At 57.7% G+C, this 108459-nt stretch overlaps 2 protein-coding genes across 9 annotated transcripts; one reads left to right on the top strand and one right to left on the bottom strand.

Annotated features, from left to right (window-relative positions):
* The first annotated feature begins 2236 nt into the window (after positions 1-2236).
* Positions 2237-20459, top strand: Rab44 (RAB44, member RAS oncogene family). Its single transcript, XM_055607226.1, has 13 exons — positions 2237-2443; positions 6188-6296; positions 7527-7701; positions 8962-9108; positions 9479-9569; positions 9954-10049; positions 10604-10791; positions 11293-12683; positions 15766-15847; positions 16310-16424; positions 17323-17424; positions 19212-19288; positions 20118-20459. Exons 1-13 carry the CDS (start codon positions 2237-2239, stop codon positions 20206-20208), a joined length of 2871 nt encoding a protein of 956 aa, XP_055463201.1. The 3' UTR covers positions 20209-20459.
* An 8522-nt stretch (positions 20460-28981) lies between these two features.
* Positions 28982-102624, bottom strand: Cpne5 (copine 5). 8 transcript variants are annotated; one of them, XM_055607166.1, is made up of 23 exons: positions 102486-102624; positions 90228-90268; positions 89556-89602; positions 73802-73905; positions 72849-72888; positions 72435-72511; positions 68536-68595; positions 66667-66717; positions 66299-66362; positions 56053-56156; positions 51583-51687; positions 44800-44841; positions 42061-42136; positions 39258-39311; positions 37832-37893; positions 34106-34152; positions 32877-33058; positions 32416-32543; positions 32115-32217; positions 31491-31548; positions 31045-31118; positions 30120-30363; positions 28982-29805 (listed from the first exon to the last, which is right to left on the bottom strand). In XM_055607166.1, the coding sequence occupies exons 1-22, from the start codon at positions 102581-102583 to the stop codon at positions 30145-30147; spliced, it is 1836 nt and encodes a 611-aa protein (XP_055463141.1). In that variant the 5' UTR covers positions 102584-102624; the 3' UTR covers positions 28982-29805; positions 30120-30144. The 8 variants fall into 8 exon arrangements, with proteins under 8 accessions (XP_055463141.1, XP_055463142.1, XP_055463143.1 ...); XM_055607167.1 differs by having other exon boundaries at positions 28982-29658; XM_055607168.1 differs by having other exon boundaries at positions 28982-29483.
* Between the last annotated feature and the right edge of the window lie 5835 nt (positions 102625-108459).

Genomic DNA, 108459 nt, shown 5'->3' with positions numbered 1-108459 from the left:
TCTGTGTCTATGTGAGTGTGTGTTAGTGCGTGTCTGTGTGTTAGTGTCTGTGTGAGTGTATATCTGTGTGTCTGGGTCTATGTGAGTGTGTGTTTGTGTGTGTCTGTGTGAGTGTGTGTGTGGGGAAGTGAACGACCCACAGGGTCGGGTCTCTATTTTCCCGCGTGGATTCTGGGCTCTGACTCAGGCCCTGGAGCTCGTGGTAAGAATCTGTCCGCTGGACCGCGTGACCAGCTTTGCCATCTCTGCCTGTGAGGCAGGGCGGTTCTTTGTGTGTGGGCTTAGTCTAGGCTGGCCTCAGACGTAGGGACCCTCCTGCTTCAGTCGTGTGTGGTGAGTGTGTGGGTGTGTATGTCCATGTGGCTCCTCCCACCCCCTGCATCCTTCCCCACCCCCATCCTCCCCTTTCATCCTCCACTCCCCCCTCCACCGCATCCTCCTGTCTTTGGGCTGCAGGCTCCAAGTCTGCCAGGGGTTCGAACCCTGGTCCTCATGCTAGGCCTCTGCTCCTGCCTTCCCCGCTCCTCGCTGGGGACAGGCTGAAGGTCGTCACTGTCCTTCACTCACATCCTCCTCCTAGTCAGGGCCTGCTTCCTCTGCTTTCACCAGTGTTTGTGCCCAGTGGCTGTCCTTTGGGCAGGGAGAGGCCTAGAGGGACAGGCTGGGCTGCCATGGGGTTGGGGAGGACAGAGACACAGAGAGAGACAGAGATACAGAGAGACAGAGAGAGAGAGAGACAGAGAGACAGAGACTGAGAGAGACAGAGACACAGAGAGACAGAGAGATAGAGACACAGAGAGAGAGCGACAGAGAGAGATAGAGAGATAGAGACAGAGACACTGACAGAGAGAGAGACAGAAAGACAGAGACAGACACACAGAGAGAGACAGAGCGAGAGCGAGAACCCACTTTCGTTAAGGTTCAGTCCTAGACAGTGTGCGGTTGTGTCCTTGAGCCCGGGCCTCGGGGTGGGTGTGTGGGGAGGGCCGCTGGCTCCTGTCCCCTGGACTGCCCCCCCAGGGCCCTCTGCCCCCTCCTGTCCTCCCTCTCCTCAGGAGGCTGCTCCCCCTTCCCCCGGACGATGTGCAGGGACCCCCACTGCACTAGAGCCAGGGGCGGAGCCTGGGAAGCAGAGGACAGGAGGGACGAGCCAGGCACCTCCATCTGTGTCAAAGGAAGCGAGAGCCGGCGCTCAGCTCGTCAGGCGCCTGCCACACAGGAGTAAGGACCGCGGTCAGTCCCCAGCTCCCGTGAAAGCCAGGCGGGGCAGCGTGTGCCTGTGACCTGACGCCATGAACGGCAAGCCGTGTGGCCAAGCACATTGGCCAGCGAGGCTGAAAAAACAGCCAGTTCAAGGTTCAGCCAGAAACCCCCGGTCAGTGGCTGAGGCAGACGGTGAGGGCATCTGTGGCCTCCTTTGGCTGCTGAAACACACACACACACACACACACACACACACGAACACACACACGATCACATGCACACGCATAGACATACACACATGCATGAACACACTCTTACACATACATATGTAAACACACATGCACACGTACACACATGTACACCAGACATATACACACGTGCACACACACATACACACATGTACACACACAAGCACACACAGCTATTGTGAAGAGGGGAAGATGGAGGAGGGAGGCTGGAGGAGCTGACTGGCGGTGAAGGTCAGGAACTCCTGCTGATGGAGGCAACGGAGCTGAGGGACAGCAGGGACCCCGAAGTCTTCTCCCGGGCTGGGACCCCGTCGGCGCTCCCCACTCAGCCACTAGTGGGGGGGGGGCGCAGAGACCTGCAGGAGGGTAGACGGACAGCCCAAAGCGATGCTCCCGCTGCGGGCATCTTCCACAGGTCCCGAGCACACGGGCGTGCTGGGGTCATGGTGGATGGAGCAGGCCAAGCAGGGCCCGTCAGCCATGCCAAGATAGAACACCCAGCCATGCCGGGACACAGGGCCCAGCCATGCCCGGACGGGACAGGGGACATGGGGCCCAGCCATGGACACAGGGCTCAGCCGTGGACACGGGGCCCAGCCATGCCGGGATGGGGCCTGGGCTGTGCTCGGCAGCCGGGACACAGGGCCCAGCCGTGGACATGGGGCCCAGTCATGCCAGGATGAGGCCTGGGCTGTGCTCAGCAGCCGGGACACAGGGTTGGGGCTCTCTGCGTCCAGCGGCCCATCCCTGTCTTCCCTCTCCTCCGCCCCCAGGTCTGAGGCACCATGGAGAAAGGAAAGGGAGGTTCCAGAAGAGGCCGGAAGCTGGCGTCCAGCCGCCGGAGGCAGGCACGGGAGCCGGCTGATGGCCACGATGCCCCCAAGGCCCTGGGGCCCGAGTCCTGGCCCCCTGGCTTTGATGCGGAGCTGCAGGCCTTCTTCCGGGACTGTGGCGCCTCGGAGAGGGGCTTTGTCACCCGAGAGGACCTGGCGGTGAGTATGAGGCCCGGGAGCCAGGCCTCGAATCCCTTCTGTGTACAATCTTGCATCGTCCTTGTTCGACCGAGGCTCAGCCTGCCTATTTCCCGGGGCTAACATGGTACCCTTCCTGGAGACATTTGCATTTTACCTCAGGAGAGGACTTCAGGCCTCCAGCTAGCTCGCAGACGTGCCTTGCGAGTGTGCTTAGGGTGTTACTGTTATTTTTGTTGTTACTATTATTGTTGAGGCAGGGTCTCGCCACACAGCCCTGGGTGTCTTCGAATTCACTGTACAGACCAGGCTGGCCTTGAACTCCAGGATCTGCCAGCCTCTTCCTCCCAAGTGCTGGGGCTAAAGGCGTGCGCTACGATGCTTGGATAGTTCTGTTATTTTTAATAGTGTCACACAATTGCACACGCCTTTAATCCCAGCACTCGGCCTGGGGGGGGGGGGCGCAGGGGCAGGTGTTAAAGTTACTTTTACACAATTGTGTTTGTTTCTCCCTTTCTCTCTCTTAACCCGGCTGTCACACAAATACTCGAGACTCCGCTATCATTTTAACAAGCTTCACAGCACAAGAACTGAGCAGTTTACGACTCTTCTTCCCCCTCTATGCTGTCTCGGCTTCCTCCCGGCGTGTGTCCCAGAGACGCTTCGCACTTTGCAGCTCCAGTTCCTCTTCCTGATCTCACCTCTCCCGAGTCCCCTACTTCCTCCTCCACCTCCGCCTCCCCGGCCGGCAGGAAGTTCCTCCCTCTTCTCTCCCCTGCTCAGCGATTGGCTGTGAGCTGCTTTATTGGTACATCAGGGGGCAAATGGGGAGCGTCATTTACACGCCACTGAGACAGGAGAGTCTCAGAGCAAGGATTGCCACCAGACAAGGGGGAGATGCAGGGAATCGAACTCAGGTCTTTGGCCAGAAGAGTGTGGGCTCAACTGCTGGGCCGTCTTCCCAGCCCCTGCGGGAGAGATGTTTGTGACAGGTCTCTCTGTGTAGCTCAGGCTGGCCCCTAACTCAGTCCTCCCAGGCCTAGGGTGACAGGCGGGCTTCACCCCCCCCCCCAATCAGGGGTGCTTGGAACAGAGGCGCGCACCTGGGGGAGCGGCCGGAGCTGTGGGTCCCAGGGAGAGGCCTGCGGCCTGTGGCCGGGGTGCTCTCTCACGGGGTCGCTGTCACCTCTGCCGCGGCTCACAACATCTCGTCCTTCCCCTACCAAAAGCCTCGCTCTGGGGCCTGGGCCGGGGCTCAGCCGCAGAGGGCCCGCCCCTGGCGCAAAGCCCCAGGCTCAGTCTTCAGCCACCGGCAGCCTCGGTAGCATCACCCAGCCTCGAGCCCATCTCAGTGGGTGTGTCCCGCCCGTAATGTCCGCACCTGGGAGAGGGAGCGGCAGGCTCGGGAGTCCAGGGTCACCCCTGGCTGTGCTGAGTTTGAGGCCAGCTCTGGCTGCCCCGGCGGCACCTGCGCCCTCTGAGAATGACGGGTGGGTAATTCCTGGAAAAGGTAAACTCATGACCTACAGGCAGATAGATACAAGACAGACTCGCGCCGAAGTGGGCGCTCGTTTTTCCCTCCTTGATGGATGAACGCTCTATCAAGGCACATCCCAAACCCTCAGAGATTTTATTTAGCGTGTGAATTAGCGTCACGAATGGCTCAAAGGGAGTTTTAAAAAGCTGGGCAGCTTAACAAAGATAGAGTAGAACCAGATTGCCGAGTTAGATTATTATTATTTCCTTTTTTTGCAACTAGTGAAAGTCCAACGGGCCGTAAATCTTGGAGTTATCTGTCTCCTCAGACAGCATGACCTCTGACGTTTCCTGAACAGAACCTGATAGTCCCCACCTGACCCTGCCTCAGCCAGCTCTGTGTGATGAATTAGGCGCCCTCTGTGGTCTAGCCCAGGCTTCTCAAGCCCTCTCCGCATGGCTCCCTTCACCAGAGAAACAGTTTCCAGGCTCTGGGGACACAGGCCTATAAACACGGGTGTGCACATCAAACATTGGCCGCAGGCGGAGGAAGGCAGGGACGAGCAGGCCCCAAGGCTCCCCAGCTGGCCTAGGCTACTTGGAGAGCCCCGGAACAGTGAGACTCTCAACAAAGATGGACAGTGCCTGGGCACTGACGCGCAAGGTCGTCCTCTGCGCCCACAAACACACTCTCGGCTGTGCCAGTGAGTGCTGGTGCGTGCAGGAGAGAGTTGGAGGGAGTTGGCTCTCCCCGGAGCTGGAGTTCCAGGCAACTGCGCGCCTGCTGGAAGCAAGCTCTGAAAAAGCAGTTCAGGCTCTTAGCCACCTCTCCCGCCCACCACAGCAACTTTGTTATTAGTTTGTGTGTATGTTTTGAGACAGTGTTTCTTTGTGCGCCCTGGCTGGCCCGGATCTCTGAGATCTGCCTGCTTCTGCCTCCCAGGTGCTGGGACTGAAGGTGTGCGCCACACCTGGCTTCACACCGGCACTTAAAATGAAACATTCTAGCAGAATACAACCCAGACACACTGATTGGATACTTACGTGGTGAAGAGTGTTGCTAGGAAAATGCTGAATGTCTTTTTCTTTTCTTTTCTTTTCCTTTCTTTTCTTTTCTTTTCTTTTCTTTTCTTTTCTTTTCTTTTCTTTTCTTTTCTTTTCTTTCCTTTCCTTTCCTTTCCTTTCCTTTCCTTTCCTTTTCTTTTCTTTCCTTTCCTTTCCTTTCCTTTCCTTTCCTTTTCTCTTTTCTTTCTTTTCTCCTTCCTTCCTTCGTTCCTTCGTTCCTTCTTTTCTTTCTTTCCTTTCTCTTTCTTTCTTCCTCTCTCTCTCTCTCTCTCTCTCTCTCTCTCTCTGCTAGAGGTGGTGTTGAGACAGCCTCTCCGTGTAGCACAAGCTGTCCCGGAACTCATTATGTGGGTCAGGCTGGCCTCAAAGGCACAGAGATCCACCAGTCTCTGCCAACAGTGCTGGGATCAGGGGTACACCAACACACCCTGCTCCTCATGGCTTTCCCAACGGCAGAAAACTTTGTATATGAAGTAAAAGTTTGTATAAGCAGTTCAAGACACTCTGTGGCCTCAACTCTCAGCCCGGGTGTTTCCGGAAGTGTTCACTGCTGCCGAGGGACAGGATGGCACGCACGCGGTGTGCGTTCGGAACTGTGGCTGCAGCGATACCACACAGCACATAGCGGCAAGCTCTGCCAGAACCATCTCAGATTCTGAACGTGTGATTTCCAATGAACCCGGGTTCTTCTGTGACACCCCTCATTCAGTTATGCACCCTGAGAGCCTCGGTTGTAGAAGCTCCATGGTCCTTGTCCCTGGAAGGACATCATGCCCACTGTGTCAGCTGGCTCGCTGGCGTGAAGATCCATTTCCTTGATCCCAGCACTCTGGAAGCAGAGGCAGGGGGATCTCTGCGAGTTCGAGGCCAGCCTGGTCTACTTAGTGAGTTCCAGCACAGCCAGGGCTACATAACAGAGAGACCTCATTTCAACCCCAAGTGTCAGATGGCATCTGAAGCCATCCCGCCAAAGGCTGGGGGGAGGGCAGCATAACAGTGCAAATTTGGGGGGTGGCAACACGAAGGTGACTTGGAGCCTGCTGGGGGGGCACTGAAGGATGCTGGGGAACTGCCCGTCGGGCTCTGGGTCAGGCCTGAGCCACCCTGCGCCAGGGAGGAGGGAAAGCAGGGTGACTGAAGACAGACGCCTCCCCTCCTGTGCATGGCTCGTTTCTCTCCCGTGGGAACAGTGGCCGACTGGACTGGCTCACCCTTCTCTTTCAGGAGGCCAAGTTCAGCTTCCTGGGTAGCGAGGAGCCGCAGATGATTTTCGACTGGGTGGACACTGCCAGCAGAGGCCGCCTGTCGCTGGAAGAATTCAGTTCTGGACTCAGTACGTCCGTCCTGGGAGGGTCCCGGGGACTGCCAGCACAGTAAGGCCATGTGGCAGGCCTGGGGCACCCCACAACATCTGAGAGCCAGCAGCTGCTCCCCTAGAACCCTCCCTTGTAGGTAGGAAGAGGAGGATAAAAGCTGGCTGGCTTTGATGTGAGGCCATGGGCTATGATGCTCCCAGGGGGCCACCGGGGGGGGGGCCCAGGTCCCAGAGCGTGGCATCTGAGGGATGGAGAGGAGGTTGGGGTGATATTCCACGGCCTGCCCCTCAGGGGGACCCAGGCAACAGGGTGACTCTCCCGAAGGAGCCTTTCAGTGGGGCAGGAGATGGTTTTAGCCTAAGGTAAGGCGGGGACCGCCTCTCGGGCCTCAGCAGGACAGCTCAGCCTGGAGCACCTGGGCTGGAAAGTTTAGGGTGTAGGAAGGAGACAGCAGAGGTGGCTGGCCAGGATCAGCATGCAGGGGCTGCGGTCACCATGTTTCAGTGATAGAGAGGTTGGGTCGGAGTGAGGGACCAGCCCGGAAGTGGGGATGGGTGGCGCCATATTGCTTTTTTCTAACATGGCCTCGTTGCTAGCTTTGGCTGGCCTGGAACTCCTCGTGTAGACTAGGTTAGCCTGGAACACACAGAGATCCTCCAACCTAATTCTTGAGGTCACTTGAAAAAAAATTTTTTTTTTTTTTTTTTTTTTTTGCTTTATGGAAAAGAGGAAGAAAAGAGCCCTGTAAGATGGCTTAGCAGGTAAGGGTGATGGCCACCAAGCCTGATGGCCTGAGTTCAATTCCCCAGAACCCACTCGATAGAAGGAGGAAGCTGCATACTGTGGACACGTGCTGCGCGCGCGCGCGCACACACACACACACACACACACACACACACACTCGGGAGAGACATTTCCTCCTCGCCCCTTGAGCTAGACCGTCAGCTCCCTCAGGCTTGGCACTTGGGTGACCTCTGCCAGCAGGGCACAGTGAATGCTCAGAGAGTAAATCCCCAGTGAGTAAAAACCCGTTAGCTACCCTGGAGCCGCTGTGTGACTTCCAGACAGTCTCCAAGCCTTTCTGGGCCTCCGGCGATGTGTGACGTGGGCTCCCGTCCTGTGAGACTTCCCAAGGCTGACCTGAGGCATTCATGAATGTCTAAATGTTTAAATGTGGGCGACGAGGAGCAGAGGAGCAAGGGAAGTCACAGCCTCGTCTTCCCTCTCTGCCCCTCTCTCCCCCCCAGAAAATGTGTTTGGCTCCGGCCCCGGCACCCAGAGGCTCCGCACAAAGGGGCCTCTGCCCTCTCATCCGGGATCTGTGACCTTCAGCTTCCCTGCCCTTGAGGAGGCCGGTGCCGAGGAGAAGGAGGCCTTCCTGGCCCTTGCGGGGCAGTTGGGGACCGGCCGATCCCTTTCTGAGTAAGGCCCTGCCAGTTGGTGGGGGTGAGGGCTCAGGGCAGGGCTGAGCAGCAGCTTGGTAGTGTGTCACCCCTGACCTTGGAAGCTTTGGAGAGACTGAAGCCCTGTTCAAAGGGTGCAGGGAGGGTCCCCTCACTCCACACTCTGTAGAAAGATCAGCCAGTTGGAGCATCACCCCCGAGGGGGACCCAACGACTCCCCAAGGGTCCCTCAGTAGGATGGCTTCAGACATGGTGGTTCTCTGGCCTGGGTGGGTTTGGAGAGAGAAGGTCAGTTTCTGTTGCGTGTCTTGGGTTTGGGCTCTAGGCGTACGGGGGTTCTCTTAGGTGCTGGGAAGCTGGTGGGGTGCTTCCTGAGGCCGGCTGGGGCCAGCCAGGGACTCGCCCTTACCCATGCTTGCTCTCCCCCACTCGCCCCTCCACCTGCAGGCCTCTGAAGGGTGAGGTTGCTCCCAGCTGGTTCGGAGGGTGGGGCTGCCGCCTCGGGCCAGGCCTGGGCGTGACCTGGGGCGTAGGCTGGCAGAGCAGGTGGAGCAGGGAGCCGCTTACCCATTTGGCACCGTAGTCCGGCGCCCTCGCCCTCTGGGCCTCTGTCTTCACGGCTTCATTAAGCCCCTGTGAAAGGAGAACGTCCTGAGTGCCAACCACGGGCGGGGCCCCCGGGCTGGCACTCACCCTCAGCGTGTCTCTCGTTCCCCAGACAATCTTGCTTGGCAAGTGTCGGCCTTCGTATTTTCCCAGTGAGCTTGGGGAGGGTGAGGCCTTGCTAGAAACCACACAGCTCCAGACCGGGAGAGGAGAGGAGGTGGATGGAAGCCTCGAGCTGTCAGATGCTCGTTTCCCCCTACCCGAACGCTCCCATTCGTCCCTGAATCACAAGGGAGCAAGCAGTATGGGGGTTCAAGAAGGGCCAGCTCACGTATGGAAATGTCCCAGGAAGGGGGGACACTCAAGCTTTGGAGTCTTGCTATTAGAATTTGTGTGGGTTTCAGGTCCCCAAGTCTCTGGGAGAGCTGCCATTAAGACTGAGGACTTGGGGTAGAGATAGGGCTAGCCCAGTATACATGCACCTATGTGTGGGTTTCCTCCCCCGAACCCCACAAACTAGAACCCAGTAACCGCTGCCTTCGGGAGGTGGGGGTAGGAGAGTCGGGAGTTCAGTCCTTTGCTACATAGCAAGTGTGAAGCTAGCCTGGGCTACAGGAGCCCTGCCACTTCCCAGCCCCTGTGTCTAATCCTCTGGAGGTGTCTGGTGCTCCAGGCAGACAGAGATCTGGAGGCTGTGGCGGGAGTTGCGTCGGGAGGAGCCTCAGCTGGCCGGCAACTTGGAGGGCTTCCTGGCCAAGATGAGCAGCCGCCTGCAGGAGGCCTGGGAGGACCGAGAGGCCCTGGAGTGGACGCTGAGGAAGTGAGTGGGGTGCTCCAGGTGCTCCCTGCACGCCATGGAACCCTGGGTGAAGTCTGCCCCCGTCTGGGAACACACAGCCAGCGTTTGAGGAGGAGGAAGCTCCAGGGGCCCTGTTTCCTGTGACTGTCAAACGGTCAGGATCACAGCCCTGTCACAGGGGCCTGAGTCATGGAGGCCAGGATGGTGACTGAGGCTTGGGGCAGTGGGGACAGCTGATCGGGCAGGGGGGAGGGGGCACAACACCGATAGATGTGTGACTGGTGCCATAGACCCAGGGTGACGTGACAGGGGTCTGCGATCCCTGAGGACAAGGCAGGAGGACCCCAGGCGTCCTCAGGGGCTTTCTGGTGCCCTCCTCCTGCCCCTCCAGGCGACGCTCCGACCATCTCCAAGAGGTGAGGCAGCTGTATGAGGAGACAGAGGAGCAGATCCGCAGAGAGAAGCAGCAGCTGCAGGCTGAGGTGCGTGAGGGCCTCGGGCCACCGGCCATGCCATCCGTGAAAGATGGCCGCCTCCCCAGGCTGGGCAGTGGCTAAGCAGGGCAGCAGGGGGGGGGGATGGGAGTCTCCTGCCCCGAAGCTCACGATCCCCAGAGAGATGGGGTGGGCCTGCTGGGCGTGTGTTCCGTCTCTGCAAGGTAGCGATGTCCCCGGGGACTGACCTCAGCATCCTGGCTTCAGTGTCCTTGTGAGAGTCTAGGCACAAGTGGGGGAAGCCCCAAAGTCCTCTTTTCGGGTAGCTTCCAGCCCCTGAACCCCACCAGGCCAGAGCGGAGGTAAGATGGGTAGGACCAGCCCGGCCGAGCTGTTTCTGGAGTTTGCAGGGCTGACCTGTCCCCTCTGCAGAGCGACTCCCGGGGCATGGCCCTCAGTGCCTGCATGCAGGAGGCTCTGGAGGCCAAGGAGCAAGAGGCGCAGCGGCTGGCACAGGGCCAGAGAGAGGTGAGTGCAGGCCTTCTGGGGAGCCCGGACCCCGGACGACCTTTTCCCCCGTTCCCAGCTGGACAGGTCTCAGGGGCAGCCAAGAACTCCCTGGGCTGCGGGCTGCCCGGGCAGGGCTCCCCGCCGGTGCCCTGGGAACACCTCCACGGCTCAGCTCAGGTCCCAGAAAGAGGCAGGCAGACACAGGGAAACGGGTTGGGAGCGCACCCTCGCCTCGGGTTTTTGGGCCTTCCGGGCACCCCAGGCCTCACGTGTCAAATGACACTGCCTGTGGGAACAACTGGAAAAGGAAAAGCTTTGGCCAGTTTAGATATGGTGGCTCACGCCTGTAACCCCGGCTCTCGGAGGTAGGGGGGGCAGGTAGGAGGATCAGGAGTTCAAGGCTAGCCTGGGCCTTGTGAGACCCAGAAGGGGGAGAGAGAAAGGAAAGTTCTGGACCACAGGTGCTCACAGGCTCCGTTGTCATCTGGTCAGCCTTGGGCAGGTCATGTCAGGGCCTGAGGGGTGGGGGGGGTTTGTCACCGTGGAGGACAGTGCCACCCTCCCCCCCACAGCTGGAGGCGCGGCTGCTCCACCTCAGCAGCACGCAGCAGGAGGCCAGCTGGGAGAACCTGCAGCTGCGGGAGGCTGAGCGCCACCTGGCCGGGCGGCTGCAGGAGGTGCAGGGGCAGCTACAGGCAACTCGGGGACGCCTGGGTTCTGCCAGGGGCCGGGTGCCCTGGCAGACAGAGGAAGAGCCAAGGCAAGTAGCCGAGCGGGTACTTGGGGAGAGAGCGGTGGCTGCTAGGAGCCAGGTTGTGTGCCACAGCGCTGGCTGGATGGCCAGTCACACCCACTCCCCCACAGCACTCCTACCCGCACAGACACACACACACAACCACACAACCCACACCTACAACCACACAGTCACACACACACCACACACAATCACACACAGACGTGCACACACAATCACACACACAATCCTACACACATGCATAATCACACATACACAATCACACACACATAGTCATACACACACACACATAGCTCCCAATCAGGGACTTGCTCTGTTTGTAACAGCTTAGAAGGAGGCTTGCCTAGTCAGGGCAGGCTTCCTGGAGGAGGTGAGGCTTCACGTGGGTTTTTCGGTACAGAGGATCCAGCCCTGGAGGAGAGCAAGCCTCGGGGAAAGTTAGGCTGTCAAGATTTGGGGGGGACACTAACTCCCCTGACTGTCACCTCCCCCTTCCTGCCTGTCCAGAGACCCCAGGGAAAATAAGGCCCCGGACCCTCAAGCTGGGCCCGCTGAGGAGCCCCCCCTGCCGGAGCTGTTTGGGGACAGTGACGACTGGGCCCAGCTGCTGCAAAGCTTTGGGGAGCGTTCCCACAGGACCCTGCGTCTTTGCTGGAGCCCACCCCCGAGCCCCGGCGCCTCCTCCGCCCCACCCACGCCCCGAATTGTAAGACAGATCTCCATCTCTGAGGCGCCCGCTCTCCAGCCTGCCCAGGGACCAGCCTCGGACCCAGAGCCAGGGACAAGAACCGCCCCTGGGGTTCCTCCCGGTGCCGGAGACAGAGCGGGGCTGGAGGATCCCGAAGGGCAGGATGGGCAGGATGGGGGCTCGAAGCGGCCTGCGGATGTCCCTGACCTGGAAGCTGGACTCGAGGCCCCCTTCCTCTGGGGTCTGCCGGAAGCCCCGGCTGGGGAGTCTGGGAACATGGGAGTGCTGCTCCCTTCTGAGGTTGGGCCTTCTCCTCCTGTGCCCTCTCCTCCTCAGTCCCCGGCTGCATCCAGAAGACAGACCCAGGCCCCAGATCTAGGTGACAGGAGCCCTTGGCCTGGACCCGACCCCGCCAAGCTGCTCATGGAAGATGTCCTGGCAGAGACCCCGGAGCAGGGCTTATGGTCCCGGGGAGCCTCGGCCCTCCCTGAGGGGACCACAGAGCCCTCTCAGAGCCTGGAGGCTGCAGGCCAGGTGCCCACAGAGAGGCCGGTGCAGGGCCCTGCGCCCCGGGCTAGGCAGGAGAGTCCCCCTGGGGGGCTCCTAGAAGCCCATGGCCAGGCCCTTAGGCTGGATGGCTCGTCCACCCACCCCCAGAGTCTGGGAGAGCCGTCCAGGCCTGGGGAAGGAAACTCAGGGGCCAGGGGCCAGCAGGACCCTGAATGGGAGCGAGCCCACAAGGCTGGGGGCCTGGAAGCCAGGGACACAGACTCGCTGCAGCAAGATGATCTCCAGCCTGAGGTGTCACAGGCCCCCGCTGGGACCGAGGTCCCTGCTCCTGGCAAAATGTCCCCTCCTCCGAGGGGCACTGCCCTCTTAGGGGCCGGGCCAGCCGTGGGAGCCTCAGAGAGCCCCGAAGCCGGCCTCGCCCCGGCTGAGACACAAGCCCAGCCCGTGTCCATGTCCATGCCTGCTGGAGCAGAGGGCAGGCCGGGCGACCCTCAGTCCCCGCAGCTGGGGCCAGCAGGCAGGCCCGAGGACCCGAGAACAGCAGCCTCCTCCCCCGGGGACCTCGCGGCCGGCCAGCCTCAGGCTGACCCCGACTATCTCTTTCACGTCATCTTCTTGGGGGACTCCAACGTAGGCAAGACGTCATTCCTGCACCTGTTACACCACGACACCTTCGCCACCGGGCTCACGGCCACCGTAGGTAAGGCCTGTTGGGGAGGTGGCCCTGGACAGGGGGAAGATGGGAGGCCTGGGCCAGGGCCGGCCGTCTCTGAGCAGGCCCTCCCAGGAGAAGCGGCAGCTCCTGCCTTGGCCACAGGCCTCCATGAGGCCTTATTTCATGTGGGCATAACCTTGGCGATTCACTAATCGTCTCTAATTACGGGTAATTTGCTTTCTCTGCATTGATCTGGGTAGCTCCTAAGGTGCCACAGTGACAAAGCGCTGTGTGATTTAGGTCCTGGTGTCAGTGGGGGGCGGAAAACAGGCCAGTTTCCACCCACGTCGAAGGTAGTTCCCTGCAGCGCCTAGCTGGACACGCTCGTGACGCGCCTCGGGTCTGCCAGCATGCCCTGGCAGGGGACCATAGGTGGGGGTGTCTTACACGGGATATATTCAGAGCATGGCAAGTTAGGGCGTGAGGGGCCTGGGATCAAATTCTAGCGTCACCGCTCACTGGGGGCTATGAACACAACCCACCCCCATCAACTCCTCAGAGGCAATTGGCTTATACCGAGAAAGGTTTACTCTGGCTGGCTCAGAGTTGGGAGGTTTCAGTTCCCAGATGGCCCTGTTGGCAAGGCAGCATGTTCTGGCGGGAGACGTGCTGAGCCAAACTGCTCAGGGCGCTGCGGGGAAGAGGGAAAGAAGGGCCGAGAGGTGAACCGCTGGCCCAGCTAGCACGCCTACGGTCCTGGGTTTGGTCTCGGCGCGGCGTAAGCACAGCTAGGTGGTGCACGCCTGCCATCCCTGGGTGGCGCTCAGGAGGAGGGAGGGTCAGAAGTTCAAGGCTGTCGTTGGCTACTTCGCCAACTTGAGGTCAGCCTGGGCTACAAGAGACCCCGGGAAGATGGGTGGGAGTCGGGAGTAGAGAAGGAAGAAGATGAAGCCAGAAGCGTGCCTTCCTGGCAGTCCAGGGTGCAGGCTGATTAAGGGTCAGTGCCGAGCCACGGCTTACGGTGTCCTGGTTTGCCCTCCATTGGTGCCACAGCACCGTCAAAAGCCACTCAGAGGAGGGAAAGGTTTCATTCAGCCTGTACCACAGGCCAGAGTCCATCCCTAAAGGGAGACAGGGCAGGGGTTCAAGGCAGAAACCGTGGCGCTCACTCACTGGCTTGGGCCTGGCGGACTTCCGTATACTGCCAGGCCCACTGGCCCAGCATGGCGACGCCTCTGGTGGGCCGGGCCCTCCCACCCTGATCTTCAAGGCACTGTCATGCCGTAGACTTCAGACACGGCCGGTCTGATGGAAGGTCTTCAGCCGGGGCTCCCTCTTCCCAGGTGACTCCAGCTTGTCCAGGTTGACAAAACTAACCAGGACAGCACGGATCTAGTTAAACACTCGAGTCCTTGAGAAAGAGGGAGCCGAGGCAGGCCCGGCCTACAGCGGACCACAGGGGTGCAAGGCCATCGCCATTAATCACCCATTCGGCTGGGCTTGCTGTGTGCGTCCACCCGGGTGAAGCTGGGGTTCTTGACTTTGCCATGGGGAAGAGTTTCAGGAGGAGGTGGAAAGAGGCAGAGGCAGAATTTGTTTGAGAGTTTAATACAGATTGAAGGTCTGGTGCAGACAGGGAAGGGGCCAAGGCACACAACGAGCCCCAGAGAGCCGCCTGCCTGTCCCCACCACCCCAAACACTTATAGCGTGTTTTTGCGTGTATGTGGAGGCACAAGTCCGGTGTTGGGAAGTGTCCTCTGTGGCTCTCCGGCTTCTTCACTGAGGCAGACTCTCCCAATCAAACCCCGAGCTAGCCAATATGGCTGCTCTCTAGTCAGCTTGCTCTGGGGTTCCCCCCTCCCCCCACCTTCTGAGGCTGCCACGCCCACCGAGCATTCACGTGGGCTTCTGGGTGTCTCGAACCCCTGCCTTCAGGATGGTGTGACTAGCGCTGAAGCCCCGAGCCATCTCCCTAGCCCGGTGCTGCCCTATCCTTGCCAGTTCCACATGATTGGATGGCACAGACTCAGACAGAGCAGGCCTGCCTCTGTGGCCAGCCAGGTGTTGTCCTTGTCATCATCATCATCATCATCATCGTTGTCATCCCGTCCGCCCCGCCCCCACTCCACCCCAGCCCCTCTCAAAAAGCCAGAACTCTTGCATTTGAGGCCGGTGGGTGGAGACACAGATCCCAGGCGGTCTGACTTCTCAGCGTGGTCCTTTCTGGTGGCAGAGGACCCCTAATGAGGTGTCTAGCCCTAGCTCAGCCCCAAGGTTCACGCTCACTCCCTTCCAACCTCCCCTGCCCCACTTTGACCTATCTGGGAAGACCTGACCCCTGCGTGCCTGGCCCTGCCCCTGGGTGTTTGGAGGGGGGTGTGTGGGCTGCCCCCTTGAACCAGTGCTGCCCGGCAAAGACCAAACCTTGTGGACCTGATGGCCTGTGTGGCTTAGCTGAACGGGGTCTGGAGGCACACTGGAGTGCCGTGAGGGTAGATGAGGGGGTAGCCGTCGGGGGAGGTGGTAGAGGTTGCAGGATGGCTGAGAGTTGTTTGCAGCTCAATGTGAGAGTCTCAAGATCCTGCGGCCCTGGGCTCCCGAGACCCTCAGGACGGGGCTGTAAAGAAAATGCCTAATGTGGGTCCAGGGCCCTGACCTCAGGCCGTCTGCAGAGCAGGGAGGGCTGCTGAGCCATCTCTCCAGCCCCCTTTTCCTGGACTCCCTCCACATCCAGAAGGCTTCCTTGACGAGTGGGGGTTGGCTGGAAGGGGCACGGAACCCCACCCCCATCTTTTCATTCCAGGACGCAGCTCTGACCGCGGCCAAGGGTGGGGCCGCGGAGGGACGGCGAACGCAGTCGTGAGCTGGCTGCGTTAGGCGCAGGCCGTTTCACTGGGGGCTTTTAAATATCACCTCGCAGTGGAGAAGGGGGTGGGGCTCAAGGAGGGCCCCGGGGCCCCAGAACACACAGCGTGACCCCCTGGGTCCTCTCTCCACCTGAGGAAGGCGCCCCGGAGAGGACCCGCTCAGTTGTGGGATGCTCTGGAGACCCCGCCCTGCTCCGGCGGGCGCACCCACGGGGCATCTGGAGCTCGCTGTCCCGGTGGTGTCTTCTGTGTACCCTAGGGGTGGACTTCCGGGTCAAAAGCCTGCTGGTGGACAACAGGACCTTCGCGCTGCAGCTGTGGGACACAGCCGGGCAGGAGCGGTAATCCACACGGTCCCAGGGGTCAGGGTCCTCGGCTGTGCTGGGGGCGGGGGAGGAGAGGGTGGCCCGCGCCCTGGGGCACAGGGCGCAACTACCCATGACAACCTGGGGGACGACGAGACCCTGAGATCCAAGACCCAAGGAGTCAGGAAGGAGGGGCCGTGAGCCCGGGTGCCCCCCACTCTGCGCTGCCCTGGGGGGGGGGCTGGCTGGTCCTCCCCGACCCGCCTTCCAGACACAGGCCTCCCACGGAACCCCAGAGCACTGGACACCTAAAGGTCGTAGGTTCAGCGCCGCCATTCGGCTTCTGGAAGCTTCTTCTGGGGGTGACGTCATCCCCAGAGCGGACACCCAGCTGCGTCCCCGGGGTCCGCGAGGGAGATGGCCGAGTCCCCCCCATAGGACGGTGTGGGGGTCCCCGGGCTCTGGAGGGGGGCGCCCTCACGCAGACCCTCCCGGCAGGTACCACAGCCTCACGCGGCAGTTGCTGCGCAAGGCGGAGGGGGTGGTGCTCATGTATGACGTCACCTCCCGGGAGAGCTTCGAGCGCGTGCGGTACTGGCTCGGCTGTCTGCAGGTGAGCGCGCCTGGGGGCCGCTGGCGGGCGCCCCGTGGGCAGCGCTGTCCCGCAGGTACCGCGTGGGCGGTCTCCTGGGGGGGTCCCCATTATCAGCTCCATCTCCCACGCCCCTCATCTGGACGCTGGGGTTCTGCAGGGCCTGGGCCCAGCCTGAGGCTGAACCGGACCGGGAAGCGGGCGCCCTCTCTCTAGACGATTGTAGTGTAGGGGGAGATTGCAAAAAGAAGGAAGGGAAAGCCAGCCAAGGTGGCAGGTGGGGAAGGACTCTGTCGGGGCCTGGCTCGACCTCTCTCAACTTGTGTTTCTCTATGGGCCACGGGGGAAGACGTTCAGGCAACCGCTTCTGTCTGCTCCTGGGTGAGAACATCCAGCAAAAGCAATAGGGAGAGAGAGAGAGAGAGAGAGAGAGAGAGAGAGAGAGAGAGAGTTCAGTAGTTGGAGCCCTCGCTGCTCTTCCAGAAGAGCTTTCCACACTCATGTTGTTTTTCTCACAACTGTCAGTAACCAGCTCCAAGGGATCGGACACCCTCTCTGGCCTCTGTGGCCTCTGTACACACATGGTGCACACATACACACATGAAGACACACACACACACACACACACACACACTCATAAAGAAAGAAAAAGGAAAGCAATTAGAGACAAGTGTTAGGGCGGCCTTGGCAGCCACAGGCACACAGTCATGAATTGCGGGCAGGAGCTACCCAGGAAGGCTTCCAGGGGGAGGTGCCCACGAGGTTCGCCATGAAAGTAGGCAGAGCGTTTCGTAAGCGGAAAAGAGAAGAGAGGGTCCCCGTGAGAGGCTGCCTGACAGCCCCTAGAGATTTGCAAACGTCCCTGCCTTGGGCCTGGCATCCACTGGTGGCAGCTGAGGGCATATATCCCGTCTGGAAGGACGCAGGCGTGGAAGGAGTGGCCATGGTCCTGCTGGGAAACAAGATGGACTGCGAGGAGGAGAGGCAGGTGCCTACGGAAGCCGGCAGGAGGCTGGCCCAGGTGAGCACTGGACTTCGCAGCTCGGTAGGTGGGAACGGGGCTTCCTGCCCCTCCGGTGCCTGCCTGGGGCAGAGGTGTGGCCCACTCCTTGGTGACTGAGGCCCTGGGCTCAACCCCAGGCCGTGCCGGCCGGCGCCACCTTGAACATGGCGTGGAATTAGCAGATTCCCACGTATTCCCAGCCCACGTGAAAAACATCTTCAGAGTGAAAACAGTTTTAAAGGCTTCGCTGAAATCCCCAATCAAATCTTCATTTTATCTCTGGTCTCTAATTAACATGCTCCCTTCTCATTTAGTCTATTTTAAGACTCAAATGCTTTCCTTGGGGAGAGGACATCAAAAGCTTTGCTGTCAGGCGGGGGATACCATTATTTATAAATGAGATTTAACCACATTCTAGAGAAGCCAGTGAGTAATAATATATGTGTATATATATATATACACACACACACACACACACACACACACACACACAGGCACATAAATACACACACACATAAATACATATATATACACACACACATATATATTAAATGTATGGAGAAAGTCGCTCCCTGCCCCGCCCCTGACACAGTCCTTAGGTCCCTTGCCAAAGCCTCCTTGTTGATCCTTATTTCTCGTGAGTGTGACTCGCCACCGCCACCGTGGCTCCAGATTGACAGATAAGCCCCTCCCTGGAAGAGTAGTCCTGTCCCTTTAAGAGTTCCTTCTCCGAGAATTTACCCTGCTAGAAGACTGAGAATTAATGGTCCCTGCAAATTCCCTAGGTGACTCCCTCCCAAGACATCCACTCGGGTGCCAGCAGGAGGCCGTTGTCGGTGAGGGACAGGCAGAGTTTGGTGGTTAGGTCGGCCATATTGGAGGTTCCCAGGAGAGGCCAGTGTTTACCAGGGAGGGTCCTGTGCTAGGGGACGGGCGTCTGGTGGGGCCAGGGAGAGACTTCTGAATGCCTCTGTGGCTCCCCTGAAGCAGATGGATAAGAGGTTTTCACTGGAAAGGATGTGGTAAGACAGTGGTCAGGACCTGGAACCTGCATGCCTCCCCCGACCCCCAGACTCAGTGGCCCCTTAACTCAGCAAATTCCCAGGACAGCAGGAAGGGAGCTGAGGCTGCAGTGCAAGGACTAAAGGCCTCAAGAGAAATTGGTGACATTTGGGGATAAAAGAAGAGGAGGAAGAAGAGGGGAGTGGGAGAGAAGGAGAAAAAGGAGAGAGAGAGAAAAAGAATCCTGTCCTGTAGCCCACAAGATGGCTCAGGGGTCCAAGGGCTTGACAGCAAGCCTGAGGTCGTGAGTTCGATCCCTGGGACGCACATGGTGGAAGCAGCACTCTGGCTCTGACCTCCACATACAGGCCTCGGCATGGAGAGCCCTTACCGGCTGGGCCATCTCCCCAGCCCCCTTCTTTGGCTTTTTGAGACAAGGTTTCATGCAGTCTGGGCTAACCTCACTTTTGCTAAGTAGCTGAGGCTGACCTTGAGTCCCTGACCCTCCTGTCTCCGCCTCCTGAGTGCCGGGTTACAGGTGCTTGCCACAACGCCCGGCTCCTGCTGTTTTGCTTGATTTTTGTGCTGCTGACCACTGAACTCAGGGCCTTGGAAGGGGGGATAGCCCAGAAGTATTTTAGAAAAACATAGGAACAAAACCCTGGGCTTTAAAGGAAGTTCCTGTGTGATGGCACCCGTGTCCTGCAGCCAGCCGAGGGTGGGTGGCGGACAGAGGTCTAGCTGGGGGGTACTGGGGACTGGTGGGTTCTGGCCCCGCTCTCAGCTGCTCTGTGTGGCTGCAGGAGCTGGGGGTCTCCTTTGGTGAGTGCAGCGCCGCCCTGGGTCACAACATTCTGGAGCCCATGATGAACCTGGCTAGGTGAATGCTTCCGCCTACCCAGAGTCCTCCAGGGCAGCCCCACCCCGGCTCTGCCCTCTCCAGGAGACCCGTGCTTCCAGACCCATTGCTCTGTAAGACTCCTGCCGTGGCCTTCTAGTGACTTCCATGACTTAGAATAATAGCCTGCGCTGCCATCCTGCCCTATGGAGCCCTTCTTTCCAACTCTCTGTGTCTCTAGCTCCCATCTCTCTGGCTCTCACATTCTGTGCCCCCGTCTCAGGTCTGAGCCTTCCTGGGCTGTTTTTCCATGTGTTTTCTTCTTGCTGTCTGGGAGGGGCCCATCTGTCTGTTAAACCCCTCCTTCCGTGGGGCCTTGCACCCACTGGGGCTCAGGGCATGGCTGAGGTGCGTGCCAAGAAGGGCATCAGAGGCCACCAGTACCCCTGGCATGTGGTACCTACACGAGATAATCTGTTGTGCTTTCCCAGCTCAGGTTTGCTCTTGACCTTGAGTCTGGGCTTCCAAGGGAACACACCCTCCTGCTGTGGCACAGAATGTCCCTCTCCTCAGCTCAGGCTCAAGCCCCAGAATTCGATTTCTTTATTTCTGCGGAAGCTGCTCATTCGTGTGTGTGTGTGTGTGTGTGTGTGTGTGTGTGTGTGTTTTGCTTAGCACCCAGTGGCCCAGAAAAAGAGACAGAAGGTCACAGGTTCCCGAGTCCCATTTCCCCACTGCCATGAGCACATGAGCAGAGAGAGAGCACAAGGGATGGGGGTGTGGAAGCCTCCCAGCCCCTATCCCCACCCCACTCCTCCATGCTGCTCCTGGAGTCCAGAGGGAGGAGTGACTCGGGGACACCGTCACACAGGTCGCTTAAGATGCAGGAAGACCGCCTGAAGGCCTCACTGGTGGAAGTGCCCCGCCAGCCCCAACCCAAGAGAGCCGGCTGCTGCCGCTGAAGGCCCGTCTGGGCCCTGCTTGGCTCCCATGGCTCACACACTGCCTCACGCTTAGTCAGCTCTTATATGAGGCCCAGGCACACCTGCCTGGGGATGGCGCCGCCCGCAGTGGACCGAGCCCTCCCGACGACACAGTGCCCCACAGACACGCCCGCCCCAGGCCAGCCCGGCGGAGGCAATTCTTCATTTAAGCTCCCCCTTTTCTGCTGACTCCACACTGTGTTAAGTTGATAATAAAAACTAACCAGGACACAGGACACGTAACGGGGTGCTGTTTTCCCTTTGAGTATTTTTTCCCCTCATCGGTGCCTAGGAGCGCCTTCTACAAAGGGGCTCAGATGTGGAGAAGGAAATAAACCCCGAGGGAGTCTGATGCCACCTCTGAGTTCACACATCCTGTCGGCTCCCACCACGCCTGTGCCTGCCTTGGTTTCGACTCTCAGGTATGGATTTTCTCCTTGCAGAACTCAATCCTGAGAGTAGTGTCTTTCTGACAGCCCCCATAAACCCCAAGCCTTCCGGCCTTCCTGCGGAGGGTTACACCAAGGTTGCTTCTTGCTCCAAAGCTACTGGATACCTGATTGGTGGGGCCTGGACTGCAGCATGGAGACCAGGAGGAAAGCTGGGTCTGGGCGGGGGGAGGGGGGCAGGATGGCCTCTGGGTCAGCATATCTCCCACCGGCTCAGCAGTCATTTTAGCACTGAATACAGACCCACAGGAATGGGGGCGTGTGTAGGGGATGGAAGCTTTGCAGCCTTTTGAAGACAGGGTGCTGAATCAGGAAGAGCCTCAGTGTCTTGGAGAACCGGGGGAGATGGCTAAGAGGAGAGTAGGGGCGGAGGAGTCCTGGCAAGAGGCGGGGACACTGCTTCAGTCTCACCCGTTAGCCACAGTCCCCACGCTTCAAGCCAGCACCTTCCTCTGACTGTTGAGGAAGCCGGGAGCTGGCACAGGGGAAGGTTCCCGCATTCGCTGCCCCCAAGGATGGGGTTAAATGCCCTTAAATACCGTACTACGGTCAGGTGCGGTGGCTCACCGCCTGTGATCCCAGCACTCTGGAAGGCAGAGACAGGCGGATCTCTGTGAGTTCGAGGCCAACCTGGTCCAGCCTGAATGCAATAACCCCAATCTCCGGGCTTGCTTTCTCCCTAGATCCTTCATTGGCTCTCCCTCACCTCACTCTTTTCTCCTTCCAGACCCTCCCCCTTTCTGGGCAGTTCTAGGCAATGGCACTCACTAGGGGAAGGGCCGGTCCCTGCCACGCTCCTGCCATCTCGGAGGTCCAGCTTGGCAGGCTCTGGACACTTCCATTCTGTGGTCCGTGAGGCCGGTAACAGAGCCTTGCGCCTGGGAACCAGCCACTCTGGGAGTCAAGGGGCAGCAGGCTCCAGGCAGCCAGCTCAGCGTCCCTGGAGGGGGCGTGGGGAAGAGGCGGCTCTCTGAAACTTAACTTGGCCTGCTGTGGCTGGGTCCACCATGTGTGCCGAGCCCAGCCGTGTCGGGGAGTCAGCCCTTCTGAGAGGCTAAGGGCTCACAAGTCAGCAAGCAGATACCCAGAACCCCGGGTTGGCAGAGGACAGCGGCAGGACTCAAGGTAGACAGCAGAGGGAACCAGGCAGCTGTTCATTCCTCAGGGTGTGTCAGCCAAGGGGGATCCGAGAAAAGCCTGGGGGGACCAGGCTGCTGGGGCTCAGAGTGTGGATCAGGAAGGAGGAGGAAGGGATGGAGTGGAGGCTGGACGGGGGCATCAGAAACAAGGTCTTGCAAATTGAAGACGAGTAGGGATAAACCTAAGCCCTTTCTTTGTTTTGTTTCTCTGTGTATGAAGCCTTGGCTGTCCTGGACTCGCTTTGTAGACCAGCCTGGCCTCGAACTCACAGAGACATGCCTGCCTCTGCCTCCCCGAGTACTGGGATCACAGGTGTGCGCCACCACGCCCAGCCTTAGCCATTATTTACTCAGGATCTATGTGACAGGTGCTGCTCTGAGAATCGGCCTCAGGTGACCACACAGGCCTTAGGCCACAGCGACCCTATGAGAAAGGGCTGGGTGGGTTTTATTGTTGCTTCCTTTGTGGACCGGGTCTCACACAGTCCAGGCTAGCCACGGACTCTCTACGTAGCCAAGGATGACCCTTCCTTCTCATCCTCCCTCCCCCTCCCTCGTATTGTACACCAGGGTTATGTGGCACCGGCGATGGAACCAAGGCTGTGCAGGCCAGGCTAGCGCTCGGCATTCCCGGCTCTTGGGTTTTGATGTTGTTGGCAAAGGTCTTGCTGTGTAGCCCAGGGTGGCACAAACCCCACGATCCTTCCCAAATGCTGCCAGGAAAGGTCAGAGCTGTGTGATTTTCTCTGTGGCTCTGGGGATGAAACCAAGGGCTTCAGGCATGTGAGGCAAGAGCTCCACCACTGAGCCATCTTTTTACGTAAGAAACTTACACTTGCCATTTGTGTGGACATGTATGGGTGTGTGTGCACGAGGACAAGTGTAGAAGTCTGAGGACAGCTTTCTGGAGCCCAGTCCTTCCTCCCGCCTCGTGGGCCTCGGGGATCAAATTCGGACCTGGCAGCAAATGCCTTTGCACACGAAGCCATGTAACCAGCCCCCATCCTTTACCTTCTGTTTCAGGACAGGGTCTCCCTAAGTTGCTCATACTGGCTTACTCCGCAGCCCAGGCCTGAACTTGGCATCCCCCTGTCTCAGCCTCCCGAGTACCTGGAAGCCTGTGCCACGGTGCCTGAGATTGATGCTTCCCCCTCCGTTCTCTCTCCCTTTCCCTTTCTTTTGGGTATGTGTGTGGCACATGCATGCGAGTGTGCAGGCACACAGTGGCCAGGGCCAGACTTGGGTGTCTTCCCCTGCTGCTCTCTGGACTTCAGCCCTGAACCAGGGTCTGTCACTGAAACGGAAGCTCGCCATCTCGGCCACTGGCTCTTGGGGTCCGCCTGTGTCCGCCCTCCACAGCTGGGGTTGTAGGTACAGACAGTCTGCCTTTCACCTGGGCGCTGGGATTCCAGCTCGGGCCCTTGTGCTGTGGAGCAAGGACCCTTACTCCAAAGGCTGGTTCTTCAGCTTGATCCTCTCCTCTCTGCTCTGCTCTTCTCTCCTCTTCCCTTCCCTCCCCTCCCCTCCTTTCCCCTCCTCTCCTCTTCTCCCATCCCCCTCCACTTTGCTCTCCTCTCCTTTTTCTTCTCCTCTCCCCTCCCCTCCTCTCCTCTCACCTCTCCTAGCTTCTCATCTTCTCCCACCCCCCTTCTCCTCTCCTCTCCGCTCCTCCCTCCCCTCAAGACACTGTCTCACAAGTCCTAGGCTAACCCTTCAACTGACGATATAGCCAAGGATGGCCTTGAACTTCAGATCCTCCTGCCTCCAAAGCTCCAGTGCTGGGAAAACAGGTGAGAAGGGCCTCCTCGCCCCACACCCGGTTTATGCGGGCACCGGGACGGGTCACGCCCAGGGCTTTGTTGGTACAGACCAAGCAAGTGCTACCGACAGAGCCACACCCAGGGCCCCGAGGCAGGGTCTGGAAGCTTGGGCTCCAGCACCACAGGCTGAAGGCTGGTGATTCAGAATTTCTCACGGGAAGATGAGGATGCTCAGAGCAGGCACGCAGGTGCAGGGGCACTCGGGCACGCACTCACGCATGCATGCATGCATGCATGCACGCACCTGGTCAGGAAAGTGACATGACAGCATTCACCTTGTCTCTTGGTGTCTTGGTGTTCATTACTCCCTGGCCCCCTGCGGCCTCTGGAAGCTGTGTAGGAGTAGGAGACCACTCTGCCCCTCAGCTCCCTCACACCAAATGTGGCTGTGAGGCTCAGGCACTGTCTTAAATACTGTGTCCGAAAGCAACCCGGGAAGGAAAGGTTTTATTTTATGTTTCCAGGTCACAGTCCATCACGGAGGAAAATCCGTTCAGAAACTCAAACAGGGCAGGAACCCGGAGGCCGGAACTGAAGCAGAGGCCATGGGGGGTGGGGTGGGTGCTGCTTACTGGCTTGCTCCCGTGTCATGTGCAGTTTGCCTTCCCATAGCACTAGGACCACCAGCTGAGGGATGGCACCACCCACCGTCAGCTGGGCCTGTACATATCAACCATCAATCAAGAAAACGCCCCAACGCCTTGCCACAAGCCGATCTGGTGAGGCATTTTCCCAGTTGAGATTTCCTCTTGCAAAATGACTCTAGCTTGGGTCAAGCTGACATAAAATTAGTCAGCACAGACAGCAAACAGGCTCCCAGATCAGGGTCCCTGCAGGAGAGGCTTGGAGAGCCCACAGGCCTGGCAGCAAGCTGGCAGGGGGAACCTGGCTCCTCAGGCCTCAGTGTAGGAGGCCGGACTCTGGCTAGGGCTGGCAGGAGACGGAGAGGAGAACAGCCTGGCTGGGTTTGCTGCCGCCGAACCCCCAGTCCCTGGAGCAGAGGGACGTGGCAGCAGTGGGGGGTTGGGAGGGCAGGGGCTGTGTGACCTCCCCCAGATGCTTCCAGCATCACAGCCCAGCCGTGTCTCCGGCCTGTGCGCTCAGTGGGCGTGAGGAACAGGAAACGCTGCATCACTCCCTGTTAGAGAGGGGCCCTGGTCCAGCGTGGGACAGTTACTGTTGCCCCTGATCTGCTTCCTCTGTCCTTACAGTTGAGGACACCGAGGCTAAGGGGTCCCCCCACGTCCTGAGTGGCAGAGGCAAGATCAGAACCCAGACTGTGAACGCAGACCGTCCTGTCGGGCTGCCACAGACAGACAGTAGCGTGGTGGGGACCTGTTGTAGGGAGACAGACAGCAAGGCGGGTGTTCTGAGACCATTCAGTAGGCCCACCAGGCAGAGCGGGCATCCGTTCTTGTACAACTCAGAGGAAAGCGGGGGTGGGGTGGAGGCTGGGGGTTCCTGTAGTCAGGCTGCCTCTGATTCCCATTCCCGAGTGGCTGGAGGGGAGGGAATTCTGGGGTAGGGATGCGTGACTGAGGGTGTGGGAAGTGAAGGCAGACTCGTAGGCTCTTCAGTGTCTCTCCCTGAAGTAGTGGGGGCCCGAGGGAGGATGGGTGGTGGAGCACCCCTTTAATCTCAGCCCTCAGGAGGCAGAGGCAGGCGGATCTCTGAGTTCGAGGCCAGCCTGGTCCACAGAGTGAGTTCCAGGACTAGCCAGGGCTACACAGAGAGACCCTGTCTCAAACAACAAAACAAAACAAGAGAGGATGAAAACAGATGCCGAGACCCCCAGCTAGACATTAGGTGGAGCTGGGGAAATCCTACCGGACAGGAAATGATTGTAGGAGCTGGAGAGGTCTAGGACACCACAAGAAAACCTGCAGAATCAACAAATGCCTCCCAGAGGCTCACAGAGACTGAACCGACAGGGAGCCGGTGTCCGATAACCCAGGTCTCCGGCATATATGTCATAGTTGCGTAGCTTGGTGTTTTTATGGGAGTCCTAACAGAGGGAGCAGGGGCCGGGTCTGATGCTTTGCCTGCTTTGGGGACCCTTGTCTTCCTGGGTTACCTCATCCAGCCTTACTAATCTTACTGCAACCCGATATGCCAAGTTCGGTTGGTATCCTGGGAGGCCTGCCCTTTCCTGAAGAGAAACAGGAGCGGATGGGGAGGACGTGGAGGGGAGGCGGAGGATGGGGACTGGGGTTTAGAGTCCCAGTTTTGGAGCCTCCTGGGTCACAGGCCAGCCCTAGCTAGGATGCCTGTTAGCAGCTGGGAGCCTGCAGATAGTGTGTGGCCTGATTAGCCCCTAGCAAAGCTAGCCATTACCCTGAAGTTCCTGGTAGCCCCCTTTGTGATTCCCATGAGGACTGTCACAGACGAATGTTTGAGTTTCCCTTCCTTAATTAGAGATGCCATTGTTGATGGAATTCGCCGGTATGGAGTTGAATGGCACCCTCTACAAAGGGCTGGCCGCCACCCGGGAGAGGCTGGGTGGTTCTGCGGCCTCATCCTGCTCGTGGGGCTGCTGGCCAATGGGCTCCTACTGCTGCTGGTGGCTGGTGGCCCTCGAGCTACTCGCCTGCTCCTGGCGTTGACCTCCAGGCTCTGAACCTGCCGAAACCTGCTCTTATCCTACCCCGCTGCCGGGGGCTGGGCCACCATCTGTACCACCAGCCAGGCCGCCAACAGGACCACCACCTTCTGCACCTCCTACGGCCTGGTAGCCAGTGCACTTGTGTGCCCCACAGCCGCCGTCCGGCCCAGGTCCCGGCCTGCTGCTCTGTGGGGCTAAGTGTGTACTAGGCCTGGCCACGTCTCTGCCCATCCCAGCAGGTGACGGTATTAGAGCAGGCAGCAGGCGTCCCTGAGTCTCTGGCCTGCCACCTGTTGTTCAGCCTGCTGGTTTACGCTGCTGGAAGCCAGGCCTGCTGGGTGGGCCTGGGCTGCTCTTCCGGCCTGTGCACACAGAATGGTGGGTGCCCCCCTTCCCAGGGGAGAGTGTACAGGAGTACAAGGTAGGCACACAGCTTGCCCTAGTGCTGGTGATCTCCATTTGGATGCGGGGACCCTGCCCTGCACGGGCCTATGTGGCTGCCGAGAGCCGCCTGCCGCTGGCTTTTGTGGCCTCTGGCCTGTGCACCTTGCTGGCCTCCTCCAGCTGTGCCGTCAGCCTTGGTCATCTAGAACCCGCTTCCCCACTTTCTCATGGGGTCACAGAATGACACGGAGCCTGCCTTCTGGCACAAGCAAGCTGGCGTCTTGGAATGGTGAGGAGGGGTAGGGTCTCCGGGAGCATGGCGTGGCTGGTGTTAACGTGATGCCACCACCATCTTAGGCTTGCAAATTCTGGGCATCTAAGAGGAGTTGACAAAGGGGGCAGACAGAGGCCACTCTGGACCTCCCACCCTGCGGTCCTTAGTCCTAACGGGCAGCCTGTCACAGCCAGACAGATCCAGGAGAACCCTTCATCTGCCTTGCCCTTCCCTGCCTACCCCCTTCTGCTCTGTCCCCCACACCCTCCGTTCCAGACGGAATGAAAATAAAGTCCACGTTGGAGTCACAAGTCCAGGCTTGCGAATTGCTGAGCCCCGCCCTTTCTTCTCTCTCTCTCTCTCTGTATGTGTGTGTTTTCCTTGTCATTGGGGCCCGCCTCTCCCTCCCCCGCCCATCTGGGAGAGGTCCCTTCCCTCTCACTCTTTGGATGAGGCCTTGGCTTCTGGGTGGGCCTCAGGAACCTGGAAAGGCTGTGGCCACTGTCATCCTCAAGACAGGTCGCTTAGCTTAACGTTACCAGTTAGGGGCAGGACAGAGAGGGGAGAGAGGGAGGGAGGAGAGGGGGAGGTCTCTGACTGACTCTGTGGTCTGAAACCTCAGGGATTATTATATCTTATGAGGTCAAGCCAGTGTCTGCTCTAGAACTTGGTAGCCCCAAGGGCCGCTGAGACTACCCCAGAGGGACTCCGAGGAAGCAGCCGCCTCAGACTCCATGCCAGGTAGTAGTTCCGGAGACACAGCTTGCGGGGAACCCGGCAGAGAAGCCAGCGTCACAGTGAAGATGCTTCGGGCGCTGTGCCTGTTCTCTCCCGCACGCCTCAGGGGCAGCCACTCTCTGTCTGGATGGGTGTCCATCCCCTCCCTACGCTTTCTCACGGTGCCCAGGGAGATGGAAATTAGACTGCCGGTTATGGGAACTTCCCTTTCTCCCCCGAGCCACGACCCCACCCCGCCCGTCCCCACTCATGGCGTCATGAGAGTCTCGGGGCATCTGATTACAGAGACGGCCCTGAGTCAGCTCTAATTTACCACGAAGCCGTCAGAAGTAAACAAGCCGGGAGCGGGCAGACAATTAGCACTGAATTCCTCTCAGGTACAGGCCTCCTCGGAATGGCTGCCTAGAGGGCTGACGGTGGTCTGTGTGTACACAGGCCTTGTCCCCATGATCCAGGCTGGCGATGGCCCTGACCTGTGAGGAGGGACCCAGGGAGGTGCTTTCCATGTGCCTACAGCACAGAGGGCCCCGGGTATGTCTGCCCATCAGTGCACACACGTACCCTCTCTGTCGATCCGCTGGCCACACCCCCGGGGTCATCCAGCATGGGCGAGGGTGCCCTTTAGTGACACACCTGAGTGCCATGGCTCCCAGCCCTTCCTGCTGGCTTGCCCTGCTGCCCTGTGGCGGCTGATTTAGCCCAGAGGGTGACAATGGAGAGTGGGCCAAGGGCCTTGGGTCACCGTGCAGGCCTGGGACAGATTCTGGGGAGATATTTGTGGAGAGATGAGGTGATAAGTGATCGTCCGCGACAGCGAGCCACACGTTGGCAAGGTTCGGGTTGCGTGCTGTCCCTCTCACTTCTCCAATGGCTGCATCTCTCCAGAGGCCTCGCCTCGGACTCGCCTCGGACAGCAAGGCCCTGTGCATTCTGGCCCCGCCCCGCACACTCTATCTTTAGAGACTTAGCTCCCATCACGGAAGCCTCCTGCTCTCCCTTTAAACACACCAGGCTCCCACCTCAGGGACACTCACCCCACTCCCGGAACCCCCTCACCCAGGCACGGCCCCCTGCTCGTTTCCCCGGGGCTCTCTCCTCAGTCCCGTCTCATCTAACCCATCACTCCGCTGGTGTCTCGCCCATTGCTCCTGACTATAGGCCTAACTCGGCCTATAGTCTGAAGCCAGGCCATAGGCTGAGCGAGCAGCTGTCTCTCTCCGGCATCCATGCTGTCCTCGGGAGGCAGCTACCGCTCCCTGCCCCCTCCCCCGTGCCTCACGCAGGCTCTGACAGGGCCATGGCTGAACCAAGGAAGCAAGGCAGCGGAGAAGGGACAGGGAGTCTACTAAAAGAACTGGTTTATTTCAGTTTAAGGCAAGTTCCACAGAGACGGTCTCGGACAGGCACAGGACCAGACAGTAGAAACATCATCACCATCACCATGCATGACAGAGGCGGGTGGGCGGGGAGACGGCAGGCGGGGACCCCATGCGGCACATGCAAGCCTGCCCCAGTGGACAAAGGATGATGGTGGCCGGTGGGGTGAGCGGCCTTAGGTGAAAACCCCCTGTCGACCTTCCCGCAGCAGGGGCAGGAGCTCCGGGGGGCTAGGGTGTGGGGTGACAGGCTGCGACAGGGTGACCCCAGACGGCCTGGGTGTGGATGGTGGCCGTGAGGAGGGGGCGGGGAGGCTGTGTGTGGAATGGACGGCTAGGGAAACGCTGGACCCCCTGACCGATGCTGTCCTCACAGAGGTGTGGACACCGAGGCCCAGAGAGCAGAGGCTGTGCTGGGTGGGGACAGGTTGGTGCCCAGGGCCACCGTCCACCTTCTCTGGTCCCAGAGCCACTGAACAACAGAGAGCAGGAGCCTGTGGGCTTGAGCGCAGGGGCTGGGCCTGTTCCTGGCAGGCGAGCGGCCTCCGAGTTGAGCAGGAGCCGTTTCGGGGCCCCAGGCCACCCGTGCCATCCAGGTGACACACTGTGGCATCCGGGTGAGGCCGCAGATCTGTACCTAGAACATTCTAGCACACCACCAGGCCCCTGAGGATGGTGAGGGAGCTCTGCCAACAGGCCTCTACCGCGGCCCCTGACGGCCCACGGCTCCGCTTACGTATGCTGTCCCCAGGAGGATCACACACAGCCCTGGGCTCCCACCAGCCTGGGGTTCCCTGGAAACAGGACGAGGGATCTCGTGGACTGGGGACACCGCACACTAGGTCAGGAGGGGAGGGGAGCTGGAGGAGGCCCAGCTGGGCTGCAAGAACAGGGGCGTCTTGGGGTCGTACGGTATGGGCTAGGGGAGTCCACGCAACCCCAGAACTTTGTGTCCCCCCTGACTTCTGTCCCACCTCCAGTTCCCTGGATCTGGGTGGGAGGTTGAGTCTAGAGGGTGGGAGATGGGGCCCTGCATGCCCCGTCTCCTGCCGGCCCTGAGTGGAGACTGGGAAGGCGACCACAAAAACAGAGTGGGGCCTCAGCTTACCCTCCAGCCCCGGGGTCCTGCGGCTTCAGATCTCTGTGTGCAGGGGGGACTCGGGCGCTGAGCGGGATGGGGACTGTGGAGCGGACTGAGCCGGCGCCGGGGGCGGCGGGCGCGGGCGGATACCCTGCGCCTTCATGTAGGACACCAGCTGGTCGGGGATCTCGGCCAGCACGTCCCGGGCCAGGCGGGCCATGCTCAGCACGTGGTTGCCTGTGCGGTCCACGTAGTCCCGGAAGGGCACGAACTGATAGGCAAGAAGACGGGGTCAGGGTGGGACACCTGGGTCCCCCCCACCTTCCAGAGGACCCACTGCTTCCAACCCTCACTTGGTGAATCTCCCCAGAGGCTGGCAGGTCTCTGTGGCGAGTAATTCAACTCTACTCCATGGTAGGGCCTAACACCGACCCAGCCCCTTCCCTGAGACTAGCAACGAGAACAGAGGCTCAAGAGATGCTGGGAAAGGTGAATTGAATTCTGCTCTTAGCTTCTTTTCTCCTTGCCACCCCTCCCCAGGGGTCTCCTCTGGCCCTTTGTCCTCTGAACCCACAGCTAAGCCACCTTCCTCACACTGTCAACCTCTGGCTCCTTCCTGCCCTCCTCCTCGGGGGGGGGGGGGGGGGCTAAGGACACCACCTCCCTCTGCAGAGGGTCTCCGTGCCACTGGAAGGCCACGCGGCACAGGCCACGAAAAGTCAAATGCTCGTGGAGCTCTTGGGTGGGCCCTGGGTTCTGTGTGGGGGCATCATTCAGGTTAGAAGGGAGCTTCAGACGGGCGGGGACGGAGGGGGGCGGCTTCCCTAGGAGACTGGCCCAAGGAGGGGATTCCAGGGCATGTCCTCGGGAGGCCCTCAAAGGGGCCCCAAGCTTGGCCTGGCTGGAGGACCACCATATTTGGGACTCTGTAGCAGAGCAAGGCCCGTGTCACCTGAACGATGTCCCGTTCGGCCAGTTTCCCCCTGGAGGAGATCCGTACATCATCCCCATCAAGCTCCACCATGGCTGTAGGGACAAGGGGTGAGAGAGAGAGAGAGAGAGAGAGAGAGAGAGAGAGTGAGTCAGGGACCGGCATGCACATTTGGCAGGACTTGCCCTCCAATCCCAGGCCCAGTGCAGGGCCCCTGGCTTGGACACCAGAAGCGAGGAAAACAGGAGGCCGAGACTAGCATGCAGCTAGGGCCCTGCTGCTACTGTGGAGACTCCTGGTCTGGGGTGAGGAGGCCAGCCGGGATGAGGCCTGCATGGGCGCTGACGCACCCTCTCAGGACCACACAAGCCCACCCAGACTGCGGGCACGGCCAGGCTCTCTGGTGGGAATGGGATGCCATGGAATTCTTCGGGGAAGAAGAGCTGAAAGGGGGATGTGGGACTCACCATCGAATTCAGCCTGGCCCACGCCAACAATGATGATGGACATGGGCAGCTTGGCAGCCTGGGGGAAGACAGGGGAGGGGAAAGACCTGCATGAGGGGCAGGCAGGGACGGGAGGGTGGGTCAGAGGAAGAGAGGGCAAGGCATGGAGAAGACCATGAAGGCCAGGGAACCCGAGGAACCCCAAGGAAAGGAAGAGGACAGGGAGGGGACACAGAGCAGGGGCAAGGGGAGAGGAGCTATAGCTGGAGCCAGGTCTGCCAGCTAACCCCTCTCTCTGGTGCCAGGGCTCCGCCATGTGGGACCAAGGCAGCCATGGCTGGGGGCCCTTTTGTATGGAAACCATGCGTCAGCGTTAGGGAAGAGAGCTTTCCGGGTGGTGGGACCCCTCCCCCGGCCTCTACATGACAGACAGGCCCAGGCCGGGCCTAGGGTGGGTGACTGAGGGAGCCATGGGCTGTCTGTCTGGCTCAGAGATCTGATGTTTCACAGGCCCAATGCTTCTTGTGCCTCCCAAATCCCTCTCTCTCTCTCTCTCTCTCTCTCTCTCTCTCTCTCTCACACACACACACACACACACACACACACACACACACACACACACAGAGAAGCCCATCATCCACTCACATTGACGATGGCCTCCTTGGTCTGTGCCATGTCCGAGATGACACCGTCAGTGATGATGAGAAGCACAGAATACTGGGAGCCATCCTGCACAGCTGCGGCGTTCCTGTGGGGGTGGGGTGGGGGTGGGGGTGGGCACACAGAGGTGTGTCCCCGAGCCTCCAGCCCAGGCCCCCTGAACGGGGCTCCTGAGCACTGTGGTAAGGGCTTAAAGGGAATGTCCTGGCCTCCTGCTGTGGGGTGAGCAGCTGCCCCCTCACCTCAAACCCTCCCAGGGTGTCCCTGGGGTCCCTGCCCAGCTCACCTGGCTACGTGGGTGACGACGGGGGCGAAGTTGGTGGGGCCGTAAAGCTGCACGGTGCGAAGGCTGCTGTGGTAGGCCTCCAGGATCCCGTCAATGCCACAGCAGGAGGGGTTCTCCTGGTTGCCATTCTGGGACACAGAGGGGGCAGCTGAGGCTGGGCTCAGGGAGGTGGGGAGGGGGAGGGAAGGCGCAGTTGCCTTTAGCCCAGACCCCAAGCCAAGCCTATGGAGTTTACTCTGCAAGTCTTTAGACCAAGGTCAAGGGTTAGAACCACCCGCTCACCCGGCCAGTGGTGGCGCAAGCCTATAATCCCAGAGCTCAGGGAGGCAGAGGCAGGTGGATCTCTGAGTTCGAGGCCAACCTGGTCTACGGAGCGAGTTCTAGGACAGCCAGGGCTACACAGAAAAACAAAGACCCCCCCCCACACACACACTGCTTGTTCCCAGCCCGGGAGCGCCTACCAGCGGGAACTCGTGGGACACCCTGCCGTCGGGGGGCAGCTTGGCCCCGAAGCCCAGGGCGGGGAACATCTTGTCGCTGTCGTAGTGCTGGATGATCTCGCCCACGGCGGTCAGCGCCAGCGCGTAGGCGTTCAGCTGGTAGGGGCTCAGGTAGTGTAGCGATGTGGACTGCGAGGGGTTCCCTGAAACGCAGGACGCGGGGGCGTGCCAAACCGGGCGGGGGCGGCCCACAGGGGCTCTGTTTATCCCTGAAGCCTCTCTCCCTCTCTCCGTCATGCCCTCCGTTCCCTTCTCCCGCCATGGTGGTCCCACGCCCCTGTCATCCCCAAGCGCTCAGATTTCACCGACAGCTCCCCCGGGGCACCACCCACGGCTCGGCCTTCCGCTAGCTGTGTGGTCTCACCCCTTCGGCCCTACTTTCCCTCACCTGGAAAACAGGGGTGCCTGCCCGCCCCAGGATCCCCGGTTGGGACTAACTGGGTGATGTCAGTGGAAGTGTCTTCCCGCCGTTTTCCTGTCTGTGTGTGTGGGTGTGCATGCCTTGTGTGGCCAAGGCTCATCTGACAAGGTGGGGTCTCCTGGTCAGAGCTGCCAGCACGGCTCGTATTACAGCTGGGCCACCGCAGGAACCTGCTACGTAAGCGTGTCCTGGGACCAGACCTCCAGTCCTCACTTGCACGGCAAGCGCCTTAACCACTGAGCCATGCCCTCAGCTCTAACAGCCCGGCACGTGTGCCCCGTAGCCATAGAGACATTTGGCACACCAGAGGAGGGTGACACCTAGGTGTCCCCTGACACAGAAGAACATGCTCAGAGCACGCTGGCGGGGGTCGTGACCCCACAAGCAGCTCTGTGTTTCTCAGGACATACTCAGGCGCCGTGATGGTTCCTGGCTGCCCAGCCACAGTCAGATGTAAAACACTGCGTTCTCTTGTTTCCCATAGGATGGCTGCTCCCGGCCAGGGCAGGGGCTTGGGGTGTGCCCTCTCACCAGCACAGGTCACCGGGATAGGCTCATCTGACCCGGGGAGCCCTCGGCCTTCTCGGCCACGCTGGGCCTGGGTGGTGTCCTTACTTTGGTGTGCTGCTGGTCCCGTCTGGGGTGAGCATGTGTTTGTCCCTCGGAACAGTGTCACACCACAGGAAGAGCAGGAAGTAGGAGGGACCCGGCTCACGGCCATGCTGTCTCCGCAGCTTAGAGACAGCCGGCACGCTCCTGCCCCACTCACCGTTAGAGGCGGTAAAGTCGATGGCCACGGTGAAATTGATCTGCGTCCTAGAGAGGGGAAGATCTGGAGTCACCAGGGAGCACGGTCACGGGCAGCGTCAGGCAAGGCGGGAGAACCACTGGGCGTCCGTGTTTGTCAGGCATGTGGCCTCAGTGGAGCCACTTGTGTGCAGGCTCTGGGAAGCTGGGACAGTGGCAACAGCCATGCCACTCTGCAGGGCCGCTCCCCGCATTGGAGGTGAGCATTGCAGAACACCCGGGCTGATTATGCTGTGTGGACACCCACAGTTCCCTTCCTCCCTGAGCCTGGCCTCTGTGCCCAGGTGAGCAGGTGAGGTCAGGGGTCACTGGGTTTCCCGTTCAAATTCAGAGTCCAGTTAATGGTTAAAACATGGCAAAGAGTTCAAAACATATGCTAAGCATCTCTAGAAGGAAGAACATGACACTATCCACAATGCTGCCTGGGGCCCAAAACCCAACCCAGACCCTGGCTGACCCTCCACAGCTTTCTGCTACATTCTTTCATTTACTTCACTTAGTTTTGAGATGCAGTTTCAGCAGGCAGCCCTGGCTAGCCTAGAACCTGCTATGTTACCAGGCTGGTCTTGAACTCATAGGAGTCCTCCTGTCTTTGTCTTTAGATTGCTTGAACCAAAGGTGTGCTCTACCACACCCGGTCTCTACGTTCTAACAGGAAATTCAGGGGACAGAGCGAGGACAGTGCAATGGCCTCGCGGGGAGTCTGTGAGATACACGACATACTCCCAGAGTCTCTGAAACCATATGGAAGCCCCACAGGGACCGCAGTGGCGAACTGGGGAACCTCTGGTCCCCTTTCGATCCCTGGAGATGAAAACAGATTCAAGAAAGAAATAGATCAATCAGTATTTGGATTCTGACTGGACTTCAGAATCAACCAATCTTAACAAGTTTTAAGACAATCGAGGACATTTGGGAACTGCCTTGATTCTGTATTATGAAATTATTTTTTAGTGCTCATGGCATTATGGATTGTGGGTTATCTTGTGATCACGTATTATGGTTTTATGTTTAAATTTAAAAAAATTTATTAAGTGTCTGTGTGTGTGTGAATGTACACTTGAATGCAGGTCCTAGAGGAGATTGGAAGAGGGCGTCAGATCCCCTGGAGCTGGAGTGAGCCACCTGACATGGGAGTTGTCTTCTGCAAGGGCAGGAAACACTCCTAACCACTGAGCCATCTCTTTAACCCCTTTGTATTTTATGTAAAGAAAGCCTTGTATTTTAGAGCTACCTTCTGCAGGACCCAGGGATGGATGAGGGGTGAGATTCAGTTTATCAGAAGTGGTTGAGGGGGAAGAAAAGACTCCAGCTATCCAGGTGGGTCAGTGGAGAGGCAGGGGAAGTCCTTGAGGGTCATTGTTCCTTCTCAATTCTATAGCACGTGTTGACATTTTTCATAGTGAAGTCTGCTTGGGTGTTTCAACAGTTGGCTGCTGTGGGATCCGGGCCAGATGTAGACAGAGTAAAAGCTGATGAAGATGTGGGCCTGGGTGGAGACTCATCTTGTGATTCTCACACTGCTGGGAACCTGACTGGCAAGAGTCCAGAGTCTGTGGCAATTCAGCCGCTCTGACGTGGGGGCCCTCAGAATGGGCTTACCAAAAGCCCAGGGAGTCTGAGGAGGGGCCCTGGGGTCACACTGGGAGGAGGTGTCGTGCGTGGGGCTGCAGAGGATGTAACAGGAGCCAGGCTCCATTTCAGCTGTACTTAGGAGAAGGTCCCTATCAGAATCCCCAGCTCCCATGCTACCTGTGCACAGCCAAGCTGATGTACCTCTGTCCCCTGGGAAAGGGCCAGGACATGGCCAGCAGGAGACAAGCCAGGCTTTCTAGGTAGATGCAGTCCCATCTTTCTGCTAGCTGGGGGCAGATCGTCCTCTAGACTCCAGATTCCAAGAGAAGAGCCACAAGAGAGCAAGAACCCGGGCCTCTGAGTGGCTGCTCAAATCACTACCACACTCAACTCTGCCTGACCTGATACTTGTTTGAAGCAGATGGCTGGAAACCCCTTGCTATGGTGGGAGACCATGTGATGGCACGTGTAGTAACAGCATATTTGTTGGAAGAAAGTAGAAACATGGAGACTAAAAACCCTGGTTCAGGGACCATTTCTGCCCTGCAGAACTACAGCCAAGGGGACACAGCTGCGCTGTCTCTTCAAAAACTAGGATGAGGGAAGGGGCTGGCCCTGCTTCTTAACTATCCTTCTGCTCAAAGTCCTGAGAAGATGAGGGAAAGAAGAAACCAGAAAGCAGGCACTGTGAGGAATAACTCCATGTGGCCACGTTGCTCCTGCCCCTTGGCACTTATCTGAGATGAGAAAAGGGACCCTCGTTTTTCTTCCTTCTGGGTTCAGCTGGCAGGGGAGGGAAGCCATGGCCCCCAGACAGACACCTCTGTCAGCCTCCTGCCTGGACACGTTCCCTTTGCTCTCACCCACATGGCACCTCAGCTGACCCCGGCCTCCATCATATTCAGCACAGAAACAGCTTCCATCAGATCCAGCCCCATGGGAAACAACAGAGGAGGCAAGGATGACGAATGGGCTCGCAACAAAAGGAGCCGGGTCACCACGCAGGTGGGTGCAAATCAGAGATAAGGTCTTCGCCCCAGACGCTATGGAAATCAGGAGCGCTGCGCAAATGATGAAGCCTGTGTGAAGTTGCCCAGTGTGGCGGAACATGAGGGCTGGCTGCTCAATGGAATAGTGAAGGGAGGAGTTTTGGTTGGGGGATTTTTTTTTTTTTCATGCATGCAAGGAAAATGCTGCACGCACGCAAAGGTAGAAATGATGGGGAAGGCAGCCAGAGCAGCGAGTGGGTCCATGCAGAGAGGGGCTAGAGGAAGGCCGTGTGTGTGTGTGTGTGTGTGTGTATGTGTGTGTGTGTGTGCGCTAGCCCTGCAGACAGAAGGAGGGCTTGCAACCTTGAGGCTGTACATCCAAGAGAGGAAGGCGCAGAGTCATGGGAAAGTGAGCTGCGCCCTGGGCAGCTCTCTCTGTGCCCTGCACACCGGGCAGCCAGGTGCCTGCCGGGCTAGGATGCGCGCTGGGTAGCCGCCCCGCCCGTCTCCTCTCCGGCAGGTGCAGCCATGGCTCACGTACACTCGTGGGCTGCCCACGCCCCGGCTGGCAGTGTACCAGAGAGGCCCTCTTTGGAACTGGGCCATTTCTAGTAAAGCTGGCGGCTGGGGCCTTCTGGTATGCAATGGCCTGGAGGTCACTCCCGCCCCGCCCCCCCCCCCCGCTTTGCTTCCTTCTGCTCTTTTGGCCTGGGCTTGGGTACCTGCTTTCCCTGGGACTGTCCTCCAACTTCTCTGTCCTTACAGGTCCCTGCCCTCGGTGAGAACATGACGAGCCCACAGTAACTCAGAACGTCCAAGGCAAACAGGGACCCGGAATCTGCATCTCCCACATCCTGGCTCTCTTTTTCACGGAGTCCCTGCCACCATCAGGTACTCTCTCTGCCCAGGGACCCTGAGTGACCCCGTGACCTTATGACCCCGGTAGGCCTCCTGGGCTCAGAATCCAGGAATGGGCAGGGTTCTCAGCTCTGAGGCGGAGTCTGATGGGGAGCCAGGGTCTGGCTTTGGCTGGGGCCTCAAGGGGGCGTGCTCTGGTTACACAGAGGGGTGGGGAGCCCAGCCCTGCCCCTAGGGCCGGGGAGGGCGTGCCCTGTTTCTCTCACCCTCCTTTGATGTAATCCAGAAAGGTGCTCTCTGACTCTACCGCAAAGGAAAGCAGGGTGACCTGGGAAAGGAGCAGAGAGTGGTTAGTGGGGAGCCCCAGACGCCTGTGGAGAGCCGTCTTCAGGGTGTCACTCCATGCTATGTCTGGGGCGGCCTGACTGACAACTATTAACCCCATTTTACAGCCAAGGAAACAGGCTCCAGCATGAGGCACAGCAGGGATTCGAACCTTCTGCATCTGGATCAGGAACTTCCATCACTTTCATGTTGAGGTTGGGTCTCATGTAGCTAAAGCTGCCCCCGAACTCGCTGTGTAGCCGAGGGTGGCCCTGAACTGCTCCTCCTGCCTCCACCTCCTGAGTGCTGGAGTTGGTGGTCTTTAGGACCACGCTTGAGTTTGATGCTTAAGTACCAGGACACAGGCTAAAGGCCCAGGCATCCTCCAAGTGGGTCCTGGGGAAACCCAGAGCCTGGGCTGCAATGTGGAGGCTGGAGAGTCCTCCTGACAGAGGCCCAGCCACAGTAAGGTCTGTGTCGATGACTGGCATGGATCCCATGCTCTGTGCCACTGTCCCTTGTCACTCCTGTCTCTGAACTGTTCTCTTCTCTGGCCTGTCGTGCCCGCCTCTGGGGTGTCGTTCAGCCTCTGCCCCTTCAGCCCCAAGACCCGCCGAGCAGCCCGCCTTTTCCCTCTGCTAGTTGAAGCCTCCCGCTTCCTGCCCCTCAGGAGACTTTGGCAACGGCCTTGCCTGCATGGGCGGCAGCCTGTCGCAAAGAATTCTGGGTCACCGAGAGGAGAGAGTGGGGCCCCTGAAAAGAGGGGATCCTGAGATCGAGGGGCTCCTTCTGGTGTGGATCCGACTAATTAATCCACCAGTCCGTCAGCATGGTCAGGCAAGCTGGGACAAAGCTGATGTCCCTCAAGCTGAAGAAGGGGGACACAGAAAAAGGTCTGTGTGCGGTGGCCCAGAGAGCCACACCCAGGGGAACGGCGTGAAGCACCTGAGGGGCCCGTGGACTCCTCCCAGGTCCTCCCGGGGGTGGCTGGTCAGCCCTTAGATTCCTGAGGCCCGGGAGGAGCCTGGACCAGAGACCCCAAAGTTTCCCGTCCTGCCCAGCTAACCAGGCCTCACACTGGCGACAGTGGTGAGCAGAGTCAGCGCCTGCTGCTGCCCCGGAGGGTGAGAGGCTGGCTCCGGCTGACTCCTAGCTGTGTAACCTCGCCTGAGTCATTTCCCAGCCGGGGGCCCCACTCCTCCCCCCGTCCCCAGGACAGCAGAGGCCTCTCTCAGTGCCCGGCCCCTGGGAATTCCCCACAAACACGGGGTGTCTCCTTCCTGCTGAGTGACTTGGGAGTCAGACCCTACGCTGCAGCCTGGCTTCCGGCAACACTCCGCCCCCCCCCCCATGACGGGTGCTACTCACCGTGCCGGAATTCACGTACTTCTTTTTTTTCATTTTCTTTTTTGGGTTTATCACCTGTAGGGAAAGAGCAGGTACTGTCTGAGAAGAGCCAGGGCGGGTTCGGGGCTCCCCCCAGCCTGGGGTGTGTGGCGTGGGCAGCAGTCCAGCAGGGCACAGGGTGTGACCACAGCTTGGGAAAGGGCTTTGCCAGGCTTTGTGGGATGCTGGCATCTGGGCGTCCTACCCCATGTCCCAGGATCCAACACCGTGACAGTTTCTTCAGCTTTGTCCTCAATACCCTCAAGCCCACGCAGAGCAGGCGGGTGTTGCAAGACAGCTCAGCCCACGCCTGCCTGGGCCGGCTGGGCCACTCTTTCACCCCACACACCTTCTTTCTAGCCCGGGTCTTGCCTTCCCCATCCTTCCTGGGGCTCCCACTCAGGGGTGCCCTGAGCCTCTGAGCCTTGGAGCCTGGCCCTGGGCTGCCACCCTGACCCACAGCAGGAAGCTTCCAAACCAAATCTGTCTATTCCAAGGCAGGGCTCCGCACAGCAGGCTCAGTCAAGGCGACCGGTGACACCCTTCACCCTTGGCGTCTGGTAAAGTCTGTAGGTGGCTGTCAACATCCGGGGCCGGGAGCAGGGCCCCACTGCATGGCCACGCTGCACTGGGCTCAACAGGAGAAATCCAGGCTTCCTCTGGTATCCAATCAACAAAGCAAGGCGGTTTCCCCCTTCTCTCAAGCTTGTCCCCCTCCCCCACATGGCTTATGTCTCCCTTGGGGGGCTTCATTATGTCTTCTGTGTAGCCCTGGCTGTCCTGGAACTTGTTCTGTAGACCAGGCTGGCCTGGAACTCACAGAGATCCGCCTGCCTCTGCCTCCCGAGCACTGGGACCAAAGGCGTGCGCCACCACTCCCTGACCTTCCCTATACCTTTAAGTGCAGTGTCTGTGGTCTAACCAGGACTGACAGCCGCCTCTGGAGACAAAGCAAGCCACCAGGGCACAGAGATGCCAGGTGTGTTGCTCAAGGTCACGCGGCCATCCGGGTAGACACAGGATGAGAAACCTGTCTCCTGCCCAGCGGTGCACACATACGAGGCTGAGTGACAAGTTCAAAGGCAAGGGGGAGCAGAACCCACAGGCGGGACTGAGGCCGGAAGTGCCTCTCTGGTCACGGTGCAGCCCTCTCCACCACCACCACCACCGGCTGCTGGCTGCCCAGATGGGCAGTCAGAGCTGCTGTCTCAACACTACCTAGTTTCCCCAGTTGGGCTCATTCAGGGTTTGAACAACGGGAATCAAATGCGCCTCTGGCCTCGGCTCCACGGTCACCCTTATACAGAGCGGAATAAGCACATACTTAGGGTTGGTTGGGGTATGATTTCTTTATATTGCCTTTGTTTCGTCTTATTTTGCTCTGTGTTTCCGAGGCAGGGTTTCACCAGGTAGCCCAGGCTGGCCTTGAACTCACATTCCCCTGCCTCGGCTTCCTGAGTGGCGGGATCACAGACTCGCAACACCACGTCCGACTCGGTTCTCTGAAGCCTTCTCCGTGATCTTTAAATTAACGTGTGGTCACACTTCCGAGCCCTGACACCACCCCACGCTAAGGCAGCGGCTGGCATCGGATCTGGGCGAGGCGGGCAGGGAGCTGGCGCCCTGTCTGCTCTGAGGTCTCCTGCGATTCCCCAGACCCGCCACCAGCACGGCCTCCCTAGCCACGGCGGCTGCCGGGTTCCACGTGAGGCCGCAGCGCCCTCTATGGACACCACAAGGAACTGGCCCACTCGGCGAGGCTGCCTTCCCACAGCTCTGCAACCTGGTTCCCTGTGCACCAGGCTCCCGGGAAGGCAGACTCAAATTCTCCACCTCTGAGAACCTCCCGCTCTTGGGAGGGCCCCGGGCACACCCTGGGGAGGAGCAGCGTGACGGTAGGGACTTGCAAAGGTGACAGCCTCCTGCAGGGGGCATTAGAGAAAGGCCTGGCCCGCCCTCCTGTCTGAAGAGGCCCGGCTGGTGAGTCAGCCTTTGGCAGGGGCGGGGTCCAGGGAGCGGCTGGTTTAGAAGTGCGTCCCGGCAGGGTGGCTTCAGGTCGGAGATGGGGTGTTGCCCGGGGATTCTAGCAAGGCCTCCCTGAGCCCACTGGTCCTCCTAGCGACACCCCTGGGATTTGGAGCCGCCCCGAGGCTAGGGAAGCTGAGGCTGTCTCTTCCCCCAGAAACAGCATCATGGCTTCCCATGCAGTGGCTCCTAGCCCACTGACCACGAAGGGGCAAAGATGGATGACGGACTGGAGAACTGGGCTGGCCCAAATGCATTTCCCACTCTCATTTTGCCTGAGATTTCACGGCCACTGGGAGCTGGCCAGGCTCCAGAGCTGTGTCCACTTCACTAAGAACCTCATCAGGGGCGGCCCAAATGAAGACAGCCTCTGCCTTGCCTGGGGCTCGGGGGACTCAGCCAGCTCAGCGCTACAGCCCTTCCCCCAAACCGCAACCACGGGGACCAGAGAGATGGCTCAGCGGCTAAGAGCACCATCATCCTCCAGAGGACCGCAAGCTTTGTCTGAACACACGGGCCACACTCAAGTCAGGACCTCAGGCCTCTGCTTTCAGGAGTGCTCAGGAGTGACCTTGAAGGCTCTTCCTGCAGTGTGTATGTGTGTGTGTGTGTGTGTGTGTGTGTGTGTGTGTCTGTGAAATGGGAACATGAAACCCTCCATGTGGCACAACATGGAAGTTCCCAGCCCCTCTCGGAGCCCTTACTGTCACGACCCAGCACCCTTATGAGAAGGGCCCCCCCCACCCTTGTTGCACCTCACCTCATAGATGTTGAATTGACTCTGGCCGCGTGCCAGCTCCCGGTAGCTGGTGGTGAACTCCCCAATGAAGTCGTGGCTGTAAGGGTAGATGAGGCTGAGGACAGAGGCCCAGGCTACGAATGCCCCCCCCCCCCCCCCCCCCGCCATCATTCTGCCAGGGCCAAGGAAGCCAACGGCCAGGTGGCAGAAGCCAGGGTCCCGGAGGAAGGAGACACAGGTCTGCTTGGATTCTTATTTAAGGGCGCTAGCAAGAAAAGGCATTCGGGGACAGTCTCTCTGCGGGGTGAACGTTGGATGGCAGTCAAGCTTTGCGGCTCAGTGTGTCAGGAGGGATAACGGCATTCACACTTACGTGGGGGGAAAAGTGCTTATTATTTTTTTTTTTTTAGACATTTCTAATGAAATATTTAGGGGTAAATGCCACAATGGAATTTCCTTTAAATTACATTAGCAATATATATATATTGCTAATGTGAATACAGCAAATTTAGCAATTGTCAAAAACTTCAAGTGACAGGCTTAAAGGCATTCATTAACTCCTCCCTGCTGGGACAGATTTTCCAGTAACAGGGCCCCACAATGTAGTCCTGACTGGCCCGAAACCTTCTAATTTAGACCAGGCTGGTCTAGAACTCACGGTGCTCTACCCGCCAACACCTCTAGAGTGCTGGGGTTAAAGGCATGTCCACTGTGTCCCGCTCAATAACATTTAAAAAATATTGTTTTTATTTTTTTTAACTTATATTTTGAGCTTTATGGAGACACTGTCTTATGTATCCCAGCCAACTTGCAAACTTGTATAGCCAAGGATGGCCTTGAACTCCTGATCCTCCTCGCTCTACTCCCGGAGACCTGGGATGACGGATGTGCCCACCGCCTGCCTGTCTCATTAATTTATTCCTTTTGAGATAACTTCTTATTGTATTGCCAAGGCTGGCCTCAAACTCCAATCCTCCTGCCTCAGACTCCTGAACAGTTGCATGACACCACAGCTGGGCCTTTCCATCGGTGGTGCCGGAAATGGAACCCTGGGACTGGATCCCCTCAAGTCAGGGCCCTGTCTCTGAGCTGCACGCCCGCCCGGTCCTCCTGCTAACATTTCCTAAGAAGGTGATGGGAGCGACGTTCAGGCCGCAGGGGGCTTTTTCCAGTGTGTTTTCATATTAGACACAGCAAGAGCTTGCGTAAACAGCGCCCCCACCAGCCCCGGGTCCTTGCTGGGACACAGTGCTTGGCGGTCTAGCTGGGGCAGCCAGATGTGCCCAGGTATCCCTGGGCCCATGCCCTGCCGGGAGCCCACAGTAGTTTTTGTTTGTTGGGATTTTTTTTTTAAGTCATACAAACTAATGGATTTCGTTGTGAAACCTTGATACATATCATACATACATACAAACGTTGGGTTGGGGGAGTTTAGTTTTACTGGTAGTATGTGTGTGTGTGTGTGTGTGTGTGTGTGTGTGTGTGTGTGTGTCTGAGCGTGCACATACTCCTTTGAACCAAGGAGTATATAGGTCACGAGACAGCTTGATGGTGTGTCTCGGCCCACCTTCTCGTGGGTTTCCAGGGTTGAGCTCAGGCGGGCTGTGCTTGCAGCACAGAGGTGCCGCTGAGCCAGGCCAGCCCTGGGAGTTTCCTTAGTTGCGTTCAGTGTGTGATGGAACCAGGGTCTCCCAAGTGCTCGGCGGGCCCTCTACCCTGAGCTACACTCGTGGCCCCGTGCTGTGGCGACAGCCGGTTCACGGAGCTCAGACTGCTGATGAGGGTAGGACCCTGCCTGGGGCACCTGGTGGCTGTCCCAAGTTGCCAGGGAGGAAGGAACTCCCGGGCAGAGGAGACACGTGGGGAATTGTGAAGAAAGGGTGAAGCCAACTTGTGTTGGATGCATGGCGGCGCTAACCTGGCTGGCCGGAAGGGATGGAGGAGGTGGGGGTCAGGGTTAACAGGGGCAGGATGGGCACTGGAGAATCTTCCACAGCTTGGGCCTGACCTGGCTATGTGGGCACAATGCCCCAGTCCATATCAGACCTGGGAGGTGCCAACTGTGGCTGCCCTTCAGAAACGCCCTGGCAGGGAGTGGCCACAATTAGCCAGGATGCGGCTAGGTTTGGTTCGTCAGATAACTGGGAGACAGTGAGGGGCCTGGACTCCTGCTTTGAGGGAGAGGCATTTGCTCTGCCAGCCACACTCACTCCCCGTGGGGTGCCCAGCCCTGCCCCCCAAAGTCTCCAAGCAGAGGTCACCCTCCTGCAGGCCAGCCCCAGCCCTCCTCAGGCTCTGCCTTGTCCTCCCTCAGCCTCAGAACACCCCGCTGTCCCTTATAGTCTTCTGTCAGACCTAAGTCCACCCTCTGTGTTTACAGGGAGCACCTGCTAGACTGTGGGGCGCCTCTGGGCCTGGTCAGCCTACAGCACCTCGCCCAGGGCTTCACACAGGGAGAGACAGTGTGCGTGAATGCTCAGTGTCCTGCAGCACGGGCACTTCAGAGCGTTCCCAGCTCTGCAGGGGAGGAGAGTGTGTGCATGGGCTGGCTGCTGGCAGCTCTGTGAGGAAAAGGGGGTCCCCAGCATCCCTGACCCTGTAGGACCTCCATGGAGCCAAGCCACCCTGTCGTGTCAGCAGACTCGTGTGGAACCCAGCCCCTCCCTCCCAGAGTGCCCTGATGGGCCGGCCTGGCCTCCCAGTGCTCCCTCAGGCCACTCACCTTCCTTTACACCTCTCTTGCTCTGCTCCTGCCCTTACCTGCCATCACGGTCCCAGTCATACACCTCCACCTTGATGGTCCTAGAAAACAAACAGCAAAGAATCCTCGGTGGGACGGGCCTGAGGGCAGGCCTCCTGCTCATGGACCAGGAGGGAGGCACGCAGGCACTCTCTCCAGGGTCCAAGCCTGTGTGGAGAGAAGACAACCTGAAAGAGAAAGAGAGAGAGAGAGAGAGAGAGAGCAGGGACCCCTATCTGCAAAGGTCTTAGGGGCAGAGGCCACCTGGAGCCATGACGGATCATCTTGAGATTTCAAGAATTTGGCTGAAGGGGCCTCAGCCCTCTGCTCACCCCACCTTCTTGGCTTCCCTAGATGGAGCAGAAGGCTCAGCAGGAAGCCAAACTGGGCATTCACCTGCGGCAGGGCCACGATGGGACAGCGAAGGGGGGAAGCTTCTGTGGGAGAGTTAGACTGCTCGGCAGGAAGGAGCCTGAGTCTGAGCCTGCGGGTGGTGAAGAGCCAGCCCTGCGGGCCAAGAAAGGGCCCTGGGCCCTGAGGGTGCCCTGTGGAGCTCGCCATCCCCAAGACTGGACCCTGAAAGGGTGGGATTTTCCTCACATCCTAGCCCAGGCTGCTTTAATTAGTTTGTTTTGACTCCTAAGCATGGGGCTGGGCTTTAAGAGCCCATCTTATTTTTAGCCATGTTTCCATGGCAACAGGTTAGCGGACCAGAAGCAGGAGGAAGGAGGTGGAGGGTTGCCTGTTAACCCTTGGTGCTGCCTGCTCCGTCCTCTCCAGGACTTCCCGGGGATGGAGAAGCCGTCGGGCAGCACCAGGGGTCTAGGAAGGTGGGAGAGGCCCGGGGGGTGGCAGTTTCTGGTCTTGAACCCCACGTGGGATGAACAAAACAGTCTGAACTGGTTTCTGTTCTATCAACATCCATTTATCCCACCGGTGGTGGGGTCCATCTCCTCCGCCCTGCCAGGAGCCGGCCTGGGAGTTCTGTGGCTCCCCAGCAGGGGGCGCTGTCTCCTTTCAGATGCGTCTATCCAGGATGTGTGCTGGGTGGAAGGGCAGATTCACAGAATGGGGCAGAAGAAAGTTCCAGAACAGAGGCCTGGGGTGCCCAGAAGGTTATGCACGAGCTAGTTTCTGTAAGCGAAACACTATGAAGCAGATACAGAGGCATGGTTTAAATCCTCTGCATCCTTACTTTATAAACACAAACCCTATGGCTGCTGCTTGAGCTGGATTGCTAAGACATCGGCACGCCTAAGTTTCTGAAGGTGCTGGAAAGGGCCCAGATGTGACTTGGGTGGCTTTGGCTTGGACACTGGACCTGAGCTGTGTGGCTTGGAGGTGGCGTTTCACTTCCCTGAACCACAAGCCTCGACTGTTAAGTGGGAAAACAGGGGTAGTAAGGGCCTGACAGGACAGCTTAGTGTGTGTGTGTGTGTGTGTGCGCGCGCGCGTGCGCCTGTGGTGGGGGAGCTGGAAAATGCCTCCTGGTTTCCACATTATCACTAACCATGCTGGGCAGTGGTGGTGCACACCTTTGGTCCCGGCCCTCAGGAGGCAGAGGCAGGTGGGTCTCTGAGTTCAAGGCCGGCCTGGTCTACAGAGCTCCAGGACCCGGTTCCAAAATCAAATGAACAAACAAATCCCTGGCTGCTGGAGCTCTCCTAACACTTTTGTGAACTGGACAACATTGGTGATAGGGACACAGAGCACAGAAGGGGGGCCTGAGCATGCGGCTGGCAAGACGGCTCTGTGGATGAGGACACAGTGGTCTAGCCTGGCAACCTGAGTTTGATCCCTGGGAAAGCAGGCACTGACTCCTGAAACGTGTCCTCTGACCTCCACAGGTGTGCCATGGCACAGTCACATTCCCCTCTGCCGCCAACAAATAAATACATTCAGTAAACAAACAAACAAACTCAAATCTCAGAGGCAAAGGGCCTGACTTATCTCTTTGCCGGGGATTTTGTCTGTGAAAGGCCCAATCCTGCATGTAACCCTGGCATGCTGCGGGGCCACTGGCCCTCTTCAGACTTGAGCTTAGGGCTCAAGTCCTGGCTGACTCAGAATCAGCTGGTCCAGGGGACGACGGGTGGGGGCTAGAAGCTCCCCAGGGGGTGGAGACTGGCGGCTGGGACTTGCTGTGAGGGTCCCCAGGGGCCAGTTTGGTCCCAACCAAGGCTCCGGGCTGTTGCAGCCTGGGAGGGTCTGCTGGACTCAGGGGCTGTGCCTCCAGCCTGGGCCCGGGTGGGGAAGAAAGCAAAAGGACAGCCCCAGGCACAGGAGAAGGCCTGGGGAAAAGCCCGGTGTCACTGTCTGTTAACCTGTCACAAATCCTGGTCACGGCAGATGGGACTTGGGACCCACGGGCCTGGACTGTCCCTGTACCCAGGCTCAGGCCAGGCTGGCTGTGACTTAGCTGTGTGACCCACTGACCTTCTGGGTGAGGACTAACGGGACAGAGCTCGGTGGCCCCTAAAACCAACATCCCGTTGGCACAAAGAGGTTAAAAACTCGGAGTCCCAGGGGAGGTGGTGAGGAGGGCAGGGCAGGGCACCGCCCTGGAGACAGCAGCCCAGTGCGGTGCCCCAGATCCTGCGGGTGCTGGCAGAGCATTCCTGCCGGTTCTGCCCCCCGGGGGGGAGGGGACTCTAACCTGTGGGGCGGTCCCGGCCTCTCCGATGGTGCCAGCCACCCTGCGGGCACTGACATGTGGCCTGCCCCTTTGGGGCACACTCAACCTTCTCTCCATCTCCAGCAATCCTGGTGTTTGTCAGGGCGTCCTCCCTGGGTCGGAGGCCGCTGTGCTCCCCTGTCTGCCGGCTTGGCTCCCAGCTACGGTGCCAGGCAGGTGTGAGGCGCTTCCGCTTCCGGCTGGCGGCGTCGCCTCTGTGAATGGGCAACAGTGGCCCAGGCCCCTGGCACGCAGGGTGAGACTGGGGGGGGGGTTGCAGATGGTGTCTCCAGGCCCCTCCCTGACCACACACAACACATGCCCTGTAGTCACCCCAGACCATGGTGATGGTAAAGGCTGCTCGGGGCAGGAGGAGGGACCTTCCCCGGCTGCTCACGGGCCCTCCCTGCTTTCCCTGTCCTAAAGGTCAGACACTCTGAGAGAAACTGGTGAGGAAAGACCGGTCCATCTCTTGGCAGGGCCCCGGGCTGGGCCATCTGGTGCTCAGCTTGTGCTTGCGTTTCTCAGGACTACAGGGGGCCCTTGCGGTGACACTTGAAGCATTTGGTAGTGGGCCTGCCGCCGCCCCCCCCCCCCCCCCGTGGCCACCGCCAAGGCCCAGTGTCCCCGCAGACTCGAGCCAGGGAGGTGGCGGCACACTCCCAGCTCAGGTGAGCCCTCTGCACCCTCCCTCACAATCTGCAGTTCATTCATGACTGACAGCAGCCTGGACAGAAGGACGGGGCTCAGTCAGGGCAAACCCTCAGCTCCCAGAATGCCAAGAGAGCAGGGCGGAGTCTGGCTGCTCCTGGAGAGTGCTTCTGGTCCCCACAGCCCTGTCCGACGCCCCAGGGCTAGATGGGGCCTGACCCCCTTTGGCTTGACCTCTGCTCCTCTGGAGCACTCAGGTTTGGGGAATGGAGGCTCAGAGACAGGAGAGCTGGACCAGGATGAGCCCAGAGGCGGCAGCTATAGAAGGAAAGGCATTGTCTTCCTTTGACAGACTCTGACCCTCCATTTTCCCATCTGTGAAATGGGCACAGCATGAATGAGGCGCTCAAGGCTATTTTTCATGACACACACACACACACACACACACACACACACACACACACACACACGTGTTTAAGCCAAGCAGGACCACTGTGACACACATCCTAAGTGTCCCCATAATTCTAACAGCATGAACCATTTTCACCCATCATGCTGGCACACTGGTCTCCTGGCAGCGAGCCTCCCCCAGTCCTCCCCTGTCACCTAGCCCACCTACTCTTCCTCCGTGCCCTGGGCCTGTGTCCTCACTGACATGGCCTCTGTCCCCTCCCCTCTGAGCTGTGCCTGGACTCCAGCCACTTTTCTTCCGAGGATTAGAATCATGGCAGCAGCTCTTCTCCAAACGCACACAACTTTCCTAATCTAAGATTGTTGCAGTTTCCAGGGGGGCTAGGGGTTGCCCATAGGCTGGGACTAAAAGGGAAGCCACACACTCAGACTACTCAGTAAGAATCTAGCCCGCGTCACACGCCCTGCCGCTCCGCACCTCTCTCCGTGGAGCCAGGGGCCAAGTGAGAGCACAGCACACTCATGTTACAGTCGTCAAGGTCTTTTGGACCTTCCTTCTCGTCGTCCCCTGCTCCTCTCCTCTCTAAACCGTTTGAAAATGGTCTCAAAAGGACCCTGAAGTGCTTTAAGGACTGAAACCACTCCTCTGGGGTCACCTTTGAACAAAGCTTCTCCGAGTCCTCCAGCTGTACCTCACAGCTACCCGGTTACACTGTGTTCTGGCCACTCGGAACAGATTTTAGAGCCAGTGTGGGTCAGACTCCTGTGTCTCCACCTCCAGAATGGCTGGCAGCATGATACAGGAAGGTGCCCACCCCTCAGTTACGAAGCACAGCCTCGCTGGAAACCCTTCCCAGTTCCCTGCGCGTGGACCCGGTGTGACAGGAGGTGTCTGCGAGAGGCGAGAGCCGAGAGGTATGCTTGAGTCGTCAATAAAAAACCAAACTATAGCCCACAGGAAAGGGTAGAATAGAAGGTGGGACATCCAGGAGGCAGAAAGGATTCTGGGATAGAGCGAGGCACAGGGAGATTTACCAGGGAAGATGTGAGGAGGACAGATGAATGGTACCTGAGCAGAGGTAACCAGCCACGCTGCAGAGGGTAGATTAGTATAAATGGGTTATTTTAAGTTCTGAGCTAGTCAGAGAAGAGCCTCGATATACGGTATAGGTATTTGTAAATGTATTTTGAGTCTCTTCAGTTGTTATTCTGGGACCGTGAGGCCGGGGAGGAAAAACACAACCCCTACTAGCCTCTGTACTGTCTGAGTCTGCCAGAGGGCCTATGGGGGAGGGGAGAACAGTGGCCTCCAACACATCACCTCCTCAGTGGGTGCGGGGACAATACTAGGCCGGGGTGAGAGTCGGCCAGACACTCCAGCCCCTGGATTAACTCTGCTGCCAGTCATGTCACAGTCCATTTGTGCCCAGCCATGAAGAAGGAGAACAAGCTGCCCTGGAGGAAGATGCAGCTGGGCTCAGGCCTGTCTGCCCTTCTCACCAAACACTTGCCTCCTCCAGGGGACCAGAGGTGAGACCAGGCCTCAGCCATGCTGTCCCCCTCCCTGTCTGCCTCTGATGGAGCTGGGTTCTAAGGGCCTGGGAACCCCTCGCAGGGAGGCAGGTTTACGAGACTGCACTGCCTACCCTCTTGCGATCTCCATCCTTTCCAACCCCTTTGCCCAATCCCCACACCCTCAAACTCCCAGCTGTCCATCCCCAGCCTTCTTTAGAATCTAATGCTATCCTGTCCCCTCCCCAACTCCAGATGCCCTGGGACCCAGCTAGGCATGTACCAGGAGTTTGTTTGATGGCAACATTCACTTTGGTCCCCAGTTCATTCTGAACAACTGCTCAGCTGTCCATGGAACTTGTGTGTGTCTGAGCACCCATGGCTAGACCGGAAGTTCCCAGAAGACCCAGAGAGCCACCTGTCCTCGAATGCCACATAGTCAGGGACTCGGTGCCAGGCACAACACAATGAACACTGGGGGAACAGACTGCTGTGTGTCTGTCCCAGCCAAGAGGAAAAAGGGGAGCACCTGACAGCCTGTAAGTGTCCCTGAAAGGACACAGGTGCCAGGATGCCATCCTTGAGCTCACCACCCCCATACACACACCCTCGGAAACCCTGTGCAGAGTCCCAGCGTGTCCCCAAGGTGTGTGTCCCCCTGCGCCATGGCTTCTGTGGGAGCAACCAGCAGTCAGCCCTCATCTTCAGCCAGTGTCTGACTTCATGAGGACCGATGCTGCCTCTCGGTACCCACCCGGCCCGCCTCCTGCTCCCTCCAGCACCCTCTGCACTGGCTAATGACATGCTTCTCTGTGTGATTACTGGATTAATGTCTGCCTCCCCCACGAGCTCTTCAGCTCCGTGAAGCTGGGAAGAGGGCGAGGTGGGCACACTTGCTCGCTTGCTCCCAGCAGACTTGCAGCACAGGCAGGGGCTCAGCCACCCAGCAGGCAGAATGCTGCCCCACTGGGGCATTTGTCGCCCTCTGGCCTCCTGCTGGCCCCGAGGGAGCAGCCCCAGAGGTCAGCAGGTGTCACCATGCTTATTTTGCAGGGAAGGACAGTTGAGAGGCAGACAGGCCAGGGCTTGCCCAGGCTGACTGATCCCTTAGTCAGTCAGGGGCGGGACTCAGGTACCAGTGAGTGGAGCTGAGGAAGAGGAGGCCAGCCGGCTCGGAAGACGATGATGAAAACACCCTCATCCCTCACTTAGGCACACGCTCAACCCGGTGTGGTCAGGGACTCTCCCTGGGGCCTTCACTGCAGGGTCCCCAGGCTGAGAGTGAGGTCGCCGGAGATGGACCCCTCCTGCCTTGCCTCCCCCTCCCTTACCCCTGCTGCCATCTGCAATAGAGAGCTCCACACCCCAGCTGGAGACACCTCTGCTCTGTCCTTCCTGGAGCAGACAGGAAGCAGCAAGAGGCCGCACATGAGGTGGTGGAGGGGGTCAGGCGGCTCCATCCCCACCCTGCCACAGCAGTCTGAGAGCAGCCCCAGGAGGCCCTCCCTCTTTGCGGGGTGGGGTGGGGGAGGGGAGGCACGACCCCTTCTCTCACCTGTCATAGTCCCCGTTGCACAGGGCCCGCACGGGGATGGAGAAGGTCTGCCACACTGGGTTGAGGGTGTTCTTCATGACCTCCGTCTTGTGACAGATGGTGAACCTGGCCGAGAAGAATGGAGGGAAATACATGAGGCAGGCGGGCAGCTCAGGCGGTCAGCACGGCAGGGCTAGCGCTGGGCGGCGCCGCAGGGAAGTTCCCGGACTAGGCAGAGCTGTGGCCGGAGCAGGGCGTCCTTCGGGCAGCGTCAGGGACCTGAGTTCCAGCCACTGCTCTGGGGCTGGCCTGTGGGAGCCTGACCAAGCCTGACTCTCCGGGCACTTGTTTTCCTGGGAAGCCGGGATCTGAACCCGGGGCTAGACGGGTGGTGCGTGCAAGTGTGTGCCCGCCCGCCTCTCGTTGGGACGTCTGTCTTCTCCTTCAGGACATCGCCAGACATCACCTCCAGGGACCCCTCCGACCAGGATGTCGCAAACATGCCAACCCTGACTGTGACACCTCCCCCCCTCCCCCGTGTCTCTCTCCTTCCAGGCTTTGCCTTTTCATCTCGTTTGTCACCATTTGACACGGTCTGTTTCTCTCCTTACTCGTTCTACTGTGGTCTGTCAGTAAAATCTAAGGTCGGCGAGAAATTGTTCCCGCTGCTGCTGAGTGGCCAGGGACAACGGCTGGCCCCAGGAGATCCTCCATCATCTTTTTTTTTTTGTGTGTGTGTGTGTGTGTGTGTGAGGGCCTCATGTAGCTCGGGATGGACCTAACCTTCTGCTCTCCTGCCTCCGCCTCTCTTCTGCTGGATCTAAGTACTGACACCGTGCCCAGCTATCAACCGATTAACAAAACAAAACAAAACAAAACAAAACAAAACAAAACAGGGGCTGGAGAGATGGCTCAGAGGTTAAGAGCACTGGCTGTTCTCCCTAAGGGTCCTGAGTTCAAATCCCAGCAACCACATGGTGGCTCACAACCATTTATAGTGAGGTCTGGTGCCCTCTTCTGGTGTACAGGTGTACATGCAGGCAGAACACTGTATAAATAATAATAAATGAATAAATCTTTAAAAACCAACCAAAACAAAGCCCATTTAATTACTTTATTTTGTATGTGCCTGAGGGACTGTATATGTGCCACAGTTGTGCACTTTCCTGCGGAGGCTGGAAGCGGATGGTGGATCTCGAACCATTGGTGACTGGGAGCCATCTAGCATGGCTGCTAGGACCCAAACCCAGAGCTCCTGCAGCCAGCCGGTGCTCTGGATGGCTGAGCCATCTCTCTAGCCCCCAGTCATATTTTAAAGGGAGGCGAGGGCCAGGGTGTCCAGATGGTAGGTGCTTGACAGCACTGAGCTCTATCTACAGCAGCCCAAGAGCCTGCTTCAAAAAAAAAAAAAATCAATAAAATAAAATAAAAAGGAGCTGCCAGGCGTGGTGGCCCTTTGGTCCCAGCACTTGGAAGGCGGAGGCAGGTGGGCTAATCTTTGAGTCCCCGGCCAGCTGCGGCTACCCTGTGTGACACCATCTCAAAAAAAAAAAAAAAAAAATTAAATTAAATTAAATAAATGGGAGCCAAGCAGGAACTGAGCATCTTGGGGCAGAGATTCCACAGCTTTCAAGGGCATTTCAGTCCAGTGGAGGCAAAGTCCTCTCTGGGGCCACCTGGGACCCCTCAGTTCCCTTCTGCTTTGCTAGCCATGTGGACCGGGCTGCCTCTGCTGTTCCTGACGTGGTGTCCTGCGCTCTCTTCTTGCCATGCCTAGCCTGTCTCAGGGGCACCCTACCTCAAGGATGGCCAGAGCTCTCCCAGCACCCACCCAGGCGGCATTAGAGCTTGGAAAGGTCACCAGGAAGCGCCAGGGCCCCACCCGAGGCCCACACAGCCTGTGCTGTTTCTTCTTTGGCAATTTTCAAGTCAAAATGTCACTCCTGTCACCGGGCTGAGCGTTTCTCCTCTGCACTCCTTCTCGCCCACCCGCTGGAGTGTGAGATCCACGTGGGAGGCCTTGTAGCTCACCCCAGAACTGGAGGAGGGGCTGGGGCGGGTGGCTGAGGGTGACAGAGAGTGAGCAGATGACAGGGGTTGAGGGGGGCAGGCTGGAGGGGCTCCCTGGGCTTCAGGGATCCACCATGGAACATTCCCTCAGAGGGTGGACGTCACCCAGCCGCCTCAGTCCTCCTACACAGACCCCTGTCCTTCCTTCACGGCCCACAAGCTCAGAGAGGTCTCCTAAGACCCCTGGGTCCCCCTGGGTGGTCCTGCTTCTGCCCGAGGTGCCAGCCGGACGCTGCTTCCTGTAGCCCCCATCAGACCCCCAGCTGCCTGGTGCCAGGATCGCTATGCAGGGGGGTCCCTGTAGGCACACAGTTGGAGCTTGGGTGTGGGAGAGTGTCACCCATCTGTCAGACAGATGTGAGTCCCAGGCCCAGAGCCAGCTGTGTATCCCCCGAATTTCCTTCAATGGCAAAATGAGTATAAAAAGAATGGCTAGAACAAACAAACAAACAAAGGAACAAACAAAAAAGGAAAACAAAAAAAGCAGGGTAATGGCGGCACATGCCCTTAATCCCAGCACTTAGGAGGTACAGGCAGGCAGATCTCTGAGTTCAAGGCCAGCCTGGGCCATAGATAAGAGTTCCAGGACAGTCAAGGCTACATGGACAAACCCTGTCTCAAACCAAAAAAGAAAAACCAACCAACCAACCAAACAAACAAACAAAACAGAGAATGGCTATCGTTGAAGAAATGGCTCAGTGGGTAAAGTGGGGAAATGGCTCTGACTTCACACACACACACACACACACACACACACACACACACACACACACACGCTTCTTGGACTTGGGTTCTGGACTGCATATGCCAGCTGAGTACCAGCCCAGTCTGTTTTTCGACGTGTGCCTTCCAACTGTGAGCCAAAGCAAAACCTTCCTTAGGTTGCTTTTGTTGGCCCAGGTCATCACAGCTAGAAGACAAGTGATACACAGCGGCCATTCCGGCGGGCAGCGTTCTAGCACACCAGAGGGTTCTGTTGGGTTACAGCTGCCTAAAATTACTCTGTTTGTTGTACCTACTAACACCAGGCCAGGCCCAGCTGGCAGCTCGGCTGTCCAGTTTCTCCAGGATCCCAGAGGCCCCTCCAGGCCCCCAGAGGCTGTCATCTCTGAGTGTAGAACTCCTAAGGCCACAGTCGTTCCTTTGCCCATCCCCAGTGCCCTGGGCTCCCCTGGCCCGCCCCGGTGCCGGTCCTCATGGGTCTCCTTGGAGCCCCTCTGCCCGTCCCTCCCCCCCCCCCAGTTCGGCTTAGGCACCTCCCACCTGCTCCGGTGTCAGTCAGAGCCTTCCCACGCAGCCCTCCAGAGCTGCTCTCTGCACGCACCCCTCCTCCTGCCCGACACTGCCGGGCCCTAAGGCTGCAGCTCAGCTTCCCCACAGGGACGGACAGGGGAGCCTGGTCGCTCACAGCAGCCCCAGCCTTTTTCCTCTGCCTCCCCCTGTGCTAAAACCAACTCGGAGTCTCGGGGAATGATTTAGAGCGTCCTGCTGGGATCCTCCGAGAGACAAAGGAGCCCTTTGTCATGCAAATGATCGCACCTACTACCTAAGTAGTTCGAGTTTAAAAATCAGTTCTCCTGCACCGAAATACACCTCTCCTGCCTGCGGCTGCCCCACCCCCGGCGCGCATGCGCGCGCACACACACACACACACACACACACACACACACACACACACACCCATGCACAAGCACACTGGCACTAGGGGTCTAGAGTGCCTCGCCCTGAGCTCCAGCTCAGCCCAAGGTTAGCCCTCCGGCCCTGTTAACCGCGGTGCTCCTCACTCAGCCCCAAGGACCCATTTTCTTCCTCACCGAGTTTCTCCAATTAACCCTGCTGGCCTCATCGCTTCCGCCGCCTTCCGCAGGATCCCAGAACCGGCTGCTTAAAGAGGCCGTGGAGACCACCTCATCCAATCGCTTCATTTCACAGATGAGAAAACAGGCCCAGCGAGGGGGCAGAATGTGCCCTGGGCCACACAGCTGGTTGGTGGGGGGACTGGGGTTCTCAGCCTAGTTTCTGACCCGCACTGGCCAGCATGCCCAGTCCATTTCCCCTAGCTCTAATTTAATGAGGTGGGGAGGGGGACAGGGCCTTTCCACGCTATGGTTCTGAATACGTGCACAGGAAAGAGGTGTGGGGCGGTGGGGGAGGGCCCCAGCTCTGCCCGGCCCGCTGTGCGGTTGGGGGACCTGTGAGCGGGCCCTGGGTTCCGTGCGAGGTGTCAGGGTGCGCACAGCGAGGCATTTCCGACCTAACCCTGGTTTTGGGCCCTCCCCAGGCATACACAGCGCCCGCCGCTGCCGAGAGCCTCCCAGAGGCCAGGTCCCCAGGTTGGCTTTCTCGGGTGGGTCATGGGCGGCTGTGCCCTCCCCGCCCTGCCTGGTGTCCGGGTGCCCGGAGGGGGGAGGCGGGACTCACGTTCCATCCTCGTTGCTCCTGTAGAACACCAAGAAGGGGTCGGATTTCCCGAAGAAATCTTTCTTGTCCAGCTTGTTGGCACAGAACTGCATGGTAGCCACGTCCTGGAAAGGAGGGAGGTCAGGGTGGTGAGGCAGGGGGGTCCAGAGATCGGCAGGGGCACACAGGGCATCACGCCGGGCACAAGCCCCAGGCCTACCTGTGGGACAGAGGGCCAGCTTCTCCAGCAGCGCACAGGCCTAGGGGACCAGCCGGCTGGAGAAGCACAGGGATCTGAAGCTGCCCCGGGTTCGAATCCCAGCTCTACCACTGTGACGTTATGTGACCCCTCCCCCTCCAAGGAAGGCAGGTGACCTCTCAGCGCTTCTGGTTCCCCTCTCTGGGGCTCACAGGGGTAGCAGTGAGGAGCACAGGTCAAGTGTATAGAAGTGTTCGCCATGATGAAGCCAACGGCCACTCTGGGCATGGGCTGCTGGGCGGCACCTTGAAGCCTGACACTGTCCATGACTCCCCATACTCTCACAGACACCTGTGCTTAGGTGTCCCACTAACCGGAGTGTGCCCTCGGCCCAACACTTTAAGAATGGGACAGGAATCAAACTCAGGGGCCAAAGGCTCACAGTTGGGGAGGTGTGGGGGAGGGGAGGGGTGCAAGGACAGCTTTACTGAGCTCCACAAACAGAGCTAATTTTGACACCCCCCCACCAGCTCCTTCTCCCCCTGCCTGACATCTGCAAAGAGGCAATCAGGCCTTGAGAGAACCCCTTAGTGGGGTCACACTCCTCTCTGACCAGGTCCCCTCGGGCTCTGACCCCACCTCTACCCCTCAGGACACCCCCACTTTTGGCTCTGCCCTCTCGGAGCTCCACCCTTTCAGGGTCCTGCTCCCCAGCAGGAGGACCCTGGCCAGGCAGGCAAGATGACCAACCACCGCTCACCTTCCTGCCTAGCCCTCTGCAGTGAAACTGGCTAGCTGTGAAAGAAGGCAGCTGGCGATTAGGGGAGCAGAGATTCAAACACCTCAGAGTCAGGCTTCATGGGCACACCCCAAACCCTGGGATGCACCCTGAGGGACAGCAAACAGCCCCTCACCGGATTCACCTCCCTGCTTTCTTTACTAGCCACACAAACCGGGGACCCAGAACAGGGTCTGAGCGGAAAGCTCTTGCTCAGAAAGAAATAGGAAATTTCAAAGACTATGGCCTAAGTGTGGGGCCTGAGGAGTTGCAGAGCTGGCACTGGCATCTTCCCATGGTGGCTTCAGGGGACCAGAGTCTGCTCAGGGGAGCCATGGGATGGCCCCGAAAGGAGACAAGAGGCCCAGTCCTGGCTCTACAGAGCCTCGTGACATCCTTACCTGAGTGAAAACACGAGCCTCTCATGTGACACACTCAGGCTAACCCTAACCCACGCACACACTGGAGAGGGCCCAACAGCACAGCCCAGCCGCTCGTTGCCTTTTGAAGAACCTTCTGAGAACCTTGCAAGGCCAGGTAGGGGCCAGAAAGGTTAGATCAAGAGTCAATGTAAGCCAGGAGTATGGCTCACGAGTGTTTGCCCAGCACACACAAGGTACTGAGTTCACCCCAGCCCTGGAACGAGAAAAACGGGGGCCACCATCTGCTTTGGGGTGGAGTTGACAGTAATAGCCAGCTGTCGTCTGTCTATGAACATGGCAATACAGGGTGTATGCAAGGCGCCCACCGATTTTTTTTTTAAGGTGTGTGTGCTAGGGTTATAAAGAACACCTGATATGGGTCCCCCAGTGGGGGTTGTGGCCCAAAGGTTGAGAACCTTGGATCTGATTCTTAGGCAGGCCTCAACGTCCCCACGGCAATCTCTTTCACCCGCCCAGCCATCCCCACTGGGCTGCCTTTGTATCTATGCTTCATTTAAGCCTTTCAACGATTCTATGGGGTAGGCACCGTTCTCCTGCCTATTTTACACAGAGGGTGATGGGTTCTGGGCGCTTGGCACTCAGGAGTTAGAGGCTGGCGGAGCTCTGTGAGTTCAAAGCCAGCCTAGTTTACACGGTGAGAGTTCCTGATCAGGCTGGCCAGGGATGGACAGTGAGACCTTCTCTCTTTCTCTCTCTCATACACACACACACACACACACACACACACACACACAGTGAGCATACATGCAAAAGGGCCCACTGAGGCTGAGCTCCAGCCACTAAAGCCTAAATTCAATCCCAGGGAGCAAAGAACCGATTCCTGCAAGTTATCCTTTGACCTTCACGTCTGCCACGGCACAATCCTGCCTATATACACGAAGCACGAATACATGAAACGTAAGAAAAACAGACCAAGAAGTGGAGTCCCAGAGCAGGGAAGCACCCTCGCTGGAAGCCACAGAGTAGGGCTCCGGAGGCGAGTTGCCGAGACTGTGAGCGATGCCCCCCCCCCCCCCCCCCGCATCTCCAGGTAAGCTTAACTATGTTCTATAGCCTCCATCGGGGGAGGCACAGAAGTGTGAGATCCATTTTGAGGGGCCTCTGTGCAAACTCGTTAAAATGAAAAAAGAAAGAAAAAAAAAAAAGGCAGGCTCAGAACTCCAGCTACATGGAAGGCTTGGCCAGGGTGTGACAGTAGATTTCCTGTCCATGGTAGATAAGTGAGGCTCATCTGGATCCCACCCACCGCCAACACACACACACACACACACACACACACACACACACACACACACCCTCTCTCTCTCCAGTGACACTTGCCCAGAGCCCACTGTGACTGCTGTACCATGCAGGGCCCCTGGAAGACAAGACAGACCTTCAGAGAGGTTTTCGGCTTGTCACCAAAGCACTGACGAACACCCAGTGGGCAAGTCCCCCAGGGGCAGGAAGTCGAGGTCCCAGCACAAGCTAAGCAAGCCCGAACCCTGACCGGAGCGGCAGCCTGTGCTGTGGGGGGTTGGGGAGGATGATATCCCCCTCCATCAGTGTGGTTGGCGGATGAGTGGCTCTGGAGGAGAGGCAGGAAGAGCCATGCCGTGGCCTGGATCCCAGGCTTCCCATGAGGATCAGGTTTGGGAGGTTTGATGCTGAGGTGGGGCTCTCCCAGCCGAGAGAGAGAGATGCTGTTTGGAGTCTGTGCACCCCAGGGAATTGGTGGCACGGAAGATAAAACTCGCTCCCGAGATATATAATTTCCTGCAATTTCTGCCTTTCACCCTATCTTTTTAAAAAACATATTAAGTTTCTCTAAAACAGCAGGATTGCTTCAATTTGCATATCCCCCAAATGCTAATTGCGCTGCCTAGGAGATGCTGCAGGCAGACTTTCTCTGCAGTGGGGCTCCCCACCCTCCGGAAGAAGGCTGAGGAGGTCACAGGTCAGGCCCAGAGGGCAGCAGGCCTGGCATCCACTCTTCTGCCTGGGTCAGCAGGTCAATGGGAAACCTAAGGGCACCTCTGAGGCTCAGTAATCGAACACTTTAAAAAAGAAATCATCATCAACAATAATAATAATAATAATAAAAAGCTGTGATAAACAGGACACTGAAATGTGAACCATTTTTATGAATGAAGCAACTGAGTCACACAAAAAGTCACATAGAGCCTGCCCAGGATCACACACTTGAGTTCTTTGGTTGCTGTTTGTTGTTTTTGATTTTCAAGACAGGGTCTCTCTATAGTCCTGGCTGTCTTGGGAATTGCTTTGTAGACCAGGCTGACCTCAAACTCACAGAGATCCACCTGCCTCCGCCTCCCAAGTGCTGGGATTAAAGGTGTGCACCACCACCGCCCGGGCTGGCACTTGAGTTCTTAGTCAGCCTATAAGCCAACCCTGAGAGACGTTTTTAAATGAATAATAAGACCATGGTTTGTCTATTGTCTTTGGGGTTTTCCTAATTTCCTAGAGTTAGCACATTGTTCTTTTTGGTCAGATAAAAATGTACAGTGAGGGATGGCAGGTGTGATGGTAGGTAGGAGGCAGAGGCAGGTGGATCTCTGTGAGTTCGAGGCCAGCCTGGTCTACAGAGCAAGTTCCAGGACAGCCAAGGCTACAGGAAGAAACCCTGTCTGGAAACAAACACACAGAAGGGAATCATATGAAAGAAGGGGGAGTTAATAAGACTTGAGAGGACAGGAGCTCCACAAGGACCAAATATATCAGGGCACAGGGGTCTTTCACGAGACTGTTCCTCCAACCAAGGACCATGTATGATATAACCTAGAACCCCTGCTCGGACATAGCTCATGGTAGCTCAGTATCCAAGTGGCTTCTCTAGTAAGGGGAACAGGGACTATTTTTGACATGAACTCAATGGAGAGCTCTTTGACCCCCCCCCTCCCCGGAGGGAGGAGCAGTCTTGCCAGGCCACAGAAGAGGACATTGCAGGCAGTCCTGAAGAGACCTGATAAGTTAGGGTCAGATGGAAGGGGCGGAGGTCCTCCCCTATCAGTGGACTTGGAAAGGGGCAGGGAGAAGATGAAGAAGGGAGGGTGGGACTGGGAGGGAATGAAGGAGGGGGCTACGGCTGGGATACAAAGTAAATAACCTGTGATTAATATAAAAAAGAAGAATAAAAGATAAAAAAAAAACCCACACACACAGAAAACCACCACCAACAACCAAAAGACTCCAGCACCCACAAAACAAGCCACATGGTCTCATGGGCACCCGTAGCCCTGTGCTGTGCCGGTCTGAGGCCGGAAGGTCTGGGGCTCACTAGCTGCCAGCCCAGTCAAACAAAAGAACAAGAAAGCCCGAAGCTTCAGGGTCAGGGAGAGATCCTGCCCCAAAGAAATAAGGTGGAAAGTGACACTTGTACACACGTGCGTACACACACACACACACACACACACACACACACACGCACACGCGGGGGGGGGGGGGGGGGGGGGGGGAGGGGAGGCCAGTGAGGGGGCCTTGGGCTGACAGCTATTCAGACACAGGCGGTGGTCACAGCTGAGGGAGATGGCTGCGTGACCCCTTTGTTGGTGCACTAACTGTGAAGAGGCCTCGGGGTCAAGGGTCAAGCTGACAGTCCTTTGTGGCTGTGACGGCCGACTTCCCAGTCAGCTGTGCCTACGCTGATCTGATCTTTTGGAGGCTGAAAACCCTCCGCTGACCGCTTTCCCTCCCCCTCGCGGTGTCTGGGAAGCTGACCTAAATCCAGTGCTTGGGAGGAAAAGGAAACAGTCAGGACACAGCAGGTGAGCTGGGCGTGGCGGCGCACGCATGTAGGGGGAAGGCGCATGTGTGGGGAGCCCGGGAGCGATCTGGGATGTAGAAGCGTCTCCCAACCAACCAACCGACCAACCAGAGGCTGGTAAGGTGGCTCAGTGGGCGAGGGGGTCTTGCTCCCACGCCTCACAAGCTGTGTGTGACCCCCAGGCCCTACCCGGTGACAGCAGAGAGCTGACTCCCCGTGCTAGCTCCGGCCTGTGTGCACAGGAGCACACAAAAAAGTAAACGAATCAGTGCACGCAAATCCACAAGCGAAAAAGAACGCAGGCCGCTCAGCGCAGAACGGTTTAACTGTATCGAAGAGGGAGCTGAATTGAACAAATGACGCCCCGCCGTGCAGTGAGGGGTAACGGGCGGCTCTGACCAGGCTGTGACCAGACCAGTGGCTGGGCGTGGCGGTGCACGTCTTCCACCTCCGCACTCCACTCAGGAGGATCTTTGCGCCTGAAACCAGCTCGATCTACACAGCAAATTCCAGGCCAGGAAAAGCTGTACAGTGAGACCCTGTCTCAAAAATAAAGCAACCGAACAATGAGGTACCAAATTATAGAAAGAAAAAAAAAAAAATCTGTATCTGTAGCCATAAAAAAAAAGGTCAACAAATAATTCTCTCTGGGCAATTTTTTTCTATTCTCCCCAACCTGTGCAGAATCAACACGGGATTTTTTTTTCTTTCTTTTTCATTTCCACGTGTGTACGTATGTTCGCCTGTGTGTAGGTACACGTGTGTGCGAGGGCGCTCGCATACACGCCTGAGTGTGTAGGGGCTGGAGGAGGGGTTAACTCGGGCGCCCTCCTTGTTGACTCTCCATCTTTTTCTACAGGCAGAACCCATGTGGCGTGAACTGTGGTTCGCTCCTCTGTGCAGCGAGTGCCTGAGCCGCCTCCCAAGGGCTACCATGGGCCAACGCGCAGTCACATGGGCGTATATATTTAAGCAGCAGAGACGGTGTTTTTGTTTTTTATTTTGTTTTGATTTGACTAGAGCAATTACTCCCGAGACTAGGAAATTACACACCGCGCTCTAAGGGAGGATGCTTGAGCCTGTTCAAGCACTGACGGGCCCTTCTCCTAGCCTTCAGCCGGAGGCAGCTGAGGGTCTGAGGACTCAAACCCCACCCCCACTTCACCCATGGCACCTCCAACCTCTCCCATTCCCTCCAATGGCTTCTTCCTTCCAAAGTCTGCAGCAACGAGAAACACCAACCCTCAAGTCTCCTGTGAGTTCAAGGCCAGCCTGGTCTACAGAGCATGTTCCAAGATAGCCAGGGGCTACACAGAGAAACCCTGTCTTGAACCCTGTCCCCACCTCCATCAAAAAAAGGAAAGAACTCCAGCCCCTCCTTCCAACATCTTCCCTTCCTCCCTTCCTCCCCCTCTCTCCCACCCTCCCTCTCTCTCCCCTTTGGCTTTTGCACAGCCTCCTGCCTCCCAGGGAGCTAGTTACAAGATTTAGCGTGTACCTGCTTTTCCACACGGGCATGTAATGAAACACCCATGGATTTTCCTTCAGGATCAAGAACATCAGGAAGCATGTGTGGAAAAAAGACGCAGCGCGTCTGCCAGGGTGGGGAGGCTGGGATCGCTGGCTGGCATTACACTAAATAATGACAAGTCCCGGGGACAGAGGGCAGACACTCACTTGCTGACTTGAAATGGATGAACTCCTAATTAGTCTGGAGAGGATTCATAGGTGTGCTGGGGAGCAGGAGGGGGGGGGACCCCAGGACGCTGCAGCCTGATGCTCGGGGCCTCCTGACCGGGCAGGATGCCAAGGATGAGGCAGGTCTCTGCTCCCCATTGGTCACCTGGGTGGCTGGTACTGATCATGGTGACTAAGCAGCCTGCAATGCCAGGAAGATCCGGGGCTTTCTGCTGCACCCACTACTGGAACCCATCGCTCTGGATCCAGTTCCAACTCTCTCTCTCTCTCTCTTTTAAAGATTTATTTACTTATTCCATATACAGTGTTCTGCCTACATGCCAGAAGAGGGCATAAGATCTCATTATAGATGGTTGTAAGCCACCATGTGGTTGCTGGGAATTGAACTCAGGATCTCCAGAAGAGCAGCCAGTGCTGTTAACCTCTGAGCCATCTCTCCGGCCCTGGTTCCAACTCTCAAAGCCAGTTTTTCCGCTGACGGCTACAAGCCTGCAGAGCCCGCAGGGCGACCATTCCAAGTCACTGAGAAATTGTCCCTCGCCTGTTTTTGGTTGAGGAAGGCTCTCACTATTTAGCCCAGGCTGGCCTGCAACTCAGAGATCCACCTGCCTCTGCCTCTGAGGAGCTGGGATTAAAGGCATGTGCTGCCAGCCACACAGGGACTTAATTTTTTATTTTTATTTTTTGAGACCGAGTTTAGCCTGGGCAAGGTCCTGGGTTCAACCTGCAGCATAGGTTGTATTTGTGAACAAGAGAGCCTCAGAAAGGTTTCAGACCATGAAGGAATGTGTCCGTATCCTCACAGGGTCTGGGAAAATGTGGTTGAGTCTGGGCAGCTGACACCCTGTCAACCTAAGGACCTTGACTGTCTTTGCATCAAATCTGACTGTAGGAACCTTCTTGGCATTAATATTCCAGATGAGCAAGGCTTTTCTCCTACCTACTAAAGTGAGCCTGTGACAGGCATCCATGCCGTCCTTTGCTGTCCTGGCCACCCACGCAGGCTCCCGGGCTGAAGGCAGACCCACTCCAGACCCCGCCCTCTCCCTTTGATCCTCCCACTGAAAGCCTGAGTTGCAAAGCTGCTCACATGTAATTATTTTAATTCAGCCAGATGCTGAGAATTAGTCTCTTTTCCTTGCAAGGATTCTAGGGAAAGAGAGAATTCAGCCAAAGATGTGCCAGAAGAAAAAGGGAGCTGACAGCCTCTGGAGGGAGGGAGGGAGAGAGGAAGGCCCCAACCCTCCCACCCCCCAAGTGTGGGCAAAGCCTCCAGTGAGAAACTGCTGTGTCCAAGGATGAAAAAGGAGAGGGGGAGGATGGGGAGGTGGGGAGGAAGAGGAAGGGAGGCAGGAGGGGTCTAAGGTGGTAAAGGAAGATGTTTACAAGCTTCCAGGGAACCAACAGCAGCCTAGGCCCCCACGCTTCGAGTCTGCACAGCGGCCCCACTGATGTTATTTAAAGAAGCACTGAGAAGGAGGAGGTCAGGGCTGGGCTGAGAGCGCAGGGGACGTGAAGCCGCACCACCCTGAAATTCCCACACAGCCTCCCTCCTAACTGCTGTCAGGCGGCAGCCATCCTCACCACCATCACCCTCACCATCACTTAACCAACCGTCCCATGGCAAGGGAACCCTGAGGCTCTGGGCTTAGAAGCTAGAAGGCGGTGTTTGGGTCCCCCAGGCCCGGAGTTAGTGTGGGTGCTGAGAATCAAGCCCGGGTCTTCCGCAAGAGTGGCCAGTGTTCCAAACTACGTCATCTCTCCACCCCGCCCCCGCCATGTCCATCCCTGCTCATTGGTTTTTTTAAGATGGGGTCCCTCTACATATCCAGGCCTAGAATTCACAGAGATCCTCCTGCCTCTGCCTCCCAAGTTACGGGGATCAGATGCATTTGCCAACATGCCTGCCTACCAAGCCGCTTCTGAGTGGGTTCCACTGTCACTATTCTAGAAGGAGCTAACACACGGTTACATTTGCTCTGCCGTAGTCTGTGGATGATGGTGGATACAGGGCTGCTCAGATTCTGGGCGGCCAGGGAGTCTGGTTTCTCTTTCTCCTTCCGACAGCCCCAGGCGAATCCCGGGTGCCTGGGCTTGGGCTGTCACTTAGCCCTCCCCCACCCCAAATCCTGCCTCAGAGGGGTTCCTCGATGACCTCAGGGATGCCTGGCTGGGGTGGCCTGGGGGCTGAGCTGGGGTAGAGCCCAGTTTTGCTTCCTGTTGTTCCAGAGAGAGGATGCAGTTTCTGGTAAAATGGGAATCTTTCTCGAGTCGTTCCCCCATGCATCGTCCATAAGGCTGGTCTGCGGCCATTCTGTGAGGCATTTTTATTTTATTTTTTAAGATTTATTTCTTTCGTATTTAACTGTATGGGTGTGTGCACATGCCTGTCGGTACTGTGAAGGCCACACACATGCCGGATCCCCTCGGAGCTGGAGTTCCAGGCAGCTGGGAATGGCCGGACATGGGTGCTGGGGAACTGAGCTTAGACTCAGTGCAAGGAAAGCACACATTTTAAAGCACTGAGTCTTGACAGTTAATTGGAGTGGGAGGGCACGCCCCACTGTGGGTGGTGTCATCCCTACGCAGGTGACCAGGTCTTTGATCTACAAGAAATCTAGTTGATCCTGACCCTAAGAGCAAGCCAGGAAGCAGCGCTCTTCCACGGTTTCTGCTTCAAGCACTTGCCTGGGCTCCCCGCTCTGACTTCCCTCCACGCAGGACTGTTCCCCAGGACTATATGCTAAAATAAACCCTTCCCTCCCGAGCGGCTTTGGTCATGGCGGTCATGGCGGTCATGGCAGCAGCCCAGCGCAACCCAGAACGGTGCCGATCACTGACAAATGGCTCCCTTTATCCCTACAGCATCTTTGCAACATCAGAACCCTGACCCCGTTCTCGAGTGGTAAGCCACCCCCGGGACCTGCTTCTCCACAGTCCTACACAAGAGTCAAAGCCAAACGGTGCCTGGGATTGCAGACTCTCGGCTTCCCAACAGCCACACCCTCCCCTATTTCATATTCATACCTACCCACACTCCCATCCACGCATGCACACGAACTCACGCTTGTGCCCACACACAGACACATGTAGCCCCCTCCGCTCCGCCGAGGGTGTCACCCCTATGCCAACCGAAGAGTGACAACCCAAGCCGGGACAGGCTGTGGTCATCGCTGCCGGTGCCCTGGCAGTCGGGGCTGAGGGACTTGTGACAGGGCTCAAAGGAGCCTGGCTCTGTGCTCCCCAGGCCGCCCCTCCCTGCTCAACCATAAGGATGGACTCTTCAAGCTCCAGCGTCACGGCGTCATGCCAGCCGGATCACGAGGCGCCCTGTCTCCCCGGGGCTCCCTCCGGGAACGGGCCGTCCTGGGTCACGGACCACTTACCCTGCAGTTGCTCAGCTCCTCTGCGGACAGAATGATGGTGCCGCACTTCTTCCCAGGGACGCCGCTGGAGGAAACGAGGCAAAACAAACACACAAACCCAAAATGACAAGCCAGACCGGGACAGACCAACCCAACACTCCTGGGCCGGCCAGCCCGTGCCCGCCCCGTGCCGTCCGGGCAGCTGACCCCAACACCCCTGAGATAGAAAGTGTCCGGAAGTGCCTGGGCAGTGTGGCCAGGCGCTGCGGCCTGGGTGGCCCTCAGCCTGGGTGGCCCTCGGCCTGGGTGGCCCTCAGCCTGGGTGGCCCACCCCCTGCTCCCGAGGCCCACCGGGGAGGTCTTGAACTGGCAGCAGCACCCAGACTCACCCGGAAGCTTCCGGACCAGTAACTCTGGAGCTTTCCATCCAAAGACCACTTCTGTGGGCAAAAGACCTTGTGGGCTAGCCACCCTGTACCCGGCTGACCCAGGGTCCCCCAGTGGTCCTGACTCTGAGCCAGTCTGCTTCCTCGAGGGAAGAGCAGCTGAGGATGGGGTAGGGCTTCCGGGAGGGGGTTCTCTCCACGGCTCTCTTCTGTAGCTACCTCCCTCTGAATTCCTTGGCTGGGGGACCTCAGAAAGGCAAGCCGGAGAGGGACTCTACTCAGGGTACCCCAACACCTCAAGCTACCCTCCCACCTCTTCCCGTGTGTGTGTGTGTGTGTGTGTGTGTAATACCCTAAGGACTAGCCCATGTCACTCTAACATCTGAGACTAAGCCAGGGGGATAGCAGGGTCACTGAGAGAAAGAGTCATATGTGAAGCTGAGGGCTAGCTGGGACTAGAGTTCAAAGGTTACTTACTCTTCTGCCCCTGCCCATACACACGGTGACATAGAATCTGTTTTTCTAATACGTGCACACAGTGCCTAATGCACAGAGGGCCCTAGATGGGCCCAGTTTCCCCTCCCTGCATCCTTGCTTCCCCGTTGTGGGGTGCTGTAATACCCAGACCCCATCTCCTGCCCAGCCCAGGCGGCAGCATGCTGTGTGGAACCCACTGGGCTTTCGCCAGCATCAGCCTTTGGAGGGAGAGGTTCCGGCAGAGGAGGAAAGAGAGGAAGAGACGCCTCCTGGGGTTGAAGAAACAGCCCAGGTCCCTCCGAATTGAGTGGGCAGAGCAGGGGTCACCTCTGCCCCAGGCAGGTGGTGGCCGCTGCAACTTGTCCCCTGCTCTTGGGCAGCCCTTCCCCACGCACTGGCCTGGCAAAGCCCAGGCGGGAGCCTGGCAGCAGCCTCCTCCGCCCCTGGCTCCCCATCTGCCGCTCTGCCTTGGACTCCACCTTCTATTTCTGCTCTTGCTTTCCCTCCTCTCTTGCCTCAGCCTGCTCCTACGGGCTTGGTGTTCCTTCCTCTTCCTACTGCTCTCTCTCTCTCTCTCTGGACTTTGCCCCTCTCTTACATCTGCTCACAAGCCTTCAGCTCACTGGTATCCACCCTCCTCCTAAACCAGCAGCCACACCGGCCCTGAGCTAGGAAAGGGCCCACGTACTGCTCCTCCAGCCTCTTCCCTCACAGGCAGGAGGCCGGGACCCCCTTACTCAGCCCCAGAGGCCCTGAGCCTCGCAGGGTATGACAGAGAAGCCAGCCTGGAGCTTCTCCTCAAAAGAGAAGAGGGAAGACCTCGGAGGGTCTGTGTTGGCCATGTTTTTTTTTTTTTTAATGAGGCCAGCCAAAAACACAAAGTCAGAGAGGGAACTGGGGGAGCAGACAGCCCTCTGTAGGCCAGTTGATCTATGAAAGCAGTGTGTGTGTGCGTGCACGCATGTGGTGGGGGAAGTGGGAGTTTGAGCCAATCAGACTCCATAGTGAAGAGAAGCCTCATATTTAATAGGGAAACCACAGAGAAGAAAGAACCAAGAGCGGTGTTAGATGGAGAAAAGGGAGAGGGAATGGGCAAATCTGAGGGAAAAAGGGAAGTGAGAGGTCCCAGGCACTCGACCCTGGGCACAGTCCACTCCTCTGAGCCCTGCCCTGCTCCCTGACGTCCCAGGAGCCACCACGGCTCAGCAGGCTTCCAGCCCTGGCCCTGAGAGGAGGCCATTTTGGTGCCTGAGACCTTGTGGAGGGACCCGGAACCCTTTGTCTTCCTCCCCAGGGGTTAGCAGTAGATCAGGAGCCGGCCCCGGAGGCAGGTGGCCTCTGTAGGGCTGGCTGAGCGCAGAAGGACACGAGGGCCACGGCTGAGTGGTGACCTACCCGTTAGACACGGCTGGCATAGGTTTGCCTGTCCGGGAGTTGAGGCTGAAGGCTCCTATCCTGTGGAGACAGAGCAAGAGAGCCAGTCGTGAGCCCAGGACCCCAGTCTTCTTGGGCCAGAACATGTGATGTGTAGACCTGAAGCCAGGTTTCTGCCTTGGAAGTCATTAAAGCAGGAGCAAAATCCCAGACCACAGATCTCCCCAGATCTCAGGGTGAAGCCCTAGGTGTTCAGAGCGGGGACCCCAGACCAGCAGACCCAGCAAAATGTGCTTCAGGCCTACCCCAGTCCCATGGGTACGGAAACCCTGAGGTGCAGCCCAGCCTCTGCCCCAGGGGATCCTGACACCTGCTGCAGGTGGAAACTGTGTGGCATCACTGGGCCTCAGTGGCTTATCTGTGACTCCCCGTTTGCAGGCTGAAGGCCCAAACCCCAGCGCCCACATGACTACATCTGGAGACAGAACCTTTCCAGGGGGCTGCAGAGATGGCTCAGCAGTTAAGAGCAAGGAGTGTTCTTCCAGAACCAAGTTTGCTTCCCAGAACCCAGGGAAGGAGGCTCACAGCCAGCTCCGGTACTCTGGCGCCCCCTCTGGCCTCGGAGAGCACCTGCACTCACGTGCACCCCCCCCCCAGACACCTACACTTAGGTAAAAATAACTTTAAGAACAGAGTCGGTTAAGGAGATGAAGTCACGTGGGTGGGGTCTGCCTGCCCCAACACACACAGAACGGTGACTCCAGGAAGACAGGAGAAGAAACAACACATCCGTCCCAAACCAAGGAGAGCAGGCCCAGCAGAAGGAAACTCAGCCCAGCGCCCTGAATTTGGAATTCTGGCTTCCAGCAGTGTGAAAATGTTAATTTCTCTTACTTAAGCCACTCAGTATGGTATCCACATCCGCAGCCCTTGGAAGTTAGCACAGCTGGCAGGGTTTGTGGCACATGCCCAGAAACGAGCCTTTGGGAGACGGAGGCACAAGGCACTGTTTGAGGCTTTCCTGGGTTATAGACAAAGACCCCGGGTTGTGACTTTAAAACTGGGTGTGGCGGTGCCCAGTTGCAATCCTAGGACTCACAACGGATCTTGAGCATGTTCCCTGTTGTGAGACTGTGTCACCCTCAAACACAAGGGACCCAAATCAATGATGTCATTGTCCCTCAATGGGCACAAGCTGCTGCTTCCTGGACCCCTGTGTGACAACAGAGCCTCTGGATAGCAAGTCTCTTCGTTTCTTTGTTTCATTTTCTGAGACCGTTTCTCTGTGCACCCCTGGCTGTCCAGGGACTCTCTGTAGACCAGGCTGGCCTCGAACTCACAGATGCACCTGCCTCTGCCTCCCGGGTGCTGGGATTAAAGGCGTTTGCCACCAAGCCTGGCATCGCCTGTATTTACGAAATCCTTAGGTGAGTCAGAACACCTAACGCAGAGCAAATGCTCAGCACAGGCTTGCTGTGCTGTCTCCCGGGGAATAGTGCCTGGGGGACTGTCAGCACTTGTCCAGGAATATGCAACGTTTCTGACTAGGGAGCACACGCACACACAGCCCGCAGACACCGAGGGCTTCCTGCAAAGACTTCACTCGAGAAACACTGACCCTCACATCTGTCCCGGCACAGATGCCGGCGAACAGAACAGGCGCTGCTCACGGTGGACACTCCTGGGGGAAGGCCCTGCCTCTTCCTCCGCGTTCCCGCCCCCAACACTTCAGATCTCGCTGGTACAAGGGAGAACCAGGCCCGGGACTGGGTGGGTTTAGACCTAGGTGGGAGCTGGGAGGTGTAGATGCATCCCGGGACTTTCCTCCACCAGAGGGTGCAGGAAGGGCGTGAGAGAGGGCAATGGGGGGGGGGGGGGGGTGTGATCAAAATGCATTATTTGCACGTGTGAGATGGTCAAAGAATCAGTAAAAATAATTTTAAGGTGTGTAAATCTGAAAGAAAGGCCCCCTACACGCTGCTACTTAAAAAGAGCTAATTGTGACCTCTCCCCGGGGAAAATACCACTTTTCTCTCCTTGTAAAGTTTGTTTTTACTATTTTTAAGTGTGTGTGCTCGTGTGTTCGCGTGCATGTGGGTGTGTGTGCACACGAGGCTGGAGGTGTCGGGTCCCTTGGGACTGGAGTTGCAGCCGGCTGAGAGCCACCGGACGGGGGTGCCGGGATAAAGGCGACATTGCCACACCTCTGCAGTGAGGGCTCTTAGCCTGAGAGGCACCCTTCCGGGCTGCTCAACTGGAGAACAGTTTTGGGCCTCTTTGAATTAGTGAGTTCCAGGCCGGCCAGGGATGGATAGAAAGATCCTCTCTCAAAAACAAAAAAAAAAAAAACAAAACCAGAAACAAAAAAAAAAAAAAAAAAAAAAACACAGAACAAAGCAAAACACAGCCCCCACACACAGAACCTAAAACAAACAACAGCAACAGCAGAACCCCCGAAATTCTAAATTAAATCTTTGCTGTTTTCGTCAAAAACCCGAGTGAGCTAGCTGGGAAGTGACTTCATACACGGGAGCTGGGTTCCTGGTGATGCTGAGCTGCCCCCGGCAGCGCTGGTCCTGTGCACCCTCAGTCCGCTACACGCCGCCACCGCTGTTTATAAAGAGTCGGTTACAGACATGTTTGCTACGGTCTAGCAGATGTGAATTTGTTTCATTATGTGTGTGTATTCATATATGTGTGTGTTTGTGTGTGCCATGTGTGTCTGTGTGTGCATGCATATGTGTGCGTGTATAGGTTTGTGTGTGTGTGAGAGAGACAGAGACTGTGGAGGCTGGAGGCTGGTGTCAGCTCTTTCCCCCATTGCTTTCCACCTCACACAGGGACAGCGGCTCTCACAAGCCTGGATCTTGGCAATGCAGCGTCCAGCCAGCTCTGAGGCTTCCCAAGACGGGTCCCAAGCGGTCAGGTGTGTACTCGGGTGTCGGGGATAGACCGTTCGTTGGTGGGAGTGACAAGAGTGACAAGCGCTTTCCCTCGACCCATTCTCCAAGCTCCAGAGCTCCAACCTGAGTTCCTCCCAACTCAATGAAGGAATTATCATTTCTGGGGACCTGAGGTTAGGCTTTTGAGGGGGAAAGAGACCTTTCTTGGGGGTTCTGATGCTACCACACAGTTACTGAGCAGTTACAGGCCAGGGTCTAGGAGAGAGTTTCTAATCCCTGTACACACAGACACATACACTGACACACACACACACACACACACACACACACACACTACAGTTGTGCACCGCAGTATGTAACAGAAACTTGGCAGAAGCGAGGGAGGGGTTCATGCTGAGCGCACCTCAAGCCCTCTCTCTCCTGCATGTCCAGCCCTGTGACCCAGACACGGGTCCCAGCCTCAGCTTGTCATTGCCTGGGCCCTGTCCCTAGGGCTTCCTTGGGAATAATGCACACACAAATGTGCGTACATGAGCACGCATGCACACAAGCCACCCTCAGCAGCACAGTGGAGACCCCACATGCCTGAGGCCGAGGCCGCTCAGGGTAACAGCTCTCCCTAGGAGCCCCGTGCCTCGGGGGTGAGGGGTGAGAAGGCCCCACTAAGTCAAGGGATGAGCTGTGCAAATGAAGGCCAGGTTCAAATCCCACCTTTCCCACCTGCTGCCCCCCCCCCCCCCCTGTCCTCTGGTCTCTTCCTTACACAAGGAGAGAGAGGCAGGGTTGCAAACTGACGCTCTCTGAGGGAAGCCCAGGGCCTAGCCGGAATATGGCTAGTGCTCCGAAATAACAGGGTGGAAAGGTGGGACAGAGCAGGACGAGAAGAGAGCCCCTCTCTCTCTCTGGGAGCCCGGCCATCGGGTGCTCTGCCACAGCGGGCTTGAGGCAGGGTGGGCAGAACACACAAGGGCATCACAAGGGAGGGCACGAAGCAGGCCGCACCCATCCTGCACTTACGTGAGAGGCTTCTCCAGGCGGCTCCCGGAGGATCCTACAATCTCGCCAAGGGTGCAGAAGGCCTGGCCCAGGAAGTCCTGCATATCCAGGGCACAAGAGACCCGAGTCAGCCACCTCCTTCAGGGCCACCCACCTGCCCACTGACGTGACAGCGTGCAGCCTTGGGTACACACTCTCTGAGGGAAGCCCAGGGCCTAGCCGGAATATGGCATTTAAGAGACAGCCTGGCCGGGTTCAGTGGGGCACATGCCTTTAACCCCAGCAGAGGCAGGTGGAGCTGTGGGAGTTCAAGGGCAGCCTGGTCTACAAAGCGACTCCAGGACAGCCAGAGCTACACAGAGACACCCTGTTTTGAACCCCCCCCCAAAAAAAAAGACAGCCTGGGCTCACTGGGCGGTCGTGGGTGGGACTCACATGTTTAGATAAATCCGGGCTCTTGGAGTCAACGTCGTATCTACGAGGGACACAGAGAAATGGTAAAGGCAGGCAGGGGATACCCCACCTAGGCCTGTGTAGGACCCTGGGTGGGTAGAGTCGGGGTCCCCACACCTTAAAAAGTGGGCTTTGTCACTGTGAGCTTGGGGAGTCTTGGAGGCTCATCCTGTCCTGATCTTGTATTCTATCTCACTACCAGTGAACCCTGTACCCTGACTGGGTCACAGGTGGCCGGGTCACAGGTGGCCGGGTCATCCTACCCACCACTCCCAGCTGTCTGTCTTCTCAGCTTCAGTGTTGTCTGTCTGTCTGTCTCCTCACCCGGGGCCCTGCCTCCGCACTGAGCTGGTCACTCCCGAGAGAGGGAGGCACGGCTACTTCCTCCTGAGTGGGCAGCAGGCCGGCCGGCCCCTCTCGCTGCAGCCTGCTCTCCCGGGGTCCTGCCTGCAGCCCTTCCTCCAGCAACCTCCCCTGCGCTATGCTGCGCCTGCCGAGGCTGGGGGTCGCTGCTCACGGTGACTTCTCTGTCACATCATGGGCGGTGTTTGTTCAGAATGAGGCCTTTCTGGCCTTTCCAGGTTAGCTCCTGAGTTCCTGCACGCACGCACGCACGCACGCACACCATGGGGAGAGGCCAGCAGGTGCCTGGGAAGCCAGGGAGAACAAGGCGCAGTGGCAGACGCCTGCATTGGCTACGTAGATGCTCCCAGAGTCAGACGCCTCACCCAGAGTCTCCTTATGGAGACAAATGCTGGGTAAGGTCTGGCACCCCCTTCCCCACACCCTAGCGAGGCTAGGGTTACATCTCATCTGTCGATTTTATCTTCCTGGTCTCCCGGAACATCCCTGCCTCTCCACCTGTACCCAGTCAACCCCCGGTCCCAGTCCGGCCCCCCACCCCCACCCCAGTGTGTGTGCCACCTTCCACTCACAGGTCAAAACGGAGGTTCTGCTTCTCCTCAAAGAAGTAATCCACAATGAACTTGCGAACGAAGTCCGGGTTAAGCGTGTTATCAATGACCTCAGTGCGTCCAAACTGCAAAAGAGGGAGATGGTGGGAGCAGGGGCAGCCCCAGGCACTAGGCTCCAGGCTTTGGGTGCTGGCTGCCCCCCGCAGGCTTCTCCTCCGACTCCTCCCTCCTCCCTCTCCAGGCATGAGCTCCAGGCATGGGGTCATACCCGAATGCTCCTTTGTGTTCCCATCTTGCCCTTAGCCTATGCCGTGACCTCTGTCTACCCTCCCTTCATGGCCAGGCAGTTGCTTTGGTGAAACACCAAAGTGTAGTGTATAAGCAGAATAAGTGTATAAGCAGAATGTGTGTATATGAAGTGTATAAGCAGAATAAACCGTTTCCTCCCCCTGTTGTTTTAACAGGGGGAGGAAACGGTTTATTCTGCTTATACACTTCCACATCACAGTCCATTATTAAAGGAAGTCAATGTAGGAACTCAAACAGGGCAGGAACCTAAAGGCAGGAGCTGAGGCAGAGGCCATGGTGGGTTGCTGCTTACTGGCTTGTTGCTCCTGGCCTGGTCAGCCTGCTTTCTTTTCTTTTCCTTTCTTTTCTTTTCTTTTTCCTTCCTTCCTCTCTCTCTCCCCCTTCCTTCCTTCCTTCCTTCCTTCCTTCCTTCCTTCTTTCCTTTCCTCCCTCCCTTCCTTTCAATATCGATATCTATCTATCTATCTATCTATCTATCTATCTATCTATCTATCCATCCATCCATCTATTTATTGTATATGAGTACCCTATCTGCATGTACACCTAAATGCCAGAAGAGGGCATCAGATCCCAGTATAGATGGTTGTGAACCACCATGTGGTTTGCTGGGAATTGAACTCAGGACCTCCGGAAGAGCAGCCAGTGCTCTTAACCTCTGAGCCATCTCTCTAGCCCCAGCCTGCTTTCTTACAGAACCCAGGACCACCACCCACAATGGGCTGGGCCCTCTCACGTCAATCATCAATTAATAAAATGCCCTACAGCTTGCCAGCAGCCTTATCTCATGGATGCACTTTCTCGACTGAGGCACCTTCCTCTCTGATGACAGCCATGTCAAGCTGACGTAGAACTAGCCAGCACGCAGGTCCTCAAGTCCCGCTGCTGATGCTGCCTCCTCTAGGGAACCTCCTAGATATTCCACCCCAAAGGTTTCACTTCTCTGAGCCATCGCTGAACTTGCGGCAACCCTATGTAGCCACTGTGGTCTCTGACAGGCTCCACAACGAGAGGTGCCTGGATCACAGGTGTGTGCCTCGGGACCCAGTTTGACCACACACTTCCGAAAAGCGGAATATACACAAGTTACAAGATGCCCTTCAGAATACTGTGCTGTCGACCGTGGGGCGTCCATCTTGGGGTTTCCTTGGGGTTGGCCTGTCTTGTTTGCTCACTCCCCTAGAGCCAGCAGCTGCAAGAGATTTAGTGCCTTCCTGCTTTGGCCGTGCCAATCCCGGCTTCACAGCCCCCCGCCCGGGTCCTGCCTCTCCTGCAAACCTCATGCTTTCTCGTCTCCTGACACCTCCTCCACATGCACTAACTCCGGATGGGTGAGGCCATGGCTCCCCACCCTGACCCCTCGATCTTATCGCCGTGCATGGCCTGGAAACTACTCACGGAACTTCTCTCCCCTCTTCTGAGCCGTGAGCACACATGATGCCCAGGTCCACTTTGAACAACCTGTGCCCTAGGTCCTACGTAATGCCTTGCGGGGGCCTTCCCCATCTTAGAGAGGAGAAGACGGAAGCCCGGGGGAGCCACGTGAGCTTGTCTAGGACCGCAGCGTGGTAGACCGGGCGCACTCCATCAGCCTGCCTTTCAGCGACTCACGTCATGCCCTGCTGCCACCGTGCCAGGCACATTTCCAACATCCCAGGAGTCACGAACTTTCCCTGTGTGGCCCTTTAAAGGATCCTGGCCACCCCAGATCTCTCTCTCTCGGTGTGTCTTGTTTATTCTCTCTGGCTCCCAATCTTTCCATCTGTCTGTCTCTCTCTCATGTCCCTACTCTGAGACAGCCTTTCGCTCCCTGTCCCCCATTCCCCAAAAACCCTCCTGTGTGTCAGATCTTTTGCTTGGCATGATCTCTTGGCGGCACACCTCAGTCCCCAACCTGCCCAAGCACCTTGGCCGATATGCTAACACGTGCAGCCGAGACTTGCTGACCCGAAGGCACAAGCCAGGCTGGGTCATGTGGTGCCACACGTACTGTGGGGGAGATGAGACCTACACTAAGTCTGGCTCACGCAGACACTCCAGAGTGGAGGACGAGGAGCCGGATGACTCTCCGTCTTGTCACAAGATGACTGTGAGGTCCCTTTAAAGGATGGAGACTGAGCTGCCTCCCACCCGCACCCCACACCTTCCCAACCTTATTGGTGCCTGTTCTGTATCGCACACAGGTTGCTTGCTTCGGCAGAGCTGGGGCATCAGCCCAGGGCCTTGCCCATGCTAGGCAAGCGCTTGACCATGGAGCCAAGAGCCACGATGAAGCTCTATCCAGTTTCTGAGACCTTAGCATAGGCCAGGCTGGGTCCATGCTGAGCTACGATGAGCAGAATATGAACGCCATACCCGAAGACTTCTCCATCACGCTCAGAGTCACTCGCGAACAAACACCTATGACACAGCGCAGTCACAGCCACCAAGAGCCACGATGCCCTGGAGCATAGCTCGGCCTCCCGTGCCCGGGTGTGACGGGGCACACCTGGAATCCTAGCACCCAGGAGGTCGAAACAGGGGGCCAGAAGTTCAAGGCCATCTTTTAGCTACACAGTGAGCTTGCAGCCAGCCTGTGCCATTGTCCTCACAACCCGGCCCTTAAAAAAAAAAAAAGATGTGTGGATGTGGGTGGGGACGTGTTGGGTAGAGAGATGGCTCACTGGTTAAGGGCACTTTCTGCATGAGGTCAGATCCCAGCACCCACATAACAAGCCGGGCATCCCACACACCCCTGGAAGCCCAGATCCAACGTGAGGCGTCTGTGGGATGATCTGCGGCTTGCCGGTTCCTAGCCTCGCCAGGAAAACACAAGCCCTAAGGTGCAGGGAGGGATCCCGCCTCAAAGGAAAATGCGGAAGACTGACAGAGGAGGCCATTCACCACCCTCCTCCTGCATCAGCACAGGCACACATACACGCAGCACGCATACGCTCACGCATAAACAATCACCTGTGAAAAGAATAACATGTACTCAGGCACACACAGAGCTCCAGTGTAGGACCCAGCGTGGGTGCTAGCCAGCCTGCTCGGACAGGCCAGCTCGGCTTGCACAGGGCAAGATGGCCTCCGTCGTGGCTCCCGTCATCGGCCCACACACTTGTTTTAGAATCACTAGCTGGTGTGCCTAGCTGGGGGCTGCTTTCTCTGTCTCAGTGGGGTGTGGCAAACTAAACGGATTTTTGTCCCATGCTCATTTCACGTTTGTGTGAGAATTAAATAATAATAATAATAATACTACATGCTTTAACAGGTGCTAAAGAAACAACAACAAAAACACCCACACTCAGCCCCGCCATGGGCCAATTAAAGTCAGATCAAAGTGCGTGGGGCCCAAACAACCATGCACCAGTCAGGGAGGGTCCCCAGACTCTGCTCAGGAGCGGGTAGGGTTGCCAGCGGCTGATGAGGGAGGCCAGCGGGAGGCAGGGAGAAAACTAACATTTACCGAGCCTCTGCTGAACGGTCCATAGATCAGGCGGGTCATTAAGCTCTCTCATGCCATCCTCGTGAAGACTCCCAGGGTTACTGCCCGGCTCATGAGCTCGGAGACAAATCAGCAAGGTTAAGGAACCTACCCTCGGCCACACAGCGAGGAACTCGTGCTGTTTGTTTTTTTTTTGTGAACTCGTGCTGTTTTTTTGTACACTTGACTGGAGGGAGACATCTGAACCGATGGAAATCAGGATGCTTTATTTTCCCAAGCAGCATGGACAGTCCCGCTGGGGGCGAGCAGTGGGGCCCCTGGTCCCTCGGGTCAAATTCCATAACAACCTCGCCAACATGGCGCCCGCCGCAAAGGACTTCCCGCCTGCCCCCGCCCCTTCTAAGTGAACCTCCCGTCTTCAGACAAGAGGAAAATTTCTCCTAATGGCTTCCTCGGGGGAAGTCCTGCAGGTAAACACTTGTCTTAGAGAAGTCTCTGGAAAGATCAGACTTCCTGCTGCTCTCCTTCAACGCTTGTAGCCCGGAGCATCCCCACCCAGGGCTGGCAGACGCCCCCAGCCAGGGCTGGCAGCCCCGGCCCACACTCCCCGGAAAACCCTCACCAGGGAGGATGATAGCAGCCGCTTTGGAAGTGGCACTGGAAGGTTCCACGGGGAGTGGGGGGCGGGAATTCCCTGGAGACTGCTCACTGCTGGAGCAGGGGATGGGGTTCCCCTGGAAACGGGATAGGAGGGGGCTCCGGAGGCCCCTGGAAACGTGGAGGGGCTTGAAGGATTCCTGGGACTCGGCCGTAATTAACATATGCACACCGCAACTGTGAAAGCAGCAGCCCAGGGGCCTGCCTTGGAAGCTTTACGGGTTTTCATTAGTTGGACTAATAACAGCGAGGGGTGTGCATGCTGAAATTCAGATTTAAAAAAGTGTCTCAGAGGCCACCGGCTCCCTGCCAGGCTCAATGTATACGGTCTGCTAATGAAGGCAGGAACACAACTGAACTGATGGTGCTGAGGGTGTGTGTGTGTGTGTGTGTCTCCATATTTCACGAAGAACTGCAGAGCTCTGGCAGAATGGCCTTGGGAAGGTGAAGTATGAGTGTCAGAGCCTGTGTCCTAACTGCTGTGTGCACCCCATCTTGGTAGGGCAGGGGAGGAGGCCAGGCCCCTCACCGTCCTGAGCCTGGACACTTTCTCAGAACCACCTGTCCATCCCTCTAGTCCATTCTGAGCCGGCGCCTGGTCCGAGCTCTGGGCGAGACCAGGGGGAAAGGGTCTGTGTCGCAGGAGTGACACGACCCATAAGCAGCCCCCAGGCAAGCACAGGACTCCGAGTGACTCAGGCAGTGTGCAGCCAGGGACTCAGCACAGGATGCAGAAGGTTAGAGGGCCTTCCAGGGTATCTGAGAAGGATGAGCAATGTCGGGGTGGGGGGAGGCGATCCCTGACCTCAGGACTGGGATGCCTCCTATGGGAGACGAGAATAAAAAAAGCACAAGCCCAAAGGAGCCTGGAAAGGAGAGCCTTCAGCCTCTGAAAGGCCTCGTCCCTGGCCACGGGCCCGAGTGAAGCTTTTGGAGGAAGCTGCTCCCAAGGGTTCCAATGACGAAGCCCCAAGAACACCAATTAAGCGGCATTAACCACAGATCATCCAGTCCAGTGAGACCCTCGGGAGAGGCAGGACTTGAACCGTCTTCAGGGAACAAATTAAGTGGTTCCCAAGGGGCTCTGCCTCACAGACGAATTGTGTGGCATTTCCGGGTACAGGTGAGCGCCCGTGTCCAAGCATCCTCAGAACCTGTCAGGGCACCGTGTCAGCCCTGTTCAGCCAAACCCAGCCTCCTTTAATGCTCCCACTTGAGGCCTCAGGGACTGGCCTGTCAGGACAGTGGCTTGGCGGGGAGAAGGCCACAGGCTGTCCTGAGCCTGCCAGTGGGTTTGGCTTTCCCAGGAAGACCCTGGGAAACACAGGCACGGGGGTGGGGCCTCTCCTCCCAGCCTCAAGGCCCACCTTCACCTCCCCCCCCTGACACCACGGTCCCCTCACTGACCCTGCAGTGGACAGTGGGAGCAGCTCCCCACTGCTGCTTGTTCTGTCCAACTCCAACACATCTTCAACCACACCCATGCCTTCAAAAGCCCTCCCCCCCCCCCCCCCCCCGTGAAAAACCTCAGCAGACGTCAGAGGCAACACTCCTTCCCGCCGGATGCCAATCTGAATTTTTCCCTCTCACAATCTCCAGCCCACTAGGTCACAAGGGTAGCCCCCATCCTCACTCTGTTCTGCTCAAATCCACCGTGCAACACTTGCGCCACCTAAGAAGTGGCTAAGGACCCTCGAGGCGGCTGGCTTGGAAAGGTGCTTGCTGCCAAGCCTGATGACCTGAGTTCAATTCCCAGGACCCTCAGGGTAAAAGAGAACCGATACCATAAAGTCGTCCTCTGACTTCCACAAGCTCACCATGGCATAGGCACCCTGACACCGCCACATACACACACACAAATAAAGTAAATGCAATAAGTTTTTAAGAAACGGGAGACCTGGGCATAGTGGCACACACCTTTAATCATGGCACTCAGGAGGCAGGCACAGGTGGATCTCTGTGAGTCTGAGGCCAGTCTGATCTACACAGAGCATAGAGTTCCAGGACAGCCATGGCTACATGATAAGTCCCTGGAAAGAAAAAAAGAAAGAAGAAAAGAAAGAGAAAGAAAGAAGAAAGAAAGGAAGGAAGGAAGGAAGGAAGGAAAGAAGGAAGGAAGAAAAGACACAAAGAAACAAAGACACAAAGAAACAAAGACAGAAGAAGAAATGAGCTGCCGTCTCTCAGGCTGCCGTTGACAGTCCTCAGTGCTGTTGTCCTATCCAAGACCTCCCATGGGGACACTGAGGGTTTGGAGCTTCTTATTTTATTTTTTCCGTAACCTCTGCAACACAGAGCTCTCGGTTCCCTGAGGCTCCAGGGGAGGGAGGGAATATTCAGGGATCTGCCTGGCGCCTGTTCTGAGTTGTCCGGTACCGATAACTCTGCAGGCTGGGCACAGCAGCCTATAATCTCAGCATCTATGGGTGCGTAGGTGAGGATCAGAAATCCAAGGTCCAGTCCAGCCTGGGCTACGTGAGGCTGTCTCAGAAACGTCATTCCTTTAGCAGGATGTCTGTGCAGCCCCACTGTGTGCTAGACGCTAGGCTTTTTCCATGCATCGATTCAGTCTCCATAACTGCTTAATGAGGCAGTGGGGACCGAGGTTCCCCATTTTACAGACAAGTGAACTGAGAGAAGGTTCAGAGAGGGCGAGGGGGTGCCTGAGGCCTCACAGCTACTGGGCATAAAAACAGAATTCAAACCCGGGCAGGATGGTCCCAAGCCAGCAAGGAATTGGTGTGGACACAGATAGACAGGGGCCACCGGGGAGACCGCTCATGGGGTGGGCCCTCGCCGTGCAAGCGTGAGGACCTGAGTGTGAATGGACCTGAGTGTGAATTCTCAGACCCCACTCGAAGTCCTGCGTGGCTGCTCACCTCTGTGAGTGAATCCTAGGGCAATGAGGGGACAAAAAAGAAACCTGGACGGTCTCAGGGTCACCTAGCTGGGTGTGCGCAGCAGCAGACAGCAGACACAGACCCTGCCTCAGGCATCGTGGAGGTGAGGACCAACGCCCAAGGTCGGCCTCTGACCCCTGTATGGACACAGCAGCTCAGACAGCCTGCACTCACACCCTAGCGTACACACGCACACACGACTCTGAACTCTCCCGTGGCTGTCTCACCCTAGGATCTAAAGCCTACGTGGCCGGGAGCCCAAATCCTTTCGATTAACTGACGAGGAAGCAGAGGCGGGACAGGAGACTGGCCATTCTGGGCAGGCTCAGCAGCCAAATAGGAAACGGCCCTGGACAGGGCCCAGCGGGCCAGCCGCCAGCCCAAGCGCCCGTCCACACCCCTCGCCTGGGCTCTTTTCCTCCAGCTTTGCACTGTGACCCCTCCACTGCCACGACTCCGCTCAGTCTCCCCAGTACCCCGGGAGGACACACCACCACGGTCCCCGCTTTACACGGAGGGTGAGGAGTGCCAAGGGGACCCAGCAGGCAAGAGAAAGAGGCACAGGTGTCCGTCCCCCTGCCTCGGTAATGAGGGGGCGGCTCTCTGCGAGCCTGAACAGCGGTAAAAGTGACACCCCCCCCCAAACACAGGAGGCAGCGCTCGCCTTTCCCAAACTGTGGCTGGAGCTTCTGAGACACCCCCTAGCTGCAGAGCACCCCCCAGCTGCAGAGCTGCAGAGAGAGAGCGTGCGAGCACACACACACACACACACACACACACACACACACACACACACACACACACCCTGGAGGCCAAGAGCCGATGGACCGAGCCTTCCGTTCCAAGCTGCTCTCCAACCCAGCCCCAACTGCTTGGCAATTCTCACACAGGACTGACGGCTCCCAAATAACAGGTCACTGGAAATCCTGGCTGCCGGGCCCAGCCCCGGCCCGTCATGACTCACATTCACCAGGAGTAAAACCAGAGGCCAAGAGCCGTGTCTGCCTCAGAGAGCAGGAAGAGGAAGGGTGCTTGCCTAGGCTGGGAGCTGGGCCCTGCTGTGTGGCCGACAGCTGACCGCCTGGCTGTGGTACCCCTCCTGGTACCGTGAGGCAAACCGGGCCGGGAGGATGGAATCCCCAGCGGGAGAAGTCACGGTCCTCTGGGCTCAGCGCCTCCCACCCCGTGTCCTATCCTGCTTGGGCATCGGGGTGCGGAGGACACAGCTATGACCAGCACACCTGGCTGGGGGAGGAGACCCACACCCGAAGGCCTTCCGGCCCCTGGGGCAGGATGGCGCAGGTGCCCTCTCCAGCCAGGATGTGAAACTCTAGGCGGCTTATGATGAAAGACTTCCTGCCAAAACCCCTCGGCTGCTTATCAGCCATTGTCCCACACACTCTGGTCAATGGTCCGGCTCCCTGGGGGAAGAGCGGTTGCCAATGAACTCGGCTGCCAGGCCAGTCTTCCCACCCTGTGCCACCCTTCCTGGGCCTCGTCAGGTTGTGGAAATGGGTGAGCCGAGGACCTGCCCTGAGTTCTCCCTGCCAGGCAGGTGGAAGCCGGTTTGGGGTCTGACTCTGGGATGACATTCTCAACAGCTCAGGCAGGAGCATCGGTGCTCACGTACACACACACACACACACACACACACACACGCACACACGCCCACACGCACAGCTTCACAGTGGGACAGAAAGCCCACTCAGTGGGTCTAGGCAGGGACCCTGGCTCAGAAGACCAGCCCACATTCTGGCGGAATTGCTGGGCAGAACAGGAACCCTTGGAGCCTCACCTCGGTGCAGTGAGGCCCCAGGGAGGACAGGGGCACAGCCATCTCTCTGCCTGTCAGAGGGCACAGAACCGAGCGTGAACCGGCGCCGTACCACAGATCCTGCCACGTGATCCCTGCCAAGGGAGCTGGCACACAGGATCCCATTACAAAACAAACAAACAAACAAACAAACAAACAAACAAACAAACCAAGGGCCTGGAGAGATGGCTCAGTGGTTAAGAGCACTGTCTGCTCTTCAAAGGACCCGGGTTCAATTCCCAGCACCCACATGGCAGCTCACAACTGTCTGTAATGCAATTCCAAGGGATCTGACACCTTCACACTAAAGCACATAAAATAAAAATTAAAAATAAATTAAAACAAAACCAAACCAAAAACCCAAGGCCCAGGAATGGAGTGAGTCAAGCGGCAAAGACAGGGTGTGAAGAGGCGTCTGTGACAGTGCCCTGTCAGGCCACAGCAGGCTTAGTGCCGTTTGTTTACTGCAGTCGTGTATTTGGTGTGTAAAGGCATGTGTGTGTGTCACGATGCGTGCAGATAGAGGCCGGGGGACAACCTTGTCCGAGTCTGTTACCTCCTCCTACCATGTGGGTCCCAGAGATGGAACCCGGGCAACTCTGAGCTGAGGGAAGTCTGGCGGGGGAGACTCGGCGATTCCAAAGTCGTTATGAAGGAGGCGGGAAATGCCTGCCAAGGAGGTCGGCCTGACAGTGGTGGTGGCACTGTCCCTGGCTCTGGGGTTCGGGAGCTGGCTGAGCACGGAGCTCCCCATGTGTTCGTTTCTCCCTGCTCCTCACCGTGGATGGGCCGTGGCCAGGTGTCTGAAGTCCCTGCTGCCCTGACCTCCCCAGGATGACCGACTGTAACCTGTGAGCTGAAACAAACCCTCCTTTCCTCAACTTGCCTTTTTTCTGTTCTTTTCCGATTATCTGAGACAGGGTTTCTCTGTGTAACCGTGGCTGCCTGAAACTCACTGTGTAGACCAGGCTGGCCTTGACCTCAGAGATCTGCCTGCCTCCGCCTCCCGAGGGCCGGGATTACAGGCGTGCCCGCTGCCACTGCCCGGCTTCTAAGTTGCGTTTTGTCGGGATGTTTTCTCACAGTGGCAGAAGCAAAGCTAGGACACTGTCTATGGCGCTTTTGTTACAGCAGCTTCAACAGACTAAATTGGTGCCTGTGACATGCGTGGGGGAGCACGGCCATGTGACGTCACGTGTCCAGCAGCCCCTGGAAGATCAGCCTGAATATTCCCACAAGCCACCGCTCCCAACCCATGTTCACGTGTTGACAGTCTGTGATTGCTCGCTGAGTGGTGTCCAGGCAGATGATGCTATGCTGACAGCCTGGGCTGCAGGCCCTACGAGGGCTATGGGCTGATCAAAACCCCGAGGCCTTGCCTCCCACCTTTTCCTTGCCATGGGGACCTCAGCCCGGACAGCCAGCTGATGAGGGAGGAGCAGGACCCTCCCCCAACACACACACACACACACACACTTTCAAATTCAGGGTCCTCGCAACGCCCCTCTTCTCAAATGATCTGTTCTGAGCCTCTACCCCAGTGGCCACCTGAGGACACTCAGGAGGCCCAGGCAGGGCTGAACACCGATAGTGCTCAATTTTATAAGCTAAAATTACAGCTCAAGAGTCCATTTTCATAAAATGTCTTGACACATTTAGGTTCTAAGAAGATGGGCTTTCTCGGAAGGCATAAAAATGACCCGAATGGTAGAAATCAGCTAAAAGTTGACGGGCGGGGCCTGGGACAACAGCCTCCTCCTTCCCAGGATGGGCTGCTGGTGGGCAGGTTCAGGACCCCCTAGGCCCTCCTGGTCACAGGAGGCTTAGCCCACATCCAAGGTTCCAGCATGGTCAGAGGGGACGCCTTGCCCCCTCCGGGCAACACACCCGAAGGTGCGGTGGCCAAGCTGGCTCCTGTCTGCTGGGAAGGCCCTCCCCCTTCCTAGGGCATGGATGGAATGGAGTCACACAGTGAAGCTAGCGAGGAGGGCTCTGGGTGTGTGTGCATCTCTGTGAGTTTATGTGCAGGAGCCCGCAGAGGCCAAGAGAGCAGCGGATTCCACCAGACGTGACCGTAGAGGTGCTTGCGGCTGCCACGTGGGTGCTGAGAATGAAGCCCAAGTCCTCCTCAGAGCAGCCAACGGCGTCTCTTGGGCCCTCCACCCCTTTATTACATTCCCTGTTGGGGGTTGGTCTGATGTTTGTGTTTTGATGCTATTTACCGTCCCTCGAGACCTGGGTACTGCCTGGATACAGCCTATCCTTGTTGTGTAAACCTGCCTAAGACATTATTCCTGATTGGTTGATTAAAAGGACTAAAACCTGGGCGGGGCAGAAGGTGGTAGGTGTGGCTAAGGTTCCGGGGATTTGGGACGAGGAGAATCATGGGAAGAAGACAGACAGACAGTAAGGGAGGAGGAAGGAGGGAGCCAGGATGGGTTAGTATGGAGAAGAAATGACATGGGCTGGGAGGAAGGACTCCAATGGCGTGGAAAGGCCCAGATGAAGAATACAAGCAATTATTTATAAGATTATGGATGGAAGGTAGACCAGATGAGGGTGGTTAAGGCGGATGGCATTGGATGGGGGCTGGGAGGTGGATGGTGAGGTTATTGAGACAGCGGAGATGGAGTTATCTATGTGGCCCAAGTGTTTTAAGGCAATTATAAAATCTAACAGGTGTCTGTGTCTTATTGATTGCGATAGCGGGTTAAACAATCCTGCCGAAATAATTATAGAGCAAATAATAATAATATTATATAGCCCAGCACCCATTCTTATTGCCTACAGCAATTCCCCAAGGGCACACGGCCTGGATGGGCTTGCTCATTCGTCTTCTTGCCCCCACAACCATTCACTTTTGCTCCTGTGTGCTTGCGTTATAACTTCCTTGGAACCCAGCGTTTCTAGACAAATCTCAGTGATCTCTCCAACCAAGACTGCCTTCATGGCCTGGGGCCAGCCAAGGGGCAGAGCCAGAGGGTGCCGAAGGGTCTTTGGCTCACATTCTGTTCCTTGAACCACGGTTTCTACATTAGATTCAAATGGTGTCTCAAGACATCAAAACACCGGGCTCACTGGGTAAAGGCGCCTGTCCCAAGTCAGACGACCTAAGCTTGGTCCCTGATACCTACACGGTGAAAGAAGAAAACCAGTCCCAAGTAGACCTCTGACTGCCACATATGTGTAACAGTGTGTACATACCTGCACACATATGGATACAGCTACGTGTGTACACAGCCAAGCATCATGGGATACATGCCCTTCCCCCAACCCAAATAAATATAATCTTTGTTTTGTGAGACAAAGGTCATCCCATTATGCAGCCCTGGCTGTCCTGGAACTATGTAGACCAGGCTAGCCTCAAATTCCAGAAACACACGCACACACACTCAGTTGTGAGTCCCCACTCACACTTGCTCTGTTGCGCCCTCACCTTTCCTGCTCCCCTACCCCTGGTAAATGGCTGTCTGGCATCCACATATGCTGTTGTTCCAAATGTTCACTAACAGGCAGAGAGCCACCTCAGAGCAAGGCCTGGCCTTAGGCCAGCGTTCTATGGTGACTGTTGTGTAAGGCACGAGGGATCTCCCCTGCCGCCATCTTGTTTTCCAGCACAGGCCATATCCTCATCTTCTCTGGAACCCAATCTGGGCCCCACCTCCACAAAGGCCTGGAGCCCCAAGCAAAGCTCAAGTGTGCCCAGGCCCTGCCTTGCTTGTGTGCTTTTGGGCAAGAAGGGGGGTGCAGGTGTTGGGGGGAGAACCCCAAAGAAGCCTGGGCAATTGGAGGCCCTGGACCTAACGGAGATGGTTTTCAATTACAGCATGTAATTAACAGTCTGCCAGAGCAGCCCTTCTCAAGAGTCCTTCCAGACTCGCGCTAATGAATCACCGAGCCTGCGCTCCGCACTGGAAGCTCCGCCGAAAGGCCTCAGAAGTAATTAGTCCACTTATGCGGCCTAAACGGTTCCCTAGCAGTGTGCTTCACGCTTCAGCGGCTTTCTCGTCTTAGGGAGGGAAGAGCCACACGCCAGCCAGCCTCGGCGGAAGGAGCACCATTGCTCAGACTCGGTTCACACCCCCTGCCCTCGGCTTCCGCTAAATCCGGCTTCATGATGGACATTTCCATCACGTCAGGACCTTGGGAGCCTGGGCTTCCTTCTCTCTTTGGAGGTGCCAGGCAGTCTCTATGCAGAGGTCCCGCCCCCCATACCTCCTTCCTAGGAGCCAATGACAGGGCGATGAGGTGAGATGGCCAGGGCCATGAGGCTGCAGCCCCAGCCAACCCTTTCCGGTCTTGTTCATTAGCCTGCTTGCGGCAGCAACAGCAGCAGTAACAGACTCGACCCTCAGCCACCTCAGACAGCCTGGACAGTCCCTGGAAGTCCCTCAGTCCCTTAGCAGCAGGCCAAAGGAACTGCACGTTCCCAGCATGAAAGAAAGTAATGTTTCCCTCCACTCCTCGATTCTGCCCTGCTTTGTCAAGAGTCAGGAGGGGCAGCTCTTGTGTCAAACGAGGAAGATGGGGCCTCCTGAGGGGGACATTCGTCTCCACCATCGTATTCCTCTAGCTTGATCTCCTCTGCATCTGAAGGCCTGGGAGCCCAGTGAAGGCAAGGAGGCCGAGGAGGGGGAAAGACAGCAGCGACTATATCCTGCAAGCCTAAACCATTCCTGATCTTTCCTTGAGTGCCTGCCGTGTGCTGGGTGCTGTGCCAGGTACAGCAGGCAGAGAGCGTGGAAATCCCCTGGCCTGTGGAACTGACATGTGACAAGATAAATACTGATGCTAGAATTGATGGTTAAAAAAAAACCAAACCAACCAACAAGCAAGCGACAAGGGTGTGTGTGAGATGGAGATAGAGGCCTTACTCTGGGAAACGCCTTAGGATGGGTGGCCCAGGGGTCAGGATCTGAAGAAACTGTGGAGGGGGCACAGGGGTGTAAGAGAAGAGAATGGTGGGTAGCACATACAAAGGCCCTGAGGCAGGAGGAGACCCGTGTGCCATCCGTGTGGGGGCATGTACAAGGCCCACAGAAGAGGACATCCGAACCCCTGAAGCTAGAGTTGCAGATAGTTGTGAGCTGCCTGGTGCGGTTGCTCAGAACTGAACTCGGGGCCGCTGCAAGAGTGGCGGGTGCCCTTAACCTCTCCAGCCCTAGGTTCTATCTCGCCCAGGGACCCCTTCCTCCTTCTCTCGATTCACCATGCCTCTCCCTTCACAAGCTCCTCTCCTACCCAAACGCAGGGGGACAAGCAAGCACGGACCGAACCCTCTATAACCATGAGCAAAAGTTAACAATTCCTCCACCCCCCATAAGTGAACTTCCTCGGGTATGCTCAACAGTTATGCAACTAGTTCTAATACAGAAATCGGTACCAGAGAAGCGGGTGACTAAACTACCATGGTTCTCAAGCCTCCTGCCTGTGGACGGAGCTGGGAATGTCACAAGAGGCTCGAGGATGCTGTAACTGACAGTTCTGCTGGGAGCCCGGAAGACCGATAGCAATGCCAGTCAAGGCCAGGCTCGTGGGACTTCAGGTAAAGAGCCATCCACAAGCCTGTTCCGGCCAGGACTTTGTGGGAACCTTGTCCATGTTCTGAGACTTCGGGAAAGGCTGGGGTTGAAAGCGATAGACCCGTCAATGTGATGGAGGAGATATCAAGACAGCACAGCATCCGGGCCAGGGCATGGACACTGCTGGCTGCTTTTAGCCAGGTTTACAGGGAGAGCTAGAAGCAAGAAGCAGGCAGAAAGATCTGGGAACCACAGCACGGCCAGAAAAGAAGCACGTTTGAAGCCGTGGGCCAGGTGGCTATAGTGTTAAAGAGATGCGGATAGAGTCAGTACAGAGAAGCCACACACTCGGCACCGGGACAACAGGGAGACGGCGCGAGAGTATGTGAGCTGTTAGCCAGACCCCAGCCATAGCAGTTTATGAACCCATCACATCTCTCCTCTTCCTCCTCCTCCTCCTTCTTCTTTTATCGACACGGGCTGCTCTTTAAAGTTCTAGCTATCCCAAAACTTGCTCTGTAGACCAAGCTGGCCTTGAACTCACAGAGACCCTCCTGTCTCTGGCTCCTGAGCGCTGGGATTAAAGGCGTGCGCCACCGCTGCTCGGCGTAAAGCAAGCTTCTAGGTGTTCTCGGAAGGGAGTTTCCAGAGATTATCAGTAAAATCACCAGGGCTCTGAGCTAATGGATGGATTTCTTTTGCTTTTGAGTGAGCGGTGGAAGCCCCTGAATACAGGTCACCTATGGAGTTCCTGGGTGCCGGGGTGGAGTGGAGGACGCAGGCCAGTGGGGCTGTGCCCCTGGGTGCTCTCTCCTTCCTGTCTTCCATGAGGAGAATAGCTTCCCTACCGCATGCCCCCCCCAACCAAGGGCATGAGACCAAGCAGCCATCGCTAGACAGGCCCCTCGCCCCGAAATGTGAGCCGAAACCAATCTTCCTTCCTCTGAGCTGTTGTCTCGGTTAAGCAAAGCAAACAACGTAGCCGAGTTTCCCCTCTACCAGAGCTCCCCGAGAACAGGCCCAGCCTGGTCCGTCTTCAGTCTCCACACCCTCTGCTGGCCCTGCCAGCCTCTGGTGCTGCGGGCGGGGTGCCCACAGAGGAACCAACGGCACACTGGTGCTCCCTGGGTGGCCAAGGGGCGGCACCTACCTCCCTCCATTGCTTGTTCTCCATCCCTTGCGTGTACATGACGCACACTGGGGGGAAAAAAGAAAAAACAAAAACAAAAACATAGTTACTATCTCAGGCCAAGAGGGACGGTCAGAGCCTCAGCCTACGCTGCTCAGCTGGGTTTGGGGAAAGGGTGGCCCTATACTGAGGTGGCTGGGGTCTTGGTGAGTGAGCCTGGCCTAGACCGCCATGGGTCAGTTGTTTCTGTAGTGCTGAGACTGGCCTCGGATCCTTAGACAAGCACCCTGCCATGGAGTTACGTCTCCCGCTCCACAGTGGGCCTCTACACAGTGCCACCTGGCAGTTGGCTTGGCGAAGGGGCCTGGGACCTCGGCCTGTCTCTTAGGAGGGAACTCAAGGGCCATCAATTGCTCCACCATGGAAAGGGTCCTAGGTGTGAGGCAGGTGGGCGTGATGGTGGGCTGAGTGGCGGGTATGGTGAGAATGTCCCTTTCAGAGCCTAAACAATCCCATGAGGCCTATTACTACCACCAGCTCCTCTTCACTGATGGGGAAACTGAGGCTCTGCGGAGGCCAGAGACCTATCCAAGGTTATTGTCAGCCAAAGCTGGGGCTCACAGACAGAGGCTTTCTTGTCCCAGACACCCCAACACCTAGTTATCAGGCTGCTTCTGTCAGAGCAGGACTTACATGGGTCAGACTTGGAAAACATGTCTTTGTCCAAAAGGTTCCTGAAAGAGGAGAGAAAACAGAAATCAGCAGGGATGGAAGGGGCGAGGTGTCGGGGCCTAAGGCTGGTGCTGAGCCTGGAGACAGCCTCCCTCCCAGCCTTAGACACATGGAAAGGGAAGAAGGTTTCCTCAGCACACTTGATCAACTTCATTAAATGCCGGGAACCATGCAGGGTGCCACATGTCTTCACTCTAGCACTCGGGTAGAGGAGAGGGAGATGGGACTGAGGAGTTCAAGGTCACCCTGGGGCTATGCAGTGAATTAAAATAGCCTGGGCTACATGCAACCCTGTCTTCAAAGATAAAAAATAAAAAAAGATGCTGGGAGGCCCTGAGGCTGCTCCAGGCCCTGCTTTCCTACCATCTGAAGTGCTCCCCATCCACACGATAGCCACGGTGCCTTCAGAGTGGCACCATGGCATTCTGGACCCTGGTCATTCTCATTAGCCAAATCTTAGTAAGCCTCAGAAATCAGCCCTTCTTAGACCTTTCCTCCTATCACCTCTCTGTCCCTCAAAAATAAGAAATGAATGAATGAATGATAAATATGACCCACCAGAAAGTGTCTGTTTAGCCTTTGGTCTCCCAGGATGCCAATTCCCTAGTCCTGTGCATAGGGAAGAATTTATGAATGGCTCCTCACTGAGTAATCAGCGAGTGACTCCTCCAAGGGGACACAAGATCCCTCTAAGGTCAAGACCAGAGCTGAGTTTGGTCTGATTATGACCCACATCTATAATCCAAGTGCTTGGGAGGCTGAGGCAGGAGGATGGAGTTTAAGGCCAGCCTAGGGCACATGGGTTAAATCCTGTTTCCAAAAGCCCAGACAAGGTGTAGCAGCCCTATGATCTCAGAACTCAAGAGGTTGAGGCAGGAGGATCATGAATTCAAGGTCATCCTCAGCTACATAGTGAGTTTGAGGTAGCCTGGGCTACATGGGACCCAGCTACCAACAAACAAAACAGAGTTCACTCATGGATCCAAGACTTAGGCTGGAAGAGGAGGAGTTGGCTAATGAGGGATGAGGGTGAAGGACCCTGAGAGCCCTTGGAGCCTCCCTGCCAAGTCAGCACTGGGTGGACGTGGTCCCAGCTGCAAGGCGGAAGCTGAGGCTTGGGGAACCCTGTTCTGTAGAGTGCTGTCCCTCCACACACACCATCAGGAGGCTACACAGCCCGGTGGAGACTGTCTCCAGAGGGCAGGGGTCCACCCGGAGAGTCTGTGGGTACCCCTGCCCCTCCACCATGTTGGGCCCCTCCAGGGAAGGGACCGATACTCTCCGTCTCAACCCACCCAGAGCCCGAGTCCCGAACAGTGCAGGCTGAGTGCAGAGGAACACGGAGATGAGGGACCAGCAGCGCAGGAAGGAGCCGGTGGGTGGTGTCAGCCTAGCACACCCAGAGCTCTGGGTTGGCTCCCCGGCACCGAGTAAACCAGGCGTGGCGACGTACGCTGGTGATACCAGCACATGGGAAGCTGAGCCGAGGGGACCGCCACAGATTAAAGGCTAACCTGGGCTACACGGTGAAAACAAAACCAAAACCAGACAGGACAGCCAGGGCTGCCCAGGGCGACACTCAGAGCCTTCATGCCCCAACCAACCCCCGGCTACAGACAGGCAAGCAGGATCACATCCCGGCTCTGCGCGGCTGACGTGGCTATCTCATGCCTCAGTTTCCCCACTTATAAAATGGGGCTCGGTACAGTCTAGGGCTGCTTTAATGTGCTACCTGGGTCAGTCCTCACCGGCCTGTGCTGGTCAGAGCAGACATTTCTTCTGAGAAAGCCCAGGCTCATGGGTGAGAAAGGACTGACGAGCCACCTCTACCCTGGCTGGTCCAAGAAGCCAGGCCCTACCCTGACCTGAAGGGGGCACTGAGCTCTCATCAGACCCTCAGACTCCCATGGGATGCCAAAGGCCCACAGAAACCTTTATTCATCTCCCAAGACACCCTCACAGTTGCCAGGTCCCCGATAACCCTCACCTGCCGTACTGGGCACTCTTGCCTCAGAGAAAGAGAGAGGGAGGGAGAGAGAGAGGCCTCCAGTGGCACACAGCCAGAACAGCCTGTGAGGCCTTCATCCCAAGCAGGGCCCAAGCCATGAAGCACTGACCAGTCCAGACTAAAGCAGACCTTACGTGGTTTTCCTCCGCTTTCTACTTTAGGAGAGCTCAAAGAGAGAAAAAAAATGCCTCCACCAGTCAAAATTTTCCCCCCAAAAGAGCATAAAACCCTTCAGCTGTCTGCTCAGCAGCCTGGAGCTTGGCTTTCTTTTGTTCCTTAAACCGAGGCTGGGAAAGCAGAGCCAAGGCCCTTTGCTTCCTGCCACCCCCGAGGACTCATTTCCAACTCGGGAGGCTGGGAGAAACGTCACCAGGCTGTGAGGCCCGGGGCCTCTGAGGCTCTGGAGGAAGGTGATAGGGGATTCCCTTAGAGGGGCCTGAGGGTGACACTTCCCAGCAGAGAGGCCCTAGGGAAGTGGGCCAGGGGCTGGGCCGGAGCCCCAGTCTGAGGAGACACCCCTGCCCTTGCCTGAGCGCTGGGCACGGTAACTGCATCCCCCGGTCTCTCACGGATGCGCTAAGCTTGCGCTCGGCTGCCGCTGAGAAGGTGTCCTAACAGCCTGTACTTCAGCTATCCCGGGCCCCGGGGCCCTCAGCGGGGACCATGGGCCCCTGAAACTAAGCAGACTGATGCTGGTGCGTGAGTGTTGCAGTTTTGTTCTGTTGTTGTCATCCAATTCTCAGAGAAAGCCACGAGGCTGCAAATGTTAGGAAAAGGTTAAGCCGGGCTGGCCAGGCCTGTAATCCCAGCCACCTGTGAGGCTGAGGCAAGAAAGTCACAAGTTCACGGCCTGCTTGGGCTCCATAGTGAGTTCAGTGGCAGGCAGTCTGGCAACTTAGCTATCTCAGAAGAACACAAAGCGAAGGGTTATGGCTCCGTGGCAGGGCACTCACTCAGCATGTGGAAGGCCTCAGGTTCAATCCCCAGCACGGCAAGAAAGGAAGAGCCGGTGGGTGGGAGGGAGCCTGGCTCTTGGGAGGCTGAGGCAGGAGGGCAGCCAGTGTGAGACCAGACTCTGGTGCTAGGGACAGATGAACTGACACCAGGTAGCCAATGACAGACGCACAGAGCCTCGGGAGAGCACACTGACATCACCTCATTTTTCAAAATCAACCTCATGCCAAACATCTGGGCAGTGGAGTCAATGAGGGGATGACCCCTCACATAACTGGCCAGGTCCTTTGTTGGGTACCTAACCTGGGACATTCGACTGATCCTGCAGGTGCCAGTTCACACCCCTGGAAGGGACAGATTTGACCTCCGGAGTCCCAGTCACCGGGGCTGCCCAGGTGCCCTATGTCACAGAACCTGCGCTCTCCCAGGGACACGGGAAATGCCACCTGTGCCCTTCCATCCCACTGGCACATCAGACGTCTGCCTCCCCCACCTGTCACAGGAGGAAGTCGTCAAGGGAGACTGGCCAGGAGCACCTGGCCTCTGGCACCCACCTCTGCCTCCACATCCCACTCATTCCCTGCCTGGCCGTGCCGTCTCCCCGCCAAACAACCTTGCCAGGCCCAGTGAGCGCTTCTGCCAGGGCGCCCGCCCGGAGAGCCTTCTAGGGCTGGCAGCGTTTCTATCGCTCTGGGATATTGGCATAACTGTCCCTGCCGAGTCGCAGGGTCAGGGGAGAGAGCTGTGCCCTCAGGAGCAGGCAGGCTGGGATCCTGCACAGCCACTCCGCCACATGCCACCCCGGGCAGCTTCACGCCACACCTCAGCTTCTTGCCGGTACACATTGGGGGGGGGGGGGGGGGGGGGGGGGGGAACAGGTCACTCGCTTGCTTCTCCGAGCAGGTGTGAGCCACTAGCCGCCAGCTTAAACTGGAAACAGGAAGTGACCTCGTTGCTGGCTTCCCCGGATGCCGCACCTGTTCTACTCCGTGGGAGCCACTCCCCACCTGTCCGCTATCCCCATGCTTCCCTCACCATCCTCCGCTTGGCCTCCCTGGAAACACATCTACTTCCTGATGCACCCCCACTCCCCAGCAGCCTGGAGTCTGCTCAGCAACCGCAGGCCTGTTTGCACAGTTAATCACAACTCCTGCTTAACAAGGTCCATCCCCCAGTGCTCTGAGAACAGTAAACCAGAACTCCTTCCTGTGACCCCCCGACTGCTCAGACTATACCCTTGCACTTCCACGAGGCTTTGTGCCAGCTTTCTCTTCTCCAGGGCTTCCTGCTGGGGGTTGGTCTGGCACTATATATCCTGATGCTAATTACTGACCCCCAAGATCCGGGCCCAAAACGATGTTTGTAACCTAGCCTGAAAACGTACTCCTGTTTGACCAATGAAAAGCCAACACACCTGGGCAGGGCAAATGGGGCGGTTGTGGCTAAGGTTCTCAGGCTTGGAGGGCAAAGAGGAACGTGGGAAGGAGACAGACAGGAAGAAGAGGAAGCCACGATGGGTTAGCATGGAAAAGGAACCACGTGGGCCCGGAGGAAGAACTCCGAGAAAGACGTTCAATGGAGAGATCCAGATGAAGAATAAGCAAGTATGTATGGAATTATGGATGGGAGGCAACTCAGTCAGGAATGGTTAAAGCAGATGGTGGGGGCTGGGAGCTGAGGGATACAAGATAGCGTAGGTGGCATTGTCTGCCCTATCAAAGGTGAAATAAGGCAAATCTAAAACCTAAGCAGGTGTCTTATTGATTATAATATCGGGTTATACAGTAACTGCCGTATTCATTATAAGGCTAATAATAAAAATTACTAGACACAGCAACATAATGGCGCCCAACGTGGGGCTCGAACCCAGGACCCTGAGATTAAGAGTTTCAGGCTCTACAGACGGAGCAGGCTGCCTCATCCTCTGAAGCGAATGAACTCACTTGCTGATCAGTTCACGGATGCTATTTGCCTAATAAAATTGTGCAAAAGATAGAACTGGCAGAGGGCACCTTTGATCGCAGCACTTGGGAGGCAGAGGCAAGCAGCTCTCTATGAGTTCGAGGCCAGCTTGGACTATGTAGTATTAAGAGCGCTTGCTGCTTTTCCAGAGGACCCGAGTTCAGTTCCCAGCACCCTTACCAAGTGGTCCACAGCCTTCTGGAACTCCAGCTCCAAGAGTCCCAACACCTAGGGCCTCCACGGACACATACACTCACAGGGGGCCTACCGCTGGCCTCCTGATGTCTGACTCCTCACATTCTTTGGCCAGGAGATCCAGGAGCAGGCAGCCCCTAACGCCAATCTACTGCTCCACTGAGACCCGTGGGAACTGCCTGGGTGGGCAGAAGGGAAGCTGGCGGCAGAGGCACCTGGCAGGCCTTGGCTAGGACAGAGAACCTTGGCTTCTTGCCTGTCACACCGGGAGGTGTAGAGGTCGTCAGGGCTCTGGATGACTCCTTGGAAATTCTGATTCCTTGTCCCCAACACTGGCTGTCCTCTGGCCTAAGAACGTGAGGGAGCCAGACCTCAAGAAGTCAACACTAGGCCCCTTGTAGCTTCAAGGAGCGCAGGCAGCCTGTGAAGCCATCTTGCAAGCCATGGCTGGCCATCCAGCAATGGAATCCACCCAGGTTCTGATGGGATGAAGAACCCCCCTTACGTCAAAGATGGCGACAGCAAACGTGAGATCCAATTCTGACCACTTGCTGGGACTGTTTGGGATCTGTGCCAGGATGTGTTTCTCAGATCAAAGCACCTTCCCCGAAAGACCCTTGGCTGCTCGGTTTAGATACAGTTGCAAGCCCTGGTAAAGAGGCAGCAGGTTTGTAACAGTGGAGCTTGCGGTTTGGATGACAACCAAACCAGCCCCCACACAGCTTACCTCTGGACTCTCATCTGAGAAACACAAGTTACTTCAGGTTCAGGCTGCTAGCAGCCAGGTTTCCTGTTACTTCTACACGGCCGATGGCTCTATGGGGCTTGTCAGCCTCACTGAGCTTCTCTCTCCCCTCTTTTCCTCTGTTCTCAATGGTGGGTCATCTCCCCGCAACCCCCCATCAGCCCCTGAGTCTGAGCAGAAGGAACACGAGCTGGGAGAGGAGGGTAGGAAGCGACCGCCCTGTGGTCTGGATACCGTGGAAGCCCGGCTTCCGCTGTAGAAGTCTCCCTGTTTGGTCTCTCAGAGTCAGCAGCCTCTCCAGCAAGCAAGGCCTTCCCCACGCCTGAGGGAGGACCACCTGCCTCTGTCTCACCTACAGTAGCTGCTACCCAGGTCCCACCAGGATCTCTACAGAGCCTGACCCTCGACCTCAAGAAGCTCTGAAGGCCTTGACATCTGAGGGCACGGGCTGTGGATTCACTTCTCTGCCAACCTCAGACAGGTGCCTTCACCTCTCTGGGCCTTCATTTCCTAGGCAGACAGAAAGGAAGCGCTGCAATTTACAGAAGAGGATTGTCGGGGAGCTAAAAAGTCACAGTGTGTGCGAGGTTGCTGGGGAGATGGCTCAGCCGCTGAAAGGCTTATTCTGTTAGCATGCGGAAGACCAGAGCTCAGGACCCCAGAAACCCATAGCAATGCTGGGCGGGAATGACAGCCTGCCTGTAACTCCATCCCCAGAAGGCAGAGACAGAGAATCTACCCGGCCAGAGAGATCTCTGCCTGTCATGGCCCTTGAAGGAGCCAGCCTTCCCTGAGAGGTCAGTTGCAGCTTGCTGGGACCAGCAACCCCCGGAGCCGGCTGGGGGTCGCTCTGGTCCTTACCAGGAAGACACTGAGCCTGGACTCTGCAGCTTCCTGCAGCTGGCAAGCCTGGTCAGAGCCCACACCTGGGGTTGGAGTTGCAAGGGGGCCAAGTCAGATGTTCAGGAAAACTGTGGCCAATGCTCTGACCTTCTAAGACAGCGCGGTCTGAGGCGCTAGCTTAGACAGCAGCCTGGGCCAGTGTAGACAGAACAGGTGCGGATCTGTCTAACAAGGATGCCCACCGCTCAGCTGGAGTGAAGGTCTAACCTGTGTCACTGAGACCCTCCCCTGACGTTGCTGAATCGATGGGTGTGGTTAATGGTTAAACAGCTCTCCTTTCCCTAACGCTGACTCTTACAACTGCCACCCCCCCCAAGCCCACCATGTCCCCAATGCCTGCTTGTCAGAAGAGCTCACAGTGAGCTCACACCTGTCTTCAAGGCCCAGGACACAGCCCAGAGCCGGTTGTCTCTTTCCACGGGGTGCTGTAATTTAGCTTGAAAACAGACAACAGTAACCAACCTTTAGGGCAGAGACCCAGCCACCCACCAGCCCCTACCAGCGGTGGGAAATGAAAGCTGTGGTAGAGCCTGAGGACGCATCCAACCTGCCCTGGTCTCAGGAGCCCTCGAATGCGTCTCCAGCACGACCCTGCCCAAGCACAAAGGCTCCCTGCAACATGAAAAAGGCCATTCTTTCCGACCACAGAGCTGCTGCGGCTACAGGCACGGAACAGGGCTGCCAGGGCCTCTGGAGGAAGAGGCGCAGGACTCAGGCAAGCTTTGGATGGGTCTGCAGAATGGCTAACGCTCCTACTCAGGGGAGGTCAGGAAGGAGAGGCACAGGGCTCAGGAGCGGGTAAAGTCACATTTCATACCACGCCTGTCTGCCGGAATCTAGTGCCACGAACCACCTTCCCTCAAGGAATCGCTACATCACATCATCTCCTGGCCTCTGCACATCCCCGGCATCCACCACTGGACAGGGACCGTTGTTACTGTGTGAGCTCAGTGAGTGCTGATACCAGCCGCTGTTCTCAGACCAATCCCCCGGATCCCTGAAATTGACAGGGACCACTAGGCTTCTTCTGCACAGGAGGAAACTGAGGCCAGACAGGGGAAAAGAAGCAGCTCACCGGAGACCACAGGAAGAGAGCTGGGCTGTGCCTCAGTGGTAGCGTGCATGCATGATATGGGGTTGATCAACAGCCTTGAGTGTGCGCATGTGCGGGCTCATACAAACAGAGAGAGAGGGAGAGGGAGGGAGAGAGGAAGAGAGAGATGGCCTGGAACTTACAGAGCTATGCCTGTCTCTGCCTCCTGGGTGCTGGGAATAAAGGCAAGCTCACACTCTTTTGTTTGCCATTGTTGTTGGGGGTTGGTTTGTTTGTTTGAGGCAAGGTCTCTCTTGGTAGCTCTGGCTGTCCTGGAACTGGCTACATAGAACAGGCTGGTCTTAAACTCACGGAAATACACCTGCCTCTACCTCCCGAGGGCTGGCCAAGCTCACGTTCTTGACCAATAAGTCAAATAACACAAGGCTGGTTCACCCTCAGGCTTGGGTCTACTGGAGTGACGTAGTTCATTTGGGAATGCACCACAGCTTGGCCCAGATGTCCTCTAGAGGCAGAGGCCCTAAAGTGTCTGCCCCATGGTGTCATTTGCTTTCTGCACACACACACACACACACACACACACACACACACACACAGGGAACACCAGTGAGATTTTGGGGTAAGGCTGTGTCAGGCAGCCTTGTTCTGCTGACGTGCCCAGGTCAGGCACAGCATGTCTCTAGAACAGCTCCTAGGGCAAGACAGAGTTTCTGGGCCTGGATCAAGGGAGCTGAAGAACTCATCAGACACCCTGAGGCATTGCTCCCGGCTGCCCATTTGGAGGAAGATGCCAGTGGGGGGTCACTGAGCTGCTCATGGTAAGGCACCCTAAAGTCTCTGTTCTTGGGGCTCTAATGAGAGCTGGCCAGGTGCAGGGAAAGAGACTCTTGAGTTGGTAAACATGGGATAAAGGGTATGATGGCAAAGTGGGCTCTTCAGGGCTCTGCCCTCCCCTGAACATGGATGTCTGTGGACCTAGAGAGTCAAGGCCACCATCTCCATGGACCTATAGAGCCAAGGCCACCCAGACTGTTTTGTTGCCTTCCCCCTGTTCCAACTGACCATTTTATCCTCCTCTCTCCTCACCAAAACCACATCTCCCTCATTCCCACCTCAGGAGAGCAGAAGCAGAGCTTGGCCAGGCCTTCTACAAAACGTGGCTCATGTCCCTTCCGAGGGATGGACGGCAGCGTCAACCCAGCCCAACCTCCCGGAAGCCTGCTGCAGCAGGTACCTCTAGAACATCCTTTGGATGCTTCCAGAAAGCACAGGGAGGGACCAAGAGCTTCTGTCTCGGGCTGATCACTGTGGCCACCGGCTGCTCAGTGAGCCATGCTCCTCTGTACCCACCACTCCATCCGCCCGCCCTGTTTGCACCCACTATGTGCGCCAACCAAGCACACACGCTACTTCTGAGCAAGGCTTCCCTGAGAGGAGATAAGACTTGCAACTGGGAAACTGAGGCTTAAAGTTCGCCTCACGCGGGATCCCTCACCGGGTGTCTGACCCCAAGCCTCGCTGCTCTCGCCCCTTCTCCCCTGGGGCAGGTGCAGCCCCGCCTCACCCAGAGGCGCTGCCCTCAGGGACCTGTGGAGGTAGGAGCCAGGGCTTTAGGCGGCTGTCCCTGGCAGTGGAGAGCACAAAGCCTTTCCGGGTAGGGAACAGGCTGTTCAGAAGCCCAGAGGTGGGAAGGCTCTGAGAGACAACTGAAGAGCCTGAAGGCGACAGGCATGATTGAAGGCGGGGAGGCAGGGCTGTGTGCGGAAGGAGGGCAAGCCGGCAGCTGCTGACAGCTGCGGAGGTGAGGCTGGAGCTAACGGGCCATCGGGAACCTCCCAGCCGAGTAGAGGCAGCTTCAGATCATCTCTGTGTGGGACTCGGGGGGGGGGGGGGGGGGGAGGCACAGACATACATTTGGGAGTCACCACAGCAGCCCCCTGGAGAGCCTGGCTCCCCTCAAGTCCTCGGGAAGAAGTTCCCCAGAATCCGTCCTCTTTCACACACCCCCCCAGGCCCCACCTACGCCTCCCCAGTGCCTCAAGTCAGTAACTCAGAGCTGAGGGGCCAAGACGCAGGCAAAAGTCTGGCCCAACGGTGACCTGCAAGGAGCGGAGGCGAATGGTTCCGAAGGAGGGTGCTGCAGGGCTCTGGAATGCTGGGGGCCATTGCGGGGACCTCAGGGTGAGGTTTATCTGGGCCACGGTGTCCCTCCTAGACCCATCAAAGCAGTGTGCCCCGGGGCCAGCCACCTGCCCGGCTACCCTTGGGGCAGCCTGTTCAGAGAGCCCGAGAGGCCCAGCTTCTCAGAGAAGTCCTTCCCGACCTGCATGGCCTCACAGGGGCCTCGAGGGAGGCGGCCTACAAAAACGAGCTACCCCCTCCTCCCATTTCACCCTCGGCCCTTCGCTCCTCCGGCTTCAGGTTCTTCCACCCGAGTCACCGGTTTCTAATGGCGCCACTCTTAAGTTCGCCAGGGCTTCCCGCACTCAGAGTGTCTGTCCCAGCCGGTCCTTCTGGCGGGAGGTGAAAGCAAGAGAAGGCTTTCAAATCCCGGGTTCTAAGACGGTGGAGGACTGGAGGACGGGGAGCAGGCTGGGGCACAGCCCCGGGGGTGGAGAGCAGAGGTCTCGGGAGGCTCAGCGGGTCACGCACTTCTCCTTTTGGAGAGGGCGCATCAGAGCGAGCCTGGGCGGAAGGGGCAGCCCCCACCTTTTCCCACCCGGGAGCTGGGACCCCCGTTCCCCCCCCCCCGCCCCCCGTCTTCCCGCTGTCCCGGAAGCAACTGCTCCTGCCGCAAACTTTCTGGGGACCCGACCCCCTGCCTGGCCTGCCCCTTTAGCCCCTGGGCAGGGGGTCTCCGAAGGCCGGCAGATGAGGGGCGCCCGGGAGGCGAGGCCACGGGAGAGCGGGCTCGCTCCGCACAGGGGGCCGAGGGATTCCGGCCCCGGGGCGGGGCAGGGGGACGCGGCTGGCGGGCGGCTCACCTGCACGACACCGTGATCTCCACCTTGGTGGCCGGGATGCTGCCGGCCAAGGAGTCAAACTCGCTGAGCGACGCCATGTCCTCGGGCTGCTCCATCGCCCACCGTCCCCCGCCCCGAACCACCACCGCCACCGCCACCCCGCCCCACCCCAAATTAGTCAATATCCCTGCGCGATTCACGCCTCCTCCGGAGCGGCTGGAGCCCCGGGCTGGGCGGCCAGGGGAGGAGACGAGCGAGCGCGGATTGGGGGCGTGGGAAGCGAGAGCGGGAAGGGGGCGGAGAGCGGGGGCCGCGGCCAGGGAGCCGGGGCGCGGCGGGGAGGGGACCCCGAGGGGGCGTGGGGACCCCGTGGGGGGTGGGGGAGGAGGCGGTGGGAGGAGGCGCCGCCTCGGGCTCGGGGCGCAGCGCCGCGTCCTCTGCTGGGGCTCCAGCTCCGGGGTGCCCGGACTGCGGGAAAATCAAATGTGCCCCGAGTCGCCACCGCCGCCGCCTCCCGCCAGCCGCGCGCGCGCTGCGTGCCGGGGGGTCCGCCGGGCGCCGGAGGGGCCGCCCGCAGGGGCCGGGGCGGGGCCGGGGCGGGGTCTGCGCGGGGCGAGGGAGGGAGAGGGGGGGGGAGGGTGTGCGCGCGTGTGTGTGCACGCGCGTGGCGGGCGTGGGGAGACGCGGCTCCGGATGAGGGGGACAGGGCTGGCGACAGCCGGAGACGGTTCCAGGGCCGTGTGCGCCGCCCTCCGCACCGGTCCCCCCCACCCCACTTGTCCCGGGTCTGCGTGCTGGCGGGGAGGGAGGCACGGCCCCGGGGGCACCTGTTTGGGCAGCGTCTGGGCGGGGTTCGGGGCAGAGGGCTTGGCTGGGCGTGTGTGCGCCAGCCGCCACGCGAGGGTCTAAGCCCGGAGCAAGCTCTCCATCTCCCCTTTGGGGAGGTGGCCACCAGCCTGGTGCCAGGCGGGCTGGTCTGGTTTCCCGTGGAGGGTGGGTCTGTGGGCACGTGCCCATCTGCCTCTGGTGCCCGCCAACCCTAGGCTTGGCCAGTCGCCCGAACCTTTAGCCAGCTCCTTCCTTCTCCTCCTCCTCTCGTCGTGACCATAGGGGCCGAGCCAGCCCCCGGGTCTGGAAGCTTCCTCCAGTAGACTGAGAGGATGGCCTCAGCTCCCTGGGCTCTGCCACCGGCTCCTACCATACCCGGCTCGGAGCCCTGCATTTGGGAGCGCAGGGAGGGTCCGAGCATCTCCCAGGCAGTGTCTTCCAGCCAAGCCCTGAGCCTCCTGCCTGGCCCAGCCTGCCCTCTGGCCCTGGGGTCGCAGCCCCAAGCCTGGAGGCTTGTTTCCCCTCCAGCAAATCTACCCGCGGGCCCTCCTCAGCCTCAGGGCACGCTTTGCTGGGCTTCGACTTCCTCACCCATCACCCCACACACCTTGGATGCCTGTCGCCGCTGATAAGGGTGGCCTTCTGGTAGCTGGGCATTCTGAGCAGGTGCGCGCGAACGCTGTTGGAAAGCAATCTTCTGTGCATCCGCCGGGGCCAGGGTTGAAAACAAACAGAACACCTTTCTTGCATCTGCACATGTGTTTTTCTGTTTACCCATGGCTCCAGATCAGCTGGACTCAGTCCTGCCGCCTGGAGCGGACAGCCAGGGAGGGGCACTGGGATTCCCCTGGGAGGCAAAAGGAGGGCAGCTCCCTTTTGGGTTGGGCTGGGGCCCTCCCTGCATAAAGAAAACTCTGTCTCCCACTTATTTCTTTGCGTTCTGTTTTTTTTTATTGTTTTCCAATTTTCAATCGATTTCAAATTTAGACCGAAATGCAGTCTGAACCACAAGTGAGCTGCTAGTCAATCTATGTCTAAAACTATGGTTCAATATGATAATGAGAGAGAATGAACATCGGGGCCTAAGAAATTCCCACACAGCCTGGCACTCTGTATGTGTTGCTTAGGAAGAATCCAGTTTCCAACTCCATATAATGGGGTGGCACAAAAGCACAGACACTTGAGGGGATTTGCCAAAATTTATGATTAGAAATGTGTTTTTATTTTATTATCGTTTTGTTTTTCGAGACGGGGTTTCTCTGTGTAGCCCTGGCTGTCCCAGAACTCAGTCTGTAGACCCGGCCGGCCAGAACTCACAGAGATCTGCCTGTCTCTGCCTCCCTGCTGGGATGAAAGGCATGTGCCAGCCACCACCGCCTGCACGAATGCGTTTTAAAACGCATTTCTGAATGACTGGGTGAAGATCAGGTCACCCCTTCACCACAGGCATGCTGTGGGCATGGGACCAAAGCAGTGCGGCTCAGCAGGCGGCCTCCTCCCTCCCTCTCTGATGTCCAGGCAGCAGCTATGGAGAGGCAGGAAGGAGGTTCAACTGAAAGTCTGCTGAGGACCTGAGCATTTGCCGAAGCCCGTAGTCTGTGTGGTCCCGTCCTCCCTAGCTGTTGCGCTTTTTCACGCAGACAGAGCTGGGCAGCGTTGAGGAAGGCTCTGGAAGGTGGCATGAAAGGCCAGGGATGGTGTCGGGGGCAGGGGGAGCAAGGGAGAGGAATGGGAGCCTGCAGGGGTTGTGACAGCAACAGACAACGAGAGCGAGGCCTTGGTATGATGCTAGAGTCAGCGGTGAGTGTGGGTGGAGTGTGAGATGTCGAGCAAAGCAAGGCGGCCCAGGACGGCTGGCCGTGGCCGGGGAGAGGACTGGGTTCCCACCCTCCCAATCGGGAGTGTTTGTGCGGCTCCTGCCAGCTGTCGGCTCCATGGCGGCACTGCTCCAGAGGCTCTCGCCTTCCGCTGCTTCTAGCCTGACACCCAGAGCGGCAGTGAGTGTCTCAGAGCCGGGGAAGGCCTCAGCCCCCAGGTCCACAGCCTTAACTTTGGCTCCACCACTGCCGCCGCTGGCAGTGAGGCTGAGCTGTGTTCTGCGTGGAGGCCTGTGGCACCCTGGCCAGAGATCTGTGCCTGGCAACCTTGGTGTGTGTGTCTAGAGCGAGGCCAAAGGTTGATGGAGGTAGAAGGTAGAGGCAAGAGACAGGTGTGAGGCCACAGCGCTGCCACCGGCCTGCCCAAAAGGGGGCACCAGTGAAGAGGTGATCTGAAAGGCACCTCTCTGCCCCGTGGCCAACCAACTAGCTGGTGAGCATCAGGAGTGTGGCCCCTGGCCTTTGCTCAAACGAACGAACCACTCACTGATGGCTCAGAGCAAACCCATGCTGTGGTACCTTTGGGCCTGGAACCCATATCCGAAGCAACCATGACCCTGGCCCACCCACCACGTCTGATTAAGGGCCTTGGGCACGGACTGGAGCTGTGCTCAGACGACGTAGATAATCAACATCAGCAGTTTGCCATCGCCGACCAAGACTGCGGAGGGCCCTTCATCTGACCTCACCCGTGGTGTTAATGACGGCAGAGCAATTTCGAGAGGCAACTCGCAGCATCGATAAGGAGGGGAAAAGCACTGAGGGCCTGGGGGCCGGGCTCCTCGGAGCAAGCGGGGAAGAGGCAGCTGCTGTCGCCCTCCCCTCCCCTCCCCTCCCCTTCCTTCCGCTCCCTGGAGGCTCTCGGAGTATGTGCTGCCTTCAGATCTGCCCTGGTACAACAGGAGAAAGCTGATGAGTGAGTTGGAGCGGGAGTGTGCACGGGGCACCATGGTGGCAGGTGCCCACGCTGTGCCCAAGGACACTGTGGGCTGGTGGACACAGCCTTGGGCCCGGCGCGTGTGCACACACACACACACACACACACACACACACACACACACCACTTATTTGGAAGCTCTTTCACAGTTAACACCCTGGCTGCCTTAGGGGGAGAAGGAGAGCCAGGGCCCAGGAGGGAAAACTTGAAACCACCACAGCAGTAGGAAGGAGGCAACATCCATTCACAGAAATACAAGAAGGGGTTTGGGCCGGAGACCCTGTAGGTTAAACCCCTTTGATTGCTGAAAAGCTTAGAGGAGAGAGAGAGTGTGGTGAGTTCAAGGTCACCAGATTCTTTCCCAATGAGAAACACACCATGAATAACAGTGAGGCTTGGAGCGGGACGCTGGCGCACACCTGTGATCCCAGCACCCAGGGAGGCAGAGGCAGGCGATCTCTGTGAGTTCGAGGCCAGCCTGGTCTACAAAGCAAGTCCAGGATGGCCAAGGCTGCACAGAGAAACCCTGTTCCTCAGGACCTTGCCTCCCCATCCTGCTTGGTGCCACCAACTCAAAGTGAAGCCCAGAATGTTGCAGTGGCCCGGGGTTCCCTTCCCTCGGGAAGTCCCCAAGCCTGACTGCCCCTCCGCAGCCTGCCTTTCTCTTGCCCTTCCCTCCCTCTCCATCCTCTCTCCAGGTAATGGAGGCCTCTTGTCCTTACCGTCCAGAACCTGGAACCTTCACAAACAGGAGGTGCGCTAACCCACAGGGCACACATCACCCTTCTGGAACATCCCATGACCCTGACCCATTCGGCTGCATCTCCTCCATCACCTCAGTGACCATAGCCAGCCAGGTGGGCCTTCGGTTCACGCCCCAGGCCTTTGTACCTGTCCGTTCTGTTTCTCCTGCCTGGGAGAGTGTTGGCAGTCTGCTGCGATGGCCCTGGCCCTCACAGAGACCTCCCCAGAACACTGCCATTGTCCCCTCCCTACCTCCCTCTTCCCTCCCGTCTGTGTTTTCCCACTAGGGAAAGCTTTGCATAGCCCAGGGCTGCCTTGCCTGTTGATCCCCAGTGCCCGAGGGCCGTGCAGTCACAAATAGATCGTGCACGTGGAAGGTGCTGACTGAAAAGCCTGCTCCTGCCCTTGGGAGCACCGAGTCCTTCACGGAGACCCCCAGAGCCTACCCATCAGCACCACCGGGGGACTGCCCATCACACACATCATTGAACGTTTATTCTGCCCGTGTCGTGAACACAGCTAGGGAACTGTGTGTCAACAATCTGGCTGACCCTGGCGGGTCTGGGGCCAGAGCCTCAGAGAAAGGGAGAGATTTGGATGTCTCCGTCTTGTTTGCTGAGAACCCGCCATGAATGCAGCAGCGAGAGTCTCACATCTGCCGCCCACTCAATCCTCACGAGTGGTCCCACAAATCTCGCTACTCCTGCCTCTCTCCCCGCACCCAGCCATCTCTGGGGTGGAGGGCGAAGGCCGCCACAGCATACAGCTCAGCACAGGGCACGGCACCCCCTTCCTGAGGAATCTGCAGAATAGCCAGTGTCGGCCATGTCAGTGGAAACCTGGCACCGAGCAGACTTCTTCCTGGTCCTCAGGGCAGTGGCTGTCTCCATAGAAGCCTGTCACCTCCCTTGGGTCTCCTCTCTCACACACTTCATCCAGTGTCAGCTTGGTTTGAGGTATCAGCTTGATGGCAGACCTCCTCTATGCTGCCAAGGGCTTAAAAGATGGCTCTGCAGATCTGGAAACTGAGGCCCGTGGAGGGAAAGGTCTCTTCAGGGCTGTTTGCCAGGGAGTGGTAATTAGCATCAAAAGCTAGTAAGTGCTCAGACTCAAATCAGAGTCTATTTGTTGTGACTGTTGTTCCTTTTGGAGACAGGATCTCTTGTAGCCCAGGCTGGCCCTATGCTCCTGCCTCCACTCCTAGAGTGCTGGGATTACAAGCCCTTGGTCTCATGTATTGCTAAGATCAAACTCCAGGCTCAGCAGACACTGCCACTGTGCTATATTCCCAGTCTAACCAGGCTGGACTTGTTCTGACTGTAGCCCTAGCTGGCCCTGAGCTCACTGGCCATCCTTCTGCCTCAACCTCCTGAGTACTGGGATTTTAGGTAGGAGCCATTTTACTTCAGCTCCTTCTGGGGGAGGTTGGTTCTTTAACTTCCGTCTCATTAACACTCGAGTGTACCGTGTCTGACCCTACGATGAGGTCCATGTCCTCACCGCTGCTAAGAGGCTCCACACTGGCTGGTTTGATGCCCCGCCGGCCTTGTCTCTTCCGGAGAGCTGACCCAGTACCTCTCTGCAGTTGATGCTTTTCTCCTCTCCAGCTCTGTACACACTGGGGGGGGGGGGGGGGGGGGGGGGGGGGGCCGGGGGGGGGGGGGGCGCCGGGACTTACCTCTGTTCCACGGCCTGGTCTTGCCCGGCCTCAGACCCCCCCCGCCCCACGCTCCTTTGTTGCTGGGTCTAACTCTTCATCCTGTCCTCCCTCCCACCTCCCTTTGCAGTGCTGGTGATGGAAGCCAAGGCCTTGCCCATGCCAGCCAACACTCTGCCACTGAGTACACCCCCAGCTCCATTCCATCGGAGAACAGCGTCCTGCCTCACGTGGCAGGCTGGTCAGCTTCGGGGCCTACTGGACTCGCTGCTCCTGGTGAGAGCATCTCCCCTTGCCCGAGCGTCTTAGGAAACAGAAGATTGGCTCCTCACGTTTGTTCTAAGCTTGAAAGCACACTCAGCCCCTCCCTGCGCCTCCAGCCTCCCACCATCGAGCAGTCTTCCCGACTGCCATGCTCAAGCCCAGGAAAAGCAGGGAGACACAGCCTCTTGGCCAATTCTGTTCCTGAAACTCCTCCATCTCCCCTGACTGGCTCCAGAGACCCTGGCGCTCTCTCCCTCGGGCACCTAAAAATGGGAGAGAGGAGTATGCTATGGTTGCCCCCACAGCCCCAATGCTCCATCAACCCTGCACGCTAGCACCTCCCCTTGCTGTGCCTGTACCAGGGCAGCCTGCAAAGCCAACAAGGATGAAATATCCTTTTCCTCCCTTAAGCTCTAAATTGATTTTCATGCCAAGCCACTCATATTTGCTTGCCCGGCTGCAGAGGTAAACTGAAATGTGCAGAAAATGCCACAAGCCTGGCTCTGTGTGCAAGCCGAGGTCCCGGAGGCCCTGCCCTGCCGGGCCTGCTGGAGTCTTCAACTGCCTGCCGCAATTTCCCTGAGTTTATTAGCTCTGTCTCCCACCCCCGGCAGCTCAGCGGGCGCATCTGCTGGCCTGCCTCCTCCACCCTGGGCTAGGAACAGCAGCCCCGACTGAGGGAAATGTCTGGTCTCTGGTTCTTTGAGAATTCTATCAGTGTCTTAGGTAAGGCTCGGGTGTCAGCATCAGGGGCTGCTCCTGGCCTAGAGCAGAGCAGGCTCCTCAGCACCCTCTCTCCTTGGATTGCGGTTTTTTTAGGTTTCCCCTAGCTCGAACTGGGAGACAGTAGGGTCAACGGTCTAGTTCTGTGGCACAGCTCTTCCTTAGCATGTGCCAGGCTCTGGGTTCTAGGCAGAACCTCTCTCTCTCTCTCTCTCTCTCTTGCATGCACACACACACTAATAAAATACTCAGTGTGCCCCCACCTCCTCTGGAGTCTGTAGGAAGGTCCATTAAGAGGCCCTGCTGGGAGCTCCCTAGAGAAACTCGAACCATAAAAGGGTAGTGAGATGGCTCAGTGGGTAAAAGCATTGGCCAAGTC

This window comes from Psammomys obesus, unplaced genomic scaffold (genome assembly GCF_907164565.1).
Source record: "Psammomys obesus unplaced genomic scaffold, mPsaObe1.curated_primary_1811, whole genome shotgun sequence".
Lineage (NCBI taxonomy): Eukaryota > Metazoa > Chordata > Mammalia > Rodentia > Muridae > Psammomys > Psammomys obesus.
The sequence above is the reverse complement of the archived record's forward strand: the minus strand, read 5'-3'. Positions and strand labels throughout refer to the sequence as shown.

Bases quoted from the DNA above. Each gene is read 5' to 3' on its own strand.
- Rab44 (XM_055607226.1), top strand. From the start codon at position 2,237: ATGGAGAAAGGAAAGGGAGGTTCCAGAAGAGGCCGGAAGCTGGCGTCC. The intron at 10,050-10,603 runs GTGAGTGCAGGC...TCCCCCCCACAG, and splicing joins TGGCACAGGGCCAGAGAGAG to CTGGAGGCGCGGCTGCTCCA. The intron at 10,792-11,292 runs GCAAGTAGCCGA...CTGCCTGTCCAG, and splicing joins CAGACAGAGGAAGAGCCAAG to AGACCCCAGGGAAAATAAGG.
- Cpne5 (XM_055607165.1), bottom strand. From the start codon at position 102,583: ATGCACAGAAGATTGCTTTCCAACAGCGTTCGCGCGCACCTGCTCAGA. The intron at 73,906-89,555 runs GTAGGTGCCGCC...CCTCTTTTGCAG, and splicing joins AGAACAAGCAATGGAGGGAG to TTTGGACGCACTGAGGTCAT. The intron at 72,512-72,848 runs GTGAGTCCCACC...CTGGATATGCAG, and splicing joins GCCCGGATTTATCTAAACAT to GACTTCCTGGGCCAGGCCTT.